The 139,523-nt window shown below is 57.5% G+C and overlaps 4 protein-coding genes across 5 annotated transcripts in view; 1 reads left to right on the forward strand and 3 right to left on the reverse strand.

Moving 5' to 3' along the window:
• The first annotated feature begins 21,286 nt into the window (after nucleotides 1-21,286).
• Nucleotides 21,287-49,443, forward strand: LCP2 (lymphocyte cytosolic protein 2). The gene is made up of 21 exons (XM_056133106.1): nucleotides 21,287-21,419; nucleotides 24,379-24,441; nucleotides 25,365-25,411; nucleotides 32,355-32,420; nucleotides 32,708-32,739; nucleotides 33,233-33,270; nucleotides 35,210-35,399; nucleotides 36,358-36,455; nucleotides 37,567-37,633; nucleotides 37,716-37,799; nucleotides 38,027-38,052; nucleotides 38,149-38,168; nucleotides 38,247-38,354; nucleotides 39,389-39,419; nucleotides 40,709-40,721; nucleotides 41,519-41,648; nucleotides 43,760-43,803; nucleotides 44,919-44,998; nucleotides 45,740-45,817; nucleotides 47,505-47,660; nucleotides 48,706-49,443. Exons 1-21 carry the CDS (start codon nucleotides 21,342-21,344, stop codon nucleotides 48,826-48,828), a joined length of 1,572 nt encoding a protein of 523 aa, XP_055989081.1. The 5' UTR covers nucleotides 21,287-21,341; the 3' UTR covers nucleotides 48,829-49,443.
• Nucleotides 49,444-53,160: 3,717 nt separating this feature from the next.
• Nucleotides 53,161-56,791, reverse strand: CUNH5orf58 (chromosome unknown C5orf58 homolog). The gene is made up of 3 exons (XM_056133108.1): nucleotides 56,698-56,791; nucleotides 53,984-54,109; nucleotides 53,161-53,192 (listed from the first exon to the last, which is right to left on the reverse strand). Exons 1-3 carry the CDS (start codon nucleotides 56,789-56,791, stop codon nucleotides 53,161-53,163), a joined length of 252 nt encoding a protein of 83 aa, XP_055989083.1.
• A 53,778-nt stretch (nucleotides 56,792-110,569) lies between these two features.
• FOXI1 (forkhead box I1) lies at nucleotides 110,570-112,585 on the reverse strand. 2 transcript variants are annotated; one of them, XM_056133124.1, is made up of 2 exons: nucleotides 112,003-112,585; nucleotides 110,570-111,132 (listed from the first exon to the last, which is right to left on the reverse strand). In XM_056133124.1, exons 1-2 carry the CDS (start codon nucleotides 112,583-112,585, stop codon nucleotides 110,570-110,572), a joined length of 1,146 nt encoding a protein of 381 aa, XP_055989099.1. The 2 variants fall into 2 exon arrangements, with proteins under 2 accessions (XP_055989099.1, XP_055989100.1); XM_056133125.1 differs by having other exon boundaries at nucleotides 110,570-110,858; nucleotides 111,999-112,585.
• Nucleotides 112,586-116,199: 3,614 nt separating this feature from the next.
• Nucleotides 116,200-139,523, reverse strand: part of DOCK2 (dedicator of cytokinesis 2) — a 394,798-nt gene continuing 371,474 nt past the window's right edge. The window contains exons 40-52 of the mRNA XM_056133087.1: nucleotides 138,707-138,811; nucleotides 137,734-137,875; nucleotides 133,821-133,902; nucleotides 133,067-133,151; nucleotides 131,401-131,487; nucleotides 128,968-129,144; nucleotides 127,515-127,598; nucleotides 120,643-120,780; nucleotides 119,805-119,932; nucleotides 119,128-119,296; nucleotides 118,057-118,177; nucleotides 117,122-117,267; nucleotides 116,200-116,685 (exon numbers count right to left, since the gene is read on the reverse strand). Of these exons, the coding sequence (XP_055989062.1) occupies nucleotides 116,623-116,685; nucleotides 117,122-117,267; nucleotides 118,057-118,177; nucleotides 119,128-119,296; nucleotides 119,805-119,932; nucleotides 120,643-120,780; nucleotides 127,515-127,598; nucleotides 128,968-129,144; nucleotides 131,401-131,487; nucleotides 133,067-133,151; nucleotides 133,821-133,902; nucleotides 137,734-137,875; nucleotides 138,707-138,811 (1,527 nt within the window). The 3' untranslated portion in view covers nucleotides 116,200-116,622. The remainder of the gene's footprint in view (nucleotides 116,686-117,121; nucleotides 117,268-118,056; nucleotides 118,178-119,127; nucleotides 119,297-119,804; nucleotides 119,933-120,642; nucleotides 120,781-127,514; nucleotides 127,599-128,967; nucleotides 129,145-131,400; nucleotides 131,488-133,066; nucleotides 133,152-133,820; nucleotides 133,903-137,733; nucleotides 137,876-138,706; nucleotides 138,812-139,523) is intronic.

Raw genomic sequence — 139,523 nt, forward strand, 5'->3', positions numbered from 1 at the left:
TACACACGCGTAAATGCACACATGCACACATACACCATACACATGCATGCATATGGCATACACACATGCCCAAAGACTCATATGAACACACATGAACGTGTGTCCTGGGTGTAGCGGCGAGTGTGGTCCCAGGAGGTATCCCATAAATCAGGGGGTGCAGATGATGCAGGCTTGTCAGAGGATGAAGTGGCTTTCTGGCTCGAGTCTCCGCACCCTCACACCCCCTCCCTGCACACTGTCCTCCCCTCGCAGTGCCCCGCAGTGCCCCCGTGACGGTCCTCCTCAGCCCACCACCAGCCCTGACCCCTCTGAGGACAGTGTGGTTCAGGCCGCTGGCCAGGCTGCCCCTTCCTCGTTCTCCCCAGCACCGGAGGACACAGCCGGATGCCCACCCGGGGCAAGTGAGGCGGGAGGGGTGCCCACCACAGGCGGCTGAGCCCGGCGTCCTGGTTCCTGAGTTGCTGATGTTGGCGTGATCAGCTGCATCCGCCCCGGGATGCAGAATCAAGCCTGGGCTCTTCCCATCACAGCCGCCCAGGCCCCAAAAGACCCCCAGGTCCCCCACTCTGTTGCGCAGTACGGTTCCATCCCTGTGGGACCCTCACAGGAACCCCCAACTCACCTGGGACAGGCAGGTCCAAGGGCTGTGTGCAGACGCAGTGCCCAGGAGTGAGCGGGAGGGCGAGAGGCTGAGGGCACGGTGGCCCTGCCAGGACGGACCCCACTGTCCAGTGACCCCCGAGACGAACAGCAGAGCTGACCAGATGTGGCCCTCTTGCCCCCCGCCCCAGCTGACAGCACAGCTCCCGGGGTCCCCATATCCCGCCGTACCACTGAGGCGCATCCCCCCGGACCCTCTCCTCCCTTCGGCGCGAGCCATGAATATTTTAGTGAGTATTTTGCTGTTTTTCCTGCTGGAGTCTCAGCACGCCGCGGCACTCCTTGGCAAGCCTGACCGCGCTTCCTCACCCTCCTGGTGCAGGGCCGGGGGGGGGGGGGGTCCCGGGCAGACAGCGCCCCCCCCCCATCTGAGAGCAAAGCCAGGCCCCCCACAGCTTAGGGGTCTGTTCCCTCCCCGTCTTTCTGGGCTGTCTGGAGAACGAAGGGAACTGCCACCCCCACCCGCAGAGGAGTGGACAGGGGCCTGGGATGGCCCAAGAGCCAGAGAGCAGTGTGGGGGCAGGAGCCCCAGGAAGGCAGAGCTGGACCCCAGAAGGGGTTGCTGAACCTGGTCCTCCGGTCCACACAGGGTTCCTGCCCCCTCTCTCCCTGCCTCCCCGGCAGGGGCCAGCCGCACCGCATCGCACGGGGAACTTCTCGAAACTCGGGTCACCCCACCCTGTGTCCACCGCTCCGTCCCTCGGCTGCACACCACCAAGTGCATTTCCAAAGTTCCAGGCAATTACCGGCGCCCTGGCACAGTGCCCACCCGCTCGGGGCCAGGACCTGGGCTGTCGGCCACCCTGGATGCTCAACGCCAGCCCCTGCCACCCCGGTGCCCTCCTGGAGGCCAGTGGGTGGAGGCAGCTCCCTACCTTTGCTGAGTGTCCCGGTGACGAGCTTGAGCAGGGTCTGGCCAAATTTCAGCAAGCCCAGCCTGCATCTCTGGTTGCAGCCGCTCATGGTCTCAGCGGGGTGGCCAGCTCCACCGGGCAGTACCCGGGATGAAAGAGGAGGAGGAGGAGGAGGAGGAGGAGGAGGAGGAGGAGACAGCTTTGGGACCCGCAGTCCACCCCCTGCACTGGGGCCGCGCCCCCTGGCACTCCAGCAGGGCACAGCTGCCGGTGCGGCTTCAGAGGTTCAGCGGCGCTGGCATCCAGCAAGCGGGCACCCTGGCCCCGCCCCTCCCGCTGCCCACTCGGGTCCACCACGCGGCGACCCGGTGGCACTGCCTGGGCCAGGGGATGGGGGAAGCCCCCCAGCTGAGCCGGGAGGCGGAGCGAGCGCCGCCCCAGGCTCCCACCGACTGTCTTTTTTTTTTTTTGCACGGCAGCAGAGGCAATTATTACCAGAGTGAGAAGGGAGAAGGGAGGGACCAAGCACGGCGCTCTCACCCCTGCACCCTGCAGCCTGCGTCCACCCTGCCTCCGCCTCGGACCTGGGAGACTCCGCAGCTTGCGTCCACCCTGCCTCTGCCTGGGACAGGGAGAATCCCCGCGGGAGCTGCCTGCAGGGGAAAGTTTGCAGGCGGCAGTGGGGGGTGGGGGGTGTCTGTCCTGCCGCGCTGAGCATTGGGGCTGTGCTGAGGGTCCCTGGGGCTCCTGGCGGTCCCTTGGGACAGTCGCCTCCCACCCTGGGGGGAAGGGGCACAGGGGAGGACGCCTGTGGCATGAGGGAGCTGCTGCTGCCCGCTGACCATCTCGGGCCCCGGGGCACCTTCCCAGGAAGCATGTGAGAGCTTAGGGGCCTCTGGCGCCAGCCCCAGGGAGGCTGAGAGCAAATGGCTTTGGGGTGAGTCCTGGAGAGCAGGGGACAGTGAGAGGACAGGGCCAGGAGTGACGGCCCCTACCCCAGCACGGTCGGTCACATGGGGGCTGACACCGCTGGGCCAGCACTCAGGGGCCACGGGAAGGTCAGGCCCCCAGACCCTGATAACTGCCGGCCCCCAGGAGAGGCGGGTCTGAGGTGACAGGGAAGTCGGGGGAGGTGGAAACTGTGACCAGGTGCCACCCAGAGGTGGGGTCCTCGGGGCCCCCCACTCCCCACCCTCCAGGGAGTGTCCTGGCTACTCAGACATACGGATCACTCAGCCCACGGGGACATCACCTCCCTGCCTCTTCAGCACAAGCTCTCTTTGTCCTGCTGGCTACAAAATCCTTCTTGGGGGACACAAGAACGGGGGGGGGGGGGGGGCGCGGGATGCATCCCTGCTGCTCTGGTGATTGATCACCAGGCCCTTCAGGACTCAGAGAGTCCCTGCTCTTGGGCAGTGAAGCCCACAGTTCCTCACGGACCCTCGCCTTGGCTGACCCTGCATCCCTGACCCTCCAGACACTGGCCCTGTCCTGGCCCCTGCTTCTCTGGGGGTGTGTGGGGAGCAGCGGAAGGGGTCTGGGGCCAGGCTGGGGGACCCCTGCAAGAGAGGTGCCTGCTTCCTGCCTCACCTTCCCAGAGTCCCTGAGCTCTGGGGACGGAACTGCAGAGCCCGGAGCCCCTCACTCTGAGGGGCGGGTCTGGCATGCCCCACAGGGGAACGGCCTGGCTGTGGCAGGGCACTGGCCATGTGAGAGGTGTTGTAGGCACCAGGTGACAGGGACGTCTCCGACTCGCTGAGCCCGTCTCTCCCAAGCTCCCTCCCGGGATGGTGTCAAGCACTAGCAAGCAGGTGATGGTCCTATGTGAGCTGCCGTGTGCGTAAGGCATGGTCCCGTGTGAGCTGTCATGTCACACGGATGCCATCCTCGGACTGGGGACCAAGTGACAAACCACTGGCAGGGTGGGGGTGCGGGTGGGGGGCACATCTGGTCTCCGGGGTGGAAGAAGCACCGGCTGTTTTCCAACAAATGTAAGTCAGCCCCTCGTCCCGGGGACACAGGCGCGCACCCGAGAAGGACGGGAGGTCCTGGGGGCCCCGGGCGACCAGGCCCAGCGGTACCAACAGGGAGAAACCACAGCTGTGAGGAGAATGTCACCCACATCTGCGGAGCGGACACGGGCCCACAGCGCTCGGCTCTGGAGGGCAGAACCGGGACCCTCCGGGCCTGGACCAGAAGCGGCCGCCAGCAGAGAGGGTGGGATGAGGGGGACAGGGGCTCCTTCGCTGCCAGTGGGGAAGCAGCTGGATCCACGTGGAGGGGAGACAGGATGGCCATCTCTCAAGAAATTAAAAATAGAACCGCCATATGCTCCTGCAGTTCCACCCCTCGGTCCCCGTCCCGAGAGCACAAAAGCACCGAGTCAGGAAGACATGCCCGGGGGCCGAGGGGCCGGCGAGGCCAGCAGAGAAGCAGGTCTGGCACGCAGACGCCCAGTTCAATCCAGAGTGCCGCCTCCCCCAGATACCTGCACCCCTGTTCTCATTTCCAACAGCTGTGATTGGGGGATGACCCAAGTGCCCGGTGAGAGGTGGGGGGACGGGCGGACCATGTGCACGGCTTCAGCCCTACGGAAAGAGGAACCGGTGCCCTCTGTGCCAGGCATGGGAACTGGAGGGGGTCACGCCGAGCGGTCAGAGGGAGGAAGAGACAGTTGACAGCTCACTCCCCGTGGGCGACAGAATCAAAGCAGGGAACAGACTGGAGCCAGAGGAAAGCCTGAGCTTCTGGCCACAGAAATGAAGCCATGGGAGTGGGGGGTGGGGGGGAGGGAAGGAAAAATGGAGGGAGGGAGGGGTCCTGTGGATTATGGAGGAGGAGGGTTACTGGCCCTTTGAGCTCAGCTGATATGGCAGCATTGCACCTCTTAAGCAGACACATGTTAACACTGATAAAACGACTAAGATAAACCCAGAACTGGGACAGGAGAGATTACACAGCAGTCAAGCTCTTGCCTTGCATGTGGCTGACCTGGGCTCAACCCCGAAAGGGTCCCCTAAGCAGTGCCACGAGTAATCCCCGAGCCCAGAGGCCAGGAGAAACTTCTGACATCGGCCGGGGGTGGGGGGGTGGGAGGGGGCAAAAGAGAGTGAAATTCAACCCGGGGGCGAGGGAGAGAGCTTAAGAGTTGGGGGCACATGTCTGCTGCGCCCGGGGCCCGAGTTCCATCCTGGCAGTCCATGGTGCCCTAACTCCACCCGGGCGGGCAGAACTGGGCCCCAGCATCACCGGGCTTGAGCACCGACCCAGCTGGCCTGGGAACTGCTCCCAGCTGGGCCCTATGAGCACGGCTTGGGGGTTTCTTCCCCCGAGGGTAAAAGAAAAGTAAAATGAGAATCAGCAGGGTCGGGTTCCTCTGTGGGGCTTGTACCTGGGGCTGTGGAGGAAGAAGGGGAGGTGAGTGGAGGAAGGGGAGGTGAGAGCCGGCTGACCCAGGTCAGGGCCACACCTGGGGTTCTGGAAGACCCCGGAAGGCAGGCCTGGCCCAAGAAGGGCTCAGGTGTGCGCCTCTTCTCAGGGAGAGAAAGGTCTGGCTGGGAAGCGAGCGCAGAGGCCACGGAGAGGATGAAGCAGCGGACCTGCTCATGAATAAATGATTCCTGCTGCTGCCAGGGAAGTAGGATCAAGGCGGCTTCCCAGCAGGCCCCAATATTAGCATTGAAAGGCGGGATTACACAGGTGTGTAAAGAAAAGGCAATTTCCTCCGAATCAAACCCGCTTTCCCGAGAGTCTCTGGAGAGGCCAGTCTGAACAGGTGCAGGCGGCTGAGAGGGTTCTGGAGCACGGCAGGCAGGTGGGCGCTCGGCCCCCGGGGGTCCTTCCCAGGACAATGCCCCAGGGCAGCAAGAACCTTCCCCCCACCCCACCCCTGGCCCCCAGCTCCAGCCCCAGCCCTGCTATGGGAGCAGAGGGCAGCACATGGTGGGTGGACACCACACCCTGTTGGCCAGCAGCTGGTGCTGCTACAGACTCAGAACAGGGGCGGGGGAGGGGTACGTGTGGGGGTGGGAATGGGAGGGAAAGCCAGGAAGCGACCAGGCTGGTGACCCCGGCAGCCACTGTGGCCAACAGGAGCCAGAGGGGGAGGAGCGCTTCCTCTGGACGCCAAGGCCCACCATCCTGCCCTGTTGGGCTCCTGGCTTCGGTGGAAGGGCTGGGACAGTGCCGGCAGGTGACCAAGAGTGTCTGAGGGTGCCAAGACCCCCCTCCCCCCACAAAGGTGAGCAAGTGCCTTCTGTGTCATCCCCCCACCCCTTCTCCCGGGGCAGCCCTCACCCCTGACCAGCTCTTACCGGCCCCCCAGGAGTAGAGATCGTAACGAAATAGGGCAGTGGGGAGCAGCGGGCACCCCACCCCGCGGGCACCCAACACTTCCCCTTGGGAAAGGCCCTATCCGGTCTGTGCGGAGGCCCCGACAAGCAGGACAGTGGGGAGGGGGTGGGCTGGACATGTGGGGCAGGGGTGCAGAGATGGGAGCCCAGGAACCCTCAAGGCCAGGAAGTAAAGTCCCTTCTTCCCACCTAAGCAGACCTGAGGTCTGAGTGTTCCTTTGGGTTTTGTTCTGGTGTGGGTTTTTTTTTTTTTTTTTTTTTTTTTGCGTTTTTGTTTTTAATGACAGTAAGAGATGGAGTGCGCTCAGGTGGCACTGATATAGGACATGGGGGGGGGGGAGTGACAGACAGGGTTAGTTCAGTGGAAACTAGTTAGTTAGTTAGTTAGTTAGTTCAGCGCGAGTGTGTGTGTGTGGGGGGGGGGCCCACCCTCTGTCCTGCGCTTGTCTCCGCTCAGGCAGGGGTCAGCCCGGACAGGCCATGTGCGTGGCCAAAAGTCCTTTCCCCGAGGCCGAGCCCAGGCTCTCACTGCTCAGAGGCATTGTTGGGGTGCGTGGAGACCCCCAAATCCCAGAAGGGGGCTTTCCGGAGGCAAACTGGGTGTGGGAAAGGGTTCACCTTAGAGTGGGGTGCTGGGGAGTTGGGGAGGAGGTGGCCTGAGTGCCCTGCCCGCATACAGCGGTGGGGGAGCTCCTGGCCAGTCGTCAGGGCCCCCCAACCCTGCCCAATGCCCAGACGCAGTAGGTACAGGAGACTGGGGGACGAGCCTCATTCAGCGGGGGCCACGGTTGCCCATGAAACCTTCTCCTGGGGAGGGGAAGGTACTCTGGAGCGCCGAGGCACAGCTCGGTATACAGAGTACACAGCATGCGGACCCCCCAAGCCCCGAAACGCCTTATTTTCATGCTTGGACATCCTCCCGGCCAGTCCTCGCCACCGGCCGTGCGCCCCCAGACCCCGGCCAGCTGCGACCGCTGCAGGACCTGCCTCCGTCCCACATGCCGCAGACCTCCAGAGCCCAAAACCGAGCGGGGTGCTGTAAATGATTCCCGGGGGGACCCAGGCCGGGCCTCCGGACTTGTGGAACCTTCCCTAGGCCCCGCCTAAACGTCTGGGCCAGGCGCACTTACCTTTCTGGAGCAGGTGGAGGTGCGGGGAGGGAGGGGAGAAGAGGAGCGGAGGGTGTCGGGCGTGGGAGCGGCGCCCTCCTTAAGGCTGAGATGCGCACAGGTGTGCTGGCACAGGGGCTGCGCGCGCAGCGGGGCGTGGTGCTAGCATGTGGGCACGGGCACACCTGGGCACGCTCACCTGGGCTCTCCGCGGAAGGGACCCCAGGCGCCTGTGTGCTCGCGGGGTCAGGAGACCAGCGGGGTCGGGAGACTGGCGCGCTCGCCCCTGGGCGCTCCTCAGGCTCGGAAAGCAGACACCACTCGGGCACGCGGCCCCCATGGCCTTGCTCTGTCCAGATACAGCTTTTGGGGGTTTGTTTGTGTTTTAGGGCTACGCTTGGCGGTGCTCAGGGCTTACCCCCGGCTCCGCGTTTGGGGATCACTTCCTGGGGCTCTGGGGATCCAAGGGGGTGCGGGGGAGCAAACCCAGGTTGGCAGATGCCCACGATGGCTGTACCAACTGCGGTAGTATGGCTACAGATCCAGCTTCTGCTTAGGGTGCTTCGGCCCGGTACTCTGTCTGGGAGTGTGGTGACCTGCTGGTTTTGAGCACGGGCTAGGCGAGACTCAGCCCGTTTCTTCCGCACCCGGCATCACGGCCAAGCGCCCATGCCTCCAAGGGGTGACGGGCTGGGGTACCCAAGTGTCGTGAGGGAAGCTCCGAGCACAGCCTTATACCCTGCTGCTGGGGTAACCAGGATGGCCTTAGGGAGCGACCACCTTCCCCAGCCCACCTGTCCCGGGCTGCACCTTCACACACTCCTGCCCGGAGCCTGCCAAGGGCTGAGCCCTAGCTGGCCAGGGCTGTCTGTGGCCTGGCTGAAACCTCAGAGCCTGGAGCTCTTCCGGGCACCTTTGTAAACCCATGGCCGTGTTTTTTCTCCGTTGGGAAGGAGAAAATAAGCTCTGTCAAATAGTCCTGAACCCTAAGTCCATACCTAGGCTGTCAGGGAGAGGGGAGCTGGCCCCTGTCCTGGCTTTTCAACAAAGAGAGAAATGCCAAAGTGATCCCAGTATATGAGTAGAGCCCCACTCCACTCGCCAGCTCCCGGCAACCCCCACCCCCCCATGAACCTGCAGGGCCCCCTCAAAGGAAGAGCTGAGTTGGCCTGGCTGGGAGGCAGCCTCCCTGTCCTGCCCTGGCCGGGGAGGCACAGGACATTAAACCCGCTGGGAGAGAGAGCAAGGGACACCAGCTCTTCCCCGGGGCCCACTCCCCCACCCCCTTCCCTTTCATCAGAAAAAAGAAAATTGCCAAGTAATTGCTCCTTACCGACCCCTGCTGGTCCTGGGTCGTTTCCTTCTTGCTGCGTTTATAATTAGGGATCAGTCATTTAAATAGAAAATCCATGAGCCGCACACAGCCTTCATTTTTCAGGTGCTGTTTGGTAACCCCCCCCCCCCCCAGAGTGGCTGTGGTTTGTGGGGAGTGGGTGGACTGGCAGGGCCCTGAGGCTGGACAAGGACAGCACTCCCCCCCCCCACACACACACCCCCCAGGAGATGTCAGTCTCAGTCCCGTGCTGCAGACAGGACATCCGAGAGCATCCGGCCACATCCGGATCAGGTCACACCACTGACAAGTGACAGACAGGGCGTGTAGCTGTGGACCCCAACTGCCAGTCTCTGCCCGGATTCCAAATCAGACCCCTGTGCCAGCTGTGTGGGTCTGAGTCCCAGCCCCAGGGGGCTCCAGACCAGGGGTCCCTCCTCCCTGTTCCCCACACTGGGATGAAGGTGCCGCGCCTCCTCCCAGGGTCCCCGAGGGTCATGGCGAGGGCCCTGGGGGTGGAGAGGAAGAGACAGACTGTTTGTCCCCCCAGCTGTGACTCCCCCACCCCCCGATTAGGGCCATGCTGGGCTGCAGACAGTGGCCTGTCCAAGCCCCAGCCGGGAGCCATGAGGGCCGAGGCTGCTGGCTGCTGCCTGGGCCCGCCATCTGCAGGAACGAGGCAGCTGTGCGATGGTGCTCACCCCACTGGGAGGGGGTGCCGCTGGGATGGAGGGGATACCACGAGGGCCCCTACCCGGTGCTCAGGCACTGCCACCGGGGGTGCTGGGAGACTGGTTCAGACTCACATCTCACGGGACAGAGTCCGAGTTCCAAATAAAGAAGACTGAGGGCCCCAGGCCCACCATGTTCCCCCAAACACCATCTCAGGCTTAGGGGTGGCAGGGGCTGGCCAGAGGGGGGGCACGCAGACACCTGGGCCACTACAGTCCCCACCAGTCTTGACCCCAGAGTCAGCAGACAGACGTCCTACAGGCCTGGGACAAAGATCTGGGCACACCTGCCCCCACCTTTTCTGAAGCAGCTCTCCCTGTCACACTCCGTGTGTGTGTGTGTGTGTGTGTGTGTGTATGTGTGTTTGCGGGTGGGGGGGGAGTCTTTTATTTAGTGGGAGAAAAGGAAACTCCCTAAAACCTCACCATGCCATAAGGAACAATCCAAATGCTTTTGTGTGATTTCAAAAGCGATCCTAGCACAGTCCTGCCCTTCTCCGTTGCTCTCTCCCTCCCTCCTCTGCTCCGGCTCCCGGTCCGGTCCCTCTGTGCTGCCTCCACCTTCTCCCTCTGTGCATCTGTCTGCAGCTTGGCTGGGGAATGTCTGTGCAAGTGAACCCCTGAAATCAAGGAGAAACGCAGGCTTCCTTTCTGCAACGCCTCTCCGAGCCTGGCTCCATCCCAGCACCTCAGCGAGAGAAGGATTTTCTCGTCCAGGGCTCTCTGGCACCCCATGACCCCCCCAAACTCACAGCTAAGTCTCTGCACCATCCTGAATGTGAATAAACACCGGCCCCCTGAGGGACAGGGCAGGGGTGTGAGCTGGCCATGTTTCTTTCTGTCAAGCAAAACTTCCTAACCAGAAGGAGGTGGCAGCGGCAAGACTTCATCTTCCCTGCCCGCCAGGAGTGGAGGGGTTGGAGGCTGAAGGAGGGTCAAGGAGCAGAGTGGACAAGGGAAGGAGCAGGCAGGGTGAAGGCATGCGGGGGGGGGGGGGGGGGGGGAGGGGGGGAGGGCACCGTGCTCTCTCCCACTGCAGGGCACCAGCTCATCTCCGGGTTTGCACGGCCCTGGCAGGCACCCTGAGGCTTCAGGAAGCCCTAAGAAACAGCGGTGATGGAGGGCAGGGGAGAGGGGAGGCGAGCAGGGCGCCTGGGAGCTCCTGGAGACTCAGGAGCAAGCGGAAACCACTTTGCAGCATCCTTCCCAGACCCGCCGTCTGCTGATGGTGCAGCATTCCTGCGGTAAGTGCCCACGGCAGGCTTCTCGGGGAGCCAGCGCCCTCCCTCTTCTTGCTCTCCGTTTTTCAGTTTAGGGGGCACAGCACGCCCCCTCCCCGCCCCCACGCTGCTCACAGAGGGGTCACACGCCTTTTCCCAGCCTCTCTCCAGAGAACGGATGGGTGCCTGCAGGGAAGGGCCCCAGGCCGCGTTCCTGCGCTCCTGGCATGGGGCCCAGCGCTGATGCTGGGGGAGGGGTAGCAGCATTAGGATCTTCCCGCGACCCCACCCAGCCTGCGCTCTGCTTCCTGCCTCGCAGCCCCTGGAGAAAAGCCCCGTTTTCACTCAAGAGCATTTCCCTCCTCCAGCCTGGCTTGGGGCGGCGGGAGCGCGTGGCGCTCCACTGCGCCCTCTGCTGGCTGAATAGCGCCAGTCCCAGCTGGTCAAGGGCCCCGTCTCTTGGGCAAGGTCAGACACCCCTGGGACTCTGGGTGCAGGGACGGCGGGCGCCCGAGCTGGACACTGGACTCTGAAGGAAGTAGATGCATCCTTTTTTAAATTTTCTTATAAAGGGCCGTGCTCTCACGGCAACAAGGGCACCGTGCTCTCTCCATGCGCGGATCTTTTTCTAAGAACTGACCGTTTGTCATCTGGTCCTTTCAACAAGGACCGTTTCATCACTCTCCTTCCTGTTTTCAGCTGGGCACTGACTGCAGAGCCTTGCGGCCAGCAAAGGCCTCCCACATGGTGGAGGCGCCACTCCTAATGCCGTGCCTCCCCCCTCCCCAGGCAGTTTTGAGCGGAGTCCAGGCCTCGTGGCCCTCAAGAACGCTGAGCCCGGGAACAGAGCTCTTCCCGGCCATGGTCACGGGGGTGTCCCTCTCCGTCCAAGAGAGTCCCCTCAGCCCCGAGGGCAGAAGGGAGGACGGTTTCCCCGGGGAAGTGCCGAGTGGCCGCTGATGAACCAGACCCAGCTCGGCTGGTTGAGAAATCCACTTCCTGGAGGTGGGGGGGTGGGGGTGTCTGTGCGCGTGTGTGTGTGTGTGTGTGTGTGTGTGTGTGTGTGTGTTGGTGTGTGGGTGGTGTGTGGGGTGGTGTGTTGGGTGTGTGACTCAACCCCCACAGCAGAGTGGCAGCTGCCTCCAGAAACCCCCTCCCAAGCGTCCTCCCTCTTCCTGGTGGGGCCCAACAGTTTTCAAAGGATAAGAAGAAGTAAAAGAAAACAGAAATAACGGAGCCACAGGAAACCAAGCGCCCTCCGGGGTGGGGGAGGGGGATCTCACAAGGCAGCCCCTCAAGGCCCCGCTGCCCTGGGTCCCCGCCTTCTTCCTCGGGGTTCCTAAACCCGGGAGAGAGCACGGTGTCCCCTGCAGCAGGGCCCCAGAGGACGCTGGGGGTGGCCAAGCAGGACCCCCGCGGGAAGCAGAAGTGAAGCTGTACAGTTTGCATTTATTTCTCGCTGTTGCAAAAGGGACAGGGAGGAACCAAGACCCGGTTCCCATCGTGCTCGGGCTTAGGAAGAACCGGAGCCAAGACTGTGCCAGGGTTGGAATTCTGCCCTCGGCTGCGTGGACCTGGGCAAGCTGGCTTCTCTGTGCTCCGAAGGAACGTCGGCACTACATTCTGTGCCCAGATGGCCGTTAGTGCTGCTGCCTGACCTGGGCCCCACATGAGACCCTGAGACGGGGGCGCGTGTGCTCGGACATCAGCACAGACTCCCCCGACCCCGCAAGGCGGTATATAAACACTGAGATTGCCCGGCAGGCGGTCTTAAGCGGTTCCTGCCCTAGTTCCTGGGGCGAGAGGTCCTGTATGGTAGGGAAGGAGAGCGGCGGGCTGTGCCCAGAGGATCCGGGACAGAATGCTCTCTTCATCAAGGGGCGCAGAGGGGAGCCAGCCAGAGTGGATAAGGAAGGCCCAGGCAAAGGGGGACGCTGGTAGGAGGGGCAGGGGGTCCCGGAGGACGGTCCTGGCTAGAAGCTCAAGCTGCTGCACGCCCAGGGAAAGGGAGCCTGGGCTCTAGCAGGAGCAGCTGGGCAGAGCTGGGCGCTGGGGGACAGAGCGCAGAGTGAACCTGGGAACTGTGGCCACGAGCAGAGAAGCCAGGCAGAGCAGCGGTCTGGAGGTGGCGGGGAAGACTCGGGAAGGGAATTACACTGGGGCCTGGGAAACAGAACAGGACTCGGGGAACCTGCCTTGCACGCACCTGACCCAGGCTGGACTCCCGAATACGGCCTGGTGTGGCCCCGCAGGTCTTGGGCAACGCTGCCTTCTCAGACCTTCACGTCCAACCGGGTCCTTGGCCCAGAGGCTGAGCATCACCAGGACTGGTCCTCAAGGTCACCGAGCACGCCTGGGAGATCCCTCTGGGAGAAAATTAGTGCATGACATTCCTGACAAATGGAACAGTCCTGGGGCTGGGGTCGTAGCACAGTGGGGGAGGGTGCTGGTTTTGTACAAGGTTGACCTGGGTTCAATCCCGGCACCCCAAATGGTTCCCCGAGCCCCACCAGGAGTGATTCCTGAGTGCAGAGCCAAGGGTAACCCCTGGACATCACCGAGTGTGACTCAAAAAACCAATCAACCTAAAAAAAAACCAAAACCAAAACCAACAACAAGTGAATGTCCTAGAAAAATGAAGGAGGGGAGGAGCAAGGATGGAGGAGGAACAAGGAAGGAGGAGGAGGAGGAGGAGGGGAAGAGGCGGAGGGGGGGGAGGAGGAGAGGAACCAACCCAGAGCACCGAGTCTGGAAGGAAGGGGTGTCAGGAGGGGGGCCAGGAGTGGGGGCATTTGGGAGAAATTGCGATTAAGATTAAGGAATTTAAGAGTCTCAAGGGGGGAAAACCGGGGCTGTGAGAACTGAAGTTGATGGTAAAGCTATTAACAGCCCGAGAAACGATCACACTGCAAGTCGCAGAAGGCCAAGGACACAGCTCACCAGCGAGGCGGGCCTCCCTCGGGCGCGATGGACACCCGGGTCCCGCAGGGCCGGGCCTGGCCAGCTCGGGTTCAGCAGGTCTGACTCAGCCGCTGTGCAGAACCCGATAGAATGCTCCGTGCTGGTGGGCTCGATCACGAGGCGTCCCAGACACAGTGCAGTGTTGGGGGCCATTCACGCTGCAACCATTTATACCCGCACTCCTCCACTCGTATTTTTACTAGACTGGTTGAAGCACACTGTGGATGGGTGGATGAATCCACATGGGTCTCAGGTGAGAATCTGATGCTGTTGATTGACAGCGAGAGGAAGCAGGAATCTGATGCTGTTGATTGATACCGAGAGCGGGGGTATCCTGCGTGGGCTGCCCTCGGGCTGACCACCGCATTCAGCATGGTGGGTGCCGGAGCCCAGGCCTCCCGCTCATGGACAGGACAGAGGAGGGTGCGTCTGTCTTCGGAGTTGACCACAGCAATGAGCTCTGATGGGGGGTTGCCCTCCCTTGCCAGATCTCCTTCGTCCCTGCCTGGAACCGTTTTCTGTTTGCCAGTCTGTCCGGGACGCCCCACTGCACATCTGGGGGCTGTCCCTGTGGGTCCCCTTGGGGCTGGGACTGTCTGTGACTCTCCTCGTGCCTGATGACCTGGGCTGCTTGAGGAGCAATGAGGAGGTATTTGGTAGAACATTCTCAACTGGGTTGTTTATTTTTTCCTTTGAAAAATACTCACTTTCCCTGCTTTCCTGAGGCAGCCGTGTCCTCTGCGACCCTGAGGTGGGCAAGGTCTCTGCGTACGGACCCCTGTGCGCCTGTTCCCACGGCAGCTCACCTCACACACAGTCACCTTCCTCTTCTGTGGCACCAGCCCCGGGATCGCTGAGCCACGTGAAGCAGAACAAAGTCTTGTTTACGCTACGCAAAACTGTGCCTTGGCCCCACGGGACTTCCTTCTCAGAACCGGCGCGCGTGTGTGCGGTCGTCCTTTGGTGAACACCTCCCTATGCCTCTCGCCCTGGAAACATTGATCTTTGCTTCTGTGAGCTGGACCTTTACAGATCCACACGAAATCATCTCTGTCTGATCTATTCCGCTGATGGGTGCCCTGTGTCCCTGTCTTCCCACATGACCGGATTTCCTTTGTAATGATTCGCTTAGAGCTTAGTTAACGGACAGGGAAAATGTGGTCCGGGCATACAATGGCCATTAGGAAGCTCAAGACATTGAGGGGGGCCATTCCCCTTGGACAGACGAGGAGATGAAGGTCGAGTGAAATCATGGGGTTGGTCCCAGTGGGAAATGGGGCTCCGGCCCCACACCCAGCAGGAAGGCGGTGCGCCCCTGCCCCACACCAGGGCTACGAGGGCAGGAGCTGGCACCAGTAACAACAGGCTTTCACCAAGTGTAGAATGCAAACAGGGAACAGGAGGAGGCGCCAGCCCGGAGTGTCCCCAGTGGAGGGAACACATAGGCTGAAATCACACGACGGTGGATGTTCAAATTCATGGGATTTCCTGGACGTCCCTTTCACGCTTGTCAGGGAAAGCGACCACTCGACTCTACCACTGGCTGATAAGGCACGGCTGAGGAACGCCTGTCTAAGGCGTGGTTCTGCTGATCCTTGAAGATAAGAGTGGTGGCCAGGCGGCAGACGCCCCAAGATCACCAGATCCTGCAGGGTGAAGGCGCTTGCCTCCCCTCACCCCTTCTAAATAGAAAAAAAGCTCAGCCACCTCAACCAAAGGGACGGCCTGGGCACACGGGACAGGCTGCCTGGAGCTGCGTCCCGCTGCCTGGCGCCTCCCACCCATGGCACTTGCTTCTGTTTATGGACTATTGTATTTGAATCCAACGAGTCATTTTGGGAGGGAGTGGGCCACCCCCTGAGAGGTGCTCAGGGGGGCCCTCTGGGATGCCCGGGATTGAACCTGGGTCGGCTGGGTGCGAGGCAAATGCCCTCCCTCCTGTGCTCTGGCTCCAGCCCCCAAACTCATATTTTGAACTCAAGACAGCTGAGAACTGGTCACACAGCAGCTTTGTGAGCACTGGGAGCGCCTCACTCAACCCAGCTGCCGTCCTCGGGGGACTGGCCTTGGCCCACACTGGCCGTGCCCTGCTTTGGGAGTCCACGGTGAGTGGGCTGCAGTGAGGAAAGCGAATCAAAGACAGAACCTTCCCAGACCTGCACCCCAACTCCAGCCATAGCAGGTGGCCCCCGAGGGGGCTCAGGGTTCCAAGGGCAGAAGCTGAGGATGTTAAATCACCAGTGGCAGGTGTGGGCAGTGATTGGTGGGCAGGAGTATCAGCAGATGACCCTTGGCAGCAGGTTCTGAACACCTGCACCCAGAGTGTGCCCCATGACCCGGCTGAGCCCCTGTCTCTGCACCAGATGGCCAGATTGCTGGGGGCAGAGTCTACAAACACTCACCCCCTGACACCGGCTGGCCGGTGCGGAGAGGCGGGCAGTCAAGGGGACACCCAGCACCCTCCCTGACACCCGGAACACTCCAAAACTTCATCCAAGTGCCCAGTGAGGTGCTTCAGCCCCCAGTGATTCTCCAGTATGGACAGATATACGGGAGCGGGCTGGAGAGCAGCAGGAAATCAGCAACCAACCCCAGAACGGCACCCTCCCAGGGACCAGCACCCTCCTCGGGACCAGCATCCACTCCTGGAGGCATCTCCAGCTCAGGGAGTCTCTGGCCTGTGGTCAAGCCGGGGCTGCCCCCCCCCCCCCCCCAGTGCAGAGCTAAGTCTGCCCTGGACTTTATGGAAACAGGACCATGAAGCCAGAAGACGAATCCCCGGAGAATGTTAAGGAACGCTGAGAGGAAAGACATGGGCCAGGGTGTGTATTCCAGGAGACAGACTCAGATGCATATCTCGGACCCAAGCACAGTCAGCCGGGCCCCAACAGCAGAGAGCAGCCCGACGGAGCCAGGTGCAAGGGGAGCGACTCTGGGGCACCTGGTGCTGGTGATGGGGACCCTGTCCCAGATGGAGACCCCCGGGAGTTTTCCAAGGGAGGGAGGTGGTGGTGGGCGGCTAGGAGAAACCCTCCCAGAAGGGTTTGCATTTTGGGTGTGCTAAGTGGAGCCTCAGTCGCTGGGGGCAGCGGGGAGGGGTCCACAGTGCAGGTGGGGGGGCGGGGTGAGCCAAATCTGCCTCACACAGAGGGGGCTGGGGATGAGGGTGCAGGGTGGGGCTCCCCAGGAAAGGGGCGGGGAGCAGCAGGGAGCAGGCTCGCCAGGACAGGGGTCAGGAGAAAAGAGCTGCCCACCAGGTGGCTGTCCCCCCCCCCATGAAACTCCCCAAGATCAGTCCGTGCCCTCACTATTGCCTTGGCCCGTGTTCCCTTGTCCACCTAGCTGTCCTTCCTGCTGTGCGTGGGACCCCCGATGCCACGGGGGAGAAAGCTCTAGAACCAGACTGAGAGGCGGGAAGATGGGCCCCATGCCATGAGCACGGCACCCGGCTGCGGGGCCTGACAGGGAGTGGAGTGGGGGAGAGCTCCTGCCCTGGGGAGGGGGCAGCTGGGCCCGGGACAGGCCCACCACGATCCCTGCTGTGGGAGGAACTGACTGTAGCCCCCGACAGTCCCTCAGAGCCAGCCAGGTCCTGGCTCTGCTCCCCGCGTCTCTCCCTCTCTCCCCCCCAGCCCCCTGCCCAGCCTGCAGAGACTGGGACCACCCAGACCAGCAGAAGCAGCATCTGGGCAGGGGGGAAGCGGCAGCGGGTGGGGGCCCGAGAGCCCGAGGCTGAGGGAGGAAGGGATGCTGGGACGCTGGAACGCTGGGACGCAGGGACGCGGGCGCAGACCTGCCCTCCAGGCTGGCTGAGTCAGCCGGGCTCGGGGTGCCGGGAGGCCATCTGGGCACTGCGGGCTGCCGGCAGAGGGAACAGCTGCTGGGAACAGGAAACAGCCGCAGCTGCGGCCTGGGCAGCCCCTCCCTCACCGCGCTGGGCCCCTACAGCCCCCCAGCCCCCTCGCCCTGCAGCAGAGGCCTGCCTGTGGGCCCCCAATGCCCTCAGAGGGCCACAGTCACGTGGATGGCCTGGCCCCTCTGATACCCTGGGCCCTCCCCCCCCCACCAATATGTTGATGAGAATCAGACCCGGCTAAGGGCAGGACACCAGCCTAAACCACCGGGATCGATCCATCGGCCCCCAGGTTCCCTGAAGACGCATTAGTACTGACTACACTTTATACATCAATATGACCCAATGCTCAGAGAGGCCAGGACTTCCGACCTGGAGTTCGCGATGTCCCCAAGGCCGCCTCCAGGCTGTGCATGTCCGAGGGCAGATGGCAGTCAGTCCAGTCAGTCAGTCGCTGGCCTGGCCACGGTGCTGTAAGGGGGAGGGGGACTTACACCTGGATTTTATTTCACTTTCACAACTTTCGAATGAGAACAACCAAGTTCTTTGTTTCTGGGTCACCCCAGCAGTGCTGGGACCCTTCCTGGGGGTGCTCGGGGGACCGGGGACGCAGGGAGCAAACTCGGATGGGCCTTGTCCTATCACTCTGGCCTCCATTCTCCCGAGCTTTCGAGAGCTCCAGGGGTGAGGAGGGCCCCGGAAGCCCTTCCGGTCCCCTGCCCAGGCCTGTCCCCTGCCCGAGAACTTCCCTGCGTTGGCCTCCAAGCTGCCCACGTTCCACTGCGTCGTCTCAGTGACGACCACCTCTCAGGACACTGAGGGAGGAACATGGGGCGGGGGACGCAGTCTGGACCCCGGGGACGAGCCCCATGCCACCTCCTCCAGTGCCACCCCCAGGGCGAGGGTGTGGATCTCCATGCAGCGAGCCGTGAGCGTCCCAGGGGCTCTTTGGCTTTACAAGTGGGTGCGGGACTTGGATGCTCAAGGGAACCCCGGACCCACGCCAGCCTCAGAGCGTAAACTGCCCCTTCTGGGAAAAGCCTGGTGCTGCCGTGGGCGCCAGAACTACTGCAGATAGCGGAGGCCGTGGGCAAGGGGGGCTGTGTCCCATCACTGGGGTCCTGCAGCTGTGGGGGGGGTAGGCAATGCCAGCATTGCCTCCCCCTGCTGTGGGCTGGGGCAGCACCCAGACCACCACTCACAGGGACCCCTGTTCTGCCACAGCCGTCCCGACTCTCCCGAGGAGAGAACTGGAACATGGAGACGTGACGACACTTGCACGCAGTGGGGACGGGAGTGGGGGGGACACAATGGCATGCCTGAGTCTTCCAAGAGGGCTGTGGGGGACCCCACAGGGGCTGCATGCCCGAGCTCCCACGCTCAGACCCCCGGAGCAGCAGGCCGGGCGCGGGACCCGGAGCTGGGGGTCTGGATCCAACGCTCTGGGGAACTGCCCCGTGGGGGGTGCTCCTGCAAGCAGGGGGGTGGGGGGGCGACAGTGGTGTGGCCTCCCGGTCATCCCAGGAGGGAAGGGGCAGTAAGTGAAAGGGAGCGAGGCGATTGGGCCCCAGCCCAGGTGGGATTAGCAGTCCCACGGGGGACTTCCGGTTGCTGGCTTGGGCACCCCACCTGCCGGCCCCACCTGGCGCGACCCTCCGTGCCTGCCACCCCAAGTGCTCTCTGCGCGGGCACCCCCCGCCCAGCCGGCACGGCCAAGCCTGCTTTTCCTTCTTTCCTTTTTAATGAGAAAAACAGTGTCTGCCAAGCATGGATCATTAGACCTCAAGGACAAAACAAACTGTCGCCCACGGCCTGAGACGCTGGCACAGACTCCGGGCGGCAAATGCTGGCTGCTCTTCCAAGTGGCGTTTCCGTCCCTGGAAAGCGTCTTTCGGAGCCTGAGCGCGGGCAGGCCTGGCCGAGCAGAGCCTGTGTGCAGCCCGTCCCAGCCTGTCTTCTCCCGGGCCGCACCCGCTCCTGCTAAGGGGCCCGTGTCCCTTAGAAGCTGCGGGCGTCCCAGTGGCTGAGGGTGCTGCCCACACGGGGCACAGGGCTCCATATTCTCCACCCAGAGCTGCAGCGAGGGGGGCAGGCGGTGCTGCGGGGAGGGAGGGCTCAGGAGAGGAAGGGAAAGCACTTCTCCCCAGCGCTCACGGGCCACGGGAGGAGGGGCCCAGGCCCGCAGAGTGGCCTGCCGCCAGCAGCTGGGAGGCCTGAGGTGGGGGTGGAGTGGGGGGGTCCTGGCCTTGCTCTTGGGGGGACTCCCCGGACCCCCGGCTGAAGCAGCCCGGGCAGCGTCAGCCGGGCTCGGGGCAAGGCTGCTTTGGCTTTCCCGCTGCCCGGCCCACTCCCACGCCCTTCGCCGCTGGCCCCAGGCAGGGAGCAGTGCCCACAGCCCACCCTCACCGCGGGCACTTGGGCTGCTGCCCGGCGTGGCCCAGAGAGCAGAGCTGGGGGCAGGATGATGGGCGGTCGGGTGCTGGGCAGGAAGTCCAAATAAGGAAGGAGGGAGAGAGGGAGAAAGGGAGAGAGGGAGAAAGGGAGAGAGGGAGAAAGGGAGAGGGGGGGGGAGAGAGAGACAGAGAGAGAGAGAGAGAGAGAGAGAGAAAGACAGAGACAGAGAGACAGAGAGACAGAGAGGGACAGAGAGAGACAGACAGACAGAGGCAGACAGAGACAGATACACAGACACAGAGAGCGGGAGAGACAGACAGAGACACAGAGACAGAGACAGAGAAAATGAAACTCACAGCCTGGGTCAGCCGTGCTGTTCCCGCTGCGCTGCCACCCCTTCTCACCCAGTGGGGGCTGGTGCATTTCCCTGGGGTGCCAGGAAGGCGTCTAGACTGGGTTTCAGGGGACTTGGAGGACTTCCCGTCAGAGCCTGCTCCCGCCTCCCCCTGCAGGGTCCAGAAGCCCCGAGCACTTCTCTGCCAGTGGGCCCAGCCTGGGTCGCCCTGCTCAGGACGGTCAGGCTCCTTACAGCTCCTGGGACGGGTCCTGTGTCACCCCATGGCTGGTGCTGTCACCCCCACCTCTCAGGGCAGATGGGGAACTAAAGGGACTCTGCTGCCCAAGGTGAATCCACAGAGACCCTGAAGAAAGTTCCAGCAGCCTTTAACCCCCACACCCGTCCCGGCGGTCCCCAAAAGCATGCTCTCCCTTCTAGCCCAGGCACCGAAGTGACCAATCCCACCAGACATACCCTCCAGGCTCCCCTGGCCTCCACAAAGGGCCCTGAGGAAGGCGCCCCTGGCCCTGTCCAGGCGAGAGAGGAGGGCACCTGGTGCGGGTGCTGGGGAGGAGGGTGGGTGCAGGGTGCAGCCCCCACGCGCGCCCTCGGTCCCTGTGACCTATGAAGGACTGACCACAAGCTGGCACCAGGGCCTGGAGCCAGCCTGGCTTCTCCCGGGAATAAGGCCACACGGCCGCTCACGGGAGCCCCAGGTGTCAAGGCCTAGGAAGGCCCCTGCTGGCCTGTCCAGCGGCTTCTCCAGCTGGGATCACGGTACAGGCCAGGCCTCAGTCCCCTGTCTCTGCCCCCTGCCCTTTGGCATTCCCCTCGCCCTCCCTGTGGCCGGGATGTCCTGACCGCCCACTTCCCAGGTGGGCAAGCTGAAGCAGGGTCCCGCGAGTAGGAAGGGCCCCATGTTCGGGATCTCCCTCTCCCCCTCCCTCAGGGTGCTCACACGACAGAGGGGCCTGCAGGGGCCAGGGTCCGTGAGAGACGCGGCTGTGACCAGAACATGGGGTGGGCCCACGGGCTTGGTTCCCGCCTGGCTGGTGCCTCTGGGTGCCAGGCGGGCGTGAGGTGACTATCCCCACCCTGGCCGCCCCGCCAGAGAAGCCTTGGTCGGGTTTGTGGGGGGCAACGGAGCAGGCCCTGCTCGTCTCCACCCTGGCCGACCCGAGACACGGAGAGCAGGGCGGGGGGGGGGGGCGTGCTGGACGTGCACGGGGGCCCCTTTCTCGCCGTGCCGGGGCCACAGCACGCCCGGCTGGGGGCCCTGCAGTGTGGGTACGAGCGAGCGCAGGGCTTCCTTGTTTACCCGCCCCAGCACAGAGGAAGTGGCAGAGGAAACTCGCTGAGTTGCCTTCTCAGAAGAGACCTTATTTGTTCGTGGAGGAAGCTGACGCTCCCGGGGTCCGGGAGGGTGGCGCCAGCGTCCCCTCCAGCGAGGCCGCTCCGGGTGGGCAGAGCCGGGGGTCGGGTGTCCATGGGCGCAGCCCCCAGGCCCCGCCCGTGCTGAGCCGTCCCGGGGGGCAGCATGGCCTCGAAGAAGGTGCCCTTTCGCTCCGAGGTCCTGGCCTGGGACCCTGACAGCCTGGCGGACTATTTCAGGAAGGTGAGCCTGGCTCGGGGGGGAGAGGGGGACACAGGGGAGTGGGCAGGTGGGGGGCTGACTGAGCAGGACATGGGGGGTCATGGGGAGCGGAAGCAGAAATCCTGGGGGGGGAACGAGATTTTGAGGGACGTGGGGCTGCTGGGAGCCGGGGGGTTGCGTGCGCCCCAGGAGCCATCAGCCGGGAGCGGCCAGGCTGGCCAAGGCCTTAGGGGACAGCGGCTCCCCAAACACTCAGGCGCCCAGAACCCCCCATGCGGCAGTGGGCAGGGTGGCGAGACGGTTTCCAGATGGCAGGGCCCCTGACGGGGAAGAGGCTGGGTCAGGCCCCGCTGGGTTGAGCACAAGACCCTGTGCTCGATGGGGCCCGGGGCAGGGTCCTGGGCGCTGTGACCCCCACCCAGGCGACACTCAGGGCAGCTGCAAAGACGAGACGCAGTGGGCAGTGACCGTGTCCTCTGTCCATCCCAGGCCATGGGACCGTGGGGCATCTGCGCCCTGCTGAGATGGGGGCGCTGCTCCTCGCGGCTTTCTGGGGGCTGGTTCTGGGTGATCCCCCACCCGCACTCTGAAAGGTCACGGCACACCCAGGGCTCCGAGCTGCGGGGGCGGCTGTTGCCCCCACTGACTTCTCCAAGGTGAGACAGGCCAGAGGACTGTGGGCTCAGTGCCGAGGAGGGGCAGGAGAAAGGGGGCAGCTGGCCAGTCTCCAGTGTGCCCCCCTTAGCAGGGGACACGGCCAAGGTCGAGCCATCAGGATTCGCGCCATCAGAAGGCCTGGACCCACGACAGGCCCATGGCACCAGGCAGGACAGAACTCAGGGAGGGAGCAGGGACAGTGTGGGGGCCTGGGGCTGCAGAGGGACCCCCAAGCTGGCCTGGCTCAGGCCCCAGAGAGAAGGAGCCGAGACGGAGCTCGCCCACTGGCCGGCCGCCAAAGGGCTGTGTGACGCTCCCTTCATTACTTCACCTCTCTGAGCCTCTGTTTTCTCTTCAGAGACCCAGATTCTAACAGGAGCTGAGCTCCGGGAGGCCCTCAGTGGGCGCCTCTCTGCTCTCCGTGCCCGCGTCTGTGTCCTGCCGCCTCTCTCCACGGCGGGAGCCCAAGGACTGAGGTCAGGGCTCATGTCTCTGTCCCCCTCTCCCTGCCAGGAGGGGTGCGGGCTGTGCCATAGCCCCCCACCCCAGCCACGGGTTCGGATCCCAGCTGGATCCCCACTCCGTGTGTGACCTAAGCCTGTCCCCGCCTTCCTCGCTCCATCTACACATCAAGCAGTTGCCCGAGGCCAGTGTCCCCACGCTGGACGCTGGATGCTGCCGAGTCCCACCCGGGGGCCAACGGAGCTCAGGAAGCGCTCGTCCCGCGAATGGGAGGCCCTGGGTTAGACCCTACCAGGGTCGAAAGTGAAAAAAAATTCAGACGTTTAGTCCTTAAACGCAAATATTACTGGATTAGAACCAAGACCTGTAGGCAGGCTTCGCCCGCGGGCGCTGGGCTCTGGACAATCAGGACTAAGATGGTGACTGCCCTGACGCATAGGAAAGGAAGGCCACAGAGTATTTCCCAGTCCCCGGAGACAGGGAAATACTAAATATAATACTAAATGCAAACGTAAGCTGTGCTCTTGCCTTACCTCTAAATTACTATTCTCTGAGCTTTCTAACGTTCACTCTAATAGTCATGGCCCTGTCAAGCCAAGAGGTCTGACAATGGTGCTCACCTTTGAGCTCTGCCGGCCTCAAGGAAAGACCACGCTCTCCATCCTGAGCCCAGAGAAGGCGGCCAAAGCGAGACAGAACATGTGAGCCCAGAGCTCACAGGGCTCAGTCTCCCACAACGTCAGGTTCAGGCATAGTGTGAGAGCTGATGCCGGGGACAAGGCCAGCAGGCCTGGCCGGGTCCCAGTGCTGGACTCATAGACACAGCCAGCCCCAAGGGCCGGGCCGGGCCCCAGTGGGGTCCTGGGATGACTTCATGGCTGAGGAGGGGAGATGCATGCGAGAGCATCCATGGCGCTCTCTTTCTGGCCTCAACGGTGCACTTAGATTTAAGTTGAATTTGTTCATTTTTCACTGTCGGTTACACTGTCATTAAGAAGAAGGAGGCCACCCTGGCAGAGATAAACAAAATGTGCTGAGACCACCTGTGACCTCTGAGCCCAGGTGCCAGGAGGCCCCCTGTCCCCCCACGTGAATGCCCAAGGGCTCGCTCGCTCCCCATGGAGTCTCAGAACGGCGCCAGCCACGGAGGGTGGCCGTCACTGCCAGCAATCTCGATTATGATGACTGCGACAGCCGTGTGGAAAACAAACAGGATTCTCAGGAGTAAAGGAGTAATTAAGAGAAAATAATGTTGAGAATAAGCTCGTGATCATTTGAGGCTTCTGTTAGCATTTGAAGGTCACGTGCAGAGAGAAAAGGCAAGGGAAGAACATTCAGTGACGAGCACAGTATCACATCCCGAAGCCCACTGAGGCGGCGGCACAGGGCACCACTCTCCCTGTGGCCCAGAGTCTGGGTGCTGAGGTGACAGAGGTGGCCCCGTGTCTGGGTGTTGAGGTGACAGAGGTGGTCCCGTGTCTGGGTGCTGAGGTGACAGAGGTGGCCCCGTGTCTGGGTGCTGAGGTGACAGAGTTGGCCCAGTGTCTGGGTACTGAGGTGACAGAAGTCGCCCTGTGGCCCCTCTCAGCCTCCCTGGTGGCACCTGGCCGGCTCTTTGGAGCTGAGCGCACACTCCAGAGTGCCTGGCGCCAATTCCTTAGACCGAGGCACATTCTCCCTTTCAGAGCATCCCTGGGGGCCAGTGAAAGCAGGGCTGAGGCAGCCTGGGGCCCTCTGTTCGACAGGGCTGAGGGGACGCCTGTCTAGCCACAAGTACCACAAATTGCTAAGCTTCCGGGGCAGGCCAGGGAGTGGAACCAATGTCACGAGCCACGGACTGCGTCTTCCCTCCCCTTCGCAGCTCAACTACAAGGACTGCGAGAAGACGGTGAAGAAGTTCCACATCGACGGGGCTCGGTTTCTGGTAAGTGCCGGCCGGTCAGACACGTGCGTTTCCCCTCTGGCAGCTGAGGAGTGGGTCGACTGTTTGGGGGGCCCACCACTGGCTGTCTCACGGATCCCCAGGAGACACCAGGACTTCTCACGGGTTTGGGAAGCTCTCGCCCCTCCCATGTGACTCTTGGGACCCTCCCAGCTCACTCACCAGGACCAAGGTACAGTCCAAAGTCTGAGCAGAATCCCAACGGCGAACGGGGCCACTGAATGTATATCTGCGCGCACCCCTGGGACACCCCTTCAAGCTCACACCCCAAGAAGCCTGAGGGCGGGGCAAGACTGCAGGAGACAGGGCAGAGCCTCTGGCCATCTCTGCTTCTGCAGTGCCTGTCCCCTGGCTGGGGCAAAGGATGCATCCCCTCCCCCCACCCTTAGCACCTCAGCAGTGTCCCTCTTGGCTCCACCCGATTCACATGGTTTTGCGCCAGTGACGATCACGCACGTGAGATCACTTCCTTGGCTCTGTTTCACTGCAAACAGATCTAAGGCTCAGACTCTCTGAGGTAGCTGTAGCGAGTACCAGGAACTGTGCCATGGAAGGGGGTGGGGGGCATGCAAGGGAAGGGGATCTATGGTGGGGGCAAGGTGGGGGGGCTGTGGGGAGGGAGTTATCCAAACACCCCGTATCTTTTCTGTCCCTATAATAAAGCTGTATCAAGGAATTCCCTTTGGCAAATAAGGGCCAGCAACACCAGCTCCTCATGCGTCTACGCAAATGCTCTTGGGCTGTCCACATCTGTGTGCACATGTGTGCGTTTGTGTGTCCGTGCATGTGCCTGAGTGTGTGTGTGCACGCAGTATGCTTCCCTTCGCCACAGTCCCCACCCCTCCCTGTGGTCTCATCCCTGACTCGACTTGCTTGGATGGTGACCTACAGCGTCTCTATTTCAGAACCTGACAGAGAATGACATCCAGAAGTTCCCTAAGCTCCGGGTGCCGTGAGTATCCGCGAGGGGCACCGAGTCCGCGGGGAAGTGAGGGCGCGAAAAAGCTAAGGCAGGGCACGGGGGAGGGAAACTCTGTGACATGCTGGGAGAAGGCAGTCACGGCGGCCCTGCCGGCACACTGGCTGCTCTGGCCGAAGACAGTCCCGGAGTTCAGATGGACCTGGACCCACTCTTGTCTCCTCCCTGCCGGATGTGGCGTCTGGGCCCCTGGGGAAGGCACTGGGGTCAAAGGGCTCCCCAGGATCTGCCCAGTCGAGTCGAGGGGAGGTTAAGTTCTCTGACCATCAGTCCACTGCTCAAACGGGACAGCACGGAGGGCGGCAGAGGCCAGCGCATTGCCCTCACTACCAGCCGCACAGGAAAGACCACCGGGGTACTGGGCTGAGCACAATCCTGGGGCCGGGGCGTGAACTGTTGCTGCTGGGGTGACTGAGGGTGCTGAAAGGGGAGGAGGAAGCTCCTCGGCCAGGGTCCCTCCCCCAGCACAGGTCACACCATGCACCTGTCCCCGGCTTCCAGCTTTCGAAGGTGCACAGGTGAGTGCGGCGCATAGGAAGACACGGCGCTTGCCTCTGAGTCATCTTCAGTCTCACCTTCACTTTCAGTAAAACATGAGGAGAGAGAAACATTTCTCCACGCTAAGCAGCGCCAGGGCCCAGCCAGGATGGTAACATGCTTGCTGTGACAACAGCATCGTCTCCTGGGCAGAGAGCACGGGATGCCGGGGCGCCCAGGGTGCAGAACTGTGGGCTCCCGTGGATGGCGGTCAGCATGGCCAGTTTTTCAATCATCCAAAGTAGCTCAGGATATGGGTTTTGTGATATATATATATATATATATATGTATATATATATATATATATATATCAATTTCTAAGTGTTGGTTCACACAGTTTAAATACCCTGAAAGCTGAAGCAAACATATTTCTGAGCCAGCCAGGCCTCGGGGCGCATGGGCGTGAGGGGCCCAGTGTCGGCCCAGAGCAGGGGGACATGAAGGAGCTGCTCAGGGGGTCAGTGTGTGCACACAGCACAGCGTGCAGCCAGCTGCAGCACTCGGCATCGGTCATGCAGAGCAGGCGGAAGCCTCAGCAGTGGGGTCGTCGGTTCGAGTCCCATCTGGTCCCGCTACGTGAGTCTTCTGAGAATGATTATTTCCTGGTCTGCCAGTGACACGCCAAGGAGTGGACAACTGGCCTCTGGCAGTCCTGGTGGCCACCTGGGCTCCACCCAGCGGGGGCTATTTGAGGGCTACACCTGGCAGTGCTCAGGGGTCGTAGGGTACTGGGCGTTGAAGCTGGGTCCCTCGCTGGCAGACCATGCACCTCTGGACCAGCACGTCACTTCCCGAGCTCCTGCCCTGCTAATGTCAAGAGCATGAAAAAGAATGAACCATTTCTATGTAACAACAGCAAACCCTCCCAAACCTCAGAGATACTTTTAGGACTGCAAAAGTATCCACCACCCAACGAAGTAAACTTTTCAAAGTCTAGCATCTAATCAGGGATTATGAGACCAACTGAATGTTAGAAAAACAAAAACTACTGGGTTTTTACTGGGTAAAAACCAATGCACTCAGGCTGATGCATAACTGACAGACATGAGATCAACAGATCGGCACATCTAACAATAACCTGTACGTTCAAAAAAGTTAAACTGAGGCACAGGAACTACACAAGCGCCCAATTATAGCTTCCCAAGTACCTTCCATGGTAACTATGCTGCTTCAAATTAACTAGACTGGACACTGTGGAAGAAAACTTCACTAAACATGAAGACATGCATGGAAACTACCCAAAAAGAAACAGGGGGGGAAATGCTAAGTAGAATAGCAGAAGAGCCTCAAGCAGTCTGAATTTGGTTCCCATGACCAGCGCATGTGTAGGGGGAGAAGCGGGGCTGGGGAGGAGGGCCAGGTGCTAAACAGCTCTGCGGCCTGGCCTGCGGGAGCCGGGCAGGTAGGGAGGGGGTCGGGGGAGGGGGGACGAGCAAGGAGGCAGTGCTGTCCCTGCTGAAGAAGACAGAGTCTGCTGCACACTCCATTCTTCATTCAGGGCTCATTACCCTCGAGGGCTGGGGGAAGGAGTTTGGTTTGTGTACTCCAGGCCAGAACAAGATTACGCTCCTCTGAATATTTCTATTTCCTTCCTGATGCTTAAAAGCGTCAGCATTAAGTAGGCTTTGCAGGAGGCAGATTCTGGTGAGGGCAGCGTTTTCCGTCTCCAAATAGAGTTACTCTGTTAGGATGCAGTTTCTCCCAGAAATCCTGGATCCTGCAGTGCCAGTGGGGTTTTATTTATTTATAAAATTGGATCGCCATGAGACACACAGTTGCAAAGCTGTTCACGACTGGGGTTCAGTCATACGGTGTTCCAAGACCTGTCCCTCCCGTCACCGGTGCACATTTCCCACCACCAATGTCCCCAGTTTCCCTCCTGCCCTACCACCCACCTGCCCCTATGGCAGGCTCTCTCTCTCTCTCTCTCTCTCTCTCTCTCTCTCTCTTTTTCTCTCTCCCCTTTCTTTCCCTCCCTCCTCACTCCCTCTCTCCCTCTCCTCTTTCTCTCTCCTTTTGGGCATTATGGTTTGTATTACAGATACAGAAAGGTTATCACGCGTATCTCTTTACCTACTTTCAACACTCAGTTCTTGTCCAGACTGATCATTTCCAACCATTATTGTCACAGTGGTCCCTTCTCTATTCCAACTGCCCTCCACTCCCAAATATTTGTGGCAAGCTTCCAACTGTGGATCAGTCTTCCTGGTCCCCTGTTTTTCTGTCCTTGGATATTAGTCTTATACTATATATTTTTATATCCCCAAAATAAATACAGACCTTCTAAGTCTGTCCCTCTCCTTCTGACTTATTTCACTCAGACCGACAACATCCATGTCCATCCATTTATACGCAAATTTCAAGACTTTTCATTGTGGCTGCATAATATTCCATTGTGTAGATGTACCATAGTTTCTTTATCCAATTGTCTGTTCTTGGACACTTGGGTTATTTGCAGATTCTGGCTATTGTGAATAGTGCTGCAATGAACATAGTATAGATGGTGTTTCTGTGTGTTTTGGAACCCCCAGAGTATATTCCCAGGAGTGGTATCACTGGATATTATGGGAGCTCAATTTCCAGTATTTTGAGGAACATCCATATTGTTTTCCAAAAAGACTGGACCAGTTGGCATTCCCACAAACCATGGATGAGAGGCCCTTTCTCTCCGCATCCATGCCAACACTGGTTGTTCTTGTTCTTTTGGATGTGTGCCAGGCTCTGTGGTGTGAGATATTTCATTGTTGTTTTGATTTGCATCTTCATAATGTTTAGTGATATAGGGCATTTTTTTCATGTGCCTTTTGGCTATTTGACTTTCTTCTTTGAAGCAGTTTCTGTTCATTTCCTCTGCCCATATTTTGATGGGGTTGGATGTCTTTTTCTTGGAAACCTCTAGCAATGCCTTATATATCTTTGATACTAACCCTTTATCAGGTGAGTCTTGGGCGAATAGTGTTTCCCATTCCCTGGGATGTCTGTGTATCTTGGTCACTGTTTCTTTTGAGGTGCAGACGCTTCTCTGTTTAAGGTAGTTCCATTTGTTTATCTTCGTTTTCTCTTGCTTGGTCAGAGGTGTTTCATCTTTAGCATCAATAGCATGGAGCGGTCTATGTTTTCCTCCATGTACTTATGGATTCAGGTCTGATATTGAGGTCTTTAATTCGTTGTAATATGACTTTTGTGCTTGGCGTTAGAGGTCTGAGTTCATTTTTTGGCATGGAACTGTCCAGTTTTCCCAGCACCGTTTGTTGAAGAGGCTTGTTCTACTTCATAGTCCTTGCTCCTTTATCAAAGACTAAGCAGTCACATATTTGAGGGTCTGAGTAAGAATATTAACACTGTTCCATTGGTTTGCAGGTCTGTTTTTATTCCAAGACCATGCTGTTTTCATTACTACCACTTTAACACAGTTTGAAGTTGGGGAAGGTGATGCCTCCCGTCTTCTTGTCCCCAAGAATTACTTATTTGTGGGGGGTTACTGTTCCAAAAGAATTTCAGGAGCGTCTGATCAATTTCTTTGCTAAATGTCACGGGACTGCACTGGGTGCGCAGAATGCTTTGGGGCCAGTGGTCTGTAAGCAGACGCAGACGGTATCCCTCTAGGGAGCTAAGCTTGAACCTAGAGTAGGGTCGAGACCAAGTTAAACTGCAGGACACATGCTAATGCCTGCTGAGACCCAACTGAAGTGTTGGTTTTTGTCTATTCTTTTCACATGTTATGGCTTCTCTTTATACCCACGGAAAACTTGAAAAGAAACGGAAGGGAAGGAGTGATGAGACGTGCGACAGGCAGAAGAGAGGGGAAGGGTGACGGGACAGCACTGTACTGGGGGTTCAGCTGGGGAACCAGCCTGGGCCGAGAGGCAGAGGTAGGCTGAGGGAGGAAGGTGCAGGGTCTGTGCGCTCCGCCCTCCCTCCTCTCAGGGGTCTGTGCTCGCCTCCTCCCACCTCCCCCACCCCCAGGCAGCAAAGCACTTCCTGTCCCCAGCACACACCTTTTCAGTCCCCACTGGAGCCCCACAGTCGAGACCTCCAGGCTCAGTTATACCACAGCCATGTGCCCTGGGGCAAATCCAGAACCATCTACTGTACACAGGGAATGGAGCACAGGAGATCCTTGTCCCTGTCAGTGACATGGCTGAAGGGATCACAGGGGCCACACCCACCTCCATGAGGCTCCCCGCAGGGCCTGGCTATGGTGGAGGCCCTTCCCAGGGGCAGGCCCATGCTCTATCTTCTCTGCCCGGAGAACAGACGTTGCAGGGCTGGTTCTGAGACCGGGAGGGAGAACATGCAGGACTGGGGGGGCATGAGAGGGCACAGAGGCCGGGTGGAGTTGGGGGATATTGGGCTGGGGAGATGGTGGGTGGCAGCTCTGCCCACCACATCCTGGCCCAGGAGCTCAGGGTCCTCTGCAGGCTTCCGGGGACAGGGCCCAGGAAGGGGGCGGTTCCCGAAGGGCCCCCGAGCTGTGCCTTCCAGCGGAAGCCTCAAGCCACAGTGAGCACTGTGCCCGGCCCCTGCCCCGCCTGCCAGCCTCTCCCTGCTGACCTGGCAGAGCAGAGGTGCTTTCCAGAGCAGCCAGGGTGGGTCGGGCTGCAAGGCCCCTTCCTGCCCTCCTTCCCGGTGTAGCCACCCCGCCCCCGCCAGCCTCTCCTTGGGGGAATGAGTCACTTCCGGCCACTCACTGTCACTCGGTCTTCCAGGGGTGGGAGTGTGGGTTTCACGGTTTAGCGCAAGACCTGCAAGGTCTGCACAAGAAGCAGCAGCCGCTGCACTGTCCCCCGTCCCCTGGCTGTGGAAGAGGAGCCCAGGCTCTGGCTGTTCTTCACTCGCTCTCGGCTGCTCCTGCGCTGGGCCTGTGGTTTGGCGCTTCCTTCCTCAGCAGCCCAGCTGCTGCAGAGCCGATAAGGAGACTCCCTGCGGGGTGGGATGGCTCCTTGGGATCCAAGCCGTGAGCCAGCAGGTGCAGGGGTGCTCAGGGGCGCTGCTCAGCACCCCCCGGATGTGATGGCCTCTCTGCCCGGGATTGGCTAATTCTCACCCCCAGCACCCCCGCACGCGCCGTCTCCTGCCTAGACTCTCACTTCCCGAAACTGCCTGTCTGTGGTCGGCCCACCTGGGCGGCTCCTCGACAGCAGATCCCCTGTCCGCTCCGGGCCAGGCAGAGCTGCCGAGTGCCAGGGTGGCAGGAGGGGACGGCCACGCAGGCTTTTGGCAGGCAGCGAGCAAATCTGACCTAACGCCGAGGGCACGCGAGGGATGGCTTGCGGCACACGGGATTTGCGTGGGCATGGGCAGGGACGGGAGGACGCAGCAGGGGTTCCCAGCGCTGGGCACAGGCTGCAGGCCCAGACTGGGGTGGTGAGGTGGGAGCATGTGCCTGCTGTCCACACACACACGCTGAAAGGAAGGGACGGCTGGTTCGACGTGGGAGAAGAACGAGAGGAAGCTGGGGCCGGCATTGAACTCTACTGGAGTGACCGGTGGAATCTAACCCCCATTCCTGAGCTCAAGGGACAGGATGATTAGACTGTGAAAGAAGAGGTTGAAAATAATCGGCCAGTCGGGGAATTAGTAACAACAGAAGTAGCAGACACTGTTCAACCCTTGGCACTGATCAAGTGAAATCAGAGAAATAGATATGATGCTCTTTTTTCCCGCTTAAACATCAGCCTCAGCAGACCTGGGCTCAGCAATCCTGAGGCCTGAGCACCCAGAGGATGCAGCACAGGTGCCCTGCTCGGGACCCTGACTCCAGGGGCTGGGTGTGCTGTGGGGAGGGGCCTTCGTCACCGATCCACTCTCCTCTCCTGCCAGCCCACGTCCTGCTGCCTGGGCCCCCTTCCCAGGTCTGGAGGGCTGAGTCTCCCGGGCTGGGCACCTCCCACTCAGACTAAAGGAAGTCCAAGAGCCAGGGCCAGGGCGGGCACCGAGCTGCAGACCAGGCCTTTCTTGGGAATAGCCGCACCAGCCAGGAAGCAGGAAACTGGGCTGAAAGGAGGTGGCAGGTGGAAGGACAGCCTCCTGGAGCCCTGTCAGGGGTCATGCAAGGGCAGCTGCCTCTCCAGGCCTCACCAAGGGTCGGGCGAGGGCTCCTGGGACGAGAGAGCACCTCCAGGAAGTTAACGTCAGAAGAGACGGACCCGAAGCAGCAGGATTCTGGAGAGGGGCACCCAGAACGGCTGGGCTTCACGCAGGCGCTGAGCCAGACGCCGTGTCCTGGCCAGGACTGAGGTCTGCGGGGAAGGTGACAAGTGCCAGGAGGAAGTCATGAGCAGAGGGCCCCGAGAGACACCGGAGGTTACAGATGGGGAACCACGAGGCTCAGTGGGGTGAAAGGAGTTATCAGCTCATCTGCCTCTTTATCTCGCAGGATTCTCATTAGGCTAAGTCAAGACATCAACAAGAACGAGGAGAGGAGAAGCATCTTCCCTCGAAAGTGAGTGGGCTGGGGACCCTGGCTCGAGGCATGGAGCTGGCCGGGTCCTTCTCAGTCCCAGGGGGTGGGGGGGCAGGGGAAATTCCCATGCACTGTCATACGGTCATGAGCTCCCAGTCGTGCTACCAATGTGGCTCGGGTGGTTTCCAGAATTTTCAGGCAGCCTGGGATAGGTTGCTTAGCAACAAGGACCCAGTCCAGGGTGGTGGGGGACTCCTCTTGGGGCCGTCCAGGAAGGAGGCCCCTTAAGTCAATAAGGCCCCTAATGCGACTTTCTACCTCTGCAGACCTCAAGTGCAGCGGTTTCCGGAAGAAATAGGTGAGGGCTGGGGGCTCAGGGCGTTTCAGAGGGTGGCAACGAGCAGTGGGCCACGGGTCCTACACATCTGCCATTCCTGCCTCCATAAGGGCTTTGCTTCCAGATGAGGGGACAGGGCGGGGGTGGGGTTGACAGAGACTGAGGAATTGGCATCACAGAGGCAGCACACAAGGCCCTGACTTTTGTGAAGCGCCTGATGCCAGCCAAGCCCCAAGATGGGCTGGAGTGTCCCAGGTGCTTCCCCCTGCTCCCTGGTGCTGCGTGGGGGCATCCAGCACGAAGCTGGCCCTTCTCTGTGGGATCAGAGGCAGTACACTTGCCAGTACTCGGGCACTTCCGCTACACATGAGGGGGGCAGGGCAGATCCTCTGAGGAGATGGGCCCCAAAATGGGGAAGGCAGCTGGGGGCTGGGGGAGGGCGCCAGGCAGGGCCTGCTGTGGATCCTGTTCTCTGGCTGCACCCGCGCTAACCACTCTGCTGCTTCCTTCACAGAGAGCCACGAGGAGGACAACGGGGGCTGGTCATCCTTTGTGAGTATGGGGTGTGCTGTCCAGGGCCAGCCACAGGCAGCAAGGGCTCAGGCCCCCCACGTCAGAGGGTCAGTACAGGCTGCAGCCCCAGCTGCCCCTCCAGACCTCTGCAGCCCCCTCTGCCGAGGCAGCATGGGTACAGCAGACCTCCCCCCACATGGGGCTGTGTGCTCAGTCTGTACCCAAACACACACACACACACACGGGGCTGTGTGCCCACAGTCTGCACCCAAACAAGAGGGGTCCAGAGTTGGCCTGGGGGCTGGACCCCGCCCCATTAAGGCCGTGCACTGGCTAGAGAGTAGCTGTGCTGGAACCCCCCGGCCCGCCCCCATTCCTCAACCCCACTGTCGGCCAGCAGGCACAGTCCGGAGACTCAGTTTCATCAAGGTCCTGAGCAGCACGTGTGTCTCCTCTCCTGGCACCCATGTCCAGGCTTGGGTGTGTGACTACGAGGAGACTTTCCCAAGTGTGATGAGGTCTGGGACCCACTGAGGCTCCAGCTATCCTCGGGGGGCTGGGATTCCCCACGAGGGCAAGGGCGGGGGGATGGAGAGAAAGTTCCACGGTGGGCACAGAGACAAAGGCACTCGAGAATCACCTCTGGGCCCTACACAGACCTCGGGAGACCTGACCCAGTGAGGGTCACACAGACCGCTGAGCCTGGCTGGGCTCTGTCCAGTCAGCCTGGAAAGCCACGCACAGGCAGGCTGGGAGCCGTGCGTGCCTGGTGGACGCCCGCGGGGAACCCCTCAGCTAGGAAGCAGGGTGGTTGGCTTCCCGGCACCTGGCCCTGCTAGGCAAGTGCTGAATGAGAGGCCGCTAGAAACGGCTGTGTTTACTGCATGGAAACAAGAGACACAGCAGATTTACTTTCCCTAGACAGGGAGAGACCAGAGCCCCCCTGACGGGTACATTCCCGCAGAGAAGCTGCCTCCTCCCAGGCTTGCCTGTGATCCTGCCGGTCAGGAGCCCTGTGTGCCCGGGGTTCCGCCCTGTGCCTGGACCTCCAGGGCAGCAGGCAGCAGTGGGGGGCAGAGTCCGGCCATTACTGACAGCGTGGCTAAGGCAGGACAAGCAGAACACAGAGGGAGCAGAACCGTGTCTGCCTCAGCGCTGAGTCACGGAAGAAGCAAGTGTTCTAGACGAGAGGAGGAAAGTCAGCCCTGAGAAAGGCTCCCGGGCACACTGGGGTTTGAGGGGGGTCAGGTGGAGGGAAGAGAGGGACCCTCATTCTAGGGGGTTAGCAGGGGCTGGAGCTGGAGAGGGGTGAACCGTTTCCACATCCCGCCCATCAGAGACTCCATGCCCTGCTCAGGAGAGACTGAACTCTCACCTGTCTCCAACATGCCCCATGAGCTGCCAGCAAAGCTGCCTAAACCCTGGGGTACAGGTGTCTGCTGCTCCCTCGAAGCACCACCTGCCACACAGTGCCTGGGCTTTGTTTGGGGTCACATCCGGCGATAATCAGGGGTTACTCCTGGAGGTACTCGGAATCCATATGAGATGCTGGGGTTCGAATCTGGGTTGGCTGCAGGCAAGGCAGATGCTTCCCCGCTCTCCTGTCACTCTGACCCCAGAACTGTGACCGTTTCTTAGGTCAGAGAAAGTCTTCCCAAGAGAGGGCCCCCAGCAAAGTGCCACTGTGGCCAGGCTCAGGTGCTGTCTACGCTGTGCTCACTCTCAGAGACCCTCAGGCAGGACCGCTGGCCTGCCCGGCCTCCCCATGGGACCAGACAGAGGAGGAGTCTGTGAAGAGCAGGGTGGAGGGTTACCTAGCAGACGCAAGAGCGCTCTTGATCGTTGATGCCTGGACCAGAACTGGCTCTGCTACCCGGCCCCTGGGCTGGCGGCTCCGATGATGCCACCTTCCTGCGAGTGTCACCGGGAGGCCTAGCCGGGCCTCTACTGACTGCATGCCCCCAACCTGTGTTGGCAGGAAGATGACTATGAAAGCCCCACGGAGGACCAGGGCGGAGAGGACGATGGTGACTACGAGAGCCCGACGGAGGAGGAGGTGCCCCCGGTAGAGGATGACGCCGACTACGAGCCCCCGCCGTCCAACGACGAGGAAGCGCTCCAGAACTCCATCCTGCCTGCCAAGCCCTTCCCCGACTCCATGTACATAGGTAAGGCCTGACCGCGTGTGTGGGGGGGGGGGGGGGCTGCTGGCCAGAGCAGAGATCAGCCGTAGCCTCCGGGCAAGCCATGCCACTTCCCCAGCTCTCCCCAGCATTCGTGAAGCAGGACGACTGGCTTACTGTGAGGGTCAATCACATGTGCAGAGAGACCAGCGGTGCAGGCTGAGTGAGGGTCACTCACGTGTCCAGACCCAACTGAGCAGTGCTGAGGCGCCCCAGCTCTCGAAGAGTGGGGACTCATCTTACAGCTGAGTCAGGCACTCAGTAGTGCCCATGCCCTGGAGGGGGAAACAGGCACAGAGAAGAGAGACCCCAAGGGGCCGGCCCCTGGCATGTGCCAGCTATGGAGGTATGAATGAACAAGACAGTGTCACCCTAAGAAACTCAGGCAAGGGGTGAGACAGTGTCCAACAATGAATCTCAGGGGACCTGAATTCAATCAGGAAACCAGAGCCGGAGGATGAGGACCTTCCAGGGAGAGCCACGGCCCTGAGGTCACATCTGAGCTGAAACTAAGTGTGGGGACAGGAGAGCATTCTGTTGGCAGTGATGGTTGTGCAAAGGCCCTTCTGAGACTCAGAAACAGAAGGTAGAGGCCAGTGAGGCCCCCACGGCAGGAGGTGGGCCAGGCCCAGGCACAGCAGGAGAGAGGAGAAGAGTGGGTGGGCACAGCCCAGGCAGCCCATGTCTGCGCATGTGCACAGGAGTGTGTACATGAGTGCATTTGCACCCTTCGCCTGCACACGCAGGGGACAGGTGGCTTAAATCCCTGCAGCTCTAAGGGCTAGTTTGAAGGCTGGTTTTGTGGTCCCCCCGCCCAATGGCGGAAACCACACAGTCCCACCTAGAGAGTGATGGGAGCTGCCCAGGGTGGAGGAGCAGGAGCGGGCAGAGTGGGATGGGCAGCGCTTGCTTCCTTTCACGCCAATGCCCTTGACTTCCACAGACCGCCCCCACACCGGGAAAGGTGCCCAGCAGCCCCCCGTGCCCCCACAGAGGACCATGGCGGCTGTGCCTGTCCCGCCCAGTGCCCGGAACCATGGGGTAGGCCCTCCCGCGTTCTCCTCGTTGCTTGGGTTCCACTGCACGGAGACTAGGCTATCTGCTCCCTCCTTAACTAGCAGGAAAAGGTGCCTGGGTGGGGAAAGGGAACTCTAGGTTTCGTGTGAATATAAGTGATTTTCCCTCATGTTACAATCGTCATGGTTTCTGCTTCTGACCGGAAGCAGTAGAAAGTGCAGGACATCTCAGCTTGGGCGCAGCGAGGGCTCCACCACAGGTGCCCTGGGCCCCCCCACACTTGCCCCCCCGCTGGCCAGTGCCTCAAAGTCCATAGCCAACCAACAACTGCCCTCCGCTGCCCGCCTCAAGGCAAGCCTCTACCTCACGCCCACATTTGGGATGCAGCATTTTCTCACTCAGCCACTGTCACCATCACTGTCCTCCCGTTGTTCATCGATTTGCTCGAGCGGGCCCAGTAACGCCTCCATTGGAGACTTTGTTGTTACTGTGTTTGGCATATCGAATACATCACGGGGAGCTTGCCAGGCTCTGCCGTGCGGGCGAGATACTCTCGGTAGTTTGCTGGGCTCTCCGAGAGGGGTGGAGGAATCGAACTCGGGTTGGCCATGTTGGCAAGGCAAACACCCTACCGCTGTGCTATCGCTCAGCCAACAGATACTTATTTAGCAGCTACTGTGTACTCAGAAGTACAACCTTACACAGTGCTGAGACAGAGCATTAACCAGACACATTAGGGTCCCGAGTCAAAACGGGGGCTATTTTGATCATGAAAGGGAAGAGACAGTTAGACCAGGGCTGGGAGGGCGCAGGGAGAGGACACTGCAGGCTGGGAGGGAGCAGAGGGGAGACGCTGAGGGGAGCAGGGAGGGGACACTGTGGGCTGGGAGGGGGCAGGGAGGGGACACTGCGGGCTGGGAGGGGGCAGGAAGGGGACAGGGAGGGGACACTGCGGGCTGGGCGGGAGGGGGCGGGAGCCAGGGCGCAGGCTCCTTGCAGGTAAGGTGCGACATGGAGGTGCTAGTCTGTGGGTGGGTGAGAGAAGTGGTCGGGTGCAGGGGTAATGGGGAGATGAAGCCCCGGACCGTCTCGCAGGTGAGAAACGCTTCCTGATATCTGGTTCTTTCCGAAGCAGCCCCTGCCGCCGGCCCAGCCCAGCCAGCAGGAGCCCGGCAGGAACAGAAACCATAGAACTCCGAAGCGTGAGTCCCTGCGGCCTGCAGCACCCCAAGTTGTGCCCAGCCCGGTGCCCCCTCCTCCCCTGACTCCATTCTGTCCCTGCAGTCCCGCCTCCTTCCATCGACAGAAGCACGAAGCCCATGCTGGACTGGTCCCTGGCTCCAGCCGACCGAGAGCCCTTCCTGCCGGGTGAGTGCCCCCTCCCCATTTGTGCTGCTGACCCCTGACCCCTCCGGGCGTGGACTACACTCCTCTGAGCCTGAGGAACGGGCACCCCGCACGGTGCGCCCAGGTGTCTGGACTCTGAGTGCTCCCGTGAGTCTCCCAGGCAGGGGCTGGGACGTCTCAGTCTAGGGGGCCCTCTGGTCCAGCTGCAGTCAGGGACCCCAGGCTCACCTGCTACTTCTCGCCTGCAGGGATGAAGCCGGCCTTTCCCAGCAAGGTAAGTGCCCCCCTCCTCCCCACTACTCCCGTGGCTCCATGTCAGTGTGCCGTGAGAGCGTGGGGCACTCACACATCTCTCCCGCTTGCCTTGCAGCCCCCCACCCAGGAAGGCAGGTAAGCACTGGGGTGCAGGCTGGGGCGCCCTACCTGGGAAGCTAGCGCGGGGTCACACGCCTGTCTGCCAATCTGCAGGTCACACGGGGAGTTTTTACCCAAGATACAGAAGCCTCCTCTGCCAGCAGCCATAGACAGGCACGAAGGCGGTCGCCCTCCGCTGGCCACCAGGCCGCCTGTGCCCAGGTAACTCCCCACCTCTATCTGTGTACGCGCCTCTGCGGGACGGCCCAGTGCTGGGATCCCAGGTCCCGGGAATGTTCAGGCTCAGAGGGAAGGACAGAGGGAGGCAGGACCCCGCCGGTTCCTTTGCTGCGGAGCACTGAGGGGGGGAGCAGAGTGAGGGCAGAGCACGCTGCACCCGCAGACCGGGGCTGGGTTTTCCCGCCAGCACCGTAGAGAAGCTGTTTCCACCACAGGGGGATTCTGCGCCCGCTCCGTTTGCCCCACTTCTAGCGACAGACGAGTCTGCTCGACGAACTCCCTCTGGACTCTCAAGTCTCCTGGGGCTTCGATACCCAAAGCTACCCGTATACCCGGGCCCAGGCTCACCTGCCACTGAGCACAGAGCCAAGGCTTCTCTCTGCCCAGCTCTGGGAAAGACAGGACCCCAAACCAAAAGAACTCAATAATCAAATCAATATTTTAAAAACTCAGCATGAATCCATAGAAATCCAAATAAAAACAAACATAAAAATTTGCAAAGAACAGGACGAGCTGGTGGCTCTGAAAATCTGACAGATGGGAGGTGGCCAACTAGCTGTGTCCCTCTGTCCCCCCAAGGAGAACATGATGGCGGTCAGGTGCTCATGGCCTCGGCAGCTGGCCCCAAATCTGTCTGACCAGCTCGTTCATCTGGAAAGTCCCAAAGCACCAGCATGCCCCACTGTGCAAGATGGTAACAGTTCAGAGATGGCTGTTTTTAGATAAACTTGAGAAGAAAAATATCACCTAAAATGCTTTCACTTGCTGGGAGAAACAGCTCCTGCAGAGCCGGTCTGCTGACAAGCCCCTTATACACCCGCAGCGGGTGTCACTGCGCAGCCAGCGGCAGGGGCACAGGGTAACGGCTCGCCCAGCTCAGCGCTTGGGCACCAACCACCCTCCGCGGCTCTGCCTTCCCACTCTGCCACGGCTTCGTGGCTTTGATTCTCATCAGAGTAACCATCTCCATACTATGAAGCTCTTCATGCTCTGTTCTGTGCTTGGACTCGTTTTAGGCACGTATGGGGACCCGGCAGAAGAGAGAATGTAAGTACAAAATGCCCTTCAGTAGCTGCATGGCCCCAGGAAGACCAGTCTGGGCTCCTCCCCAGTCCATTGCGGGGAGGGAGGGGTCTGCACAGCCCAGGAGCCCTCTGCTGGGAGGGGTCTGCACCCCTGCTCCCGCCCTCAGGTGCCTGTGGGGCCTCCCTCTCCTTCCTGCCCACACTGCTGCTGGCTCAGCTCCCAGGGTCGCGATCACCCCAGGTCCACTACAAGGCAAAGGGCAGTGGGAAGGAGTAAGTGAGAAAGCCCAAGTGTCTGGGCTGACATGAAACTCAGCAAGGCAGCCCTGTGCCCTGGAACACCCTCACAAGGAAGGGGGAATAGCTGCTGGCCGTTGCACTCCACATGGGAAGCTGCCAAGGACGTACTGTGGAGGGCAGGTCTCTTTCTGGGGGCTGCCCGAGTGCCAATGACAGCCTCAGGAAGCGTCAGTTTCAGACAAACAGGAGGAAGAGAACGGCCAGCCCTGGCTTGTAGGTGCATCCGTGTGCCTCTCTCGGGAGGAAAAAGAAGCCGAGCAGGGAAAGACACGGTGGGAAACTGCACAGCTAGTGGGAGCCAGTAACGCTCCTCGAGTCCCTCTCCACCTGAACCCTCAGCCCCCGAGCGCCTGTTGTTGTTACTTGGGTTTGTTCAGATGAAGTTATGTCACCCGAAGGCTGCTCCATTCGCCACCACACTGACCAGTTTGGGTCTGTCGCTTCCAATCTGCAGAGCAGACTGCTGCTTCTCTTGCCTACTGTGCAAGACCATCTCGAGAAACACGCTGGGTATAAGCATCACAAAGGATCGTCCGCAAGGGGGTGGCTTGGAGACGCGAGCCCAGACGGTGGCTAAGCTCTGCGTCAAAGTGACTTTGAGTCAAACTGCACACGTCCCTTAGCTCCGAGGAGGGAGGAATCCGGCCTGAGTGTGAGGGTCCTAACATCCTGGAAGCACAGCTCAGGAGGTGGCAGGAAATACCACTGCTGACTTGGGGCTCACAACAGAATGTGTCATTTGGATGGTGTCTCTGGGCCCGTCTAGGCCCCCGAGAGCCTGTCCTCTACTATTACAAGGAAAAGTCTCAGGCCGCCACGTCCTCAGATGGTCATTTAAGTTAGGAAATCATAAACCTGTTAGCACAATTGTCCAAAGTATTTCCCGGGATATATTTTTTAATATGGAGAGGTATAATAATATAAAGAGACACTGCATAACTGAGAAATACTGTTTTTAAAGGAACTGTGTTTTGATTAGGGCTAATTTTCCCTTTCTCTTCCCTTTAACAGGACGAAGATGATGGTATGTTCAGAAAATACTTCTTACAGTTTCACTATCCCTTTCTGCTCAAGCATCCAAATAGAATTTGGGTATAAAAACCCCATGAAACCAACAAAAATGCGAGGGGTGAGGGGAGGGAAACTGGGGTCACTGGTGCTGGGAAATGTGCACTGGTGGAAGGATGGGTGTTGGAACACTGTAGCACTGAAACCTCCTCATGAACACCTTTGTAAGGCTCTATCTCACAGTGACTCAATTTAAAAAATTAATTTTTAAAAAATCAATTAAATGATTAAATTATGTATATGCAGTAAGTAAATATAACTACAATCAAATGAAATTACTTCAGTTTATCAAACAAGTTCATGTGTAACAATGCAAATTACTTAAGCAAGTTTGATAGTAAAATGATGATTTCTATGCAAGTACAGGCTCACTAACTGCAGATAAATGACACAACATATTTGATTTTCCCAAGATGAAATTTTGAATTTTTTTAAAAAACTATGATTCCTGAAATTCATAAGGTTTCAGATGGACAGTTTTCTGCCAAGCCAGCACTTCGAGAATGAAAAAACAAATAATGTATTATTAAGAGTGGTAGTGAAGAAAACACACACTCTCGTGGAGTGAACCGTCTAGAGAAATCTAGGGCAGGACTTCTATCTCACCCCTTCCTAATCAACTTGGATCTTTTGTATTTACTTACCTCCCCTGAAATCTGCTCTACTAACAAGGGGGCAGTTCTGGAAAATTCCTTATGTCACCTGGATGTTTATACATGCACTCCCTTTATTTTTTTCTCCTCTCTCTCACAGCTCTGCAGAGACCTCTGCCCCAGCCGGCCCCGGCCCCCAAGACGGCCAACCCTTTTCCTTCGAGGTATACTAAGGCAGGCTCCAACCTCTCCCTCCCCGCAGCGCACACGCCTGCAGCGCTCTCGGAAAGGTCTGTGCTGAGTCCCGACGTTACCGACACGCAGTCTAGGCTGGGGCCACGTGGGGAGGAAGGAAGAGCCTGTGAGAGCGGGCTCAGAGCACGCTGAGTCTTAAGGCAACAGTCAAAGCTGAGCATAACTGGCCGACCTGGCAAACTCGCTGCCGTCCCAGCTGTGCTGAGCGCCGGGCGCCTCCGGCAGAAGGGCCCTGCTGGGAAGAGCGGGAAGGGCTGCACTTAGAACCGGAGCTGGGAACCCAGTCCAATGCAGCCACGCCTGGTTTTGCTGTGCTTTGTTTCACTGTGCTCTGCAGATATTGCCTTTTCCTCCAAGACCTTTCTCCTACAAAAGATTCTTTCTCTGAAGTCTAAGACGCTGGCTATCTAACTTTTTGGCCATAAAGCATCTTTATTATTATTATTATTATTTTGCTCTTGTCAACTTAAACTTGACTCAAGAGTTGCTGCATACAGCATTTTTAAGTATTTTACAACCATGTTGGAGACATAAAGCAACTGCACACCTAATGGCCCACAGGCCAGCGGAAACCTTTCTCTGCACTGGACTCCCCAAAATGATGGGCCGGGACTCGCTGTAGGAACTCTCCACTTGACGTGGTGGTCTAGGCTCCCCTGAAACAGCCCATGTCTGTGGCTGCATTTAGCCACTGAGAGCCTCTGCACAGGCTCTGGCCCCTGAGGCGTGCTTTCTCGGGCTCCTTGGCGCCCACCATGAGGCCCCGAGGGGACCAACCCTTGGTTCCTTCTCCCTGGGTGTGCCCACAGGTGCCTCCTGGTGCCCCAAGCTCTCCCAACTTCGGGGCTCATCATCTTCAGTGTTCAAAGGGAGCCCAGTCCCCTCCAGCAGACCCGGCTCCCAGCCAAATGTCTACAGGAACACACGCTCTTTCCCTCTCCCTCTTCTTTCTCTCTCCCTCCCTCCCCCTCCCTCTCACTGTTCCCTTTTCATTTCCCTGGGTGCCTCTCGGGCCCATGTTATGCTTTTGCTTCTGGGTCTTGCAGCTGATTCTTGTTTTCTGCCGTCTGCCTTTCCCTCTGGCTGCTTCATCTCACGTTGAACCCCAGCCCTGTCCCCCACTGTCTTCAAATCCCAGTCCTGAGACTGCCGAGCAGAGCTGACTTTGACAGAAACTGCTGCTGGGCACTGAGCAGTGTTCCTGCGTCTCCCCCCCCCCCCCCCACCCACACACCAGTCCCACAGATGTTGGGACTCTCTCTTCTCTTCTCGCTCTTCTCTTCTCTCTTTCCTTCTCTCTCTCTCTCTCTCTCTCTCTCTCTCTCTCTCTCTCTCATCCTTCTTTGACTGTGTTGTCAACGATTCTCATGTTTCTGGTTCATGGATGGGACTGCTACACGGAATTGTTCTGTGCATCCTATGCAACTCCTTGCCACTTAACTGACAGTGAATCTCCATGAGGGGCACAGCGCCACTCCACAGGGGTAACAAGGGTGAGACCCCAGCCTTAGCCACGAGGCCCTGGTGCTTGCTCTCCCCAACGAGCCCTGAGGTGATTTCCTCAGGCAATAAAGACCTCTCCCTGCAGGATTTCTGCCAGGCTCCAAACCAAAGGCCTCCCTAACAGCTAGCATTTATTTTTCACTTGAGTTTTTGAGATGCCATCTACTGAAGTCACTTTGTCCTGCCCCTCCCCGTGTTTTGTGTTTCGTTAAGCTGAAATACAAAGTGTGTCCCACCAGCTGAATTCTGCACGGTCGCGAGGCTGTGTGAGAGTGACAACTGTCTCCCTGCTTCACAGGCTCCACTTACTCTCAACTACAAGCCAGAAACACCGCGGGAGAGAACAGACAGGCTAAAGCGACGGGACGCACACAGTGGCTGGCGAGAACTGTTCCACTGAATTACTATTGTTTCTCACCTCCCACTGCGTCTGTCTTCTCAGCTACTTTGTAATATCAAATAGTTCACAGCCAAAGTGTAGACACAGGGATCAGTGCCATGGGGTTCCACGTGTCCATGGGGGTAATGGAACGTGCCCCTGAGAGAAAGGGAGCCATGATTGTGCTCAGTAAGTTTCCCTGAAGCAGCCTCCGGGTCTGGCCCCTTAAGCACAAACAAACTCAACTCTGCCTTCTCTCCTCAGTCACTTCCAGCACAGCAACTCCTTGCCGCCGTATTTCTCTCAAGGTGCGTATTCTGGGCTGGGCACATGCTTCATGTCTGGATTACTTAACCTGGCAATCCAAAGCCTTTGGGCAAGGATTTGGTTGTTTCCTGAAAAGCATCTACTTCCTCATTTAGCACTCCCTTGGGTTTAGCCGGGTGCTAAGGGCTGTAGGAATGACGGGAGGATACATCAGCCACCATGGAACTCTCCTTTGGGAAACTGCTCTGGTCCTATGCCCCCATTATACCAATTTCCTAATGTTAGGTATCATTCGGCCAACAAACACTATAAAGATCCTATTGGACCGAAAAGGTGAGACCTGGCATGTGTGTGGCACTGAGAAGCTGCAAAAGGGCAGCGCAGCTCAGGGCCAGCGTGGCGAGAGGGAGACCCCGCGGGAGACACCCGTGCTCCAGCAGGGCTGAGGAACGCCTGTGAGAGCGCGGCAAGCTGCCAACGTGCCTGTCCCTGCCCTGGGTGCCTCCAGAAACACTTCCTTTTATTATTTTTGAATTTTGGGTCAGGTCAGCCATGAGCACTGTAAACACTATCTGATATACTATCCGGCCCCAGAAATTGTATTTTTCGAAGGGTGCTACCTGAGAACCACAAGTTAAAGTTGAGGTCCTGGAATTTAAAGCATGATTTGTTTAGATCAGAGATTGCCCAACTAATCTGGCTAAATTAATAATTTATTAATGTATTGATAATTAAATAAACTAATTCCCCAACTTTCCAGGAAAAAAAATCCCTCAGTGTCCCCTGGAAGACTCCCTCTGCCCATGAGCAGAAGCTGGCGAATATCACTGTTGCTGAACAGCGAAACTTCAGTAGCGAATACTGACAGCTGCTCAATATTCTCTTCAGTGATGCTGCTGTAGAGACTGTGGCTTATTTCATAAATGGATCTAGTTGCCCAATACAACAGGCACGTTTGAGAATTCACTCCACGTGGCAGGGCTGCTCTCAGAACTGCACTCAGAATGGTTTCCATGCAGTCCTTGTCATTTCAAACATGTAAAAAAATTAAGTTTGAAAGCCGTTTCTTGAGTTCTACCTGCTGGGAATGCTTGCAAGGGCACTTGGGAGCTAGGAGAAAATGAATGCTAACTTACACACTGCCGTCTCCCCCAAGGCCCGGGCGGAAGGCCCCCTCCGCGAGCGGAAAGCAGGCCCGTTCCCAGCAAACCCCGGCCACCAGCCCCTGGGGAAGAGGTGAGAAAGTTTGTTTGCATCTGTCCATTGTTTTCCCAGAAAATAAATCACCAGGAATTCCACTGGAAACTATTATCTATCATTTTATCATCTATTGGCCTTAATTTCTGTCTCTCGGTGAAAAAACGTTAAGGATGGATTCAGATGAAAATTGTTTCTTCTTGTTGCTTTTAAAGGCTATTTCATTTTTCCCCCTTTAACAAGAAAAATAATCCCATTTCCATCTGTTTCCTAGTGTATGTGCACTGCTCATTACGTTTTTCATTATTTAAATGAAATTGCAACCCATTTATTTTTTATGATTCGAGGAGTCATTACTGGAGGATCCAGTGCTACCTGGGCAGTTCCTGTTAAGATCAAATGGGCTGTGCCCAGATGCTTTCTGTTAAGCTCGACTGGAACAAGTCTATGTTCAAATAAGAAAACAGATATGGGGCTGGAGCAATAGCACAGTGGGTAGGGTGTTTGCCTTGCACAAGGCTGACCCGGGTTCAATTTCCAGCATCCCATATGGTCCCCTGAGCACTGCCAGGAGTGATTACTGAGTACAGAGCCAGGAGTAACCCCTGAACATGGCAGGGTGTTACCCAAAAAAAAAAAAAAAAAAAAAAGAAAACAGATATTTCAAACTTCATGGACTTGAGATGCTTTTTAATGGGAAGTCATTATTTGGAGTCATCACTTTTCTTTTCACATATATGTAACTGCAAAATTGATTGCTTTTTAAACCTACATTTTCAGGATTCATTGAACCAAGAGTGGTACGTTTCTTATATTACCCGACCGGAAGCAGAAGCTGCTCTTAGAAAGATAAACCAGGTACTATGCTAAAGTTTATTTTTGTGTAGCTATAAATATTAATGGAAGGCGAAAAGGGAGCTGACTTTTCTTGGAACCAATTATGGACCAGGAGTCTTGGAAGTGACATGTGTGCTCTTACTCTAGAGAGACTGGTTAGTGACCACCAACTCCCACTTACAGCAATCAGAGCAAGTCCTGGAAAGTCTAAATGAAGACTGTTAGAATCCTATATTTTATTAACAGAAAGTGTTCATCTTGTCATAGGAATTATACAATGGTAAAAGGAGACTCATCCCCAAATTTTCATCTTCCTCAATACACAGTTGCCATCTACGTCAGTATGAAGGAACCCATATGCAGAAAAATGCCAGAAACTGTTTTTGCACTTTCCATAGAGAATTCTAGCTGTCCTCTAAGAGTAGAGGTCTCAATGGCCAGATTTCCTGTGGCGCAGTGCTGAATCCTTACAGTAGAGAGAAGAGACGCTCCTCTCTTCCTTCACTCCTTGAGTCAATAATAGAGTTTCTGACCTCAGCAGCACTGAAATCGACAGAGGAGCTGTATAGAACTCTGATTTCTGAGTTTCATCTCTAGAGGCTGTAAAGATTTTCTGGAAGTCTCGTAAACTGCACTGGTGGGTGATTCTAAAGTTACTCAAGAATGGGAATGTTTGTTTCCCAGAGTTTACTCAATGATAATAAAAAAGGTTGTAGCCAGGAAGGCAGCTGCCTTGCATGTGGCTAACCTGGGTTGGATCCCCAGCATCCATATGGTCCCCTGACCCCCTGCAGAAGTATCCCTGCATGTAGAGTCAGGAGTAAGCCCTGAAAGACCACCGGTGTGGCACCAAAATAAAACCAAAATAAATATATAAAATAAAAAGATCAAATGACCAAGCACTGTATATGGTCCCCAGAGGCCTGCCATGAGTGACCCCTGAGCACAGAGCTGTTGCTCTTCAGGATTCTGGTGCAGGAGTTAATCCTAAGTATAAACTGGCGACGGCCCCCAAAACAATGACTCAACAAAAAAAAAGTCAAAGGAGAGCCATTTTCAGACAGAAGGTTTTGTCGAACCATCCAGATTCAGAGCAGAGGCAGTAGGTTTAAGTACATCCTTTTAATTGTATTTCAGTTTTAGACATTTGCAGTCATACTACTATCGAGCAATAACTTACAGAATGAATTTTAAAAATACGAAACAGATCATAGTATTTCAGTAAATATGGTGATAAAAAAATCCACATTTAATCAATATGTATATGGTGACAAAACACTCTGGAGATTTAAGACAAGTGAATTTCTTAAGCATTTAGGGGATTTCTGACTTGGGGGTGGAAATAAAGAGCTGGGAATTTTATCTCAGGAAGAGAAAGATAAACCCTTCTCTAATAAAGTCCTTATTTGTCTGGTCCTTTATCTACTCAGCTGCCTATTATTTTATCCTTGGAAAAGCAATTCCTTTTTGTTCATTGAGACTTCAAAGAGGGTGACTTGTACTCTTTCCTGATAAAATCTCTGCTCGCTGGTTCTTGACAACTAAGAAATCCATGGCACTTGGGACCCGAAGCTGTTTGAGGAACCGAGTACCCACGACTTGTCACCTGATTAGGCTCCCAGAGCCTCACAGCCTTGCCTGCTGCTCTTAGAGACGACAAAAGTATTGGCCTTTACTCTCCCTTAATAACGAGAATTTGTCCTTGCAGGATGGCACTTTTCTGGTGAGAGACAGCTCTAACAAAACAATAAGCAACCCCTATGTCCTCATGGTACTGTACAAAGGCAAAGTTTACAACATCAAGATTCGTTACCAGGAGGAAAATCAAGTTTACTTGCTGGGAACTGGTCTTCGAGGGAAAGAGGTAAGGACCTTCTAGCTGCAAAATTCCCCACAGATTCTCTTTTTATACCTCTCTGCATACCTATCTACATGGACTCCGCTGTTGCTCTTCAGGATTCTGGTGCATGACAACTTGAAGGTTTGATTGCATGAGTCACAGGAAGCAAAGTGAATACAATAGGGCCAGTCTCTGCCATAGGAGTCTTTTGCATAGCTTTTATTCCAAATAATCTAAAACCACAGAAATAACTTTCAAGATCAGAAAAATAGTTAATATTCAAACACATTTAAAAACTCCAGTCAGATGGTGTCAAAGGTAAATTCTTTCTATCATTTATGACAATTTAAACAAAACCTCAGAGTAGTGAAGACTTTTAAGTCAACACCTGAAAATGGTAAAAGATGGGACTGTTATGATTAAATACTTAAAAAATTTTGAGGGAGCTGAGGGGACACACCCAGGTGTGCTCAGGGCTTATTCCTGGCTCTTTACTCAGGGGTCACTCCTGATGGTCTTGGGGGATCATCTGGGGATGGAACTTGAGTCAGCCGTGTGCAAGGCAAACACTCTAGCAGCTGTGATACTGCTCTGGCCCTCTGGGCAAAGGGTCAGGAATGGGGGTTTTCCTACTCAGGCCATCAGGGCAGGATGACCGAGGCTGCCGACTGGGAGAGAGTGGGATAGCATGGGGACAGAGCACTGAGGTGCAAGCTCCTGCCACAGCAGGGAGACGAACCCACCTCGGGATCTCTCATCACGCAACTGCAGAGTAGGTTACACAAACTGCACCCCAAACACAGGGCGTGAGCCCCAAGGCAAGACTGACATAACTGGGATATTTACGGTGAATTGCCTATGTGTACCGTAAATTGTGTGTAAATTTGAAGCAGTCTGCTCAATAGTCCCAAGGAATTATTTTCCAAATTCTACAGCAGAAATCATCAAAGTGCTTGTCTAATTTTACATATTTCCCCCAAATCCTGAGGACTTGGAAGAGATGTTCTATATAAATTTCAAAATAGTGGAATTCATGCTGTTTACTTTTGTCCCATTTGGAATCTTTCAGGACTTTTTGTCTGTGTCGGCTATTATCGACTACTTCAGGAAAATGCCACTTCTGCTCATTGATGGGCAAAACCGAGACTCCAGAAACCAGTGCACACTGACGTATTCTGCAGGTTATCCCTAGTGAGCCAGCGGCGCAAAGAACCCTTCCCGCCTCTGTTGTCAATATGGGACGATCAACCCTGGTGAACAAACAAACACTCCGAACTGCACTGAATCCTTCAACATAAACATAATGGTTTATGGCTTCAAAAAATGGTTTGAAATGAAGACTCTCAAGTATCCCATAACTTATTCTTTTTCAATATGAAGTCCATGAGTAATTCATGTTCATGCTTAAGTCGAGTAGGCGTGAATGTCATTACTATAACATACTATAGTAAGTGTTTTTTTTTTAAATTTTTACTGTCCATTTTTGAACAACCATTTCAAATAGTAGTTTATATGGTTAAGTAACTTGGGTTACTTTTATGGTTACTTACATGGTTACTTATATGGTTAAGAGATGCTGAAACAGAAACCATTTATGCTATTATATAAAATGATTTTTATTAGAGTAAAACCTTGCCAAACACAACTGTCAGTGTTATATCTGTAAGAAAGTTACTAAATTTTCTCAGCAACAATAACAAAATTAAGAGGCTTCAAAAATATTTTAGCCTTTCTTATTTGGTGCTTTTTGCTGAGGATATGTTTTATATAATTTTTTTATGAAAAGATAAATCAGTTTTGGACTAACTTCCTGGGATTAAAATTAATTTGTCTTCAGATTTAAGAGTTATATTATTTTACTGATGTTGCTCAGCCCATACTATTGTTATTATTTTGAAGCAAATATAACCCCATAAAGTGCCCAAAAGAAAACATTTCAGTGATGAGACTTCAGTGTCAAATATCCACCTGGATCTCCACACCAGAAAGTTCCCAGGCAAGCCCACACCCACCAAAGTTCCAAGGAGCTGTCATGCTCTGCAGACATGGCTGACTTCCTCCTGGAGCGATGGAAAAGCATGGCTATGGCTGAGAAATCTGACCCACCGCTCCCAGCAGGCTCCCTCTTTTCCCCCTTCTTGCTTTATCCTCCTAGGACTCTGGCACAAGCCCTACTCCTCATCTTTCCCTGAGCGCCTTTGTAACCCTTCGGCAATCCAGAACATTCACTCAACATAACAGAAAGGAGTAGAAGTTAAGCAAAACAAAAATCTGACACTCGGTTGTTCATCAAGCGTTTGCTTTTGGAGGACTTGGTTATAAATTCAAATAGTTTATTAACAAAAACTTAAGTTTTTTACTAAATCGCTGGAGCGACCGCACAGCAGGTAGGGCGTCTACCTTGCATGCGGTCAACCTGGGTTCGTTTCCTCCATCGCTCTCGGAGAGCCCGGCAAGCTATCAAGAGTATCCCACCTGCACAGCAGAGCCTGGCAAGCTCCCTGTGGGGTATTCGATATGCCAGAAACAGTAACAAGTCTCACAATGGAGATGTTACTGGTGCCCGCTCGAGCAAATTGATGAACAATGGGAGGACAGTGCTACAGTGCTACTAAATATACAAATTTTCTGAGTGGCAAAGAAGTACATGTAGACTTCTAACCAATGATGATTAAAAAACAGATTCTCCCAAAAAGTATCATCCTTTTTTCCCAGATTATTCCCTACTTAGGGTTTAGAATTTAGGACTTTTTATTTGTCTTTTTGGCATACCTGGCAATGCTCGGGGAGCCCTATGAGACGCTGGAGATCAAACCCGGGTAGTTGCGTTCAAGGCAAACGGCCCTACACACTGTACTATCGCTCTGGCCCCAGAACTTAGGCATTTAAAGTTGGGAGAATAAAATCACCCTGCATTAATTTGTATGTTTTTTTTAGCAGAATTTTCAATAAGCATTTACTGAGAAGCAATTAATTATTGAGAAGCCAAGGTGTTTTGTCTGAAGAGAGCAAACTCTCGGTAACAGCGTCAGCTGACCTTATGTCATTTATGAGTTTTTGTTCAAAAATATCTAAAATGACATTCATAGCAGATTTCAAAGCTATCACACAGCAGGGAGTTATGTGCATAGAGCAAACCCAAAGCTTCGTAAATGTTCTTTGGAGGAAAGAAAACTTTAGAATAAAGGTATCCTAGAGAGGAAAGCTATGCCACTGCTGTGCCAGACACAGTGGGGGGATCTGATATATCAGGCTTTTTCTCTGGGGCCCCCATGTCACCAGTGACATTTACTCAGGATACTGCTCAGGAATAAACAAGTCCACCCAAGGCTGACAGTCATAACTCCTCTCGGCAGCAGACCAGGCTGATGACTCTGAAGTGCTGCAGTTGCCTGCCGGCATGCCTATAGCCTTCTTCCACCAGCTAATGCGGAGAAAGGGAACAAGGATCCCCCACACCATGCACTGGCAGCGCCCCTGAAGTCTGCTCCCACCTGTCTTCCTGTTACACATCCAAGTAGTCCCGTGAGCTTGAGTTACCTCCAGTACTTACAACCAGAAATTCATATTTACTAGACTAAAATCCCTAAAAAAAACACTGAGAAAAACATTAGAACACAGTCCAGAATCTGGACCTCAAACATGTTTTCGATGATGCAATTCTATTGGAAAAGATACCATAAAAAATGGTACTGTATCAAAATAAAAAAACTTTACATGGCAGAAGAGACTGGGGCTAAAATAAAAGACACCGTATTGCATGTGAAAGGATATTGGCACACAATATATCAGAAAAAAACCACTAATATTCAGTATCTATAAAGCACTCATAGAGCTCAGCAACAAAGAAACCAATAACCCCATCCAGAAATGGACAGGAGAGACGAACAGAGATTCAACTACGACAGCACATGTGGGCAGCCAGTAAGTATATTGGAAAAGTGCTTGTCACTTTCTCAGGGATCCTAAACAAGAGGACAATGAGTTTTCTCACAGGAGCGAGACTATCGTGTTGCCAAGAACACGGGAAACAACCAGTGTTGCTGGGGATATGGTCTTTAAAAAAAAAGGCACTCTTGCAACTCCTATTCACTGCTTTATGGGAATGCTGTCAGTTCAACTCTTTGGAAAAGTGTGAGGATTTCTCAAAAAGAAAAAGAAAAAAAAAACAACTAAGAAGAGAGCTCCATTATGACCCTATGCACTTCTTGGCATCTACTGCCAAAACACAAAAACATTCACGTGAAAGATACATGCTTGCCTATATTCACTGCAATGCTTACTACAATATTCAGGATCTGGAAACAACCCAGCTGTTCAGCAGCAGGGAAAACGATCAAGTTGTAGTATGTGACATGTACAGTGGAATACAATGCAGCCGCAAGACGAACCTGATGGAACTGAAGGGCACGATGAGGACAGTCAAAGGTATAAAAACTCTGTTCCTGACTAATGTGTAGAGTGTAACAAGAATGAAAGGTATCAAACGACAAGAGTCCTTGACTCTGGCTACAATTTGAAGAGTGTGAAGGAAGGAGAAATGGGAGAGGAGAGCAAGGAGGTGGACTCACGGGCCTTGGACAATTTGGCAACTCGGAGATGAGGTTATGATGCACATCAAAACCATAGGACACAACACTATCATAAGTATCTGACCAGAGCAGATTTTAAAGTTCGCTAAGGACGCAGGATAGGGAGAGACAGGGAGCCCTGGGTCACAGATAGTAGTAGGCTGCTGGCATGGCGGTGGCTTTGAAGAGGAATCACTGAATGTAGAAAATTGCTATTAAAAAAGCTTTGTGAAAATCAGGGCACCTACATAAGTACCAGTAAGAAACTATAAGCATTAAAAAATTAGACTCTCTTGATAAAAAACAAACAAACAAAAAACTGAAATTAGTCACATCTTCCAAAGCAAAGCTGACAGGAACATTGTCACTCGGTGAAGTGGTCAAACTGGGCGCCCCCACTCCCCCTCTGGGGAGAGAACAGGGATGAGTGATACTCCTACAGGATAAGGTGCGAGGAACACATTTTTACTGTTTTATCTGGAAAGGTACTTTAAATGAATTTGCATTTAATGTCTATTAAGAAATGGATGTCTATTAAGATGTCTAATAATGTCTATTAAGAAATTGCTGGAGCGATAGCACAGCGGGTAGGGCGTTTGCCTTACAAGCGGCCAACATGGCCGACCCGAGTTCGATTCCTCCGCCCCTCTCGGAGAGCCCGGCAAGCTACCGAGAGTATTCGATATGCCAGACACAGTAACAACAAAGTCTCCAATGGAGACATTACTGGGCCCGCTCGAGCAAATCGATGATCAACGGGAGGGCCTTTACCTTTTACCTTTAAGAAATGGATGAATAAAACTGTAGGCTCATACCATCCATTTACATAAATAACTCTCCTCTGGCCTAAGCTAACGCGAGCACACACTAAAGTAGCTGCTGTCGACCAGCAGCCCACAGATGGGGCAGTCCACAGGTGAGGGGGCTGGGCAGCGCTGGCCTCCACCCTGGTTCTAACTGCGCTCCCAGAAACCGTAGGCAGAACCTGCCAAGCACACAAGTGAAAGGTGGAAGAATGAAGGCTGCAGACAAGGACAAGCGGTACATCCCAGCCAATTTCCCAGGGCAGCCTGTGTTACTGAAAGCAACGGGCCCTTCTCTGCAACACTGAAACTGCCTTCAAGAGTGGGGTCCACAGGGATAGTTCACTGCTCTGAACTAAGCCTGGGAATTGTCTGAGTTCGAGCTGAACACCAATGCCGCCACATGTGCTGCTAAGAGAGATCCTGGCTGCTCTGCTGTGAATCCCCAGCCCCAAGTGCTGTTAGTCTGCACCCGGGCTTGTGGAAGCTCCGCATCAAGGGTTTGTGAACCCTGCGAGCATGCAACCGAAACCTATGCAAGCTCCATGGACAGGAACTGTGAGCACTGCAGGGACCCCAGCAAGCACTACCACCAGGATGTGCAAGACCAGGACTGAATGCAAACCCGGTGAGCACTGTGAAAGCAACACCATTAGAGGAGCACCAAGACCCGACGTGCAAGCACCACAACCTGTGACACCATCCCCCTTCTCAGCAAGCCCCGTGAGGAAAAACGTCTGTGAGCACTATAGCCAGGTGCCCGTGAGAACTATCATCAACACACAGTGACAGCAACCACGGTGTGGGGGAGGGGAATAATGCTGACCAAGGCAGGACTACTACCCAACATATTTTTTTATTATACTAAATACATTAGTAAACTCAATTCTCCCAGATAATGTGTTAATTCAACAAATAAACAGTTATAACTTTAAAACAAACAAATATTATTTAGAAAAACTTTTGGAAGCACGGCACACATCTGACATTTTAGGCTCTTCAAAGAGGGGCTCGTTTCTTTCTGTTTCCTTTAAGTCATCTGTGTCCCCTGGACATTTAAAATAGAGGGTGAGGTCACAAAGGAGAAGCTGGGAGAGCTCTGTGTGAGACAAAATACAAGATACATGTGTCACAGGCAACTGTAACTAGCAACTTTCTCACTCTTCACTTAGTTTTCTTTCAAATTATCAATTTAATTGAATGTCAAAACAGTCATATTCACTTGCCACAAAAATAAGCACGATATAAAAATTTACTAGGAATGTTATTTAGTCCCCAGTCTGTCATTTATCTTCCTACACTTTGGTCTATTCAGATTTGACTTATATCTTTTAAACTATTTTTATCTGTTACACAATACATAATATAGAAAATCAAATAAGGAAAGCAAAAAAAAACTCACCTACTAGAGGCAAACACTTAAAAAATAATTCATTCTGTGTGTTTCTGCTAAGCATTTTTGTTTGGGGGAGCAGGGTATTTACCTCCAAATTTCTAAATGACATACATATTTTATCTTTTCAAGTTTACTTATCTTTTGTTTCTAAATAAGATTAATGTATAGCTCCTTTCACTGCCCAACCTCCAATATACTCGACTTTAACTTTTATATACAATTACCCTCACAGCAGATGACATTCCCCTTCATGTCAGCTGATACCCAGACTTAGTCAATTCTTTTCCATTGCTGAATTGTGATGCCTCTGCCCCAAACTTCCTCTAGTTGGGTAAATGTTCATAGCCACGCTCCTTATCTACTTTTTTGTTCAAAGTCTCACCTCTACTAGGGCCACTGAATCTCCTCCAATCTGGACCTACTTCCAAGGGTTGTTAGGATAACTGATTTAATTTATGTAGAATTACTGGAAGACTAGATAGAGCATGCTCTTTTTCGTGTGGGGAGGGGAGGGGAGCTGGTGAATGGGCTGCTCCCAACAGTGATGAGGGGGCCCTGTGGTACCAAGGATTGAGCCCAGGGTCTCGTACCTGTAAGGCAGGTGTTTTCTCCACTTGAACCACATCCTCAGCCCCAGTATGTTTTCACTCCTGACACTCATCTTCCACAGTTAAATAAGGGTTTGCGTTTAATCTATCACATTCACTAGACGTTTACCCTCCTGCTCTAACTCTTCAAGGGCCCCATAACCTGTCCAACTAATCCCACAAGGTTCCAGATACCTCTATCATAGTATTTTACAGAACAATCCCCAAACTAGAACAGTTAGATAATCAAGTATGGGAGGGGTCAGAAAAACTTCTCTAATTGTTTAAAATGAGAGCAAGTATCTGAAACAAATTACCCATTTCATTAACATTTCAAAGAATCTGTCACATCAACACACATTAAGAAATTCACAATTGAATAGGGGGGGAAAAGTAAACAACCAACAAAGAATGGTCGGTAATGCGGAAAGGCAGTAAGCACAAGGTGCTCTCCCCAGTTGCTGCAGTAACCCTGACTGGTCCAGAAGGGTCTTGGCTCTCTCATTCCCCTCTGCAGTGGCTGCACATGACGTGTCAAGGGATGCCAATTTGGCCAATGAAAGGCAACGGGGACTGTTCTGGAAGGATCTGCAGAATGGCTTGTTTAAAGAGACACAGCATGCTTCTGCACGGGCACGCCTGCTGGCAGTGACTCCAACAGCAGAGGAATGGAAAGGCCCTGGTAGCCGATGCAGTGTCTGCATTGACTTTAAAGTTGCCTCCCTCAGATCTTGTTATTTCCCTTACACTAAGTCACATTAGTAGGTATTTTTGTTACTTTTAGTTCGAGATATCATAACTAAGACAGGGTTAACCTTCAAATGTCCAAGAATCAAGGGCCAGAGCAATAGAATGGTGGGTAGGGCTCTTGCCTTGCAAATAGCTGACTCCGTTCCATCTCTGCAACCCAATATGGTCCCCTAAATCCATTAGGAGTGAACCCTGAGTGCAGAGCCAGGAGTAAGCCCTGAGCACAGCTGCATGTGGCCCCCAAACAAAGAAAAATATCCAACAGTTAAAGAACTTACTGGGTGTACTTTTCAAGGTTAGAAATAAAACCAGCAGCCAGGGGAAAGAAACAGGAGAGCAAGTCACAAGTTGCCCCTAAGATCAAACTGAACTGGAACAGACTGGTGAGCTCAGTGGGTACTGGGAGTTCCCCAACATAGGAATGCTGGGTTAGAGACAGAGTGTCCCTAGAAATATTTTCAGAGTGTATAAGCCTAGGGTAATGATTTAGCAAGAATACATCTCTGATAGGACTGACTGACTAAACATCATGGCCTGCAAGGTCTAATTCTACTCTAAGGACCTGTTTCAAATGAAAAACCAGTAACTCACAGGATGAAAGTTACTCTTGATGTGAAAGGAACTTAAGAAAATTAGTACAGATTAATGAATAAAGACTGAGTTTGGCACAATGGCATGTCACGACATTTGTCAAAGAGAAGAAAGCACATCAATGAAGGTCAGACAACAGCATAAGCTTATTAAGTGTCAGGGACGGGAATTCAAGTCAGCTCACTGAATCAGGCCAAGCCATAATTTACCTTTACAGATTTACAGCGTATTGTAAGCATTTAAAAATAGATATACCCTAATAGGTGGGCAAAAGTTAGTTACAGTACAGCACAAGCAGAAATCGACTCTGCTGGGTTGGTTTAACAGTGCCATGCAAATATTTCAGTGATCTCACACACTTACCTTGCGTTTTCTTCAACTCCAATGAAATCCTGTTAATGTTCTTAATTACTGCTTCCAGATTCAGCTTCTGGTCAGTTACATTATTCTTAGACATCTGATTTTAAAAAACAAAAACAATGTATAAATCTTGGGCACTTATAAGTATTTTAAAAATACTTAAAATTTTCAGTATTCTTAAAAGGAAATATTAGGAATAATTAACTGTGAAATAAGTCTTTATAAGTAGAATTTCAACATAGGAGGGCATCAACTTTGTCATGTTAACATTTTTCCAACTAAAGCCATCTCCAACTAAAATTTTTATTTATTTATTTATTTAGGCAAAACGGCCGTTTCTGTCTTAGCTTAGGGCATCAGGACAGGCAGTGTTCTCATGTCAGTCAATGGAAATGTGCAAGTCAACACGTTACTATGGGGCGGAGAGAGCAGAGTGGGATAGGCCGAATGCCTTGGATGGCCCTGGCTAGCCCCTGCACTGCATGCGGTCTCCTGAACACCCGCCAGAAGTGACCCCTCAGCACAGAGCCAGGACTCAGTCCTGAGCAGCAACGGGTAGGGCTCCCCAAACTAACCAGACATGTAATCAGGCTGTAACCAAACTTACACGAAACTGTCTAAAATAAAAAACTTACAGCGGTACTCCCCAGAACCTTAGCCTCCTCCACATTTCAAAATGACAAGAAAACAACCACATCAGCACATACATCTCCTTCAGTGTGAAAGGTGGGCACCTGTGGCCCCGCCAGCCTGTCCAAAACACTTCAAACAAGCTAACCTTGGAACCAAATTGCACCTCTCCGCCTTTTCCTGAACTGGGAGACTTCACTCACTCGCTTCCGTGACACTGTAAGAGGAAATAAAAAACAACGGTCTTCCACACATCGAATAAAAGAGTCGCATCCACCTTCAAGCCCCAACAGCAAACATGGAACGGAAGGGCAGCCAGGGTGTGGGCAAGCCAAACTTCGAGGTTTGAGGCTCAGGGCTGCAGCCAACTGAGGCGAGGCCCGGCAGCCCCTGGTAGAAAGAAGGGGTGATGCCAACCAAACGCCCCCGCCCAGGCAGATGAGACGGGGAGCACAGGCGTGCAGGGCATGGGGCACCGGGGCCTCAAGGCAAAGCAATCCCCAAACAGGGGGCACTCTGGCCAATACGAGGGGCCACAACGCCTGCCCCTCTGCTCAACTGACTTTCCCCTGCCCTGGCGGGGTGCTGGGAGGAGGGGTGGTCTCGGGAGGGCGCCGTCCAGGTAGGCTGCCCAGGGCACCCGGAATCTCAAGGCAGCGTCTTAAGGCACCTCGAGAATTCCCCTGCCCCGGGGCTTGGGCTGTCCCCACCTGCCGCATGGGCGCTCTGTCCCTTGTTCCCAGCGGGAAAAGGCTCCTTGCTGCCACTGTCCCCCACCTGCCACCAACTGCTAACTATCCCAACAGCCTCCAACTGCCACCAACTGTCCCTCATCAGTCGCCAACTGTCCCCGAACTGCTGACTGACTCCCAACTGCCACTGTCCCCCAACGGCCGCCACATGTCCTCGCTGCCGACTGACCCCCAACTGCTGCCAACTGACTCCCAACTGCCACTAACTGTCCCCAACTGCCGCTGACTGACCCCTAACTGCCACTGTCCCCAACTGCTGCTGACTGACCCCAACTGCCGCTGACTGACCCCTAACTGCCACTAACTGTCCCCAACTGCCGCTGACTGACCCCCAACTGCCAGTGACTGACCCCCAACTGCCAGTGACTGACCCCCAACTGCCAGTGACTGACCCCCAACTGCCACTAACTGTCGCCAACTGCCACTGACTGACCCCCAACTGCCACTAACTGTCCCCAACTGCCGCTGACTGACCCCTAACTGCCACTGTCCCCAACTGCTGCTGACTGACCCCAACTGCCGCTGACTGACCCCCAACTGCCACTAACTGTCCCCAACTGCCACTGACTGACCCCCAACTGCCACTAACTGTCCCCAACTGCCGCTGACTGACCCCTAACTGCCACTGTCCCCAACTGCTGCTGACTGACCCCAACTGCCGCTGACTGACCCCCAACTGCCACTGACTGACCCCCAACTGCCGCTGACTGTCCCCAACTGCCACAGACTGACCCCAACTGCCACTAACTGTCCCCAACTGCCGCTGACTGACCCCTAACTGCCACTGTCCCCAACTGTTGCTGACTGACCCCAACTGCCAATGACTGACACCTAACTGCCACTAACTGTCCCCAACTGCCGCTGACTGACCCCCAACTGCCAGTGACTGACCCCCAACTGCCACTCACTGACCCCCAACTGCCACTAACTGTCCCCAACTGCCACTGACTGACCCCCAACTGCCACTAACTGTCCCCAACTGCTGCTGACTGACCCCTAACTGCCACTGTCCCCAACTGCTGCTGACTGACCCCAACTGCCGCTGACTGACCCCCAACTGCCACTGACTGACCCCCAACTGCCGCTGACTGTCCCCAACTGCCACTAACTGTCCCCAACTGCCGCTGACTAACCCCTAACTGCCACTGACTGACCCCCAACTGCCACTAACTATCCCCAACTGCCGCTGACTGACCCCTAACTGCCACTGTCCCCAACTGCTGCTGACTGTCCCCAACTGCCACAGACTGACCCCCAACTGCCACTAACTGTCCCCAACTGCCACTAACTGTCCCCAACTGCCGCTGACTAACCCCTAACTGCCACTGTCCCCAACTGCTGCTGACTGACCCCAACTGCCACTGACTGACCCCCAACTGCCGCTGACTGTCCCCAACTGCCACTAACTGTCCCCAACTGCCGCTGACTAACCCCTAACTGCCACTGTCCCCAACTGCTGCTGACTGACCCCAACTGCCGCTGACTGACCCCCAACTGCCACTAACTGTCCCCAACTGCCACTGACTGACCCCTAACTGCCACTGACTGACCCCCAACTGCCACTAACTGTCCCCAACTGCCGCTGACTGACCCCTAACTGCCACTGTCCCCAACTGCTGCTGACTGTCCCCAACTGCCACAGACTGACCCCCAACTGCCACTAACTGTCCCCAACTGCCGCTGACTGACCCCTAACTGCCACTGTCCCCAACTGCTGCTGACTGACCCCAACTGCCACTGACTGACCCTAACTGCCACTAACTGTCCCCAACTGCCGCTGACTGACCCCCAACTGCCACTGACTGACCCCTAACTGCCACTAACTGTCCCCAACTGCCACTGACTGACCCCCAACTGCCACTGACTGTCCCCAACTGCCGCTGATTGACCCCTAACTGCCACTGTCCCCAACTGCTGCTGACTGACCCCAACTGCCACTGACTGACCCCCAACTGCCACTGACTGACCCTAACTGCCACTAACTGTCCCCAACAGCCGCTGACTGACCCCCAACTGCCACTGACTGACCCCCAACTGCCACTGACCCCCAACTGCCACTAACTGTCCCCAACTGCCGCTGACTGACCCCAACTGCCGCTGACTGACCCCTAACTGCCACTAACTGTCCCCAACTGCCGCTGACTGACCCCAACTGCCGCTGACTGACCCCTAACTGCCACTGTCCCCAACTGCTGCTGACTGACCCCAACTGCCACTGACTAACCCCTAACTGCCGCTGACTGACCCCCAACTGCCGCTGACTGTCCCAAACTGCCACAGACTGACCCCCAACTGCCACTGACTGACCCTTAACTGCCACTAACTGTCCCCAACTGCCACTGACTGACCCCCAACTGCCACTGACTGTCCCCAACTGCCACAGACTGACCCCCAACTGCCACTAACTGTCCCCAACTGCCGCTGACTGACCCCAACTGCCGCTGACTGACCCCTAACTGCCACTGTCCCCAACTGCTGCTGACTGACCCCAACTGCTGCTGACTGACCCCAACTGCCGCTGACTGACCCCCAACTGCGACTGACTGTCCCAAACTGCCACAGACTGACCCCAACTGCCACTAACTGTCCCCAACTATCGCTGACTGACCCCTAACTGCCACTAACTGTCCCCAACTGCCACAGACTGACCCCCAACTGCCACTAACTGTCCCCAACTGCCGCTGACTAACCCCTAACTGCCACTGACTGACCCCCAACTGCCACTGACCCCCAACTGCCACTAACTGTCCCCAACTGCCGCTGACTGACCCCAACTGCCGCTGACTGACCCCTAACTGCCACTAACTGTCCCCAACTGCCGCTGACTGACCCCAACTGCCGCTGACTGACCCCTAACTGCCACTGTCCCCAACTGCTGCTGACTGACCCCAACTGCCACTGACTAACCCCTAACTGCCGCTGACTGACCCCCAACTGCCGCTGACTGTCCCAAACTGCCACAGACTGACCCCCAACTGCCACTAACTGTCCCCAACTGCCACTGACTGTCCCCAACTGCCACAGACTGACCCCCAACTGCCACTAACTGTCCCCAACTGCCGCTGACTGACCCCTAACTGCCACTAACTGTCCCCAACTGCCGCTGACTGACCCCTAACTGCCACTGTCCCCAACTGCTGCTGACTGACCCCAACTGCTGCTGACTGACCCCAACTGCCGCTGACTGACCCCCAACTGCCACTGACTGTCCCAAACTGCCACAGACTGACCCCAACTGCCACTAACTGTCCCCAACTATCGCTGACTGACCCCTAACTGCCACTAACTGTCCCCAACTGCCACAGACTGACCCCCAACTGCCACTAACTGTCCCCAACTGCTGCTGACTGACCCCAACTGCCGCTGACTGACCCCCAACTGCCACTGACTGATCCCCAACTGCCACTGACTGACCCCCAACTGCCACTAACTGTCCCCAACTGCCGCTGACTGACCCCCAACTTCTAGGCATTTAGCATCTTCCCCGGCTTCTAGGCATCTGGACCCCTAACTGCCACTGTCTCCAACTGCCGGTGACTGACCGACAACTGCCATTAACTGTCCCCAAGTGCCGCTGACTGACCCCCAACTGGCGCCACCGCCCCGGTTGGTCGCGGTCCAGCGGTCCAGCGACGACACGCACCTCTCAGCTGTCGCCCAGAAGCGAGCGCCCGAGTTCGCAACAGCCGGGCCCCCTGATTGGCCAGCTCCGCACCCGGTGCATGCTGGGAGCGGGACTACAGGGCCACGCCCCCTGCCGAGAAGGTTCTGGCCCCGCGCAGGTGTTCTGGATTCCTGGGGGGCGGGGCCCGTGGAGCTGGTGGGCTGAGCGCCTTGCCGGGCGTTTGCAGGGCGTGGGATGGGGAGGCCGGGGGGGCCCTGCTCGGGCTGGGTGCCAGCCGGGTTCCGTTCCTGGGCATGCATTTTCACCCTGGAGATGCCGCTAGGCTGAGAGCCCAAGCGTCCCCCTCCGTCCTCTGCAGCACCAGACCCTGCCTGGTTCGAGCCCATACAGCAGAGGGCTCAGGCAGAGGACACGCACTGTAAGTGCAAGGCCGGGGGCATCTCTGGGAGCTTGTGCGAGGAGGCTTTTCCTGGGATTCGAGCCATCTGTGCTAGATTAGAGGAACCGCTGCCATCAGAACCTTTGGAACCGGCTCCCCGGCTTCTAGGCATCTGGAGCCTCCGTGTGGACAGGCACAGACCTCCAGCACCAGGTTTCACACACGTTGTGTCTGTTGCTGAGCTGCCCCTCGAACCCACTGCAAGCCCCTTGGGTGGCCAGCTAGTTCCTCACCTTCGCGTTGGATGGCTGACATGCATACTAATTTTATATATATATATATATATATATTATTACTTTAATACTGTAATTTTAGTTTCCCTCTCCACCTCAAGAGATTCCCGGCAGCTGAAGACCTCCGGGACCCAGCCACAGTCATGCTGGGACCATTATGCACACGCTCGGACGAGCCTCACGCATGAAGGAACCAGCAGGGGAACCCAGGTGTGTGGGACCCGGGGCTGAGATTTCCAAGCCTGCTAGGTTTGGGACTGGGCCTCTTCCACCCAGATCTCCCATCTTCCAGTAGCTAGAGAGCTACACCCACCAACTGCTGTGTAACCCCATCAATGGCCAAAATCCAGAGACTATAAAACCAAGCCCCTGGAAGACCTCTCATTGTCTAGTTCTCGCTCTCAGAGAACCTGGCAGGCTAGTGAGAGTCTCCTGCCCGCATATATGCCTGACTGGGAAGGGTGATTAGAGGCTGCCCCGAAAGCCTCCATCCCTCTTGGAGAGCCCTACAAGCTACTGAGAGTATCCCGCCCGCACGGCAGAGCCTGGCAAGCTACCCGTGGCGTACTCGACATGCCAAAAACAGTAACAATGATGGTTCTCATTCCCCTGACCCTGAAAGAGCCCCCAATGTGCCATCGGGCTACACTAGCACGTGCCAGGGACCGATGGAGACATTACTGGTGCCTGCTCGAGCAACTCGATGAACAACGGGGTGATAGTGATAGTGAATATTATAATTTGTGATCGTTGCTTGAACAGGCACCAGTAACGTCTCCTATTTCAAATCTTTTTATTAACATTGTAAATAAAGTGAAACTTAAAGGAATAGGAAAAATAAAGACAAGGCAAATTAGTCTTTTGATTATCCAGACCAGGCTTCCCCAATGTGGACAGTCCCCCCCCATCCCAGCCAGTGTGTGTGGGGGGGAACAGCAGAACCCTTAGGTACAATGGGGGGAGGGCTGCTGTTTGTTTGATTGAAGAAAGTAATTTTTCTGGGGGATATTCAGTAACTTGTTTCCTGCCCAGCGTAAGAATGCTAGGTCAAATTAGTTAGGGAGCTCTGGTTAATTGTTCTAACACACTGAACTCATTCAGAAGTTCCAAGAGCCTCTTAAGCATGGCCCTCTTGCAAAGAAGGGTCTTCCTTACTTTATCCAGCCTAAAGACCCTAAAATAACACCGTTCCCTCCAGAGAGCTGCTTCTTTACAAGAGGGCTCAAACTGCTGTGATTTGGGAAAAGATCATTGTCAAATTATTAAACCTTTTTTTAAAAAAGGAAGAAGAAACTTTATATTTCCTTTGGATAAGCATTGCAAGGCGGGGGAGATACTCAGAAACAGATTGTAATTATATATTTCCCTCCAAAAAAGTGACTTATGGAAATGATGTCTATTCCTGTGTTTCTCTTTCTCAAGGAAATCTAGATCCTGTCCTCTTAAAATTAAAATTAAACCTTAAAATTACGATCTACTATGTAAGACTTGGGATTGTAAAAATGAGGCCCTGGGGGCGTGGGGGGGGGGGAATCTGTCTTCCTTAAGTCTGCAAATACAGCACTTTACAGGTTGCAGTTGATTCTAAAGTTAATCAAACAAAGAAGGTTAAAAAGCTGGAAAATTCTCTCATAAAGAGAAAAACCATTCTAGAACAACAAGGTGATTAAGCATTTTGTGGAGGCAAGTATGGGTGCCTCCGTTTTAGTACAAATTCTTTACATCAAGTCTTTATTTCCAGGAGAACGCATTGAGTAAATTATATCACTTCTTCAACGGGCTCTCAGTGCTCCCATTTCTATCCTTTCCCAGCTCATTATCCATTAAGAGTGTGGGTGTCTGTTCCCAGGGATTGATTGGCTTCCTGCTGGAGCATCAACCCCTTTCCTGCTTGGCAGCTGGTACAGCTCCTTTGTACACAAGTTTTGGGAAGGGTAATGAGTACATGCTTGCACCCGTCACTGAGGAACACTACCGGCTCCCAGAGGTCAAGAAATTCCTGTGAATTGGAACCATCAGTGCATTTCCCCAAAGCCAGCTACAGGACGGAAGCCAGCAACCCCCTGACTGAGCCTCTGGGTCCCTTGAAAGTTAAGAGTCCCTGCCCAGGGTCATTTTCAAGAGGCTGCCCAACCACTGGACAGCTACGTTTTCTTGGGGCAAAAGCAGTTCTGGCTTACAGAAGGATACTATTTTTTAAAACTTACTTTGAATTAATTGCATTTAGACAACAGGTCAAAGAACTTTTTGAAAATTGCCACCACACTTTTCTGACTGCATTAACTAAAATGTTTTTTTTTTCCCTCTGACTTTAAAATTACCTGGGAGGAAATCCTGCTCTTTACTGAAATGTAGATGAAGCTTGAGTTTTCTATGCTAAAGAGGGAGGGAGGGGGGAGGGGAGAGAGAGAGAGAGAGAAAGAGAGAGAGAGAGAGAGAGAGAGAGAGCGCCTGAGATGCAGAAACATTGAACTCTTAGAAGCAGAATAGACATGGCAGGCAAGAACTAAGGGATTAGCTAACTTGGAAGACGCTTGTGAAGGATGAAGAGTTTCAGTTATAAGAGGAATAAGTTCTGGGGATTTAACTTAAGGCTCAGTAAGCACAGACAATACCATACTGATTACTAAGAACTGCCATAAAAGTAGAACTTTAGTGTTCTCACCATAACAACTATAACAAAATTGCAATCCCATGAAGTGAAGGATGTATTAATTAACCTCACTGTGACAACCAGGGAAAAATTAACCTTACTGTGACAAACTCACAACAGGGAGTTGTATCAAACTATATCAAACTATCACATTGTACACCTAAAACTTATAAATCTTACATGTTAACAACATATCATTAAAGCAGGAGAGGATTATGTTTCAACATTTCACTCTGATATAAAAAGCTGTTCATATAAAATAAAGGACATTTCCAATGAAATATGAATTTCAGGTAACAGCAAGTATTTCCCCCCCTCTATAACTCTGTCCTGAGTATTGCATAGTACATATATCAAGATCCTTTCCACTTCCCAAGATTCTAATTTAGCCAGGAATCTCGTGTTTTGATTTGATAAACCTGGCAACTCTGTGCCCACAACTGTTCAACCGTGCGAGAGGAAAGCAAACAGTCTTGCAGACACGTCGAACGCGTAGGCACAGAAGCCAAGAGAACACGGAGGTTTTCCTACTTAACCGTTCAGAAGAATGGAATCCATGCACTTACTTTGCCTGCACTTGGCTCCCTCCTTCCTTCGACGGTCCTGGAACCAGGGAGAGAGAAAGCAGATGGACAGAAGCTGGTGCTATTCAACTTGACGCTGTTTGTGACATCTGCTTGCTCTGCTTGTCTGAAAACTCGATGTACTTGGCTTTTTAGAAAGAAAGCCGTCACCGAGTAAGGCATATTTATGATGCTGGTTGTGTTTATTTCCAGAGATTCCACCAATCAGAAAAATCCTTTCTGGCCCCAAATAAAATATGTTTCTATCCCATCAGCCTTCCATCCCCCACCAGGGCTTGGCTGGCTTATTAAAGACATAGATCCTGATCAACCCTCCCTGCCTCCCTGCAGGCCCTCCCCACCCACTCCCACCACCACACACGCTCCTATGCCTCTGCTCATCAGCCAGCCAGCCCGTGAAAAATGAACGTATTTATTTTTAAAAAATGCATTTGTTAAATAAATTGAAACAGAAGGTGAGTACATTTTCACCTTTCTTAATGTAAAAAAAAAAAAAAAAGCAAAAGTCTGAGTAATATTCACCGAGATGTTAACATCATCGAGGCTGGTAGTGAAATTGACGGGGATTTCCATCTTTGTGTTTACTTATTTAGCTTAGCTGGACCGTCAGTCCCAACCTGCTTCTCTGTACTTCTGATTCTCCAGGATATCTCTCGGCATGGAATAACATCCATCACCTTAAATGTGATGTTCGACACAGCCCAGCAGAAAAGAAGTGCGGATGTGGGGTCCACCCCCAGGGGCCCTGCCTCCTTCCCATCTACCTCTTGAAGGAGCGGGAATCTCTGGTCTCCGTCTCTGCCATCTGCTCCTTGTTGCCTAGCAGAATTCCCGGACATAGCAAGAGGTGCCCAGTTCATCTCTGTCCACGGGCGGAATGACCGCTCTGGCCTGCTGTGGCTTGGGGTCTCCCCAAGGCAGGATATAAAGAGTGCCTGCCAGGCTGCCAGAGAACAGCTGAGTTCTGACTGCATCTCTACAGCCAGGCCGCCTCCAAAGCGGGAGAGCGCAGGCGGGCCACGGGCATCCAAAGACTGGCCTGGGTACCACCAGGGAGCTCCCAGGGGGCAGGCTGGGCTCTGCTCTCAGCAGGGGTCTGGGCGGCACCAAGGGGATGAGAGCGAGACTCCGGGGGGCCGCTGCAGCTGCGCTCCCGACTGTCTTTCAAAATGAAAAAAAAAAATCAAATGACTTAGCATCTGTCCAAAATGAAGGATGTTTTAATATTTTGTATGTAAAAACACGGATATTTTGCTTCTTTTTTATTAAACATATTTTATTATTTTTCAGAATCTTGTCAGCATAATCGCTTTACGGGCAGATGAAATATTCAACCCTGCCGCGCCGAGTCCTTCCACGGCAATTACCTTGTGGCACTTGTGCTGTAATTAGGTTTGTGCCGAGGATTTTTTTTCCCTGGGTCTGTGTAATAAATGAAATATGACCAGAATTTAAATTTGTCAATTACAAGCAAGCAGAGTGCGTAAACACACAACAGAGTCATGAATTCCAAGCCACCGGCAATTGCTGGGGGCAGACGCTTGGAAAATTAAAATGGAAATAAAACTACTGACTGGCAAACGGAAAGTGGCCCCCAAAGAAAGCAAATCTCCCCTAACACCCAGGCAGGATTCTGCCCAGCGGCGCCAGATCTTGATTACAAATTTTTCAGTGTGAAATGGGCAAATCAGGGAGCAAAGCTGCCGGCTGGCGGCCCAGTCTCCTGAACGCACACAGGCTCTGCACACGGGCCCAGGGACTCGTTTCCTGAACAAAAGGAGTAGGCAGCTTGGTGGCCGCGGCCTCACAGGACGAGCCCGCAGGCTAGGAGACAATACTGGCATCTCCCAGACCTTTCTTCACCCACCTGGCTTCATCATCGCTCCTGTGGGGCCCTCTGCTGTCTGCCTCTTGAAGAGGAAGTCCGGAGTTTTCTGCAAGGATGAAGACTGTTGTGCTAATAAACAGCCAACACACACACACACACACACGCACACGCACACGCACACACGCACACACACACATCCCACCCCACCCAACGACTACCACCAGCAAGCAGAGAAAGCAATATTTGGGTACTTGCATGTACCAGAAACCCTTAGGCAAGGAAAAAGGCGTTCAGAGTTAGGTCAACTGGCCGGGTAGTTGGGCATTCGTTCGTGCCCAGACCTTTCTGTAGGCTTCCACAGTCAGACTCCAGATTTCCAGCCGAGCCGCAGAAGCAATCCCAATGTTGGTGAGCCAGTTGGAAGGCAAAGGGTGTGTGGATTATTTATTTTTAATTTCAATCAAATTTGATCGACTTACCACTGGCATACGATTCGGCAATCTTCCAGGAGTCTGGCTCACACTCTGCGTGCACCGAGGGCCCGGCAGCCCTCAGCACCAAGCACTAATGTCATCGGCCTGTCCAGTGAACCCCTTCCCCCCAATACCTGTCAGCTTGTCCCCTGCAACCATCCCAATTGTTACAGTCATTTTCACTGGGGGTGGGGGGGAGGGGAGTGTGTTTTAAGCAATTTTAAGTGTGTTTTGCGGCAGTCTGGGGCTTTTTGCCAGAATGTTCGAAAAGGATATGCCAAAATGGAACTAGAAGTTTCTAGTGGTCTAGAGAGGTTCAGAGCACAGAGGTTTGGAGTGGTGTAATCTGAACTGAAGCCCTACTAGCTGCAGGGTCTTGCGTCACTGGCCCTGAGCTCGTGCCTGACCTGAGTGAGCACAACTGGCCGTCTGTGTATTGGGCTTGTAGCCTCTGAAGAGCATCGCCTCGCTTTGGTTGAGAAGGACCACAGTGTCACAACTAGCCAGAGACACCCGACCCCCACCCACCCGTCTCCCAGTAACCTGGCCTCAGGACTCCTGTCTCCTAAGACCCTTCTTCCTGTGCTCTGTCCTGGAATGAACAGTGAGGAGGCTGGGCTCCCTGAGGGCCCCCAGGCAGAGGCAGATGCCCCCAAAGGTAGCTCTCAGCAATTATGGATGCCGATTACCGCTAGTGATTTGCAAGCCTCTGCCTGGGCACTGTGTGAGAATGGAAGGAATAAATGGAACCTATTCCCCGCTTAATTAATGGCTCTGACAAAATTAAAAATGAAGGCAGGTAGGAGAGCCAAAGCAAACGCCGCTTCCGAGTCTGGATTTTGGCGTGCAAGGGGCTACGGCAGAAATGGAAGCATCCAGAATGCAGCAGGGGCCAGTCAGGTCTGTCAGGAGGAGCAGAGGATCCCGGGGTACCTGGGTTAAGGGAGCCGGCTCTCAGGGGTACTGCGGGCAGGGGTCCTGTGTGGGCTTTATCTCCACAAGTCACGCAAATGGCTCCAGGCCACACAGCTGGGTAGCTGCGAACCCAATCCAAGCGTGTATTTTTATAGGAGGGGGGAAAAAAAAAGCCCTAATTTTCTCTCTACCTTTCTAAGTTCCTGGCTAAGCCCCACTGCCAGCAAAGATAGAATAACAAGAGGAAAACAAACAGCAGCTTATTGCCAACGATACCTCAGGTGTCAGAGCAGCTACCCAGAGGCCAGTGACACCAGGAGACAGCCCAAGTCTCCAGCTTGCACCAGCTGCATGAAGGAGAGGAGAGAGACGTTGGGGTATGTGCTGATCGTGGAGGGAGCCCCACAGATCATCAATGCCGACAAAATTCCCTGCCATGTGGGGCTCCTTCTCCAGTGCCCTTCTCCCAGGGCAGGTTGTGGCTCTCGGGAGCATGGGGGCCCGATTGTTGCAGATGAGAGCATAGGGCAGGGGTCAAGGGTGGTGGGGACCCCCCATCCAGCTCAAGGACCCCTCTGCCAGATGGCAACATGCCACGGCCCACGGGCCAGCTCTGGGACTGCTAGTCCACAGCAAGGACACACCAGGGGACCCTCGTGCTCTGAAGGCCCTTCCTTCCCCAGGCCCACAGACACGCTCTCCCGCGGTGATCCAGAACGTTCACATATTGTCCAGATTCTGTCTGACCCTAGCCGACTCACCATTTTCAGCCGAATCTTTCCTTAGTTCTAAAACCAAAACAGTCATGGAAGACTCAGAAAAGTACCCCCGAAGGGAGAATACAATCGCTGGGGCTCCCTCCATATTAAGAACATACCCGTGAAAAGACTTCTGTCTTTTCTATCCCCAACCCTCACCTTGCCCCCGCCCCAACTCTGGGGTACTGCTTCTGAAAAAGGATGATTCTTTCGGGCTGGAGCCATAGTATAGCAGGGAGGGGTTTTGCCTTGCACATGGCTGCCCCGGGTTCAATCCCCGGCATCCCATAGGATCCCCCAAGAAGCCCGGGGAGTAATTCCTGAGTGCATGAGCCAGGAGTAACTCCTGAGCATGGCTGGGTGTGGCCCAAAAAGAAAAAAATAAAAGAATAACTCTTTCAAGGGTCCTTATGTTTCAGAGAAGGGAAGTGGGGGGAGGTCCTTATGTTAGCCTCTGCACAAAGGAAGAACCCAGGTGATCCCCGTTACATAACCAATTCCAGAGAAGCCCCAGGCTGCTGGCAACTGGCCCAAGTCTTTTGTTGCTCTAACAATGTTGGCCCCAGCACAGTGCCAGGCCCCCTGGCCTACCTGCCACAACCCTCCACTGACAAAACCTGGAGCCAGGCATTAGCAGCTCCCAATGCCTGGCTCCAGGTTTTGTCTTTCTGCTTTAGATCAATCCCCACCTGGAGGCGGAAGAAGCCGCTCCCACCTTTAGCTGACTGGGGGAGCTGCAGGCTGGACTCCCACCATTGTTTCTTGTGGGGCGCCCGGTTTCCCCAGAGTGGGGGGGGGCCTCGGGTGAGCACTGTGGAACAGTCTGACAACACCATTATTTAACCGCCCCAGTGGGACTTCTTTGAACTTAGAAGAACTGGGGGGGCGGGGGGGGGGGGAATCTCCTGAGAACACTCTGGAAAGCTCTTTGCCAGGCTTGCACAGCTGCAGAATATTGTCGCCGGAGGAACGCGGGCGGGAGACGGGGGAGAACGTTCCGAGCTCTTGATGTGACTGGGCACTGTTGGATTCTGCCAACAGTTCTGCGGGAAGCAGCCGCGGTTCTCCCCTCCTGGCCTGTTCTACAGCCGAGGAAGCCGAAGCTTACGGAGAGAGTGACTCCCCGAGGTGCGGACAGACAGTGACAGCACCCATCCCAAACCCGCCCTGGAGAGGCCCCTGGGAACACCGGCCCTGCACACACACCCTGGGGGATTCACAGATGTTGCTGAAGTGCCAGGGCTGGTCCTGAGGGTCTCGCACGAAAGAGACTGTGGGTCAGAGACATGGTGTGCCCACCGTCGGCACTGCCGGAAGTCCTGAGCTCCCAGCGACCTGGGCATTGCCATCAACCCCAACGCCCTCTTTTCACATGGGTGGGGGAGGGAGCCCTGGATGTCCGGAGAGGCAAGCTCCAGGCTGAGCTACCTTCAGGTCGGGCCTGGCCAGGGAGCAGAGGAAAAATGCGTTTGCCCTGCCTTGTGCTGCACTAAGGCCCTTCCTTGCGGGCCCCTGCAGAAGCCAGTACAGGCACTGGAGTCTCTGCCGGCTTCTGCTCTGGGCCTGGCCAGCGCCTCCTCCTCCCACTCCCCCTTCCACCCAGCCTCGCCAAGCACTGCGGTTCCCTGGGGGACAGCACAGGGAGCTGGTGTGTGGCCACAGCGGCGAGCTGGGCATGTTCCCAGAGTCCACTGAGCTGCCACTGGGACTGGGTGGGTGGGGGATATGTAGTGGGAGAGGGAGGAGGGGCTGTGGGAGCGGGTCCCGCAAGCTTCCCTATCTGCAGCTCCCAGCCGCCCAGGGGCCCTGACTCTCACCTCGAGGGCAGCCGGGCTTCTCTGGGCCCAGGTGCTGGATATGCTGCTTTCGTCTCAGTTTCCCTGTCGGGGCCCAGATGTGGGGATGGGGTGGTCCTTTTGGTGTGCACTGAGTGTCTCGCTTCATCCCAGGGATATGCTTGAAATCTCCAAACACCAGTGAGGGGATCAGACGGGACTGCTAAGAGCGCCTCCTGCTGACGTTCCTTAGCAACTGCATGCCCCAGGCTCTATCTCATTTCAGCGCGGCCTTCAACTGAGGTATCATCCAGGCAAAGGACGTTTCTTTACTTTCCCCATCCCCACGCCCCGCTTTCTTGGCAGGGAGCATAGAGGTCGCCCACCAGATACACAAACAGGCCCGTTTGCGGCCGAGGCGGGTGGTGTGGGCGTTCAGCCGGCTCAGAGCGCAGCTCACCATGTGGTTCTGTGGCTGGGCTGAGGAAGCCTGGCTGGGCCCAGTTCTGTCTGTCTGTCTGTCTGCCTGGTCCCCCAGCCCCCCGCCCCCAACGTCTGCACAGCGGACACTTGCCAGGGCTCTGCCGCTGGCTGTTCTCTCCTGAGTGGCTGTAGAATGTGACTAGCCCAAACACAGAGGCTCACAGTGGTGCTGAAGCAGTGCTCCCTGGAGAGTGCTCCTCGATGGTGCCGGTTTGCAGATTCCCCTGGATCCACAAGGAGACGAGGGCAGCAATGGCCTGTTCAAGCAGTGACATGGCGGTAGGCACACCCGCTGGCCTCTCTGAGACCCGGCTTTTCTCATCCCCCAAATGGATCAGTCAACGTCTATGCCCAGGTGTGCGGAGGCCGAGTGAGCTCCTGCAGTCACAGGTAGAGATGGGCCGGGTGGCAGGAACAAAGCCGGGCAAGAACTGAGTGTTAGATGGAGGCAGAGGGATTCACACGATAACGATAACCTTCCAGTATCTGTATTGCAATCCGCAATGCCCAAAAGGGGGGAGGGAGGGAGGTAGAGAGAGAGAGAGAGAGAGAGAGAGGGAGAGAGAGAGAGAAAGAGATAGAAGGAGAGGGAGAGGGAGAGAGGGAGAGGGAGAGGGAGAGAGAGAGAGAGGGAGAGGGAGAGAGGGAGAGGGAGAGAGAGAGAAAGAGATAGAAGGAGAGGGAGAGGGAGAGGGAGAGGGGGAGAGAGAGAGAGAGAGAGAGAGAGAGAGAGAGAGAGAGAGAGAGAATAACTGCCTGCCAAGAGGCAGCCCGGAGGGGGAGGGAGGTGATGGGGGGGGGGACCTGGGGACACAGGTAGGTGCTGGGAAATGTGCACTGGTGGAGGGACGGGCGTTGGGACACTGTAGGGCTGAAACCTAATCGTGAACAGCTTTGTAAGGGTCTAGCTCATAGTGATTCAATTAAAAAATTATTATTTTTTTTTTAAAAAAAGAGGCTCCATGGGCATCACCCTCCCTCCTAGGCTCCTCCTCCTTCCTTTGATTTCCCAAGGGAAAAGGTTTAGGCATCCGGACACAGCAGGTGCTACAGGGAAGTATGCTGAGTGAGCGGGTGAATGCATAATTATTACAATATTATCATTAAACAGCTGCAGAAAAAGAGATGGGAGGGGCCGGAGCAATAGCACAGCAGGGAGGGCGTTTGCCTTGCATACGGCCGACCAGGGTTCGACCCCCAGCATCCCATAGGGTCCCCTGAGCACGGCCAGGAGTGATTCCTGAGTGCAGAGCCAGGAGGAACCCCTGCACATCACAGGGTGTGATACAAAAAAGAAAAAAATGAGAAAGAGAGAGAGAGAGAGAGAACCGGAGTGATGGTACAGTGGGCAGTGCTCTTGCCCTGCACGCAGTCAGCCTCCAGTTCAATCAATCCTTGGCACTCCTGTGTGGTTCCCCTGAGCCCACTGGGAGTGATCCCTGGGTGCAGAGCCAGCAGGAAGCCCCCTGCACATCCTGGTGTGCCCCCCCACCAAATAACCACACTAACAACAGAGCTATACAAAGTGGCCTGTGTTTAGTCTCTGAATCCACACAGTGGAGACAGAGACCTTCATTCACGCTGAGCACTGTACCTGCAAGCACTGGCCCTCCTTCAGTTATTATTACTCCTACTTCTGCCGTGAGTCACATATATATCATAAACATGATACATGATACATTGTAGCTATACATACACGTGGAAATATGCCCACGGTTTCCCCCCAAACTTGTTTCACCAGCTCGGGGAGTCTGGCTCTAGTCCGGATGGACAGCAGGGGGCGCTCTATCCTCAACAACGAGGCAGCTTACTAGAGGCACGGAGGCCAGCCGGGGCCTGAGTCCCAGGAAGTTCCTTCCACCTGAAGCTCTGAGCATTCGGATTCTCTGGATCCCTGGAAACTCGCCCCTTGGTAGGGGGCCGCACACCAGATGGGAGGGAGGTTCTGGGGTGTGTGCTGGGGAGGGGGGAGATGAGGCAGGCATCCTTGGCCCATGTCAAAATATCTCTGCATGAGGCACCTGCCTATGGGGGGGGGCAAGGGGGGAGGACCCAGAGGCAGGCAGGGGACCCCTGCTCTGTCCTCGCATCCTTCCAGGGCCAGAAGTGCCGCCTACCCTCCTTAGTGCCAAGACATACCCAATTCGGGTACATGCCCAAATATGAGTTACATATTCTGAGTGCCAGATGCATGTTTAAATTCATTTTGGTTTCACAAGCCTTTTTTTCTCTTGGTCTCCCTCTGCTCCGCAGCCCCCCTGCCTTTCTTCTATCCCCTCCTAATCTCTCCTGATTCCAATTTTTGTTGTTTTAATTGAACAACCTAGGTGCTTTGTCTTAGAGACCTTTCATTCGCTGATGGTATCTCTGTGGCAGTGTGGGGTGTATTTCTTTATCCCTTGCATTTTCTGTAATCTGATAATGAGATCTTGCGGCCTTGTAAGATTTTTTTTTTAATTTCTGTTTTTGGTGGTTATTATCCCTGGCAGAGGCTGGATTCCTTCCCAGGCACAGACTCTGGTGTCGCCCTGCAGGGTTGTGACGGCCCCAGGCGATGTTGGCTTGGATGCATGAACTCAGCTGCTTCTGCTGTGCCCTCCCTGCTTCTCAGTCACGATGCCCCCAGACCAAGAGAGGCCTTTGGTTCAATGTTTGAGTCCACGCAGGAACAGTGCAGGCCAGGGAGTAAGGCTGGCGGCTTGATGTGCCCCATTCATTATCTAGTCTGGAAAATGAAGGAACTGACTTGAGACTCATCTGGACAGGCCAGCTACAGGGGCTGACCAGAGCAGTGTCTTGCCATCCAGCCCTCTGCAGTCCTTCCCCAGCAAGCACCGCGTCCTTTCTGTAGTTAAGGGCATTCCAAGAAGCCCCGCTCCAACTGGCGCCTTTAAAGCCCTCGGCCAGTCAATGCAAAAATCACTGTCACTGTCCTCCCGTTGTTCATCAATTTGCTTGAGCGGGCCCAGTAACGTCTCTATTGTGAGACTTGTTGTTACTGTGTTCGGCATATCGAATACATCACGGGGAGCTTGCCAGGCTTTACTATGCTACTCTCAGTAGCTTGCTAAGGCTCTCCGAGAGGGGCGGAGGAATCGAACTCGGGTTGGCCATGTTGGCTGCTTGCAAGGCAAACACCCTACGCGCTGTGCTATCGCTCCAGCCCATTGCAAAAATAAATGAAATAAAATAAAAGAATGTAATCCAGGCTGCAGAGGTAGTAACAGGGCTTAAGGTGTTTGCTTTGCACGTGATTGGCTTCGGTTTGATTCCTGAGCACTGCCGGGAGTTCACTTCCTGAGCACAAAGCCAGGAGTAGCCCCTAAGCTACTGCAAGGTGTGACTCCAAAAGTTGAAAAATTAAAATCAATTTTGTTTGTTTTGTTTTTGGGGTCACACCCAGCAATGCTCAGGGGTTCTTTCTGGCTCTGCACTGAGGAATCCCTCCTGGTAGTATTCAGGGGACCCTATGGGATGTGGGGGATTGAACCCAGGTCTGCTGCGTGCAAGGCAAGTGCGTTACCTGCCGCACTCTCTCTCCGGACCCTAAAATTATTTTTTTTAATTAAAAATGGAATCCTCCACCCCTCTCGGAGAGCCCAGCAAGCTACCGAGAGTATTCGATATGCCAGACACAGTAACAACAAAGTCTCCAATGGAGACGTTACTGGGCCCGCTCGAACAAATCGACGATCAACGGGAGGGGAAAAAAAAATGGAATCTAATCCTGTTGCTGTGGTTGGACACAGGCATTCAACAATCATGGCTTAGTGCACGAGTCGCCTTTCAGACAGTACCTCTGCCCCGTGTGACATTTTCCAGGCCCTGTCATTTAACACGACTTCCACAGAGAGCTGTTGCTCTATCGAAGTGCCCAGGTGATGGCACGTGGGTCACCTCACCTGGGCCTCTCTGAGCTCACGGACTCCATCCCTCAGGGCACCACGGGGCCAACAGCATTCTCCCCATTTCGCAGACTGGAAAACAGAGGCCTGAAGGCACAGAGCTCCTTTCCTCTTGATAGAAGTGTAGGGAGAGTTTGGAATCGTCTCACTCTGGTGCTTCCCTTTCTTCTGCAGGGAAGGGGTCTGTGTGGAAGGAAGACATGGTGTGCAAGTATCTTCAGAGTAGCACTTAAATGCAAGCTATTTATTCTAGGTATAAAGCTTACTGCATATATATATATATATATATATATATATATATATATTTAACAACCCCTCATAAAAGAAACTGCCTTTTTATTTGGGTGCAGCTGATCTTTTAAAAGTATAATTATTAGTGGCAATTTCACCTAGTAGGTTTTAGAGCAAAGCCTTTGTTTATTTGTGTCTTTCTTTTTAAGAGGACTGGAAAGTCAGGGATCTTAGTGAAATCAATTTTAGGGATTTGCCAGAGAGGACTGCAAACTGCTTATCAGGTTCTCATTGATTTTTCCCCTCTAGGAATTGCCAGCAACACAAGCAGAACAAAAAGGATTTTCTCTCTGCCTCCTTCTCGTCCTCCTCCTCAACACCTTTGAAACCCAACTGGGGTGGAGGGAGGGAGGGAAGGGAAGAAAAAAAAACTCAACAAAACAACAACAACAAAAAGATTTCTTAAAAATTAAAAAGAAATAAAAACCAAACACAGACATCGATGCTCCCCAAGCCTCTGAAGTTACAACCTACAATTTTCTCTTTTATTTGAATTGACCTCAAAGCACCGTGACTTAGTTCATTTAATACCGGCCCAGTCTGAGCATGATTCAACGGGTCTGACACATGCCTAGTCTGTCCCTTGATGTGACCCCAAGGTGGATGCATTTTTTTTTTCTCTTTCTGGGTCTCTCCCAGCGATGCTCAGGGGACTGGGTCAGTCTCCTGTTCCCAGAAGGCATCCCAGGACCAAGTGATACCCAGGCTGGGCCAAAACGAATAAGCCAGTAACCGGAGACAGAGTTTAGGGTGTGCTTGAGAGAACGTAGGGAAGCTTGAGAGACTGTGGGGGTACTCGAGAGAGTGTAGGGGTGATTGCCTTGCACATTGCTGGCCTCAGTGTGACCCCTAGCACCCCTTATGGTCCCCTGAGCATCGCCTGAAGTGAGCCCTGGAGAGACAATCAGGAGCAAGCCTGGAGCAGCACCGGGCACGGTCCAATCCTGGGTATGGTCCAATCCCCACCCGCACCCACCAGAGAGAACAAACCATAAATTAGCAGGAAGTTGGAGTTGGAACCAGAGCTATTTGGGGCTCAGGGGAAAGCCTGCAGCCCAGTGTGAGGCAGAATCAGACACTCGGGGAGATACAAGAACTGGAAAACAGACCACAAGGGGGGGTGGGGGGGGGCCGGGGGCAGTAAAGGTGGAGCCCGAGTGATAAAAGCTGCCAACTCAGGTCACATGTTCTGGCGGAGTTGGGTGTTGGTCCTGGGGGGGTGGGCTCAGACTCTCCTTAGAGGTCAGTTTATCCAACCCACTTATGGGCAAACAGTGGGACCCACCTCAGACGGGGGCAGCTGGTCCTGGGGGAGGGCAGGCACTGCAGCACCTGGCACCTAGCAGCGCTCCCTCCCTCCCTTCCCCCTCCCTTCCTTCCTTCCTTCCTTCCTTCCTTCCTTCCTTCCTTCCTTCCTTCCTTCCTTCCTTCCTCCTTCCCTCCCTCCCTCCCTCCTTCCTTCCTTCCTTCCTTCTTCCTTCCCTCCCTCCCTCCCTTCCTTCCTTCCTTCCTTCCTTCCTTCCTCCCTCCTTCCCTCCCTCCCTCCCTCCCTCCCTTCCCCATGCCTCCCTCCCTCCCTCCCTTCCTCCCTCCCTCCCTCCCTTCCTTCCTTCCTTCCTTCCTCCCCCTCCTCCCTCCCTCCCTTCCCCATGCCTCCCTCCCTCCCTCCCTTCCTCCCTCCCTCCCTCCCTTCCTTCCTTCCTTCCTTCCTCCCCCTCCTCCCTCCCTCCCTTCCTCCCTCTCTCCCCCCTCCCTTTCCCTTCTTCATGTCCCTTCTCCCTTCCTTCCTTCCTTCCTTCCTTCCTTCCTTCCTTCCTCCTCCTCCCTCTCTCCCTCTCTCCCTACTTTCTTTCTCTTCCTTCCTTCCTTCCTTCCTTCCTTCCTTCCTTCCTTTCTTTCTTTCTTTCTCTCTCTCTCTCTTTCTCTTTCTTTCTTTCTTTCTTTCTTCCTTTTTTTTTGTTTTTGGGCCACATGTGGCAGTGCTCAGGGATCACTCCTGGTGGTGCTCAGGGGACCCTATGGGATGCCAGGGATTGAACCTGGGTCAGCATGTGCAAGGCCAGCCCCCTCCCTGCTGTCCTGTTATTCCATCCCAAATGGCAGCAATATCGAACCCCCACCCTGGGTTGTTCTGAAGCCAACAGGGGCGGGCGGAGGGGGAGAGAGTCAGGACAGACTCCCCGAATGAGGGGAGGGAGAGCAGGTCAGAAAGGGGGGGTACTCAGGAGGATTACTCCATAGCTCAGAGGCCAGCCGGGCATTCTAGGGGAAAGGGCAGCTCAGACAGAGAAGGGAGCACCAAATAAAGGGTGTTTGGAGGATCCTCCCAGGAGGGGAGATGCATGTTGAAAGTAGACCATGGACCGAACATGATTGTCACTCAATGCCTCTTTTGCAGACCACAACACCCAAATGGAGAGAGAGAACAAAAGGGAATGCCCTGCCACAGAGGCAGGGTGGGATGGAGGGGATGAAGGGTGGGAGGGATACTGGGATCCGTGGTGGTGGGAAATGGGCACTGGTGGAGGGATGGGTATTTGATCATTGTATAATCGAAACCCAAGCACAACAATTTGTAAATCTACAACTGTACCTCATGGTGTTTCACTAATAAAATAAAAGGGGGGGGGGGAATAAAATAAATAAATAAATAAAACCTTACTATGAATAAAAAAAAGAAAGGGGGGGTGCAGAGAGAGGGCGGGCACGGGCAAGAGAGAGCAGGCTGAGGGTCACCCAGGGTGCCATCCCAGGTCCCCGAGATGCCAGGAGCTCCCAGCATCCTCTCCCTGCCCTCTGCCTAAGTACCATTTCCAGTGGAAATGTAATACCCGGCCCGAAAGGAAAGGAACAGCAAGGGATTGCAAGGGTTGCTCTGGTCGACTGCTTGGTGAGTTCCAAAATGAGTAGAAAGGAACACACGGGAAGAGTAGCGTTCTACCTGTTTCTGCCTGTCAGGAAAGTCAGACCTGCCCCCATGAAGCAGCCCCTGGCCCCCTCCCCAAAAGCATCGCGAGCCCAGTCTCCTTCAATCCGAGAAGGGCCGGGGTGGCATTCAGGCCACGGAGCCGTCGCGTGCCACCTGGCGATTCCCTCTCTTCCTTCAGACGGCATGCCGCGTGCGACATGGGTCGCGGGCTCACCTCTGAACGCGGTGCGTGTCCTGCAGATGGAGACTTATCCCTGGGTGTCATCAGACCTTCTGCCCACACTCCAGCCAGACGTCCCAGGGGTCCCCTGGGGTCCCTGCCGGTCCGGTTCTTCTCAGCTGAAAGTCAGGTGTCCCGTCTGTCTAGGATTCACGTCCGTCTTTCCCGGCTCTCGCCTCCAGCTGTGCTCTGGCGGGAGGAAGAAGGGGAAGGGGTGGGAGGCAGGAGGCACCGCTGGGGTCCATTACCGCACCCAAGTTTCGCTATTGCCCCACGGGAACAGTGAAATATCCAACGGGAACCAAGGAGGGAGCGGGCGAGACTGTGCAGAGGCCCGCTGAGATTCCAAGGCACCTGCCTTCCTGTCATGCAGTCTGATGCCCAGGAAATGGTCAGTGTGCCTGAGGGCTGTGATGGACACGGTCACTAGAAATGCGGCTGCCTGAGGCGACGCTTGGGGTTTACTCTGACTCTCCGCTCAGCTGGGCTGTAGGAGTGGGGCTCCGGGGAGTCTCCCCCTGGGGCTGAAGGACCCTCCGGGGCAGCTCCCGGTGCAAGGCTGGTGCCCAGATATGAGGCGGTCCCACCTGCTCCCCTTCCCCGTGCCCGCGTCCCTGCACCCTCTCTCTCAGCGGCACCCTGCCTGCCTCCGTTTCCCTGCCAGCCAGCACCCGGGCAGCAGAACTCTTGAAGGTGGGCGCGGGCTTCATGGGCATTAACTCCAGGGGCAAAGCTCCTGTGATGTTTTTTTTTTTCCTGTTTTTTTTTTCTTTTTGGGTCACACCTGGCGATGCACAGGGGTTACTCCTGGCTCTGCACTCAGGAATTATTCCTGGTGGTGCTCGGGGGACCATATGAGATGCTGGCAATCGAATCCGGGTCGGCCATATGCAAGGCAAATGCCCACCCCTCTGTCTTGTTGCCCAAACCCTTCTGTGATGGGTTTGGGGCAGCCCCAGATGTCCACTGCTTCCGGGAGGCCTGAGGGGACCCTACCCCCACCTCCCACTCCCTAGGATTTCCTCCCGCTGTGTTTTGGAATCATCTTCTTATTGTTGGTCCAACAACTGCCCGCCACGGAACTTAGGGTGCGGCTAGGGAGGCAGGGCGCAGCCGGGGTCCTCACAGAGCGACCTGATTCACATTGATGGAAATGAGAGCCTGGGATCCTCGTGCCCTCCAGTCACCCGGAAACTCTGACGTGGCGAGCATCCGCCCCGGAAACCTGCCTGGCGCCGGAATGCACCAGAATGCGCCTCTGCCGTCCTGGCCTCTTGCTCAGGGGAACCTGTGGTCTGCATCTGGTGTGACGACCGGTCCCCGTGCCCCGCCCCTGTCCCCCCTCTCCAGCTGCTGTGCTGTCCCTCAAGTCTGGACTGGTGGCCAGGATCTGTCTCACTCCCCTCCCCCTCCACCATGATGTCTGAGTCACCCACAAAAGTGCCCACGCTCCTTCCCACGAAACCCTGGGCCATGACCCGGCGGCCACCAGGTCCACCAACACGAGTGGCCTAACTCAGTGGTCTTTGAGACCTGGGCAGTGGGTGGTGACCTCCAGGGCCACTTGGGGACCAGGTTGGGGGATGGGAGCACGGCTGGGGAGTGTTCCCCCCACTCCACCCCACTTCCTTAACCCAGGATGTTCTCAGGGTTCTTCTGGACGTCTGTGTCCTGGGGACAGCCAACTGCAACTTCCCGGGTCACCGTCTCTGGCACGCCGGGCCTTCTCTGTCCAGCTGAGTAGTGAGTGAGACTAGGGCAGCAGTGGCAGCAGCAACAAGGGTGATTTGCAGGGATGCGGGAGGCCCCTGGTGCCGCGCCCACCCAGTGGGGAGGGCAGCACCTGGCCCTGGCTGGCCCCACAGGCTGCAGAAGCAGCAGAGTCGTGGCCCCTAGGGGCCCTGCGTACCCTCAGCATCCTGGCTCCTTAGCTGGGAGCAGGAGGGGCTACACAGTGCTACACTCCCCGCCTCTGTGTCTCAGCATGGGGGTCCCAGGGCTTCCCGCGGGGGCTCAGGCTAGCCTGGCGATCGGGGCCTCAGGAGTTTGCCACCTAAGGGCCGGGCCACCCCAGGCCACGCATTTTGCTCCTCTCTAACCTGTTCTCTCCTCCCCAAAGTGGCAAGAGAAATATCTGCACGTCCCCGAGGGCCCTGGGCAGAATGTGTTGATGGCCTGGACGTTGCTCGGGTGATAACTCCTTCCTCCAGTATACCCTTGGAGACGGGTATACTGAATCCACAGAAAGAATTGGCCTCGCTGGCCCGCGGGGCCCTGGGCCTTGGAGGAAGAGGCGCGGGGTGGGGAGGGGGGGGTTTCTCGTCGGAAGTGGGCCCCGACCTGACAAAAGGCGGGAGCTGCTGCTCCCCTCCTGGCCCCGGGGATCCCTCTGCCCAAAGCCACGTGCACCCTCGGCTTCCTGGTCACCCCTGCATCCTGCTTTGCTCCCTCGGGACGCCCCGTCAGCAGCCCGCATGCACCTTGGCCCGAGACGAGCCGCCGTTGGGCCACTGTGCCTCCCGCGGCTTCTGCCTCTCGCGGAACCTGCCGGGTTTGGTTTGTTGGGGGACAGAGCTGGTGGCCTGTGGTTCCCAGAGGCCGGAAGTGACCTTCTGGGACTCGACCCCCTCGGGATCTGTTTGCAAGAGCGGATGCTCGAGCAAGCGGCCGCTGACAATACCGTCCCGACATCCTGCTGGGGCCATATTTTGCTCCGAAACAAGCCCTCTGTTAGTTGTTGAAACTGCTTTTGCCTGCCCCGAAACAAGGGGCACTGGCTGTATTTTCTTTGGGGGGGCAGTCAATAAACGTCTTGCGTGTTGACAATGATAATATTATATTCGACAATCTATTTGCATGTCCCTATGCTGTGGATTTTACTGCTCGGTATAAATCTGCAGGCTGAGGTGCCAGACCTGCCACTCACTCGGCTGAGAGACGAAGCGTTGGTTTTGCTGCGGGCCGGGATGGCCCGGTGTGTGCGTGCAGGGCCTCACGCGTGGGAGAGACGAGCTGGCTCGCCGGGAAGCCGTGGGCGCCGGAGTCCCGATGGAAGCGATTTCCCAGGAGAGAGGACGTGAGCAGCGGCTCTCCTGTGCCGTGTGTGGCGGGCCGTCGGGAGAGCGATGGGGCCTGCCTCCACGGGGGCTCGTGGGCTGGGCAGGAAGCCGAAATGAGGCCAGAGGGGCGCCGCGGCGTCTGCCAGCAGGCAAGTCCAAGGTGGCCGAGAGAGGCCACAAGGACAGGGCTCCCGTGAGGCTCTCGCTTCCCTCCCCCAGGCCGGCCACCCGGTGCTGAGCCCCATCTCAGTTAATCTTTCCAACAACCTTGGTTGCGGGTGCGGCCCTCTGAGGGGAGCAGAGGGAGCGGCCCCTGCTGGGGATGCTCGGGGTTCCATCGGGCCGGCAGGTGCTCATGGTGGGAGAATACGAGGCTGTTGGCCTTGGGAAGAGCCCCCAGAGGCGGCCGCAGACCATCTAGGCCAGGAGCCCAGAGAGGAAGAGGACAGTCCTGGGGGGTCTGTGAAGGGGAGCGTGCCTTCGTCCTGACAATCCCAACATCCCGATTTCAGGCACGGGGGCTTTCCTGGGTGTCGGGCCCCATCGAAGGGTGTCTTTGTGCTGCTTATCCCCGACCCCCGCCAGCTCCTGTGGGCTCCGTCGAGAAGAGCACCTTAGATGCAGGGGTCTCAGGGTCACCAGCTACTCGGGGTGAGCAGACGTGTCTTCCAAACGCCAGGCTTTTAGTGGGAGCGTCCCACGGCTTGGATGAGGAAGGTCGGGAAATGCTTCTTTAATTGGGTTTCAAGCCCATTTGCCTTTGGAGAGCCCGAGGAGGATTCACTCAGCCAGAAGGGGCGGATGGAAGGGGATTAATAAATGATTCCTCTTTCTTTTTTAATTTTTTTTTTTTGGTTCCTTTTAACTTGGCCTGGGAGTCATTTAAATGCCTGTTTTCAAATTGAGCTTTTAAGTACGGCATTCGTGAGTGAAATCACCCCTTTTATTTTCAAGGTAATTGAATCCCATCTTTCACTTTCCATTTCCCTCCAGAAAAGTCACAGTGTCTTCTGAACCCCGGCTTTTTCGGGAGCGGTTCTATGAGGTGGGGAATGGCACTTCAGTGTCATGCAGAGACTGGTGGTGACCGTGGGGGCAGGGCCGGTCACCTGTGTCTGCGCAGAAGGACCGAGCCCCCACCCGCCAGGCCAGGAGAGAGTACCGGTTTCCCTGTGTTTGCACTGGCAACAGGAGTGGAATGTCCACTTGTCCTTGGGTGGGGACTGAGGGTCAGGGACATAGGGAGTCCAGCCAGGGGACCCCGGGGGTAGTGGAGGGCAGAGCCAGAAGGCTGGGCTGACCCCAGGTGGCTCCCAATGACAGCACTTTCCCATTTGCTTGTGAGCCAGAGATCAAGGACAGGCTGGGTGCTCACCACATACTCCTCCTCTCTGGGCTTTGCACAACAGCAGGCCCAGGTGGACCTTCGGGGTTTGAGTTCCCACATCAGGCTCCCAGCAGGAGGCGACCGGGTCTCCTGAGGCTTTCACCAGGAGGCCATAATCACAGCAGGGGCGCGGCCGGCCTCCTCTGTGGCCTGCGAGGCCTGGAGTCGTGACCACCTGCTCAGGGGGTCCCGTAGGAAACGCTGCACCATACTGGGGGGGGCATGTTCCAGTGTGTTTGGGGCTGCCAGTGCTTCCTGGGCCCCCCAGCAGTTGGCACTGGGCCTCCCGGGCTCCGTTGGTGGTGGTGGGTTTTCCGAGCAGCTGGAGCCCGGCAGACCGGCTGCTCGGAACAGGCTCACACTGCTAAGAACTTCAGGAGTCTCCGTGGGAGGTGAAACCGCAGGTCGGATCCCCGGGTGACCTGGGGTGGGGGGTGGGGCATCGCTGGCATAAAGCACGCACCCACCGCCAGCCAGGCCCTGAGCTGGATGGAGTGAGGTCCTCCGGCCGGCCAGGCCACAAGAAGGCCAAGGGGCCAGCCAGCTGGCTCCCCTCTTCCCAGGCTGCCGGGGCTGCGAATCAGGGGCGGGTGGTGAACGGAGCCTCATTAAAATCCACGCTTAATTAGGGCCATTACCTAAAGTCAACTCGACGTAATGAGGCCCTGGCAATCATAATTAAGCCTCCTCACCCCGGTGAAATGAAGAAGCCGAGGCTGTGGAAGGCAGCCACTGGGTGTGGAGGGGGACCAGTCCGGTGGGGGTGGCGGCCAGAACTTGGCACAGCAGCGGGGGCATCGGCGGATGGGCTCGACGCCTGCCGTTGGCAGCCACCACTCAACCTTCCGGCCTGTGCATCCTTAATATCCCAGGTCCACGGGGGTCTCGAAGGGCCCCTCTGAGCCCTCCGCGTGGTGGCCACTGACCAGGACCGTGGAGCACTCGTGGGGTGGGTATGGTTATCTCCACCCTGCCCCAACGGAGGAGCTGACTTTATGGTGTGACCTCCCTCTGCTCGGGCCCTTGTCTCTCAGACGATGGATGGGGAAGCCCGAGGTTCGGAGCGACCGAGTGACTTGCCCAGGGCCCCCCAGCGAAGAAGTGGGGGGATTTCTCTTGAGCTGTTTCTGCACCTGCTGGACCCTGAGTCACGAGGGGCTGGCTCACACACTGGCCCCGGGGGGGGGGGCGGGGGGGGGGAGGGCTATGACCTCCCTGTCCTTCGGTGACCACATTGGCCGCTATTTACACTAAACACAGCCCGCGCCCTCCGAGCACCTGTATTTTGGGCAAAGCGAACAGGAGCCCCTGAGCTCAGCCAGTCTGAGCAGGCCACTGTCCGGTGCTGGCCACTACAAGGGCCCTGCCCCCTGATGAAGCTTAACTAGCACCTGGTGTCCCAAAAACACATGAGGTCATGTTTATGAACGGTCACACCACGGCGTGGCAGTGGGCCCGGCCTGCCCTGTCCTCTGTCCCTGCTGCCCTGTCTGGCGGGGAGGGGGTGTCCCCAATTCAGGCCTTTGGGGGACACCAAGGCTCTTGCCTGACCTTCCAGCGAGGGGTCCATATGTTGGCATGTGCACTCGGACCCTCTTTCCCTGCGGCGAGAGTGGCCCCACCCGGAACACCATGGCCACGCATGAACCCAAGGGACCCCCCCCCCCCCCCACTGCCCACATGCCCTAACCATGTGCTCTGTGCCCTCTGCTCTGGGGTGAGGGATCGGCGTCCTGGGAGGTCAGAGGTCACCCCCGGGGAAAAAGGACTCACCACCTCCCGTGCTCCATCCGTGACGCTGGAGAGGGCTGGTTGGTGGGTCCCTCCACAGGAAAAGACCATCCCTGCCTGGGGAAAGGCGGGAGATTTGAGAGCATGACCGGCCGGCCAGGAGGTCTCCCCTAGGTCAGGACCTCAGCTTGGAGCCCAGGGCAAGGCTGTGCTTTGGCAAGCTCAGGCTCCAACCTGGGCCCATGCTGGGCGGGGTGGCCTCCTTCCACCCCAATGGCTGCCCCGAGGCTGGGACCTGGGTCTCTGATGGGACCTGCGTGTCCCCTAGTGTCAGGGGCAGCAGGAAGAAGTGAGGCGGAGGCGTCACTCAGAGCATCTCTCTGCGGGGCCCCCGGGCGTCTCCTAGGAGCGAGGGGCTCTGTTCCTAGTGTCCCTCTCAACAAACCCGCACCCCCACTTCCCATCGGGACCCGAGAGGGATGGGCCTGCCCTGGGCTGGCCCTGCAGGCCAGCTGCCCGGGGTAGCGAGGTCTTGCTCACGGCCGATGGCAGCTGCCGCTGGAGAACAAGGAAGCGGAGGGTACGAAAAGGGCTGTTCCCGGGGCTGTGTCCAGCCTGCGGGAGGAACCGCCTGGACCAGGGTGAGGTCTGTCTCATGCCTGGCCGGAGCAGCTCCAGGGCAGACTTCAGAGCTGCCCCGTGACGACGCCCTGGCCCCATGCACCCGGCCCTCTCCAGCCGCAGGATTTGGAGGGCAGCCGGGACCCCGCTCCACCCACAGAAGAGCCTGGGTAAGAGTTTCTGCTCTCTGAGCCTCAGTCTCCCCCATCTGTCACGGCAAACAGAGACATGCATGGGCCACACGCCAAGCTCAGAAGCAGAAGTAGCCAGGGCTGGCCACCAGGGGTCAGCACAAGCTCATGAAACCCTGGACCCCAGGCTGCGGGGCCGGGAAGCTGGGCGCAAGCCCGCTGGGAGACCCGCTCTTCTAGGACATTGGCTGTGGAAGGAAGGGACGGCCGGCGTTGGGCATCTCGGGCAGGACGGGGACCCTGCCTGGGCTGGCACGTGTCAGGAGGTGCTGGGCTGGAGGGTTGCCCCAACGGAGTCAAACTTCCCTGAAACTAGCTAAGGGCAAGAATGATTTGCTCTCCCCTTATTGATCTATTTATCTAGAAAGAGGGCCACGGGGCATTTCAGGAGAAGAGAGAAAAGCACAGGAAAATGTGGTATGTACAATTTTAAATTGGCGGGCGGGGGGCACCCAACAGGCAATGCTCTGCCAACCGGTCTGAGGAGCCTGGGCCTGGCCTGGTGGCCTTGCGGGGGGGAGGGGGGGGGGGAGAGGGGGAGGCACCAGGAATTTAGCCAGTGATACTCTGGGGGGGGAGGTCATGTGATTAATGCCGGGGATTCAGCCAGGGTCAGTTGCAGGCAAGCATGAGGTCTAACCCCTGTATCACCAACACCTCCACACCCAGCATCAGTTTGGGGTCCGGATCTGGCTCCTGGTGATGCTCAGGGGGCAGCTGGCGGGTGTGTGGGCCTGGCAGTGCCACCCAGGGGAGCTTCGGTGTGGTGCTGTGGGCTGGGGAGTCACTGGGTGCAGGAACTCGGGCCCTGGGGAGGCCGGGTCAGTGCTATGTGCTGGAGTCGGGTCCCCAGCCCCGGGAGAATATGCTTCCTAGAAAAGAAGCTCTTTCCATCTGCAACACTGCTTGGGGTAAGAGCGTCTCTGGGTCGGCGGGGGGAGACCCATCAGTCACTGCTTCCCTGCGAGATGGGGCAGAGCAGGGGGACTCAGAGGGGAGTGCTCAGAGGAGGTGCGTTTACTCGCCCACCAGCCTGTCAGAGTCATGTTGCTCTTGTCTAAATGCAGATTGCACACTTTCGGCATAAATGAAATAAAGTTTTCAGAAGCCCACTGGACCCCGAAGTCCTCCATGAGTGAGACGGAAGTTGGGTAACCCTACCATGCCCCTCTGCGTGTTCCCAATTTTCCCACCAACCCCTTGGGGAGGGGCCTGGTGATCCCAACCTGGTCGCTGAGTTATTACGGGCCTTGATCTGCACGTGGCTGAGTTGGACACGACCCTGGTTTGAATCCACAGCAGCACATATGGTCCCCCAAGCACTGCCGGGGGTCACTCATGGGCATCAACCAAAACGAAACAAATAGGGGTGTGTGTGTGTGTGTGTGTGTGTGTGTGTGTGTGGTGTGTGAGTGTGTGTGAGTGTGTGTGTGTGTCTGTGTATGTGCGTGGTGTGTGTGCGCACATGTGTGTGTATGTGTTGTGTGTTCAGGGAAGGGGAGAAAGAAAAGGGTCTCCTCTCAGAAGCATCCGGGTCCCTAGCACTTGCTGGACATCTTTAGATTTTTCCCTCCCTGCCCTCACCTTTTACCAAGTGGGGAGATCAGCTTCTTTTTGCATTCGGACCCTGGGCTGGAGGGTGCATGGTGTGGGATCATCTACCCTGAGGCTCTGTGCAGACCCCTCAACCACAAGGCCGAGTGGGGGCAGGGCATGGGAGCACAAGGGGCAGGCAGGATGTGAGTCTTGGGCTCGTCCCCGCAGGCCCTCGGCGACCCTCTCCTGAGTGTGGACAGGACAGAGCGGAGGCCGCGTGGGGACCATCCTCCTCCGGTCTCCTGCCTGCCCCTCCAGGGCGACTCACACAAGTGACCCCGGGATTCCTTGCCGGAGGACTTCCACTGCTCTTCCCCTGGCTGTCCCCAGGCGGGGGTCTATCTACACTGCCCTGGACTGCCCCCGCCTCGGCCGACCACCTCCGGGGGCGCAGGGGTCTCCCCGAGGGGGCCCTGCTTCTCAGCCCAGGCCGTGGGCACCCAGCGCCCTCCCCCACAGCACCGCTTGTGCCATGCCTGCCAACCTCTGTGGGTCAGAGCCTTCACGGTTACAAGAGCAGCAAAAGAATCTCGATGCTCAAGGGAAGCAAAAAGCCAGGCATCTGCTTCCCCTCTCTCTGCTCTTGGCGGGAAAGTGGTAGGCGTCTGGCCTCCCCCACGTGGAAGGGTCTGAGGAGAACTGGACTGCGGCCCAGACTGATCAGAACCGCCTTCGAGGTGACTCAGCAGCCAGGCCGTGCTGGGGAACTTGGGTGGGGGGACGGGTGCAGGGTGGCAGCCGGCCTCTGGGCACCCACCAAGCTCCACCCGGCCAGCACTGCTGGAGACACACGCATCCCCACGCCGCGAACCCCCTGGGAGACCAGCCCCTAGCCCACCGGCCTCTCTGGCACAGGAAGGATCAGCCCTGCCCTCGGGTGTGGCCAGCAGCTCGGAGAGCTCCCCTACACTGGACGGGCAACCGCCCCTGATGAGGAGAGGGGCTCCCCCAAACAGTTCCCTTTCTCTCTGTCATCTATTATTCCGACATGGGAAAATATTTACACCGTGTATTTCTATAACACGTATAATGCACGTGTGGGTTTAGGGGCCACCCCCGGCCGGAGTTGGGGGACCGAGCCCCAGCCTCCTGCGTGCGAAGCTACCCCCGGCCCGTTGGGCTGTCAGGGGCATGGCAACGAGGCTGTGTCTGAGCCCTGCTGGCCTCTTAGGGCACTGCCCTGCCAAGGGGCCCAGGAGGACACTCAAGGTGCGTGGGGAGCAGGGATGGAGGGGCACAGCTGGAGTCTCGGAGTGAGGAAACAGTTGGGGGGTCCCCCCAGCACTGGGGATCTGGGGGCTTGCAGTTGGCGAAGGTGGGTACATGGCCGGAGTTCCCAAGTGTCCTGGGATAATGCACCCCCCTGAGGGGCAGCCGGGGAGGGCCCCCTTTGAGCGGCTGGTGTCCCCCACAGCTCTGTCCCTGGGGGAGGGAACTGAGGCACTGGACACCCAGGGTGGGCAGAGGAGGGTTTCCCTGCCGTGGGGAGGTGAGGGCTGCCTGGACACCCCCTCCAATGACCACTGGCTTGACCCTGACAGCAGCCCCCGCTGGCCTGGCCCCCTGGGGGTGCAGTCAGACCCCCCACCCCACCCCGCCCCGCCCCTCCGCGCGGGCTGTGTTTTGCCTTGGCAAAGGCTCACTCCTGCCTCCGCGGTCACTCAGCCCTCCTGTTTACCCTGCAAACAGCCCAGTGCGCCCCACCACCATTTAGAGGCCAGGGGGCGGGTGCCGCGGGGTGCCGGCGGCCCAGGCCTGTTTGAGCTGTCCCCAGACCCGCCTGCCAGCACACGCGCCTGGAGCCCATTTGCCCGGGAATTAATGGGGCCCCCACCAGCCCTGCCTGCTGTAGACACGAGCCAGGAGGCGGCCAGGGGGCAGGAGGGGGAGGGAGGGCAGCAGGCCGGGGAGCCCAGGTTCCCGGGAGTCAGTCCTGTGACCTTGTGCCTCTGGGCCGCTTGCCTCAGTTTCCTCATCAGTGTCCCTGGCTCCCTGGCCAGAGGCAGTGGCCATGAACGCTGCCCGGCTGCCGTGGCCCCATGGATGGCAGAGCTGGAGGGGCTCTATCCACCCCAGCCGGTGAAACACGTGTCCACAGACTCAGCAAAGCAGCCCCGTGGCCCTGTGGCTCTCCACACATGGGGCGGAGAACCCGGACATGGCTCCCACTCCAGAAAAGGAAGGGCCTCTCGCCCCCTCTCCCGGGAACCTCCACCCCATGCCCCCTGACCCACCCTGGGGAATGAAGGAGCCTTTGAACTCACCAGTCCCTGGGTCAGGAACTGAATCCGGGGCCAGAGCCGGAGCAGAGTGGGAAGACCAGCGGGGACACCTGGATGCACAGCAAGTTCTGGTCACCGCGGGGTCTGGCCCTAAAAAGCAAAGAAACCACAATGATCGCAAAAGACGTGCACCCGGGCCCTTGGGCTCCACGACCACCACACTGGAGTAAGGGTGGGCGCGCATAGGGCCCATGACTGCCCTGTCCAGGCAGGCCTCAGTGGGGGGGGGGAACGATGTGCTTTATCGCCCCCCTCCAGGGGGGCTGGAGCAGGCCCAGGCTGGGGTCCAGAGCTCTATCCGGAGCCCGGTCACACAGCAGTAAATGCGCCAGGTGGCTGGCTGCTGAATGGCCCAGGAGTGGACGGAAAGGAAGGAGCCCAGCCTCCTCCTGGAGGACTATTGAGCCCAGGCCAGAGTGGGGGTGGCCGAGGCTCCGGCTGTGGCGGTTCTGCAGGCCCAGGTGCTGTCTCACACTTAAAGACTCCAAGTTGCTTTGGGCTTCAGCGCTCGAGAGGCCTGACCCGGAGCGGGCTGAGCCTCGAGGTCGTTTACCCTCCTCAGTGGCTAGAGCGACCGCCGGAGACTCAGTGCTCTGGGCATCCTTCCCCTCTCTGAGCCTTGGCGTCTTGCTTAGTCCTCGCCTCGTGGCCTCGTGGTGCCAAAGGGGCTGCCACTGCGTCCAACATTCCAGCACCACAGGCACCAAAAGAGCCGGCCTCCTCTCTGCTTGCGTCTCTGGCCTCTGCGGATCCCCGAGGGACATCCTGCCTGCTGGCCAGCGCTTTTACTCCCTGGGGGTGTGTGGGGGGCAGGGAGGGGGCAGGAGTCAGGGGAATCGGGCCGACCTTCCTCACGGCCACCCTTAGGAGCACCCCCCTCTAGGCGGCCCAGACCCACAGGGACGTGGAACCTCCCCACCCCGCTCACGCCCCGCAGGCCTCGCGAGGCGCATGGCAATCGGGCCCCATCTTGGAACCGCTGGCGTGGAAAATCCAGGGGAACCAACGCGACTGGCGCCGGGCAGGTGCAGCTGTCCCTGTCCCCAGCCCCACCTTCTGCCCGGGGGAGGGGCGGCCCAGGGGACTGCAGGAGAGCCGGGCAGGCCAGAACAGACCAGTTCCCTCCCTGCCCCCCACAGGGAAGCCCCGCGTGCGATCCCCCCAGATAAAGGCCACAGGTGCCCCCACCCTCGAGGGCCAGGGTCAGGGACGTGCCCCTCCCCCCACATCATGCCCTGCTAGGACCCCCTGGCTCAGGGCGGGCCGTCCGCCTGGACTGCCTCCCCCACAGGAGGCCACTCACCACCCTGCACCCCATGTGCTCAAACACACGCACAGCTTGGCTGTCCACCTTCCTGCCCATCGGTGGGGAGGCTGGATGGGTCACTCCCACCCTCTGTGAGCCCCAGAGACTCACCCTGGCCCTGCCTGGGGCTTCCGTTTTGTCTCCTGTTAGCACTTTCTGAGGGGGTGGGCGGGGGGCTCTGAGGACACCTCTGAGGCAGGGAGGCTGCAGAGGAGAGGGGGCGCCCTGAGTGACGCTGGTGGCTCCACTGCCACCATGGGGTTGAGGCTTCTCCCAGGCCCCCAGGGGTCCACTGGTTGGCCCGAAGGCTCGCTGTTTCTGGTAGGGGCTGCCCTGTGCCGCAGGACCTCAACCCTGGCCCAGCTTCTAGCAAGGAGAAATGTGCAGAAAAGGCTGAGGAGGCCGGGCAAGGGCAGGCAGCGCCCACCTCTCTGCAAGATGCAGCGGGGGGGTCTCTGGGAGGGGTGAGCCCATCCCTAGGGGCAGGGGTGCAGCTGGGGTTTCTGGGAGGGGCGAACCCTGTCCTTACGGGTGCAGCTGGGGCCTCTGGAGGGTGAGCCCCGTCCCTAGGGGCAGGGGTGCAGCGGGGGCCTCTGTGGGGGTGAGCCCCGGGACCCCTCAGGCAGAGGCTGGGACAGAGCTGAAGCCCCAAGGAGCAGCGAAGAGAGATGGGCCTATTGAGGATTCCCAGGGGAGGAGGGCTCCTAGAAGGGGCTGTTCCCACCAGGTTGAGGGTCTCCAGGGGGGCTCGCAGCCAGGGGTGCTGGGCAGTGTCTGAGACATTTCTCCTTGCCAGAGGCTGGAGCAGGGTTGGGGTCCTTGGGCAAAGGTTCCTGCAGCACAGGGCAGCCCTATCAGAATCAGCGAGCATTCGGGCCAACTGGTGGACCTCGGGGGTTCTGGGAGAAGCCTTAACCCCGTGGTGGTGGCAGAGCCAGTAGGGCTCGGGGGGAGTCTTGAGTCTCAGTGCCCGCCAGGACCTGCTGTGGGCGGCGGATGGCAGAGCAAGGCCAGGAGCCTCCCAGCCCGTGGGCACCAGGACCCGCTGGGGCCAGGCTAGGTACTCCCGCCCAGGCTTGGCTGCCTTGGGGCTTGGTCCCCAGGCCCACGGCTGTCTGCAGGTGCCACACACCCTCCCCGGAACCTGCCAGGTGGAGCTTGTGCCCATTTATTTGGTGGGGGGGGGTGGTTAATGGAGGGCACACCTGGTGATGCTCAGGGCTCACCCCAGCTCTGCACTCAGGACTCACTCCTGGCGGGCTCAGGAGTCCACTCGGGATGCCAGGATGGAACACTCGGGGCGGCTGTGTGCAAGGCAAGTGCCCTCCCTGCTGTTCTGTCACCCTGGCACCCTGGTGCCCATCTTCCAGGTGGTCAAGCGGGCCTATACGCTTGCACCTGAAAGACAGAGAACGATGGACTGGGACAGCTGGGGCCCTAGTCCCCAGGAAGAGACAGGAAACAGACAGACACGGTCACACACAAGAGGGCAATGTCCACGCCGGCCCACCTGACCCGAGGAGTGACTTCCAGGGGCCAGCCGGGCTGGTGTCCGCGGGGAGGCCACGGGCCGCGGGGTAAGACAGATCACGAATAACTCGCGGCTCCCTGCCTGGCCGCAGTGCCAGGCGCTCGCATGTCTTGGCTCCCTTAGAGTGTGCTGCGACCTCTTCCTGTCACCTCCCTTTGCCGTTTGGGGCCGGGGGTTCTGGAAGACGGAAGGTATCACGAAGGGTTTGTGGTAGAGACCGAGGGTTTGGGGGGCCCTGGGGTTCCGACTTGCGCCTTCAATACTGGGGAGAGGAAGAGGAGCCCTCCCCGGCGGGTCCCTGGGAGAATACAGGGAGCCCGAGGGCACCCCTGCACCCGGATTTCGGGGGGCACTGCTACTCTGACGGCATCTCCGGGCGCAGATGTGACCATCTGGGGCTCCTCCTGTTCTCTGAGACCCCCCCGCCCTCCCCACTGCTTTCCTGCCTGGGGAGGTGGTGGTGTCCAGGCCCACAGCCCCAGTGCCTGTGCTGGGGGTGGGAGGAGAAGGGGGGGGGGACTGGGGGCACAGGGCGACGGAAGCTTCTAGAGCCAAGAATTCAGGACCAGGCAGTCCCACTTCTATCTCTGTGCCCGGCGCTGTGGCCGGAAACGGGTAAGGCAATAAATGTTTTAAACGTAAGGTAATAAAAATTTCGTAGGAGCAAAAGGGAATTGAAATGGTGCCTAGGTGCCGGCTCCTGAATGGGCCCGTTTGTCTCCGTTCCCGGGGCCAGGGGAACCGGTTTGAATGGAAAAGCTGGGGGCAGGCTGGCCGCTGGCCGGTGGGGGGGGCTGGGGAGGGCCCCCGCTCGCTTCCTGCCGCCAGCTCCCAAGATGGGGTGGGGGGGTTCCTCCCTCACACATTCCCCTGGTGAGCAGGACGGAGTTGGAGGGGCGGGTGGGGTGGGGAGGAGGCTGGGGGGAGCCTGGAGGGTGCTCACTGCCTTCCCCGAGGTCCCGAGGACAGTACTGGACATGGCTCCCTGCACCCCGAACAGAGGGAGGCGCTGCTGCCCTCAAGACTGCCCTGAGTGCAGGTGGACGGTTCCTCCGGCACAGTGCCTGGGCCCCGCCCCTTCCGACCGGGGTGCAGCTCTGTGGGGGCCTCCTCCCTCCCTCTGGCCTCCCTACGAGAAGGCCACTGAGGTCCCCACGGCCTCTCTGGGCCTCCCTGCGGGGGGTCACGACTTGAGTGATCCTGGTGGCATCTGTGCCCCAGGCCACAGCTGGCCGCCCTCCCTGCCCTGCCCTGTGTGGGCGCAGCTGGGGCTACGGGGACGGGAGGGGGTGCAGAGCCCGCAGGGGCACGCAGACCACCCACTGCTGCCTTGCCCAGAGGCCACAGGGGCAGGTGCCACCGCCGGGGGCCCGTCTCTGGGGGACAAGACATCTGAGTGGGAGACTGAGAGAGGGGCAGACCGGGGACACCCGGCCTCTGGGGGCCTTGCCAGAACCTTCTTCTACGGGCTGGCCAGGCTGAGACCAGCCACGCAGGAGCCATGGGCTGTGGGAGAAGGTGCCGAGGGCCTGTTTGCCACCCAGGGTTATAGAGAGCCAGGCTGGGTGATGGCATCTGGGGGTCCAAACCCCCTCCCCCCGGACTCTGGGCCTGAGGGCTTGGGCGGCTTTTTGTCCTTGCACCGGGTCCTTGGGGCTTCTGTCTCTGGAGCTAAGACTCCTGGCAGGAAGGGGACGGAGAGCTGGCGGCGGGGTGTAGGCACCCGGCCAGGGACTCGCCCAGACCCTGGAGGGCGCAGGCACAGCCTCCGGGACCCAGGAGAGGGGCCTGGGGCCAGAGGGAGCCGGGGCAGAGAGCCAGCAGTGCAAAGGCCGCTGGGAGCCTGGGCAGTTGGCAGCAAGGGGAAGGTGGGTGCCAGCCCCCACGCCCTGAGCGGGGTGGGGGATATTAGACGGGCCTCTCCCCTCGGGGTGAGGGGGGAAGGAGGCCGGCAGGTGCAGGAAACCTCCCTCCCTGTGGGCTCCTGGGGGAGTCCCGGTGCTGGCCACCCCGAAACGACTCACCCACGGACACCCCAGCTCAGAGGGAGCCTCCCCCCGTCTACGTCCAGCCTGACGCTCCTGGCAGGGCCCTGGCCAGACACGGCTCTTCCCCTTGGGAAGCGCGAATCATGAAACAGCCCTTGGTGGCCTTGGTCTTCCCGGCCCGCTCCCAGCTACCCCTATAAACCAAACCCCGCAGGGACCCAGAAGCCCCCATCCCCATCACCAGCAGCCCTGGCACTCGCTGGCCCTGGTGGCTAACAAAGGCCGATTGTGCGGTGCCTCTCACATCTGGGTATTTATTTGGCGAGGCCTCTGGAAGACCGTTGGGAGTGGAGCAGATAGTACTGGGGACACTCATGATGGGCTCGGTGCCTTCTGCCACGGGCACCAGGGTCGGCGCTGCCACTGGGCACACAGGGAGGGGACGCTGGAGCAGGAGCCTAGAGATGCCAGCCCCAAGGGTCCCGGGAAAGTAGCGTCTGTCATGCGTGCCCCCATCTGAGGCCTCCTGTGGTGACAGGCTGGGCTGGCTCTGAAAAAAGTGGGCAGCAGGGGGCCCCCCTTGGGCTCATCTGCCCAGAGGTAATGGGGTGGTGCTTCCTGCTTTTTGGGTCACACCCTGGCATTGCTCAGGGGTCAGTCCTGGCTCCGCACTCAAGAATTACTCCTGGTGGTACTCAGGGAACCCTATGGGATGCTGGGAATCGAACCCGGGTCAGCCGCACACAAGGCAAGTGCCCTCCCCGCTGTGCTATTGCTGCAGCCCTAGGGGCAGTGCTTCCTGGCTGCAGGGAGGAGAAGCCCACAGTAGCCCCGACTCTCAGGCACATGGACCCCAGTGCCACTGGCTGCCGGTGAGGGGAGCGGCCAGCTGGAGCACAGGGAGTTATAAGCCCAAGCCGACGTCGGGGAGGTACCTACCGGACTTTCTCTCTCAGGGTCCAGCGGGGGTGCCTCGGGTCCAGAGGAGCGGGGTTTCCGGGATGTGGGGGGCCGCCTGAGTGCCTCCCTCTGAGGGCGAGGGAAGGGCGTTCCACGACGCGGGAGAGACGATGCGGGTTCTGGAAGATTCAGAGCTCATCAGAGGGAGGTGAGGAGAAAGGAGAAGGACACGTGACATCCCCTACTACAGGGGCCCAGGGACTCCCACATTCCCACATTCCCACCACGGCAGTGCTGTCCGGGACCCGCACGGCCCCTGAGAAATGGGCCAAAATGTTAACTGAACCACATTATGGAAACTCCAAAGTCTGCCATAAATGCAGCAGCACCCAAAGGGGGCTGGGAGGAGTCTGTAGCCCAGCAAGCCCCGGGACCACCGCAGCCCCCAGCCCAGCCCAGTAACCCCTCCGAGTCCTGTCCCGTGAGGCTCCCCGTCTCGCACCCTTCAGCCCGGAGCGCGCCCTCCCCGGAATGGGATTGTCTTGCCTTGGAAGGTAGACGGGAGCGTTGGCTTCTCCCGTTATTACTGCTTATGTAATGCTCGCCCGCGTGCCGGGGACGTAATATATGCCAACCCAATTTTCTAAAAAAATTAGTGCATTATGCTTCCCACTGCCAGAGCAATTTGCGGGTGTTCTAATAGCCGTGGCAGCCCCAGGCAGGCAGGGAGAAGGGGCCTCCGAGGCGGAGGAAGACTCTTCTCTTCCTCTGGGGCTGGGAGGGGGGCGGGGGGAGGGCTAGGGAAAGAGTGAAATGCAAAGCGGAGCCTAGGAGTGGGGAGGCTGCCTGACACGGGTGTCTGTGGGGGTGGGCTCCTCACCAGCCTGGGCAGAGCACAGGGCTTTGGAGGAGGGGGTTCTGGGCCAGGACTGGCCGCTCACTGCCCCTGCCCAGGTATGCACAGATGCTGGAGTGTGGGGGTGTGGGAGGTTCTGATTGCCCTAAGGAGCCGGGTGGGACGTTGGCAAGGACAGTCCCACACTCACAAACGCCAAGGAGCACAGCAGTGTGTGTGCATGAATGCCAAGTGGGTGCCCGGAAGAATCCATAGGCTCCGACCCCTGTGCCCCCCTGAGTGGTGGTACCCTGTGGGCAGTCCCTGGAGGGAGCTTCTAGACCACAGACCTAGCAGATGGAATTTCATTTTTCCCCTCCTGAGGAATCTATCGATGTGATTCCAATACACAGTGGTCCCTCCATTCCTTCCTCAATGGTCTTCTCCGAAAGCGGGCGCACTCTGGAAGCCTGTGAAAGGCCCGCACTTGAAGGATGGAGAGATTTAACGGAGGACTCGGGCCCGGGGCCTTGGGACAAGCCCTCCCCCAGCCCCTCACACCCCACCGGTCCCAACGGGCCCCCAAGGAGCATAAAGAGTCCCTTATGTCTGCCCCCTACTCCTACCGCAAGCAGGTGGCTAGTGGGTGCCTTGGGGGCCGGTGAAACGGAGAAGGCCGCTTATCAGCCAGGGCTGGGCAGATGCTATCTCGGAAGCCCACAGCCACGCCAGGGCCTCAGCCCAGACTCGTGTTTCTGGTTTGCTCCCCTGTGAGCCCTGGGACAACCATCTGATAAGATGCATTTAGCTGTCTAGTTTGCATGGTCCTGGCAATTTTCATTCAAAACACATGCAAATTCTGAGGGCAGGTTGTCAGGGGGCAGCGGGGGTGGGGAAATGCTTCTCAACTTTTAACCAAATGAACCTGTTTCAGCCCCTCCCCCCCCACAGAAAGGGGTGCTTGTGATTTGGGCCCAGATTTGCATTGCGGGGACAGTTAGAGGCTAGGTTCTTCCTTCTCCTCCCAGGGGGGCTTATCACAGCCTCTCTGGGATGGGTCTCCGGGGACCTGGCCTCTGTGTCCCACACTCGGGGGCTGGGGGCTGGCACCCTCCCAGACCCCGGGCTCAGATGGGGTCTGCACGTCCCAGCTGCAGCATCCCAGGTCTCCGAGGGCAGCCGCCCGGTGTGTTTATACAGCGGCACTTAATGCGCAAAGGCCACAGAGCTGGCAAAGCGAGCCGATGAGTGAGTGCTCTGAGGACAGGGCCGCAGTGGGGGGACGCCGGTGCCACCCGGGCAGGGGGGCATTTAGCTGAGGTGTTTCCTGCTTCCTCATGCGAGCCTGGCCCGCTTGGGTGCTGGGCTTCTCAGTGGGGATGGCAGTTCAAACCAGCGGCTCCGGGGCAGTGCTGGCGTCACTGGCCGCCCCTTCGTCAGGCCACACTCGCACAGACCCTGCCTGGCGCTCTGTGGCCGCTACATTTGGGGCTGGTGGGGCGGCCTGGGCTCCGGCAGGAGGCTCCATGCTCCAGGTCCTGCTCGGGCTACACCACATTCCACCAGGCTGGAAATCTGTTTCTTTTGGCCAAAGAGTGTCACATGCCCGTGGCCTCCTCCGCGCATCCCGTCCTGGCCCTCTTCTTCCTCTCCTCGTGCCCCCATGCATGCCGTCCCCCTCATGAACCTGGAGAAACGCCTTCGGTGGCATTTCTTCCTGAAGGTTTCTTTTGAACTCTGCAGGCAGGCAGTGTGGCTATTTCCTTATTTTTGGGGGGCCCTGCCACTTTGGTGGGCTCCGGGGGAATGAGTCCTGGGTTCAAACCCGGAAGGAGGCCCACCCAGGGGCAATCACAGCGTTGTCCTGTGCTTGCTGTGGCCCCATCAGAGCCCGACACGGGGCAAACAAGGGCCATAAGAGGTGGCCCTCAGCCACCAAGCACAGAAGCATGTTCCCAGTCAACACACACACACACACACACACACACACACACACACACACACACACATCAGGTGCATGTGCCGGTGACCCTGCCACTGCCACATGCCTGGGAGTCAGGCTGGCGGGATCATGGCTGGCATCTGCATCTGCTGGGGGCACGGCGAGAGCGTGGGGGCTGCGGTGGGGGTCCTCTGGAGGGTGGGGAAGAGAGAGGGGTGCGGGGAGGCCCCTCCTCAGTGAAGGGAGCAGAGGGAACATTGTGGAGTTGGGGGAGCCCTCGCTTGTCTCACTGGCGCCCCCACCTAGGACGGGCTGGTGGTCTCCCCGCACCCCCTAACAGAGTCCGCCGATCCCCCAGGCCAGGCCAGGCCAGGGGTGGGCGTGGCTTCCAAGCTGCAGCCCTTGCTCCTGGGGCCTTGCCCGGCCTGGGTGAGGGCCGGACAGATGGACAGAGCCTGGCCCCTCTCACCCACCTCTGTCCGTCCGGATGTCCCTTTGCCAGGACGTGACCCCGCTAGGACCCTGGACTGGGAAAGTGGGCAAGAGCCAGCGTGAAGGGACCGCCCAGCTGCCTCCCCTCCATGGCACTGTGGGCACTGGTGCCCGGGGCGGGGGTCCCTGCATCTTAGAGGGGGACTGGTCAGTGGTGTCCTTGCCCTCTGCCCTCCGCTGTGACAACCAAACAGGCCTTCACTTCCAACATCCCTGGGTGGGGGTGGAGTGGGCCCCTGCCCCTGGCTGAGAGCCAGTGGGCCTGCACATGGGGGCTCACCGGTGTCCAGCGCCCAGGGACGCGCCCGCCCCTCAGTATGAGTCAGGCCCGCCCTCCCCCGGGGCCGCTTTGTCTTGCAGTGCTGGCCCTCCCCCCGGGACCCCCCTGGCTCTGTAGACACACGGGCCAATTACAGAAATGAAAACCCCCGGGTTCTGGGCCGCAAATGAGTATTTTCCTTGGGCACTTTGATTCTCCCCTAATGAGAGCCTGGGCCAGCCCGGAATCCCAGGAATGTGGCCTTCATCACAGAAATCGGCACGGAGCCGTGGCCTCCCGGCCCACCTAGCCACCGGCCACCGGTGGACACTGGCTGGCGCTACGGGGCCCATTCGTTTCTTGGCCCCACCCCGGCCCAGTTCTGAGAAAGCAAGATGCCTTATGAATGACTGGCGCCAGATCAGAAACAATACGGCGGAGCCCTCGCCGCCCCCATGCCTGATATCTTGGGATTGTTCACTTTCTTATTTAATATCACCAACCACCACCAATTATTCCGCCCATTTCCCGGGGAAACCATGGAGGGGAGGAGAGATCACTCACCCAAGGGCGCCGCCGGGGAGTGAGCTCGGGCAGCTGTTGGCAGAGCCGGCGTGTGGAAGACTGGCTGAGATGGCTCAAGGGGCGAGAGGCCTGGGCTTGGGGGGTCGTCTGGGTTGCTGGCACAGCGTGACTCGGGGATCTCACCACACTCTGTAAACGACCAGGAGGAGTAACCAGAGCTGGTGAGAGCGCAGGTGGTAGGACAGATGTTGCCTGTGTCAGGCGCCGGGTTCAACCCCTGGCACCCGCCCGCCTGCACTGCCACCTGGGAAGCATCAAGGGTTGACCCTGAGGAAGGGCCAGCACTGAGGGAAGCCCGCTTGCCTCAGGCTCCTCCTGAAACCCCGATTCTCCCATGTTTCACCCAAAGGATTCATGCCCCTTTAGGCTGCCGGTGGGTAGTTCCCCAGGAACTTGGAGAGCAAAAATAAAAGGCCCAGGTTTGGACCCAGGTGGCCGGGGGGACTGTCCAGTGAGTCGGGGGACATGTGGAGGCATGGATGTGGGCCCGGAAACCATGAGGTGCCTGCCGGGACGGGCCAGGCCCCCTGCGCCCATGCAACCTGCACTGTCTTGCCAGCCCAAAGGGGTTATTCATTTATGGGTGGTGCTTGAGAGCTCATCCTGGCTCCATGGGGGGCTGGAGGGGTGGCGTAGAGGTACAGGCTGGCACCCAGGAGCCTGCAAGATGCCTGATGCTGTTTCAGTGGGGGATAGGGGTGGGTCACCGGGGCCTTTGGGTGCTAGCAGGCCTCAAACCACTGGGATCTGGGCTCATCGGTAAACTGCAGGAAATGGGGGGAAACCCTACCCTGGGGTCAGGCCCCGGTGGGGTCATCCGGGCACTGGGGACGCCCCTGCAGACTTGAGGGTGCTGCCTCTAGACAGGGCCAGGGCGGCCCTTACAGACCCTTGAGGAGCTGCCAGGGGCCGTCTCCTGTCTCGGGGCTGAAATTCTCTGAAGTGCCGGGACGCAGAGGGAAGGCAGACATGACGGAGAGGGTTGCGAGGCTCCCGGCGTGAAAGCAAAAAGCCGAGGGGAGGGAAGGAAACAGCTGACTGGGCTGGGAAGGAAGAAAATTCCAGGGCACGCGGCCCCAGGGCAGGTACCTCCCACCTCCTACCGTGCATGCCCCTGTGCACGGACAACACACACACACACACACACACACACTCACACACTCACACACATTCACACATATTCACACACACAGTTACACACACATTCATATACACATTCACATACTCACACACACACAAACACATACATATCCTCTCACATCACTCACGTTCTCTCTCACACTCTTACACACAAACACATATACACGCTCACATACAAACACATGCACGCTCACACACAAACACACATACACACACTCACAAACACACATACACACATTCACACACACAAACACATATACACATTCACACACACTCACGCACATTCACACACTCATGCACACTCACATACACACATTCACACACTCTCATATACACACACACAAACACATACACACACTCTCACATACGCACACATTTTCTCAAATACACATTCATTTATACTCTCATACACATTCTCTCTCACATACACACACAAACACACACACTCATGTACACAAACACACACACTCACACACTCTCACGCACACACACATTCACACACACTCACTCTCACACACATTTTTACACACACTCACACACACACTCACACACACATTCATACACACACTTTCACACACACTGTCACGCGCACACAACTCACTCTCACACACACTCTCACACACTCTCATGCACACAACACACTCACTCTCACACATACTCTCACACACACTCACACTCACACACTCTCACACACACTCTCTCACAAACACACATTCATACACACACTCTCATGCACACACAAACACTCACACACACTCTCTCACACACTCACACACACTCTCACAAACACACACATTCACACACTCACACACTCACACACACTCTCAAACACACACATTCACACACTCACTTTCACACACACTCTCACACACACTCACTCTCGCACATACTCTCTCACACACACACACTCTTATAATACTCTCACACACACTCACTCTCACACACTCACTCTTGCACACACACTCTCACACACACACACACTCACACACACACTCCCTGCATTATGTGGTGCTCACAGTGGACTGATTGTGGGCTGGGCGGGGCCACAGTGCTCCTCAGCAGAGCCACATCTACCACGCACCTGCTGCGTGCCGGACACCCAGCTGCGGGCTTCCGGGGAGTGTTCTCCAGCCTCTGTCCCCGGGGTGCTGCGTGGGGCTGTGCTCCGTTTCCCGAGGCCCCTGGGGCCGCAGGGCTGAGAGAACACACGGGAGTCGGGTCCACCCCCCCCCCCCCGCTGCGCCTCACCTTTCCTGGCACTGTCTTTCTGCAGAGGCCTATGGGCGGGGAGGCTGCCTCCTTGGACGCAGAGCCTGCCTGCACCACGAGGGGCTTCCCGAACTCCCGAGGGGGTCCCCCACCAGCCCGCAGCCCTGGGCTGTGGCGGGACCTTCCCGGAGGGACCCGGGTCTCCTCCCAGTGGTCCCCCTGCAGGGTAGGGCTTGCTGGGGTCCCACTGGGAGCCCCAGCTTGGCGTCTCTGCCAGCAGCTGCCATCGCTGTGGGCCGGGCCAGGGTTCCGATTGGCTGAGAGCCCAGAGAGAAGCCGCGGGGCCTTCCCCAGCTCGGAGCCAGTCAGCCAAGCCATGGCCCATCCTCCACCCCCCACCTCCTCCTGGGCACCCATTCTGGTATTGTGGGGGGTGGGGCTCAGGCTCAAACAGAGGGTCTGGGCCTGGGCCCTCCTTGCCGCTATGTTCTAGAAAGTTCTAGAGGCCACAGGAATGCAGAGAACGTTTCTCTGCGAGGCTTTGGCCTCGGGTCCTCCTGGGGGCCTCCTGCTACTCTGGCTGGCTTCTGTTGGGAGAGGGCAGAGGGCCCTGGGGGACCCAGGCAGGATGGCACCTTCCAGGGGGGAGGGGCCGCATGGGGGAGCAGAGACGGGCTGAAAGGGCAGTGGGCCACCCCACGGCCCGGCCCGTGTCCTTCCCAGAACACGCGGGCAGGACGCTGAGCGTGCAGATCTGCTTCAGCCAGGCTTCTCGGGCAGACCCCCCGAAAGTCGCCGCGTGCCAGGCCCTCAAGGCCAGACGGCTAACTTCCCGGGGGTGGGTGCGGGGAGGGGACCCGGCGGGCGGGCTGGGCGCGGGGCTCTCCAGACCAGCCGAAGACGGGGCGGGGGCGGTTTGGGCCGGCGGCGCCTCCATCCGGGCTCTCTGCTGTGCCCCATTACCCAGCCCCCCGCTGAGGCGGCCGGCCGGCTTACTCATAAACAGGCGGCACGCTCCAGCCCAGCAGCTGTAGATAAGGGTGACTGTCAGGCCCCTCCACCCGGCCCGGCCACCCTGTGTGGGGGTGGGGGCTGCCCCCGAGGCCCGGGCGGGTCACGAGACAAATGGAATCCGGGATCAGGCCCTCGGGACCCCCGGGGAACTGGGGCCTCCCAGCCCTGCCAAAGCCTCCCCCCGCACCCGGGACCCTTGGCACGTGCATTCTAGAACCGAGGCTGGGGCGGTGTTGGGGGTAGGGGGCATTCTTCCCAGGGGCTCGTGCCTCAGTATCTCCCTTTCCAGTCCCACTTGGTCCCAACTCTCCAGCTTTCCTCCCCGGGGGCCCTCTCGCGCCCTCTTGCCCAGAGAGGGGCCACGCCCGGCAGCCCCCTGGATACCTCTCACTCGCCATGGGAAGACAGGCCAGGGAGAGAAGCATTGAGTCGCCGTGCCCGTGGATTCTGGAGGCGGCGGACAGGGGCGGCCGTGTGTGAACCACACGGTGCGGGAGGGCCGGCTGCTCAGCCACAGGCTGGCACGTGCCCCCACGCGCCCGCCGTTGGCGCTCTCGACGGGTGGAAGCCTGGCGCCGGAAGAGGTGATTCCCCCCTCCACGAGCACTGTTGGTTGCCACGCTCTGCACTCAGCGAGCGCCGTCCTACCTCCCCGCCAGCGCGGGCTTCCCTGGAATAATTCCCTGTCTCCTCTTCCGAACGTCTCCGTGTGTTTTGCCCTTTGCCGGCAAAACCTCCAAGCTGGGCGAGTCTTTCACCCAAGAAAAAAAGGTTTGCCGGCCGCTGGCCCAGACCACCAGACGTGGCTGGAACTTCATTGGCGTGGCCTCCCCTTCCCCGTCCACTAGGGTCAGATGTGCATGGACACCCTCGGGAGGAAGACCTGTCCAAGGGAGTGGCCCGGCCTGGCCCCCTGGACGGATGGGTCGTCTCCCCTGCAGACCCACCCAGCACCCTCATCCCTTGTGAGTTCTCAGGGAAGCCTCTGACTCGTCCGGGAGGGGTTGAGCGACATCCAAGACGGGGACAGTGACTTGGCTTCCCCGAGATAAATCCCACACATGGTGCTAGTGCCAGGGGTCGGGGGGACCCTGGGGGGCAGCGGGGTTAGGGGCAGGGGGAGCTAGGGGTCTTGGGTCCCACCTCACTGGCTCTCTGCCGCCCCCTACCAGGCTCTCCAGCCTGCACTTCCTCCCGCACAGAGGCCAAGGCTCCAGGCTGGCTGGCGATGCCATGTGCCCGCCCACAGGGTGGCACACCTTGCACTCTGTAGAACCCTCTAGAACCTGGACCATCCCATCTGGTCCAGGACAAAATGACTCTGGAAGCACCTTCAGCCCCATCCCCTTCACTCCCCCCCCCCCCCCAACCATTGAGGCTCCCCCAGGGAATTCTGCAAGCTGACTCACACCCACAGCCCCGGGCGAGGCCCAGCCCCGCGTCTCCGTCCAGAGTCAAGGGCTTCTCCTTCTCCTTCCCTTCAAGGACAATAATGAGCCACAGTGTCAGCCCCGGTCCTGTCCCTCCCTTGTCCGCCTGTGGATTTCCTCCTGGGTTGTGCAACTTGGCCTTTCCCGGTGAACAAAGGCGAAGTCCTGAGCAGCGGGTGTTAGCGGGCGCCTGGGCTCCTTGGCTCCAGCCCTTCTCCATCCACGCCCTGGTGGTGCCACCCCCACCAGGCCCCAGGTTCCTCCAGGGCCTTTCTCAGTGCCGGCCTGCTCGCTGTCCTCCCCCCTGCTGCCATTCTTCTCCCGAGGGTCCCTCCCCAGGGCTCACAGTTGAGTCCCAGAGCGTTATGGGGGTGCCTTTCTATGTGCGACTGAGTGGGGAACTCGGGGCCTTCGGCACGCAAGGAGAGCACTCTGGCCCTGAGCCCGGGTCCCTGTAGCTGGGACCCGTGCTCATCACATATAGGTGTGTCCCGCTGTGAGCTCCTCCCTGCGTGCCCCTCAAAATGGACCTGGGCTATATCCCCTGGCTGCGGTCCCCACAACGCCCCCCACCCCACCCTCGTTAGATTGCCCTCCCGAGTTCCTTCCACAGGGGAGGAGTGCCCGGTGGGCACGGGAGGGGCAGGCCGCATGCCCCCTCCTCACGACGCGGGGCAGGTGCTCCTTGGGGGCGGGACTCGGTCAGGATCTCCTGCAGGACGGGCGCTGGGGCTCTCTTGGGGTTCGCTCCTGGGCAGCTCTTTCCCTTGGCTGAGGCGGAGTCCATTGCTGGCCCCGCGGCCCAGCTTCTTTGGCTCAGCCCTATCCTGCCCCCTGCTATCTGCTGTCCCCTATTCCCACAGGGGCTCGGTCACCTGGAAGCCCTCGTTTCATTTTCTCGACTGCTGTGGCGATGAAGGGGCATTTATTTAACGGGAAGATCTGCGTCTGCACCCGCTGTCTGCCCCCCTCCTCGCCTGCCTGTGCCTCTCTTGCTTGGTTCAGCGCCCAGCACAGAGGAGGCACGAGGGAGCATCTCCCAAGTGGCAGAAGCTCTAGACCTTCTCCCCACACCTGCTACCCACGTGAGCGGCTTCCTTTTGACTGTCTGGGGCCGCAAAGCCGTGGGCCTGGCCGTGCTCGGGGGTGTGGGGTCATGGGGCAGGAACCTTCCTGTGAGTCACCTCCCCAGCCCCCCACCCCCAACCCCGTGAATTTTGCACAAAGTCCATCCGGTCACTGGTGCTGGGCCCTGTCGTGTCCATGACGCGCCCTGGAGGCCTACAACAGGACGTGCCTCCCCTAAAGGCCTGGGTCCTGGGTTCTGGCCCACGGAAGCTGGGAGCTGCCACTGCTGCCCACGGACAGCTGTCCTGCTCCACTGGCCGGTGGCCTCTGCTGCTTAGAAGGTTCTGGAATGTACCTGTGCATGGCGCAACCCCAGCAGCACCGTCCTCGAGGCTCGAGGCCAAGAGGCGCTGGCTGGGGGAGACAGGGTTCCCCTCACCGCCTGCCGTGCCTACATCCAACTCGCTTGCTCACCACAGAGGCGCTGGCCCACGTTCCAGCCCAGCGACTCCCACGTGCATGGGCAAAAGCGCCCAGCCAGTCAGCCCCTGCGCACGCGGCCGAGCGCGGCCTGTTCCCATCTCAGGGCAGCGAGCTCAGGAAGCCCTCAAAGCCTCGTCTGTAAGCCCAGGCACACAAGGACGAGCAGGACAGGGCTCAAGTGTGTGCCAGGGGAGTGCTCTCAGTGGCCAGACCCTCCCAGGGGGCTCACTGGGTGCGCTGAGGGCGACTTTGCTGGCTGCTCCGACATGGGTGCGGCCTTGGGGCGTCGTCAGTGGAGGCACCGGTTCAGGGCCACAGACAAGCAGCCCCCCTGCACAGCCTGGTGTTCCCTTGTCCTCACACAGCGACTGACCGTGATACAGAGTCCTTTCTTCCTTTGGGGCCAGGCGCTGCTGGGGTCCCCAGGGCCACCCCGGAGGTGCGCAGGGGGCAACGCGGTCCTGGGAGCTGGGCTCGGAGACTCAGCACTCCAGGCACGCGCTCCCACCTCTCAGCTCTCTCCCTCGCTCCTCTGCACGCTTCCCCTGGTTGCTTTCATCTAGGGGAGTAAACATGACCGGGAGCCACAGCCAGCGAGTGTGACTCCAGCCCAGCCCACCCCTGCAGGGGAGGCACCGGGGTCCCCCTGGGGCACAGACACCAGAATACGGGAGTGCCCCTTCCGATAAGCGATGAGCGGGAGGCCAGTGTGCTCGTGAGGGTGAGCACGACAGTGAAAGGGGTGGGGGGCCAGGCTCGATGAGCACCACTGTCAGGGGCATGCGTGACCCCTGTCACCACAGGTGGGCGTGTGTGTGACCTACATCGCCACAGTCAGGTGCGTGTGTGACCCCCGTCACCACAGTTGAGAGTGTTCATGACCAAGCTTAGGCATGTGTGTGACCCCGTTACCACAGTGTGACCCCCATCACCACAGTCGGGGGTTTATGTGACCCCTGTCCCATAGTTGGGCGCGTGTGTGACCCCCGTCACCACAGGTGGGCATTTGCACGACCAAACTTAGGCGTGTGTGTGACCCCTGTTACCACAGTGTGACCCCCCATCACCACAGTTGGGCATGTGTGTGACCCCCATCACCATGGTTGGGGGTTTCTGTGACTCCTGTCCCATAGTTGGGCACTCCCTCATCACCACAGTTGGGAGTGTGCATGACCACAGTTAGGCGTGTGTTTGACCCCCATCACCACAGTCGGGGGTTTATGTGACCTCCCCGTTCCATAGTTGGGCGTGTGCGTGACCACAATAGGGCACATGAGTGACTTCTGTCATGGCAGCCAGGCGTATGAGCGACCTCCATTACCACAGTCAAGTGTGTGTATGACCCCTGGTGTCACAACATCGCCCGCAGCGAGGCACAAAGTGGGGGGAATCGGAAATCCAATCACACAGTGACAGCAACTCGCGTGCTCGAGTCTGACCATCCTGACCCATTCCTGTAACCCACCCACCCACACACACACACACACACACACACACACACACACACACACACATCAGATGTTCCCGCTCAGGGTTTGGAGGGCTGGGGGTGCGCTCACAAGCCTCACAGACCTGGTTTGTGTCACTCATTCTGGCCGTTGACCTTTGACTCTAGACTCGCGTCCTGCCTGCAGCCATGCTTGGGCATCGGGTCCTGGGGAGACGGTTTTCCCAAGCCCTCTGCGCGCTGGTCCCGGCTCCAGTGTCTGCTCCACCCTAGAGAGGAACAGTCTCAGCGTTATCTGTCCCTCGCCACCAGCTCTGCTCAAGAAATGCAGCCCAGCTGAGTGCTGCCAGAGACACCTTGGGTTCGTGAGACACGCCGGACTTCTGCAGGGCCAGAGGTCTCTTGCCATTGCCAGCTGGGTTTTCTGCCGCCCATCCCCTGCTCTGTGGCCCCGTCCAACAGCTCGGGCCTGCAGCACTGTGTGCGGACGTGATGCCGGCTGACAGCAGCCTGGCCTCATTCTTTCTTCCCCGTCCTCCCCCTTCCTCTCACCTCCTCTCAGAGAACCGACCAGGAGAAGGGCACCAAGGAGCCCCCATCACTGGGATGGCATTTACGCATGCCGGGGATTAGGGGCAAAGGGGGTTGTGTGTGTGTGTGTGTGTGTGTGTGTGTGTGTGTGTGTGTGTGTGTGTGATCCTGGCACTTTGGTTGAGGATGTGGTGCAATGGCACTGCAAACAAAAATTAACTAACACTAGTGGTGAGGGTGCGAACGCTACCACAAACATGTCCTCTCACTATCACAAAACGTCAAAAGAGGCCCTTGGAGGAAGAGCAACGGAGAGTCCCTCAGCGGCACGGACACAGGCTCCAGTTCCCAACAGCCCCAGGCCTAGGGCTCACCTGCTGGTTGGGGGAGGCCGTGAGGTCCCGGGGGAGGAAGTGGGGTCATAGCAGTCGGTGAGGAAAGATTCGGCACCAGTGGGCGGCCGCGGCCCCCCACCCCCCGGGCTGGGCTTCAGCGCCTGCACCCGCCTCTGCGGGGACACCCCCTCCGCCCGGCTCAGCCAGGGCTAGAAAGCATTTCCTAGCTGGACACGGGGCCCTTCCCTTACCTCCTGCAGGCTGGCTCCCGGGGAAAGAGCCCGTGGGGTGCCGGGTTGGATCCTGCCCGCCCGGTCCTCTTCTCCGTCCCCCTGGGTTTCCTCCCTGGCCACCCCGGGAGCGCAGTGGTGGAGAGCTCCATCCCGAGTGCTGGCCGTGGCCACCAACAGTCTCTCCAGACCACTGTCGCCTGTCAAATGGACGGGAGGAGATTGAGGGCATCAGGTTCCCTGGCGGAGCCAGTGCAACACAGTCTGGCACCTGGTGGCCCTGGAGTGAGTGTCACCATGGCCGGCACCGTTGTCCTGGCCCGACTCCAGGCAAGGAGAGTCCTGCAGGGCCCAAGCGGGAAGCCCCGGTACACCTGCTCCCCGCCCCCACCCCCCAGAGCAGGGCACTGCGGCTGGAGCAGCTGCAAGTCCTCTTCTTCTGGTCATGTGTGCCACGCCCCCAGTGAGCTGTGGCAGTGCCTGTGGGCCCTGAGCACAGGCCTAGGGAAGGCCACAGGGTTGGTGGGGCCACAGAACTGGGGGCCCGGGAGCCCGAGGCCCTGGCCAGGCACCTGATGGTGCACCCAAGCCAAGTCTCAGCCACCAGCGCCCTCAGTTTTCTGCTTCATGTAATGGGCAGAACCAGCCCTTGCACAAGGCGGTTTTTTTTTTGGGGGGGGGGGGATTCAGCAAGCAGCAGTGGCATAGTCAGGACCTGATCTGAAAAGTCAGGGTGAGGTCCCCCCATGTCCCGCCCCTCGCACCCCGACCCCCCTTTGTCCTCTCTCCGCAGAGAGACCGTCGCGTCTGTCTCCCGTTCAACGCTGTCTGCACTTGGCCCGTGACGCGTCCGGCGGCAGCGACCGGAGAGCTCACAAGGAAGGAACACACGGAGCTGGTTTTTTTTTTTTTCCCTCTTTAATTAAAAAGAAATAAAAAGAGACACAGTTTCCCAGGCACGCCGGGAGGGACGGTGACAGGCAGGCAGAGGACACAGGGAAACAAGGAAGAGTGGCCCTGGCCGGGACGCGGCGTCACCCCCCTCTCCCGCCCTGCAGGGGTGCGGGCGCCTTGTTGCTGTTGGACAGCGGGGCCGCCTCCGGCTCACTGGGCCTTGACGAGCGCCCGGGAAGCCGGGCAGCGTGGAGTCTGTGATGGGCAGTGCCCGCTGGGCCGGGGGCACAGCCCGCCTGTCCCCGCTGCCCGGAGGGGGAGATGGGGCACGCATTCCCCTGCAGACCGGAGTCTGGGCCTCCAGTTTAGGCCCCTCACTGCCCTTCTGGCAATGGACGGGGTCCTGCAGCGAAGAGCCGGGGCCAGAGCTGGGGCTGCAGCCCGTTGACAGTCTGGGAGCTGTGGTCTTCGTTTGGCCGTGGTCAGCCTTGCATCCTGGCCAGCCCTTCGCCCTGACCTTCCTTGGCACCTTGATTCTCTGTTCCTGCCGCCCGGCGCCCTCCCTCTGAGGGGGCTTCCCAGACCCGGACTTGACTCCTGGAAACTGAAAACTGCCTTGAGCCTGGGGGTCCCCGGCTGGCTGCCACGGAGGGGACCGAAGGCTGGCCCCGGAGAGATCGAGGCGCGAGCGTGATGATGGCAAGAGCCGAGGCTGGCACCCGGCACAGGGCGAGGGCTACGTGGAGGGCGGCTCACACCCCTCCGGGCACCGAGGGCAACGGCAAACAGAAGACCGAGGTGTCCAGTGGTTTTCGGTCTTGGGCCCCAGCGTGCCAGCTCAGAGGACGCGGTCACCCGGCTGCGGGGACGCCCACGGGCGCGGGAGCTGTGGGTCCCTAGACCTCCGTGCCCTCTCGGGGGTAGAGGCCGCTGTTGGCGCTGACGCTGTTGTAGAAGTGGGGGCTGAACTGGTTGAGCACGGAGCCCCCGTAGCCCAGGGCGCCAGTGGGCCCGGGGTTGGCCCAGTCGCCCCCGCCGGAGGGGCCGCCCAGGTTGCCGATGGCCGGGTAAGTGTTGAAGTTCAGCAAGTTCTGCCCCATCTTGTCGGCGGGCTCCGATGAGCTCAGTCCCGGCGTGGCCGTGGGGCGGCCCAGGGGGCTGGAGGCGCTCACGTAGGCCGTCATGCTGGACAGGAAGCTGTTGAGGCATGGGGCGCCTGGCGGGGGAGGGGACCCGTGCTTCTCCGGGGAGCCGGCGGTGCCCGGTGAGGTGCCGTCCAGGATGTCCGGGGTCTCCACGGTCTTGGCCCCGTCCCCGGCGAGGCTGGTCTCTGTTTTCTCCGAGGCCAAGGAGCCGGTGCCCGAGGAGACATCCGATTTCCGCTTCCTCTTCCGGCGGAAGTTCCCGTTGTCGAACATCTTCTCGCAGTTGGGGTCGAGGGTCCAGTAGTTGCCCTTGCCTGCAGGAAAGGCGGGAGCGGTGAGTGGAGGCAGGGCGGGGGTGGGGGGGGGAATTCTTCCTGATGGTCAGGAATGAGAGAGGAAGGGACCAGTGCCAGAGATGGGGACAAAGACTGGGATGGAGAGAGGGCGGGTGCCCACACCCGGGGGCGGGGGTCTGGCACCCACCTCTACCCCAGCCTGCGGGGCGCCCAGAGAAAGGCCGGGTGAGAGGGCACTGCCAGTCCTGGGGGTCTCCGGGGGTAAGTAGGAAGGGGAAGGGCGTGGGAGGGGCCAGACACCAAGGCCCCAGGCGGCTTTGGTCCAGACGACAGAGGGACTCGGCAGAACTCCCCGGCCCATCTGGAAAGTGGGTCCGTTTCATATCATCTCCCCCCGCAAGGGCATCTATGGGGTCCTGTGAGCTCTGCCTCCTTCGGGGCACCAGGCACCCTGCCCTCGCTGGCTCAGAGGGGGGTGGGGGGTTCCTTGGAGTCACTCCCACCGCCCTCCCACTTCCATTCTGGACCATGGGTGTGAGTTTGGGGTGGACAAGTCCAAGCCCTGGGTGAGAGGTGGGCGTGGGGGACGCTGGCAGCTGCCTCCCCCAGGAGGGGCAGGTCTGCAGCCCTGTAGGGCTGGGCTGTCCGTGGGCTGAGGACGCCGGCTGCTGGGTGCCAGGGACAGACACACCAAGGCCGCCTCTGCCAAGCCCGCAGATGCCGCCCCTGGCCAAGGAGCCACGGGGAGCAGGAAGCTCAGGGACAGGGACCTCCCTGCCCGCTGGCTGGGGCCGAAGGAGGGGTGGTTCCCTCCCGCCTCCCCTCAGCTCCCGTGCTGGGAGAGGGCAGGCCCCCTCAGAAAGTTCCAGAAGGGGGGAGGGGGCCTACCAGGGTCGTCCTCGTCGCGCGGCACCTTCTTGAAGCAGTCGTTGAGGGACAGGTTGTGGCGGATGGAGTTCTGCCAGCCTGCCTTGCTCTTGTTGTAGAAGGGGAAGTTGTCGGCCACGTACTGGTAGATCTGGCTCAGGGTGAGGCGCTTGTCGGGCGCGCCGTGGATGGCCATGGCGATGAGGGCGGAGTAGGAGTAGGGGGGCCGCACCAGCTTCATCAGCTCCTCCTGCGAGGGGATGGGCAGCCAGCCCAGGTCGCTGCCCCCCAGGCCGGCCACGCCGGGCAGGAGCTGCCTCTGCACCCCGTAGGCCTGCGGCAGGAAGGGACCGCCACCGCCGGGGCCCCCGGGCAGGTAGGGCGGCGGGGTGAGGGCCGGCCCGTTGAGCCAGAGGTAGGGGTTGGGGGGGGCCCCGTACTCGCCGCCCCCTTCGAAGGCGGGGGCCCGCTGCGGGCTGGCCACCCCTGGGGGGTGGAAGAAGCTGTCATAGTACAGGTTCATCTCGGGGGGCTCCTGGCCGATGCTGGGGAACTGGGGGCTGCAGCGCGGGGAGGAGGGCGCCGGGAGGTCGAAGGAGCTCATGCTGGGGCGGGGCCGGGCCGGAGCCGCCTGCCGGGCACCTGCACGGGCTGCTCGCAGGTGCCAGGGGCGGCACCCACTTATACCCCTGCAGGCTGGTCCGGGCGGCCCCACCCAGGGGCCGGACCTGCCGCGGGGCCGCCCCCTCCTCCTCCGGGGCTGCCCGCTGCAGGGAGGGGCCCCCTGGGCTCCCAGGACAAGGAGCCGCCCGCCCCTCGCTCCTCGGCCCTCCCTCCTGCCTCTGCCTTCGCGTCCGGAGCTTTCTGTCCCTTGTGCTCCTGACTGCCTGTCTCTCTCCCCCTCCCGCCCTGCCCACCCCCCCCCCCCCCCGTCCCGTGCCAGGCTGTCAGAAACCTCGTTCGCCTTCTCTTTGGAAGGGAAGACGTGTGTGCTCTGGGGTTTCCAGGAGCGGACCCCGCTCCGGAGAGCCAGAGGAGCAGAAAGAATTCCGAGCTCTGGGGGTGGCAGGGGGGAGGGTGTTCGCGAGGGCACGGGGCCCTGGGCTGCTCCCTGACTGACCTCTCTGCAATACGTGCACATGTGTGTACACACCTGCACGCATCCACGCACACGGGGGACGCACATGTGTGGACCCGGCACACGTGCACACCACAAGCACTCGCAGGCACCCCCTGCAGGTACATAGGTGAACTCACACATGGACACGCACGCACACACACTACACGCATGCACGTACACATGCAGGAATGCACAGGGCAGGCGGACCAGGGAGGACGGCAGCCCTGGGGCAGGTGGGAGGCGTCCCTTCTCAGAGGGTGGGACTCTCTCTGGGGTCGGCAGACGAGTGGACAGTTAGGACCAGCCTCTGCAGCCATCACCTCTCCCTCTCCCCTTTCAGCTCTCACACGTGTGTGCATGGATGTGTACACACACATGTGTATATGTGCACGTGTGTGCGTGCATTTGTGTGTGTGTGCATGGGTGTGCGTATGTGTGCTTGCATGCTTGTGTGCATGGCAGGCAGGGGTGAATGTCCCAGAGCAGGAGGGGGGTGGCTCTGCCTGGTCCTGCCTTCCTCTCGGCTGTCGCGACTCGGGCTGTGCACTAACCTCCCAGGGCTCCTGGTGATGGGGATGGATGCGGATGGCTGGCTGGGGAGTCATCGTCCTCCCAGCTCTGGGGACAGCGAGGGAGAGTGGGCGGAGGGAGGCCTAGAAGTCCGTGGGCTTGGGACTGGCTCTCTGGACCCGTGCGTTCCTTCCGAGGAGTGACGCCAAAGGGCCCCACTCTTCCACGGAGCTTGTAGACACCTTTACCCCTGCATGCCACTGGAGGAGCTTCTGGACACAGACCCCAACCCTTGTGAGTAGTCCAGGCTCAAGAGAGGTGGGGGCGCTGGGCGGGGGGAGCAATCTCCCTGACACTCTTTGCAGCTGGGACCCTCGGAGATGAACTTGGACTCACCCGGGAGTGGAGACGAATGCTTTCTCCCATCCAGACTATGAACTATTACACAGTCATGAAAAATAGATGGCAGGGTATTTTTAGGGATAGGGAAGGAGCCCTATGCTCGAATAAAATCATTCAGAGAAGCGAGCCGCAAAACGCCATTATCTGGGGGTCAGTCAATATGGACAGTCAGGCACATATTGGGGCCTTCATATAGCGCTCTGTCAATGTCATTGATTATGGTGAGGAGAGAAAAAGTCGAATCCAGCAGGCAAGGGGTGGAGTGCCACTCCAGGAGCGGTGGTGCTTAGGAGTGGATTCGCCTGAAAGGCTGATCATCCTGAGCGCCTCATGGCGGGACTTCGGGTGTCACCTGTCTTGCCCTCTGTAGCGGGTGCTGCAATCACCAGTGGTCATGTGCTCATCCACTCACTACACCATCTGCCTGGCTGGGGGGTGAAAATCAAGGCCTTTGGGCTGAGCTGGCGTCCGGTGGCCACAGCCTCCTGCTACATACAGTGGGGACACTGCAAGGCGACTCCTCGCAGGCTGTGCTCAGCAGAGCCTGTCTCCTGAGCCGCGGGCAGGGCCAGAGCCAGACCTGGGTTTTCTCCACCTGGGAGAAAGGGTCCTGGGGCTTCTCCAACACCCTCTGGGGGCCGGTGGACGAAAGTAGGCCAATACCGCCCTCTAGTGGGCGTCTCGTAGAAAGCAGGACGAAGAGCCGGAGGAAGAACAGGCTGGCCTGGCACAGGACTGACCCCGGACCATCCCTCGCACCATCACATAGGGTCTCCTGAGCACCACCAGGAGAGGCCCCTTAGTGCAAATCCAGGAGTAAACCCGGAGGACTGAAAAATCAGATCAAAGCAGGAATCAGAATGGAGCGACTGTGGGGTGTCGGGGGAGGGCGCTCGTTGGCTGCCGGCCCCCTGCCCCGTACGCCCACTGTTCCGTGGTGCAGTTCTCAGGCTCCTGCCGGGTTGGCCATGTGCTTCGTGAGATGACACAGCATCTGTCTTTGACCGGCTTCACGTGGAACAGTGCCCTCGAGGTCCGTTCCCCAAGGCAGGCTTCCGTCAGGGTTCCGGCCGAGCGGAGGTCTCCGAAGTGACCACAGTTCCTCCATCGGGGTCCTCGGGGCACCTCCACATCCTACGAATGCTGCAGTGTGGGTGGTGGACCTGGGGACAGCGAGTGCATAGTGTCGGCCTCTCCTTCAGACCCAGACCTGGGGCGTCCACTGGTCCATTGGGGCGTCGAGTTCGGATGTTCTGTGGGGTCCATCCTGTGTGCCGCAGTTCTCGGCTAGCGGCCCCCACACCTGCGGTTTCCGTGGGAGGAGGTTTCCGTTCTTCTCCCCTTCCCATGGTGGCTGACCCCGTCCTGCCACCTTGAGCAGAGATTGCTGCTGGCTCTCCTGGGTGTGAGAGCGGCCAGTTGGGTGGCTCAGAGAGAGACCCCTGTGCTTGAGACGCCCCTTCGAGGTGGCCCATCACAGATTGAGGGTGGGAGCCAGTGTCCGGGCTCTCCTGGTCCAGCCCTCGAGCCCCTCACCGTCTGGCCCGCAGGACATGGTCTCTAAGACACGTGGCCACTGTGACCCCCATCCGGAGACCCTCCAGGTCTGGCCCCTGCAGGTCGGCGGTGACTTCTGCTCTGGGCCTAGGTCACGCTGCAGGAGTCCAAGTTTCTCTGGGACAGCATCCGAAGGCCAGGGGGTTCCTGGTGACCATCTAAGCAGGAAGACCTCAGCCTGCTGCTCCCAGTGGCTGGGATCTTCATTTCGAGGGAGTCGGTGTGTGTGGCAGCTTCTGGGCAGAGACAGCGAAGACCAAAGTCCCCTCAGCGTGGGCGTGAGGGGCGGATTCCGGCCATCTCTACTCCTTTCTGTGGCCCAGGAACCGACCTGCATGTAGAAGACTCGTGGGGCAACATGGACGAGGTGGGCAAACCTGGCATTGGGGGCAGAGGGAACCCCACCAGCCGGCCCTGGACAGGGATGGACCACACACCAGGCCTGCTGCAGGAACCGTGTTTATTGGAAGACACGGCGGCGCATAGGTGAGGGGCTAGAGGTAGGGACTGGGGGTTACAGTTTTAAAGAAATTAAGCACAAAATACTGTTTTTTTCTAAGTACAACTTTCTTAAAAAGTACATTCACAAAATACACACTTGGACAAAACCATGCAAAATTTTTTTTTAAGGTACAGAAACTTTGTTAATCACAAATGAAATACAAGCACATTTTAAGGGAGATTTTCCCTGGTAGGTACCAGGATTCAGCCAGTGAAAGGGAGAGAGGATCCTTATCGGCAAGAAGGAGGCTTGTAAACAGCGTTTGGGCAGGGACACGTCTTGCTGGTGTCTTGTACCGCCAAGACCTGGGGTGGGGGGTCGGGGGGTCCTTGCCACTGATCTGCCCACTGAGGAGCTGCCGTGGCCTGCCCGCATGGAGGATGTGGGGCCTGCCTCAGCGGGCTCTGGGGTGCAGACCCGCCGTCGGGGTCCCATCTGAATGCTGGGCAGGGGTGGGGGTCTCACTGTTGGAGCCATCAGGGTCCCTCCCATGTCTCCGTCAGCTGAAGCTTCTCTCCCGGGTCCCACGAGTGTCCGTGGAAATAGCAGCTCATAGGTCGGCATTCGGCACGTCGGGCGCCGGCTTGCCTTCCTCGGGGGATTTGCTGGCCAGCTTTGCGGGGCGAGAGGACACACAAACGCAAGGCCCGGTGGGCACCGTGAGTGCCACGCCCCTGGCCAGCTTCTTCGGCGGACAGCCCCCAGCCCCCGACTGTGGCTGGCCCAGGGCCTGGGGCACGGGACACCCTGTGAACACGATGGCTTCCCCGGAACGGCAGGAGGCCCTGCTGACAGGCCCAAAGACAGACCCGCCCCAGGCGGTCCTACGGTCTGCAGCCTGGCACGAGCCTTCCAGAATGTTCCTGCGGCCCGGCAGGCCCGTCTGGATCAGAAGAACAAGCCAGCTCAGGGTGGGACAGGCAGTCGTCCTGGCCTGGCTGGGCTTAGCCCAGGGCCCAACCCTGGCTCCCTGAGCAACCACACAGATGCACACACGCGTGCACGGCCCCCCTCTGCCCACACCCGCTGGGGACCCCCCTGCTCCTCACCATGGTCTTGAAGAACTGATTCACTTTCTTCCGTTTGAGCGTCTTCTTGTCAGCCTCCGCGAGTGGGAGGAAGGTCTGGCTGAGGCGGGGGGACAAGTTGGCCGCCTCGTCCGTCCCAGGGACACCTGTCGTAGAGACGGTGAGGCCTGGGAGGGGAGGGAGGTGGCATGAGGGGTGGGAGCAGCGCAGGGAGGGACAGAGGGCACCTGAGGGTGGACGGGCCCCGGCGAGACGAGGCCAGGAACTTGTCCTGTGACTCCGGAGGGCCGGTGAGCAGCCGGCTCCTGCCCCAGGTGCCCTCCGGGGCGCACACCTAGCGGTCAGCAGGTCCACCCGGAACCTGGGAAACGCGAGGGTGGAGGGAGCCCTGAGTGTGGCGTAGGGTGAGGGGTGCTGTCCTGCCTGGTATGGCTGCCAGTGGTCAGTACCACACAGGGTCTGAACCCAGCGACAGGCGGGGGTACTGGTGTCCTCAGTGCCTCGGTTTCTTCATCGGGACTGGGTCAAACAGTGCGTTTCCCTCCGAGGCATGTGTGGAACTGTGACTGGATGGATGGAGGGCGAAGACCGGGGCCCCGGGCATCGAGAGCCTGGCACACAGGGCAGACGCCGAGCGCCACGCCAACTCCGGGCCTCAGCTCCCCCTGACGGAGGGACAGTGTCTGCTGGCCTGCTCCACAGTGGACCCTGGCCGGCAGCTCTTAGACACAGGGCAGTTCCAGCCCCCCCAAGGAAACACGGAACTCAGGGGCAGGCCCAGATGGACTTCTGCTCCCTGGGGCCAGGCTGGCAGGGAAGGCAGGGCCACCTGTGTGAGCCCCGAGGACCCAGAGCTCCGGGGGAGCAGCAGGCCTTTAGCCCTCGCTGGGCCCACTGCCCCGGGATCTGTTTCCCGCCCGCCCCCCACGCCCCAGGTGGCGGCTGGCCGGGACTACCTGGGATGGTGGGCATGGACTGGCTGGCAAAGCTCATCTGGGACAGGATGGACCCCCTGGGAAGGACGGCTGTGTGCTCCGAGAGGTTGGTGTCGCTCATGAACTCATGCTTCCTGGAGAGCTGGAGGAACACACACACACACACACACACACACACACACACACACACAGACAGACAGATATATGCGCACACACACATGCATACACACAGATATATATACACACACATGAACACATACATAGATACACACGTGCACATGCACCAAGATACATACATAGACACACAGAGAAATACACAGACACACGTATGCACACACACATATGCACACACAGATACACACAGAGATACACACAGACACAAACACGCACACACAGATACATACACAGACACACGCACGCACACACGCATGCACACACAGATACATACACAGATATATATATACAGACACAGACACAGACACACACATGCACATATACACACACAGACAGATACACACATGCACACATAGATACAGACACAGACACAGACACACACACACACACACACACACACACACACACACACACTCAGTCAAGGCAGCTCTGAGGCCCAGATGCAAATTTTATTTTGTTGCTTCGTCCCAATGCAGCTGCCACGTGTGACTGCAGAGGAGTTAGACCCTGGGAACTTGTGACCCTGAGACTGCTCCCACCTCCTTCTGCAGCTGTCAACTGTAGCCTCGGAGATCTCCTGGGAGGAGTGTGGGGAGCACCCTGAGGTTCCTTTGCCTCTGGCACCCGGGGAGCTCCTCCCTCCCTCCTCGGAGGCCCCCCCCCCCCCCCCCCCCGAATGCTGTCAGCCAACTTTTCCTGTGGGGGCGGGGGTGTCGGAAGGGGGCCCAGGGCTGGCTGACACCAAGTCTCACGGGATTCAGTTACAAGGCCGGGGCGGGGCAGGCTTGAGTTGCTCGGCGTGGGTTCAAGTCCCCACCCTGCCAGGGCCTCACAGCCACACAGGGCTCAAGTCCTGGCTCTGATGGGGCCTCGCGGCCAGACCCGGGCCCTGGGGTGCCGACTCCGGGGGAGACTCACCCGCTTCAGTTCCGACTCGGCCGCCGCCTTCTCGTCGGCGAACACCACGCTGCTCCTCTTGGCCCTCTTCTTGGACCTGCGCAGCTTGACCTCGGGCAGGGTGCTCCCCGGGCAGATGGGCTCCGGCTCGGCCCTCGGCGGCTGGGATGATGCTGCCTCCAGGTCGAAGCTGAAGGGGCGGGTGGGGCCGGTCAGTGGCACGAGCTCCCGTCCCCGGAGGCCCCGCGCCCTGGCTGGCTGCCCGGACAGGGGAGGGTCAGCTCTGGGCAGAGCCAGGAAGGCCCCCGTTTCTGGGCCGAGCCCTCCAGGGAAAGGAGCGTGAAGGGGGAGAGTCCTTGGGAGCAGGACTGAAACTGGGGTGGGGGGTGGGCCGCCGGGTTCCTAGTGCCGCGTTTCCTCCTGTGGGGCTGTGTGCAGTGACCTCGCAGCACGCTCACTCCCAGATGCGGTCTCGGGCAGCGGAGGGGGGCAGGCAGGGGTGAGGGAGGACCCCGGCTGAGCTCAGTGAAAGGCGGCTGGGAGAACGGCTTTGCAGAGGGGAGGAGACTCCAGACCAGAGTGGGCCGGGAGGAGCAGGCGAGTGCCCAGGGCCCCCCTGGTGAGGCGCCCAGTGGGCAGGGGTGGTCTCGGGAGGAGCATGGGGCTGGGCTGGGTGGGCTGTGGGGTGCAGGGCCCACCTCTCAGGCGTGGTCTTGCTGGGGGTGCTGCAGTCGGAGCCCATGGACGCCATGGAGATGATGGACATCTGCCGGTAGGAGCGCAGCATGGAGCGTGGGCGGCCCATGCGCCGGTCCTCGAAGTCGGGCTGCGGGAGGGAGAGTGGGGGGCTGGGGAGCGGCCCAGCAGGGGGCGGGGGGCCAGCAACGACCCCCCCAGGCTTCCTGCCTACTGAGAGGAAGGGAGGGGTGGGCCTGACAGCTGCGGGCAGCACTGCCGAGGAGCTGGGTGGGCACAGGGAGACCCACATGTGGGCCGGGGCTGGCCTTCCAAGCCAGCAGCGACCAGTACCACTTTCCAGGCTCCGGCCCACCAGCGCGGTACTCTCAGGACCCCCGCGGGGGCTGGCACAGTCTCTGGGCTGGCCACACATGTCCCCGTGCGCCGAGGGCAGCAGGGCTTTGCCTGGGGTCCCCGAGGCTAGGCCTCTGTCCCCTCCCTCACCCTGCCCCTCGGGCCTCCCCAACTATCATCTCGCTGGTTTGTAGCCTCTATCGGGGACGTGCCCTCACTGCCCCCTGCCCGGTGGTGCTCTTCTCCAACCACCATCCGTGTCCTGCCACGCAGGTGTGGAGGGGCCCAACAGCGCTGCCCTCGAGCTCTGCGTGTCCATCAGCGCCCCGCTGGGAAGGGCCCAAGGACCCCAATATCGCTCTGAGCACCAGACTCGTGGGCACTGGGCGAGCGAGTGGAAGTGGCATTTATGATCGTGGCAGCGCCGTGAGCGGAGGGGCTCACTGAGAAATGCTGACACGGCTCCCCCCGCCCCCTCTCCACCCCGCCCCGACGGCCCCGTACCATCTCTCTGACTCCGTACTCCTTCTCCACCTTCACTTTCAGGTTCCTGAAACACTCCTCCATGCGGTCGTGGAAGGGCCGCAGATTCTCCGACACGCGTTTCTCGTGGAGCCTGATGCCCGCCCCCAGGAAGGGGATCTGCAGAGAGGGGGTGGCGGGAATGATGATGACGGTGGTGTGGATTGAGACCGCCGGGGCCCTTGGGCCCTCAGAGCCCTTCCTGCGGGGCCCCCAGTCCTGGGAAAGGAAAAGTGGGCACCCAGGGTCTGCTCTGAGGCAGGGAGGAAGGCCCCGAGGCCCTATGGAGGGCTGAGGCCCATCTCTGCACTCCGCAGAGGAGCAGGACTCAGGGCCCAGCTGAGAAGCCAGGATTCTCTCCCGAGACACTGCCGGAAGGACCCGTCTTCCGACAATGTGGGGGCCACTCCCAGGACCTGTCTCCTGACAATGTGGGGGCCACTCCCAGCAGCACCGTCCCCTGGAGGACTCACTCTGGCCACACAGAGCCCACTCAGCCCCTTAGGGACCCCCACCTCCCCGGCCAAGAGAGTCCACCGGCCCCTTAGTGACACTGCCCCAGACACGGCAGAGTCTCTCTGGTCTGAGCCAGAGAGAAACCAACAGAGATGAGAGGAAGGAAGGAACAGAGTGAGGGAGGGAGGGAAGTATGAAGGGAGAGGAGGGAGAGGAATGAAGGAAGGACAAATGAATAAATCCGGGGGGGGGGGGGACACAGAGTAAAGATAACTTAAGAAAAGACAGTGAACAACATTTAATAGGAACAGAAAAACCCGCAGGCATGACATAGCGAGAGTACTTGTGAGATATGACGCGCCAGAAAGAGGTAAATTTATGATTCCAAATTCATATAATAGGAAGTTAATTACTAAGCACCCATCTGAAAATATTAGCAAAAGAACAGAAAATTAAACCCAGAGAGTAAAGAGGATAATAAAAGAATTGGCATGAGTTGAAAAATGTAGTTATAACCGAGAGGATCAATGAAGGCAAAAATGGTCCTTTGAAAAATACATATTACTGATAATCCATTATATTGACTATTAAAAAAACAGAAGGCATTGATAACCAATATCAGAATTTTTGAAAAGGAGCATCACTACAAAATAAACATATGAAAGACGATAAGAAGACTTATTTTAAAAACAAGTCAACAGGGGGTGGGAGGGATGCTAGGACCCGTGGTGGGGGAGGATGGGCACTGGTGGAGGGATGGGTACTTGATCATTGTATAACTGAAACCCAAGCACAAAAATTTATACGTCTATAAATGTACCTCATGGTGTTTCACTAATAAAAAAATGATTAAATAAAAAAAAAGTCAACAAGCTAAAAGTTTGATAATATGTGGATAAACATAAAAAAAGTGAGAAAAACACAATTTACTAGAAAAAACACTGTAGCACTGTCCTACCATTGTTCATCGATTTGCTCGAGCAGGCACCAGTAACGTCTCCATTGAGACTTGTTGTTACTGTGTTTGGCATATTGAATACGCCACGGGGAGCTTGCCAGGCTTTGCCGGGTGTGCGAGATACTCTCGGTAGCTTGCCAGGCTCTCTGAGAGGGGTGGAGGAATTGAACCCGGGTCAGCTTGGCCGGCTGCGTGCAAGGCAAACGCCCTACCGCTGTGCTATCGCTCCAGTCCCAGAAAAATAAAAAAAAGAAAACAAAAACATTAAATTAAAAAACACTTTAAAACATCCCTGACCTAAAGGACTTTACCAACAATTATTTTCTTTTTTCATGAAGAAAAATAGTTTTCATTAAAAGAAATTTACAGAGAGAGATGCGAGGGGCAAGGAGAGGAATATGTCTGGGAGAGAACAGGGGCTTGTCCAGAGTGGAAAAAGCCTTCAAGCAACAAACTCTAACATTTAAGGGACAAATACATGCACTTTTATACAAACTCTTCTGCAAAACTTGAAAAGGAGGGAATAAATTTGAGCTTTTCAAGACTCGGAGAAACTTAGTTACGAAGAACTGAAGTAGGCTCTTACACAAGGGAAGGAAAAGGAAGGGTCATGTTCGTGACAAGTCAGTGAATTCTGATCATGGTTTGGGGTGTGTGTGTGTGTGTGTGTGTGTGTGTGTGTGTGTGTGTGTGTGTTTGCTGGTTTTCAGGCCACACCCAGCATACTCCAGCATACTCAGGGCTTACTCCTGGCTGTGCACTTAGGGATCACAGCTGGTGGGTCTCAGGGGGACCATATGGGGTACTGGGGATCAAATCCAGGGCAGCCACATGCAAGGCAAGTGCTTTCTTCTCTGCTGTCCTATCCAGCCAGTGAACACTGAAAACAGAGCAAAGACTCTATAAAGAGTTGGTGAGGACAGGAAAGGAAATCGTAGGTGGATATCGAACCCGAAATCCAGTAATATATAAAGATGAAAATACGTTGTGACCAAGTAGCATTTATGTTGTTTACCAAGGTTAGTTCAACATTCCAGAGCCAATCAATATAATTCAGTGCACTAACCAGATAAAGGAGAGCATGAATCCTGCAACCGGTGCAGAAAAGGGATTCGACAAATGAAAAACGGATTCACAGTAAAGCGGCAAACTGGCTGCTTTATCAGATCACATCAGATCAAACTGATCAGATTCCAAACATTCCACTCTGAAACACTTGCCTGACACAGGGCAGTCTATGCTCTTCCTCTCCCCTATTCCTCAGTGAAATAATGCAAGAAAAGTAAATAAAAAGCCTAAGACTGGAAAAGAAGTAAAACTGCTTATATTAGCAGATGATGTGACTATCTATAGAACATCTGGAGAAATGCAGAAAAGTGACTTCTTAAGTGAAATGGTAAGTTGCTGGACATGAGGTCAATAACCAAACAATTCCACTGTACTCATATTGACAAAGGTAAAAATTAGGAAACAATACCACTTACAATGAAACCAAAATGATCAAATACATAGAAGTCCACGATAGTGTGAAAGACCTCTTCACTGAAAACTGCACAATTTTGCTGAGTGATCGATAGCACAGTGGGTAGGACACTTTCCTTGCACGCAGCCAACCCAGGCTGACCCTGGTTCGATTCCTCCCAAATGTTCTCCCCCAAATAGCCATATATTTATTCCTGTATTTTGGAGGGGGGTTGTAGGAAGTGATACAATGATTTTGCATATATATATATGCACAAATACACACACAGATATACACTTTCACACTCAGACCTTAACATTTATGATGAAACAACATCACAATAAAATAAAATAAAATAAAATGATGTGGAGTGACTGAGATACACAGGAATCTTGGTGGGAGGAGTACAAATTGGTCCAGCCAGCTGGGAAAGTTGCTTCGGGGTAGCCAGTAAGACCCGGATGCACAGCCTCCAAGCACGGCCCCTCCCCTCTCCCCTCTGCAGGTGTGTGCTGGGGAACGAGGGTTATGGTCCCCAAAAGATACCAGCAAGAACTCTCGGTGTAACCTGATTCGTTCTGCCCCAGACCTGAATATCACCCCCAAATCTACCACCATGAGAATGGATGTTGACGTGGTATCTGTAGAGCACGTATTTCATACACAGGCTGACACTCAGACACAGAAGGAAAAAACCCCGATTCATGCAACAATCTGTTTGACTATCGCAGGTCTTAGAGTGGGAATAAAGAAGCCAGGCACACAATATCATCCCATTTACATGGCAAGTCAGGAAGAGGCAAAACTCACTGTGGTGACAGGGGTCTGGCCCGGAACCAGGCGTTCTCACATATGCCAACCAAGCCATTCCCCACCCGCCACACACCCAGCAGAAATGGTGCATGGTTGCACCCAAACCATAGCCCCATGGATGGCCACAACAGTGGCCCCCTACGAGGAACTCCCCTGACCCGGTCTCCGTCAGTTCCCAGGGGAACCAGGACAGTGAGGCAGCATCACATAACCTGGCTGCACAGAGACCGTGCAGAGGAGAAGCACAGCTGCTACCAACAAGGCAACAGAACCACCGACGGCGCTGACCCAGGGGAATGCTCTCAGCGCGGTGCCATCTATATGTGGGTTAAATCAGGAGCACTTGTTTGTTTGTTGCAGCACTCTTTACAATAGCCAGAATCTGGAAAAAACCTGAGTGCCCAAGAACAGATGACTGGTTAAAGAAGCTTTGCTACATCTACACAATGGAATACTATGTAGCTGTCAGAAAAGATGAAGTCATGAAATTTACATACAAGTGGTACTACATGGAAAGTATCATGTTAAGCGAAATGAGTCAGAAAGAAAGGGATAGATACAGAAAGACTGCATTCATCTGGGGAATATAAAGCAACAAAACGGAGACTAACACCCAGGAATGGCTGAGATTAGTACCAGGAAGTTTGCTCCAAGACTTGGAGGCCAGCCACACATGCTAGGTGAAAAGGAAGCTCAGATAGAGAAGAGAGCACAAATAAAGGGTATTGTGAGGACCCTCCCAGGATGGGAGAAGCATGCTAAAAGTAGACTATAGACCAAACATGATTGCCACTCAATGACTCTTTTGCAAACTACAATACCCAAAAGGAGAGAGAGAATAGAGGGGAATGCCCTACCACAGAGGCAGGGTGGGGTGGGGGGAATGGGGGTGGGTGGGAGGGATACTGGGACCCATGGTGGCAGAAAATGGGCACTGGTGGTGAAAGGATGGGTACTTGATCATTGTATAACTGAAACCCAAGCACAAAAATTTGTAAGTCTACAACTGTACCTCATGGTGTTTCACTAATAAAAATTAGAAAAAAAAAAAAGAGAATTGACTACTTCCACTGGTGGGAAAAAAAAAAAGAAATAAGCAGGAGCAAACGAGGTGTTTAGGAAGGAGTGCGCGGGCGGTGGAGATGGGAAATGACTGCTCTTTGGGGCAGGAAGCCCACCCTGGGGAGGGGGAGGAGGATGAGGAAGACGGCGGGGCCTACGGAGTCAGCGGAATTCACTCCCGCACCCGGGCCATGCCACAGGTGTCGGGAGAGAAATCAGCGGACTGGACGGCTTTGTTATGTGAGCATTTCTCACTCTTCGCCAAATGTTTCAAGGGAGAATATTCTCTAGACACTCTCCATGTTGGTGAATTCAGAGAAAATCTTTAAAAAGAAAAAAAAAGCTGCAATCAATACAAAGAGGGCTTTCAAAGACCAGCGTGGCAGGGGCCAGTCCCTCCCCTCTGAAACCTGGCGGGGCTACATCTGAGAGAAAAGCCAACCAGCCTCTGAGAAGCAAGATGCTCCCTAGAACTAAGCTCCAAGAGGAGCTTCTGTGGGCCCAATTTTGTTGCTGTATTTCTGCTGCCCGGAACATGGTCCATGCAAATTCAGTACACAGCAGGAGCCAGCCTCAGTGCCTGAGGAAGGCTAATTTCTGACGAGGCAGAGGACTTATTTCACTGTCAGTTTGGCAGGTGTCCAGTTAGGGGACCTTTCTCTGGGTGGGGGCCATGACGCTCGGTCATTCTCCTTTCTGGTAGTAACCCAGGGCTACTGAAATGGGCTGGGCTGGGGACTTGTGCTAAAGGAACGAGGGTCACTAGGGGGCGCCACGTGAAACAGCTCGGAGCTCCAAAGGGCTCTTCGAAGCTGTCACGCCAAGCAGCTGCTCTCCAAGTATCCTTTCTCTGTGCGCCCGCGAGGGGTTGAGGGGGCCATGCTTCTCTGGATTACCCCCAAGAATTTCTTGAGAGAGCACAGGTGGGTGCAAGCTGTGCTGAGAACACTGCATGCAGAGTTTATTTATTTATTTATTTTTGATTTTTGGGTCACACCCGGCGATGCACAGGGGTTCCTCCTGGCTCTGCACTCAGGAATTACTCCTGGCGGTGCTCAGGGGAACATGCTGGGAATCGAACCCGGGTCGGCCCGCAGGCAAGGCAAACACCCTACCTGCTGTGTTATTGCTCCGGAGAGTTCATTATCCGGCAAAAATACCGGAGGTATAATTGAAACCCAAGCACAAAAATTTGTAAGTCTACAACTGTACCTCATGTGTTTCACTAATAAAAATCTAAAAAAAAAAATACCAGAGGTCTAGAGGCCCGGGGGCAGAGATGTGGATTGAGAGTGAAACTGGATAACCAAGTCTATGTGATCTTTTAGCCCTCCCCGGGCATCCCCAGAACCATGCGAGGAAAGAAGAAAATGAGTCAAAGCTGGGCCTTCCTGCTTTCCATGTAGGGATGGGGACGCCATGCCCTTGGGCAGCTGGGGACTTTGGGGGCGTCTTGGTGTCACAGGTGGCACGGGCTAAGAAGGGAGAGAAACTTCCAGAGACGCAGATGCACTCCGGCAAGACTGTGTGTGCAGAGCCCGGCGCCTGGTTCTAAAGCCTCGCTTGGCATAGATTGGCAGAGGCAGGGCAGGGCCTGAATTAGGAGCCCTTATTTTAAGAAAAAAGGCTGTACCCAGTGCTTCTCACTCCCTGACTTCCCCAGAGTCCCAGAAACTGCCCCCACAATAGCTGGCTTTTCTCTGCAGTGACTGCCTCCCCCAGCCTCTGCTCTGGGTGCTGCTGGTTCTCCACGGAGGACCAGAGCAAGCAGGGAGTGTGTGCCCGGAGGGAGGCTGGGGTCCCCTGGAACTTCTGCAGGTATCGGGAGAGGAGAGGCCCTGGGGGAGGAGGGGGCGGAGACAGGAGAGGAAGAGGAAGGAGGGGCAGGAGGGAGAAGGGGTACCTGGAGAGAAGGGATTTAGTCGGGGGGGGGGGGGCGGCAATGGTGCCAGCAAGGATGGAAGGGCGTCCCCCAGCACCCTGGCCTGGCTCCCGAGGGCTGAGCGGCTGGTGCTGAATCCAGGCCCTCTGCCCCCCAGCAGCCGGACAAAGGCCCCGGGAAGAGACGAGACCACCAGGCCACAGGGGGCAGCTGGGCTTTACCTGCCAGGCTATGAGGTCCTTGAGGCGGTTCAGCTTGTCCTGGTCCTCGGGGTGCTCCCGGCTGTAGTCTTCAGTGAAGAAGGCCTGGGGAGGGCAGAGAGGTGGCTGGGGCTCCCTGCTCCCGGGCCCCCCTGCACCCCAGAACCAGCTCTCCGGCCCGGATAAGTTCACAGGCAGATGAGTTCCTACCCCAGGGGAAGCGGTTCTCAAAGTGGGGTTGACCCCTGGACCCGCCACCTCAGCACTGTCACATGCAGAGCCTTGGCCCTGCCCAGACCCACGCAGGATCCAAATCCCTGGGCTGGGGTGGAGTGTGAGGGAATCGAGGAGCCCTCCAGGGGGTGCGTCCTGGAGCTCAGCTCCCCAGGCTGAGGAGTCCACCTCCTAGCAGGTGCTCCAATTCCACTCCCAGCGCTGGTCTCAGTTTCACAGGAACAGATGCCCACTTCCTTCTCAGTGGCCCGTTAATTCATGTCCTTGGCCAAAACCAAGCCAGGACTTTCCATTCCCCCTTGCTGCCAGGAAAGGCTCTGTCCCCCTACCGGGAAGCCACTACTGATTTTGCCCAGTGGATAAAGTGAAACATATAATTGAAGTGGATAATGGGATGCATATGATTGATGACACTTCTCTTTCTGCCACAGATACCGGGAAGCTCAAAAAAAAAGGAAGAAAGAGAGAAAGAGATAAAGAAAGGAAGGAAGGAAGGAAGGAAGGAAGGAAGGGAGGAAGGAAGAAAGAAAGAAAGAAAGAAAGAAAGAAAGAAAGAAAGAAAGAAAGAAAGAAAGGAAAGCGGAGAAAAAAGCAAAGCAAAGCTGGGACTCCAGCCTGGAGTATCTCATCTCCCTTGGGAGTCGCCTGTTCTGAGCCCTGCCTCTTGCCTTCTGTCGGGGATCTCTCAGTATCTATGGAAGCCTGGTTTGCGCACACGGCATGGACTGTGACCCCTGGCTCCTGGGCCTGAGAGGAGCTGGTCTGTGGTCAGCCCACAAGCATTCCTGAAGAAGGAAGGGAAAATGGGAAGTAGCCAAGAGGGCGGGAAGGGGACGGAAGGCCTGGCTGTGGCCGGCTTCTTCTCTCCGACACAGAAAGTGACGATGGCAGGAGGAGGTGAGAGAAGGCTGGGGACTCTCCGGATGAGGGTACACAGGCTTGAAGTATCTCCAGGGGCCAGGCAGCCAGGTCCAGCCAGGCAGTACGGACGGCCCCTGGGCCAGCCTGCTGCTCCGCTGCTGCCCCCTTGGGCCTGGCAGGGGGCCTCACTTTTCTTTCTTTTTTTTTCTTCTTTTTGGGTCACACCTAGCGATGCACAGGGGTTACTCCTGGCTCATGCACTCAGGAATCACTCCTGAAGGTGCTCGGGGGACCATATGGGATGCTGGGAATTGAACTTGGGTCAGCCATGTGCAAGGCAAATGCCCTCCCCGCTGTGCTAACGCTCCAGCCCCCTTACCTTTTCATACTTGGCAAACCCCCCCATGACGGCAGGGTCCACGATCCCATTGAGGAGCATGGACAGCGGGTTGATGGGGAGACTCTCGTCGCCCTGGTACTGGTTGATCATCATCAGGATCTTCTCGTTGGCCGTGGACATGGTTTCGATGGCGTTCTCCAGAGGACTGATGGTGCTCTGCGGAAAACGAGATCGTCAGATCCACATGTAGGCACGGCAGGCACACACGCACGTGCAGAAGCATATGCACACATGCATGCACACACATGTGCAAAAATACACACAAGTACAAAAACATGAACACACACATGTACACACATGTGCAAAAACACATGCACAGACATGAACACACACATGCACACATGCACGCATGTGCACACACACAGTGAGCTATAAGTGGAGACTGCTGTGCTCTTCTGATGGGAGCCACAGCCTCTAGTCCATGTCATCGTGTCTGTCGGTCACGCGGACCATCCCTGTAGGGGCTTTCAGAATCCAGGGTGCAGACCGAATGCTCAGGAAACTCATCCTGGCCACCTGGACAGAGCCCGACATAGCACCTAGATTTCCATAGGAGCCGTGACAGCGGTCAGAGCGGCATGGGCTTTAAGGAGGGTCATTAAGAGTGTCAAGCCCTACTGATTGGTTTCCTTGTTTTTCTGCGGCTCTCTGTGAATCCCCAAATCTTAACCTCACTACAGCCATCAGGAGCAGGGATGGAGAGTGACGTCTCCTTTAGGATCTTGTGTATGTGGGAACAGACCCGACTCTGCAGCAGTGATGGAGTCATGTGCATGTCTGGTGAGGCTGACCACCTGGATGAAGGTCAGCAGGTGATACGGGAGAGAGGGGGACCTATCTATCTCTCGCCCCCGTCTGCGTGCCCACGCGGGGCCTGGCATACGATGGCGCTCACTTAAGGCCCCGACAGTGGGCGGAGACTCCCAGGGTACATGGTGGCAGAGCTGGGGGGGAGGAATGAGAGACTCCCGGCTCCCATGGTGGGTTCCCCCACTGCCTTCACGCCCCCGGCCTCTCGATGGGGCCACATCTGTGTCCTCAGCACAGAGCCCTGACTGACTGGCCGTGAGGGGGAGATGCTTGGTCTTACTGCTCGACACGCAGTCAGGCAGTGTTCCACAGCCCCCATCTGTGGAGCGGTGCCGACACGCAGGTGGAAGAAAAGCGTGGGAGGACTCTGCTTTGGGGCGCAGTCGAGAACTCTGCGGCTCTCGAGGGGGATAACAGTGGGGACTCTTGGGAGTAGGAGCTGACTCAGGGGGGCTTATCCATCTCTCTCCCAACACATATGTAACTGGGTCAAGCACTATCCTAAGACCTGGAGATTTCACTGTCGATTTCACATGTGAATGGAGCAGGGGAAACGGAAAGACCAGCGTATCAGACGGTGAAACACCAAGCAGGCATGGCGGAGGGTGGCGGCCATGGAAAGCACCCCCTCCCCACCACAGCAGGCTTGCAGGGCTCGAAGGTGGGGGGTGTCGGTGCGGACACTGAAGGGAGGGGCAATTCTAACAGACAGAGGGCCTGGGCCAGGACGTGCTCGGGTCTGAATCTGAGGCGTGGGGCTCTCCCTCCTGTCAGTGTAAGGCGTGTGGCTTCTCCACGGAGGGATGGAGCCTGAGAGGAGGAGAGATGTGGTCTAGCCACTATCAGCCTTGAGACCATCAGGTCCCGGCGGCCGCCTGACAGCCTGGTCTAGACCCCAGGGGCGGGGGTGAGATATAACACAGCGATGACCTCAGGAAGCATTTACAGAGCTTGCTGAACCATTCCCAGGTCTGAACTGACTTTAATCCCTGAGCAACACTGTGAAGTAAAAACTTGTTCTCCCATTTTACAGATGAGGGAACTGAGGCATGAGTCATCTCGTGTGGTGCTAAAGGGAGCTGGAAGGTGTGGGGGTTGACAGTAACTGACCCCTTGACTAGGCTTCCTCTCTCCTTCCTCTGGGTCCCTCAGACCACCCAATAATTCCCAGGACCCTAGAAAGGATCCAAGTGGCTAAAGCGAAAATGTTCAGAATGAAAACCCTGGTTTTGCCTCTGCGTGAGCTCCTCACTGACGCTCAGTTTATGCGTCTATAAAATGGGCTCCTGGCAGTTACCTACAGAGGTGACTTGCAAGGCTGCAGGGTTGGGGAGATATGAGGTGGTGATGGCGGGTTGCAGTTCCAGGCTCCTGCACCCAACCCCAGAAGTTCCCAATTTGTTCAATTCAAGACTGGATTCTTAGTTTCAATTACAAGGTAACTCAAGTCACCGACGCTTTTTTATTTTTTTTTTTAATAAAAATAAGAATCTGGAAGCCAAGACTCCCCGTGGAATCCTCACGCTGGAATTCCGGCCCCCCGCCCCATGACTCTGACAGAGCCGCTCCCTTTCTCTGAGGGAGGGGCATCCCCAGGCTCACCTGGAACATGTGAACCACTTCGAACCAGCGCAGGATCCCTGGGAGCTTGTAGGCGGTCATGAAGGAGGTTCTCTCGATCCACATGGACTGACCCACAGGCAGAAAGCAACAGCAATGAGACCCCGAGAAGCTGGACCACAGCTGACCAGACCCCGAGCCTCCCAGCCACAAAAACCCCAGTAAACACCGCAGTACCAGACGTGGCTCCCACCACCCCAGAGGAACCCTGTCTCCGTGTCAAATTTAAGTATTCCATGGTCTTTTTTTAGGGGGGTGGGGGTGCGGGCTTCCTTAAGTGGTTTTCAGAAAGCCCAGGGTTCCCCCTGGCGGTTCTCAGCACAGTGCTACGGGGACTGGGCAGGGCCTCCAGGACACATTCCACAGTGCTCAGGGGGGGTCCAGGAGGAGGTTTTACTATGGGTCTGAGCAGCCCGAAGTCTGAGGCCACGCTGAATCGGGCACCTCTACTTGTTAGGGGTCTCAGGGGTAACGATTCTCCAGCTAAGGCCAAGCTTCCAGACGCAATGGGTCCCAAGCCCCTCTCCAGTAGGAAAACTATCTAGGGGCTCTCCTTCCCACAGCACCTGAGGCCGCGGCCACTCTGATGGCTCCTCACTGGCTCCCTGGGATGCCCAGTGGGGTATCACTCTCCGGGAGGATCTGAGACATACAGGGGCCTGAGCCACCACAGAATCTTGCACTGCCCACGTGCATCTCCAACCCTGCGATGGCTGCTGAGCCTGAGACAGAGCCCTGGCCATATCTGGAAGGCGAAAGTCTGGCAGAAGGGGAACCAGAGACGCTGGCTACTGTGAACAGAGCCACAATGAACAGACGACGGGTCAAAGAGGCTCTGGTCCATCTACACAACGGAATACTATGTAGCTGTTAGGAAAGATGAAGTCATGACATTCGCTTATAAGTAGATGGACATGGAGAGTATCATGCTGAGTGAAAGGAGTCAGAAGGAAGACATAGGAAGAAGGAAGTCAGAAGGAGTCAGAAGGACAGACATAGAATGACTGCACTCATTTGTGGAATATAAAACAATGTAGTATGAGACTGACACCCAAGTAGAGACAAGGGCTAGGAGGATTGCCCCATAGTTGGAAGCCTGTCTCATGAGCTGGGGGAGAAGGCAGCTGGAATAGAGAAGGGATCACTAAGTCAATGAGGGCTGGAGGGATCGCTCGGGATGGGAGATGTGTGCTGAAAGTAGAAAAAGGACCAAACATGATGGCCTGTCAGTATCTGTGTTGCAAATCATAATGCCCTGAAGGGGGGGGGAGAGAGAGAGAGAGAGAGAGAGAGAGAGAGAGAGAGAGAGAGAGAGAGAGAGAGAAGGAAAGTGTCTGCCATAGAGGCAGGGGTGTGGTGGGAGGAGGGTTGTGGGAGGGATACTGGGCACATTGGTATTGGGAAATTGACATTGGTGGAGGGATGGGTATTGGAACATTGTATGACTGAAACCCAATCATGAAAAGCTTTGTGACTGTATGTCACAGGGACTCAATAAAAAAACTTAAAAAAAAAAAGAAAAAGAAAAAGGAGATTCCCCCAGCCTTCCAGGATGCTGCTGACCGGCTCCTGTGAGCAGCAGACAGCGTGGCATCTCGGGCAGGAGGGTCCAGACTGCCCAGGGATGGCGGGGGTGGGTGGTACTCACAGCAAACTCATTCTCAGGGTCCACGGGCCCCCTGCGCACGGGCCGGGAGTAGTGAAACTTCTGCACGTAGTTGGACTTGTAGAAGCTGAAAGACAGGAGAGAGGGGGGCGCCTGGGACCCGGCTGTGTTGTGGGGTTTAGACTCAGGTCCACTGCCTGCAGGTGGTGGGGAGGGCAGTGCGCCCTGGAGCCTGAGCCAAGCGCCCCTTGGGGTCTCGGGCCTTGGGAAGGGTCTGGACACACTCGCGCCTGCCTCACGTCCCGGGGGGCGACCTGTCAAGGGTTTCCTTTGGGGATAGCTGCCCCCTACATCAGGCTCCCCTCCTAGGGCTCTCTGCCTGGGGGTGAGCCAAGCAGGCACTGGCCAAAGGCTGGGGGCCGGGTGGTGCTACAAGGGTATGGGGGGGCCCTGCTGACACCAGGGCGCCCCCTCCCCCTTCCCAAATCACTGCGACTGCAGACAGCCACCTGTTGTCACACTGCTTCCTCTTAAGTCCCTTCATGCGTCCAGCGGAAGTGGACAGCCTGAGCAGAGCTGAATGCTGCCCCTCTGGGAGAATGCGCCCAGCATGGGCCTTGCCAGCTGAGCATTCCTGGGGTCGCCAAGGTGGCCATACTCTGTTCCTGCAGCCCTTTGGGGAGGGTTGATTCCCCAAGAGGCAGAACAGACCCGGCAGGCAAGCACCTGTGCCTCTGCAGCACAGCGTGGGGGCCCCTGGGGGCCCCTCCCCTGTCCCGTGAGCCCTGGGCCTTACTTGATAATCTGGTCCGGCACCGGCTTATTCTTGAACCTGGGGTGTTCATCCAAGACGGGCTGGACAGTGAAACACTGGATATCTGGGGTCATCGTGGTCAAGGGGTCATGACGGTCACTACCAAAGGGCTGCTTCTAGGTGCCACCCTCTGGGATGGCCCCGAGACACTCCCCAAATGCCCAGCCCCCAGTGCTGGTGGCCAGGAGCAGTCTCGGGGCCCGGCTCTGCTAGCAGGTGTTGAATGGGACTTGACACCCTCCCCGCCCAACCCCAGGGTGATCCCGATGTCCCACTGACTGCAGTGCCCACTGCTTGCCTATCTCAAAGAGTAGCATAGGGAGGCAGAGGTGCCTGGGACCTATGCCTGGGGTTTGTTGTCTGAGCTCTGCCTGGAGGTTCGTCTGGGAGGACCTGAGTTCCTCATGGGCTTAGAGTCGGGCCCAGGAAAAGAGTTGGACCTATACCCCTAGCATAGGTCCAGGCAGTGTCCCTGGACCATCACAAGGACACCAGACCCAAGTCAGGCAGCTCAGTGCCATCGCAGTGAGGACAGAACCCACAGCTCTGCATCCCGTGACCGAGGATGACCTTTGCCCCCGAGCAGCAGTACCTCCTGAGTGCCTGCTGGAAATAGGGCCCCTGACCCTCGCCAACCAGAGTCGTTTCTACGCCAAGCCCCTGAGGCTGATGTGTGTGGGAAGACCTGCTGGCAGGTGTGAGAACCCGGGCTAGTCTGCAGCTGTTACACTGTGGTTTGGGGGGCCAAGCTGGCAGTGTCAAGGGGCTACTCCCAGCTGGGGGGGTCACTCTTGGTGGTACTCAGGGAAGTAGGCAGCTCTGGAGATGGAGCCTGTCTCTGAACCCAGCCCACTGAGCTCTCTCTCTCTCTCTCTCATACACACACTCACACATAGTCACAGACACACACCTCACAGTATAGACACAGTCATAGACACACACTCACACATACAGACACATAAACACTCACACACACACTCACACACTCACACATACACACATACAGACACACACATTCACAGACACACACTCACAGACACACACACACTCACAGAAACACAGTCATACACATTCACACACTCACACACATACATACAGACACACACATTCACAGACACACACACTCACAGACACATACTCATACACATTCACACACTCACAGACACACAGACACACAGACACACACACACAGACACACACATACACTCACACACACGCCCCAGAGGCCCTGGGAGCAGTTGGCTGAGCAGAGGGCCAGAGGGCTCTGTCCCGGCTCCAGTCTGTCAGAGATGCCTGTGGTGGGCCTCCTGCAGCCCCGGGGAGCTGACAGTGGGGTCCCCACTCTGACCTTGCTTCCCCTCCACCTCTCTTTAGGCCCCACCCCTCTGCTCAGCACATCAACCACCAAGCCCCCCCACCCCCACCCCAACTCTTTTCCTGGGCCCGACTCTAAGCCCGTGAGGAACTCAGGTCCTCCCAGACGAGCTTCCAGGCGGAGCTCAGGCAACAAACCCCAGCAACGCTCCTCTCTCCCTGCCCCGGCTCTCCCTGCCTCATGCCTGGACGGTGCCTGCCCTCGCCGCAGGGGTGGGACTGCCAGGCAGGAAGTGGCCAGTGCCCCACCGTACACTCGCTGCCCACTCACTGTTCCTCCTCGGGGAAGTATCTACAGGTCAACCGGGGCTGCTCGTAAAGATGAATAAACCTCTCTGGAAGGATTTTGCCATATCCTGGAAAACCTTTTCCTTCTCAGCCATAAAGCCAACGACTTCCTCTGGGAGAGAAACGGCTCTGGGTTAAGTCTGGGGCAGGAGGCAGCAAACTAGGTCCACGACTCAAATCTGACTCTCCCCCTGATCCTGCAGGGTCCATGGCTGAGACAGGATTCAATTTTTATATTTTGCTTTTTGGGTCACACCCAGCGATGCTCAGTGGTTACACCTGGCTCTGCGCTCAGGAATTATTCCTGGTGGTGCTTGGGGGACCCTATGCTGGGATGCTGGGAATCGAACTTGCATCGGCCACATGCAAGGCAAATACCCTACCCACAGTATTATCACTCCAGCCATCAGGACTCTATTTTTTCAAACAAACAAACAAACAAACAAAGAAACTGAGTGTTTCATGACTCAAACTCTGGAGTTCATGCTTCCAGGGGAGTCGAATGTGGGCACACAGCATGCCTCTGAGCTGTGTCTGGCCCAGGGCGGCCACCCCGTGACCACAGCAGAGCCCGGGCCTGTGACTGGGGCTGCCAGCCCCCCCCGGGAAACATCTGTCCCTAGCCGGGCCTCTCAGGCCCCTTTGCCAACCCCCAGTCAGAGACCTTTCAGGTCACACCTACTGATCCTGGAAATGACACTGAACCTGCCCTGGCGTGGCCTGGAGCTCCCCGACAAGGCATCGGGGCGGGGCGGGGCTGCACGAGCAGCCACTGGGTGGCCAGTCCTCCGCCCAGGAGCCAGGCCGTGGGGCTGTTGGACACGTGCAGGCCCACTCACCAGCACCCTCGCCCTAATCCGTGTCTCGCCGGTAACCAAACGCACATTTGTAACCCGCCCGCCCCTCCATCAGCTGTATTTCCTCCTGCAAATAACCATGGCCGAGCAGGCATGAAGGGCAGGCGGGCATAATGAAAAGGTTACGGATGAATATTTATCACCCGGGGGAAAAATATTTGGATTAAGGTTCGGCAGACTTAGCCGACCAGCCTCGCAACCTGTCAAGCCCATTTTAAAGGCTGTAACTTAATTTGCGCTAAAGGGTGCGGAGCCGGGGCCGGGCCAGGTCAAGGCGCCTGGCTCAGTGACGTGTCCACAGCCTCCCCTTGAACATGCTGCCGGCCTCGGCTCACACTCCGGGCCCCGCGCCTGGCCCTTCCCCAGAGTCACCCCTGCTGCCTGCCGGCCTCTGCTGCCCCTTCTCCACAGACCCAGCAGCCTTTCCTTCTCTTCCCGTCTCCCGCGCTGTCTCGGCCTTTCTATGATCTACAAAATACTTCCTGGTGCTTGAGAGCATCTGTGTGGGCACCAACGGGGACACGGCCGCCGTGAGCAAGCCTGAGCTACAGGCCGGCCAAAATGGACTCGCTGGGCGTGTTAAAAGCGCAAGAGAGGCCATTTCAGATCAGGTGTCTGGGGACACCCTCTGGGGACACCCTCTTCCCGAGACTCAGAGAAGGGGTGCGAAGGAAAAGAGCCGAGGAACAGAACCGGCCAACCTGGTGCGGGGGAAGAGGGATGGGAAGGAGGTCAGCCTGGCGGGAGGGGTGTGGAGAAAGGGACAGGAGGGCTGGGGGCAATGACCCTGGACGGGCAGCCAGGCAGGCTGATTTCCTTACAAGCGCAAAGTGGTGCCATTTCCGTTCTTGGAACCTGACGGCCTCCTTCCGGATCAGGGCCTGTGTCCGTGATGTTCCTCTTGTCCCTCCTTCAGGGACACCCCCAGCCGCTGCTAACCTGTGGCAGCTCACCTGCTTCCTCAGGAGAACCTTCCTGCTCCCAGCTGCTATGGCTTCCTCGGGCACAGACAGCATTTTAATGACTAGAACAAGGGGTCCTATGAGCTGAACCACACGTGCCTGATTAGCAAGATTATAGGTGCCCTGGAGGCAGGACCGCCTCGTGGCTACAATTTCCAGTGCTCCGTATAATCTCCTGTCGGGCCTGGCAGGGAATCGGGGCTTGGCAGTTTGCGCTGCTTAAACAAACGAGCGGGTGAGCGCATCACTCAGTGAAGGCAGCACCTAGCATCTCCCGGGGGGCATCTTTGAATCCCGCCTTGGATGCTTAAAATTGGCACCCGGACAGAGCTTCTGGCAGGAGCTCTGCGTGCTGAGAAGGGCACTGCGGGGTGACCGGGTTTGGCCCTGGGTTCGGGCCTCCCCCAAGGATACACTGGCCCGGGGCGTTCTTCACGTCATCCCCGGGAGCGGAGGTCGTGTTCATCTTCTCGGCGTTGGGAAACTGGCTCATCAGCTTCACCTGGAAATCTTCCCGTCGCTCATACTCCTTCCCCCGGTAGATGAACACTTTGTTCTGAGGAGAAATGACACCCATGAGAGGTTCCAGGGCGCAGGTCCTCCCAGCCAGGAGCAGACCTGTGTCTTCATTGTTTCCCTAGCAGGGAAGGCGGGAGCTTTGGGCGGGGCACACCGGTTCTTTGGAAAGACTGGTTTAGGGGGAGGGCTGGGCACGGTGCTGAGAGTCCCCTGCAAGCCCCTGTCCTCTGGAGTGATTCCTAAGTTCTCCGCCCCCTCCTCTGACCCAAACGCTTCCCGCCTGCTCTGATCAACTTCACTTACTAATGAATGCCTCCCAAGCAGTGCTGAGGGCCACTAGCAGGGGTTCTTGGCTGACCGGGTCAGCCTCAGTTGGATGTGTGAGTCTGAGGACAAGGTGCTGCTCAGGCCCTGTGGGGCGGGGGAAGAACTGAGGGAAAGGGGTGGGGGGCGGGAGGCACGAGTGCCAGAGACTGAATTGGGGGGAGGTGCGTGCAAGGCTTGTGCCCTTAGCCCCGGGCTTCCTCTGTCTTTTAAGAGCCCTGTGAGTAGGGCCTGGGCCTGGACAGGACCAGCATTCAGTCCTCCAACATCTGGCTCCTGACCACATCTCCATGGAAACAGACTTGGCTCCTGCAGGATATTGCCTCTTCTAGGAGTTTTTTCACTGGGGGTGACTATGCCTCCTTAGGAACCCTAACAACGTATGGAGATGTTAGTTGTCACCAGCAGGGACGGCTTATGCTGGCCGCTTAGTGGGTCCAGCCAGATGCGGCTGCAAAATCAAGTCCTTCCATGCACAAAACTGCCCCCAGCGTGAGAGAGAGGCCAGGGCCCTCAGCCCTGGCTGCGTCCCTGGCCGACTCACCCGCAGAAAGGAGGGGAATCCTTGGCCGTAGTATCCGACAGCAAAGTAGTCTGGCTTGGGCCGGAGGATCCTCATGATTTTCTCATAGAATTTTGCCTGCTGGATCTGAAAGGGGAAACTCAGAGCTCGTACAAAGGCTGCTCGACTCAGAGGCACCTCCGGCACGGCGAGGCCACCGTCTGGAGCCAGTGTGCCTACCAGTGGACACACCCATAACCGCGACAGCCACGTCTGTGTCCCAGCGCCTTCTGAGCTGCTCTCCCTTCAGGGGCTAGCTGGGCGGCATCAGCTCCTAACACCCCCTGGCCTGTACCTCTGCTCTGCAAATAAAGCAGCCGCAGCTCATGGCACAGCTGGGAAGCTTGGATCTGAGCTCAGCTCACTGGGCAGGGTCCCCATCAGGACCATTCCACTCCCCAATACCCCCGTGGGCGTCTGGGATGGACCATGTACCTGGATGTAGCTGTCTTCTTCCTGTGGATCCCACCTAATGCACTTCGGCAGCTCGCTAAGAGATGTGTCAGTTGCTTACATTTTAACATCTCTGAAAACCGTTTTTACTCTCCTCTCATCAGACACCCATTCTGCTGTGTGATGCATGGGAAAGCCAGCCTCTCCCACACAGAGACATCTCCACCGCGTGCCAGTGAGTGAGGTCAAGGTGTGGCCCTCCCGACAAGCCCCCTGCAAGCTGTGCTATGTGCTGGGGTATGCACTGCCAGCGTCTTGGCTTCATGTTCACAAAGGGGCATGCCTGAATGTGCATGACATATGAGTGTGCGTGTGTGTGTGTAAGGAAATGTACCATGGATGTGGA

Source organism: Sorex fumeus, unplaced genomic scaffold (genome assembly GCF_029834395.1).
Source record: "Sorex fumeus unplaced genomic scaffold, SorFum_2.1 ptg000097l, whole genome shotgun sequence".
In the NCBI taxonomy this organism is placed as follows: domain Eukaryota; kingdom Metazoa; phylum Chordata; class Mammalia; order Eulipotyphla; family Soricidae; genus Sorex; species Sorex fumeus.

Bases quoted from the DNA above. Each gene is read 5' to 3' on its own strand.
- LCP2 (XM_056133106.1), top strand. From the start codon at position 21,342: ATGGCCTCGAAGAAGGTGCCCTTTCGCTCCGAGGTCCTGGCCTGGGAC. The intron at 37,800-38,026 runs GTGAGTGCCCCC...TCTCGCCTGCAG, and splicing joins CCGAGAGCCCTTCCTGCCGG to GGATGAAGCCGGCCTTTCCC. The intron at 44,999-45,739 runs GTGAGAAAGTTT...CTACATTTTCAG, and splicing joins CACCAGCCCCTGGGGAAGAG to GATTCATTGAACCAAGAGTG.
- CUNH5orf58 (XM_056133108.1), bottom strand. From the start codon at position 56,791: ATGTCTAAGAATAATGTAACTGACCAGAAGCTGAATCTGGAAGCAGTA. The intron at 54,110-56,697 runs GTAAGTGTGTGA...TGTCTCACACAG, and splicing joins GGAGTTGAAGAAAACGCAAG to AGCTCTCCCAGCTTCTCCTT. The intron at 53,193-53,983 runs GTGCTTCCAAAA...TGTGCTTGGCAG, and splicing joins TAAAATGTCAGATGTGTGCC to GTTCTGCCTACGGTTTCTGG.
- FOXI1 (XM_056133124.1), bottom strand. From the start codon at position 112,585: ATGAGCTCCTTCGACCTCCCGGCGCCCTCCTCCCCGCGCTGCAGCCCC. The intron at 111,133-112,002 runs GTAGGCCCCCTC...CCTTTCCTGCAG, and splicing joins GCGCGACGAGGACGACCCTG to GCAAGGGCAACTACTGGACC.